The sequence below is a fragment of the Leopardus geoffroyi genome, chromosome C3 (genome assembly GCF_018350155.1).
Source record: "Leopardus geoffroyi isolate Oge1 chromosome C3, O.geoffroyi_Oge1_pat1.0, whole genome shotgun sequence".
In the NCBI taxonomy this organism is placed as follows: Eukaryota; Metazoa; Chordata; class Mammalia; order Carnivora; family Felidae; genus Leopardus; species Leopardus geoffroyi.
In genome coordinates this window covers 25,390,095-25,504,932 of record NC_059338.1, presented here as the reverse complement: position 1 = coordinate 25,504,932, position 114,838 = coordinate 25,390,095, and the positions used below count along the sequence as shown (strand labels likewise).

General features: G+C 50.8%; 3 protein-coding genes and 1 non-coding gene across 6 annotated transcripts; 1 reads left to right on the top strand and 3 right to left on the bottom strand.

The window, feature by feature from the left end:
- Positions 1-7,822: 7,822 nt before the first annotated feature.
- Positions 7,823-30,754, bottom strand: SLC41A1 (solute carrier family 41 member 1). 2 transcript variants are annotated; one of them, XM_045456229.1, is made up of 11 exons: positions 30,690-30,754; positions 27,091-28,088; positions 18,753-18,860; positions 17,552-17,623; positions 16,770-16,914; positions 16,508-16,654; positions 15,751-15,898; positions 14,785-14,864; positions 13,740-13,874; positions 13,291-13,439; positions 7,823-10,363 (listed from the first exon to the last, which is right to left on the bottom strand). In XM_045456229.1, exons 2-11 carry the CDS (start codon positions 27,463-27,465, stop codon positions 10,178-10,180), a joined length of 1,545 nt encoding a protein of 514 aa, XP_045312185.1. In that variant the 5' UTR covers positions 27,466-28,088; positions 30,690-30,754; the 3' UTR covers positions 7,823-10,177. The 2 variants fall into 2 exon arrangements, with proteins under 2 accessions (XP_045312185.1, XP_045312184.1); XM_045456228.1 differs by lacking the exon at positions 30,690-30,754 and adding an exon at positions 29,777-30,192.
- On the top strand, positions 12,402-12,538 carry LOC123587147. The gene has a single exon (XR_006707187.1). It is a non-coding gene; the product is annotated as a U4 spliceosomal RNA (small nuclear RNA).
- An 8,935-nt stretch (positions 30,755-39,689) lies between the features above and the next one.
- On the bottom strand, positions 39,690-78,960 carry PM20D1 (peptidase M20 domain containing 1). Of its 2 annotated transcripts, none has more exons than XM_045456225.1 (13): positions 78,733-78,960; positions 61,470-61,556; positions 58,526-58,758; positions 58,176-58,262; positions 56,956-57,089; positions 56,551-56,670; positions 55,770-55,845; positions 55,337-55,398; positions 55,011-55,089; positions 52,892-52,963; positions 46,467-46,635; positions 44,194-44,293; positions 39,690-42,776 (listed from the first exon to the last, which is right to left on the bottom strand). In XM_045456225.1, exons 1-13 carry the CDS (start codon positions 78,899-78,901, stop codon positions 42,653-42,655), a joined length of 1,512 nt encoding a protein of 503 aa, XP_045312181.1. In that variant the 5' UTR covers positions 78,902-78,960; the 3' UTR covers positions 39,690-42,652. The 2 variants fall into 2 exon arrangements, with proteins under 2 accessions (XP_045312181.1, XP_045312182.1); XM_045456226.1 differs by having other exon boundaries at positions 58,532-58,758.
- Positions 78,961-84,279: 5,319 nt separating this feature from the next.
- On the bottom strand, positions 84,280-112,479 carry SLC26A9 (solute carrier family 26 member 9). Its single transcript, XM_045456224.1, has 21 exons — positions 112,367-112,479; positions 104,935-105,077; positions 102,092-102,231; positions 101,861-101,971; positions 101,043-101,218; positions 99,392-99,556; positions 98,666-98,818; positions 98,265-98,347; positions 97,362-97,509; positions 96,954-97,067; positions 96,663-96,740; positions 96,005-96,100; positions 94,000-94,106; positions 93,249-93,318; positions 92,772-92,864; positions 92,527-92,640; positions 91,608-91,889; positions 90,471-90,525; positions 89,412-89,557; positions 87,867-87,938; positions 84,280-86,460 (listed from the first exon to the last, which is right to left on the bottom strand). Exons 2-21 carry the CDS (start codon positions 105,057-105,059, stop codon positions 86,413-86,415), a joined length of 2,376 nt encoding a protein of 791 aa, XP_045312180.1. The 5' UTR covers positions 105,060-105,077; positions 112,367-112,479; the 3' UTR covers positions 84,280-86,412.
- Positions 112,480-114,838: the final 2,359 nt, after the last annotated feature.

The following is a 114,838-nucleotide window of genomic DNA, read 5'->3' as shown; positions in this document are numbered from 1 at the left end:
ACTCCTAGACTAGATTCCATTTTGAGAAATGCTGTTAAGGCCTGACTTCAGTGTCAACTCATTTATGAACATTTCATTTATTTCTGCAGCCCTTATTCATCACCTTAGCGTCTACAAGCTGCTTGACTTGTGGTCACTTAAGCATGCGACCAATTTACGATTATTTAACTTATAAATAGGCAATCAGCATGTTGCAAAGTAAACAAGGACTTCAAATACAAAATTTTGGCTTTGGTCCCTGCTGTCTGGTAGAGGAGCTTCTTGAAGTTTCCCAGATAAGAAATATGAGGAGCAGGGCACCTGGGTGGCTCAGTAGGTTAGGTGTCAGACTCTTGATGTCAGCTCAGGTCATGATCTCATGGTTTGTGGGATGGAACCCCTCGTTGGGCTCTGCGATGACAGTGCAGAGCCTGCCTGGGATTCTCTCTCTCCCTCTCTCTCTGCCCCTCCCCTGCTTACTCTCTCTCTCTCTCTCTCTCCCTCAAAATAAATCAATAAACTTTGGGGCGCCTGGGTGGCGCAGTCGGTTAAGCATCCGACTTCAGCCAGGTCACGATCTCGCGGTCCGTGAGTTCAAGCCCCGCGTCAGGCTCTGGGCTGGTGGCTCAGAGCCTGGAGCCTGTTTCCAATTCTGTGTCTCCCTCTCTCTCTGCCCCTCCCCCGTTCATGCTCTGTCTCTCTCTGTCCCAAAAATAAATAAACGTTAAAAAAAAAAATTAAAAAAAAAAATAAATCAATAAACTTAAAAAAAAAAAAAAGTGAGGAGCAAAGATTTAAGAGGGTAGATTAGCAAGTTCCTGGTGTCCCTGCCAAGTCATAGAGTTTCTATCGAAGGATGACAGTTCCTTTGTTGTGGGAGGGTGTATTTCTTCTTCTTCTTCTTCTTCTTCCTCTTCCTTCTTCTTCTTCTTCTTTTAATTTTTTTTTTAATGTTTATTTATTTTGAGAGAGAGAGAGAGAGAGAGCAAGCAAGCAAGCATGAGCAGGGGAGGAGCAGAGGAGCAGAGAGAAAGGGAGAGAATCCCAGGCAGGCTCTGTATTGTCAGCACAGAGCCCAATGCAGGGGCTCGATCCCACAAACCCATGAGATCATGACCTGAGTTGAAATCAAGAGTTGGATGCTTAACCAATTGAGCCACCCAGGTGCCCCCAGGGAATTCTTTGATGACAGTAAGTTGCAGATTTCCAGAGAGGCAGAGAAGAAGGGAAAGCACATTCAGGGGGCCTGATGACTGATTTGCATCTATGTGTTTGGAACACAAGTTTGTTGGAAGCTAGGGAAAGTGGCCAGCCTTGCTTTGTTACTATCACACTTCCTATAACTGTCTGCCTTTCTCCTTTTTACTTCTCACTTTTTATTTTGAAAATGTTTAAACCCATAGAAAAGCTCAAAGAAGAGTACGATGCATACCAATATGTCCTTCAGTTGGATTTCAATTTCTAACAGTTTGCCACATCTGTTTTGTCTCTTTGTGTGTGTACTGAACCATTTGAAAGTAATGCACATTTCATCCCTAAATAGTTCAGCACACAGCTTCTGATGATGAAGTTTACTTACAAAACCAAAATACCATTATCACACCCAAGAAAATTCACCTTAGTTCATGAATATCGTACACAGTGTATATTTATACTTGTCTATAGCCTTGAAATATTTTTTTTTCTCATTTTCTTCCTGCCTCTGATCTAGAATACAAAGTTCATGCGTTGCATTTGGTTGTTTTATTTCTTTCGTCATTTTTTTCCCCTAAAGATTTTATCTAAAAAAAATTTTTTTTAAGTTTATTTATTTTGAGAGAGAGAGAGAGAAAGAGAGAGAGAATCCCAAGCAGGATCCACGCTGTCAGCACAGAGCCCAACTCTGGGCTTGATCTCATGAACCATGAGATCGTGACCTGAGCTGAAATCAAGAGTCGGACGCTTAATGGACTGAGTCACCCAGACACCCTAAAGATTTTATTTTTAAGTAATCGCTACACCCAGTGTGGGGCTTGAACTCACAATCCTGAGATCACGAGTCACACACTCTACTGACTGAGCCTGCCGGGCACCCCGTATGTCTTTTTAATGTAGAGCTGTGCTGTGTCCAATACAGGAGCCAGTAGCCATGTATGGTTATTTACATCTAAATTAATTAAAATTAAATACATTTAAAAATCAGCTCATCAGTCATACGGGCCACATTTCAAGGTGCTCAGTTGCCATATGTGAGTCGTGAACAGCCCAGACGTGATTATTTCCACTGTCACAGACAGTTCTATGAGACAGCCTCAGTCTGTAACAATCCCCTGCCTGTTTTTTGCTTTTCATAACATTGGCTTGCTGTTTATTTTATTTTTTTAGTTTTTTTTTTTACTTTCTTTTTAAAGAGTCCAGGCCATTCTCTCGTAGACAGTCCCACAATCTGGACTGTCTGTTTTTTCAAGGTTAGATTCTGGAAAAAACGTTTCTTGGCAAGAGCCCTACATGGAGGATGTGGCATACATTATCTTACGGCACTAATTTCAGGTGCCTGCTGGTGATGCCTTCCGTATGAATTCAGTAAGTACTTATTAAAGAAGTGACCCAGCACCAGGCAATCACCGAAGGACTCGGGAGCTTGACTTCAAATAGAAGAGAAAAAGGGTTTGTGTGGTCTCCCGAGCCTCCACCACTGTGCCAGGACAGACAGGAAAAATGCATTGTGACATGAAACGGAGACAGAAGTGACATGGCAAGTGGCCCAGCAGCACGGAGGGAGGAGAGGGACGGACCCAGGGCAGGGTGAGCTGTCCCTCAGCCCCAAACTCCATGCTCGTTTAAATGATCATAACTTTTTGGTGATTGCTTTGGGCACAGGAAGCAGCTTGGTGAGATGCCCGTGACCTAGCTGAGCATTCAGCTGGAAGGCTGCACAGCAAGGTGCCCTAGGAAACCCTCTAGAGAGAGGCTGGCAGGCTCACAGAGCCACATGCCGCTCGCTCCTCCGTGGGCTTGTGCCCCGAGTCTGGGGTTAACTTTGCGCCTGGGAATATGGAGGGAAAACATCAAACTCTGGTTTTTACGGTTTTGTTGCCACATTCCCCTCCTTGGAAGGATACCCTCCCTTCCACCCCAAATAAGGACCAAGGAAAGAAGATAGAAAAAGGGCAGAAGCTAGAGGGGAAATTTTGGTTTAAAGAACTGAGCGTGTGGTCCCAACTGTCTGTGTGGCTCTGAGGAAGTCACATCTGTAAAATGAAGGTGTTTCCTTCCAATGCAGATGTTTCTGTTCTAATTTTCTCTGTCCTTCTAACTCTGCAAGAGGTGAGGAAGGCAGAGATTACTGTGCCTATAGGCCATCCTTAGTTACTCACCGACTGCCCCTGCCCCTCCACCGAGACTTGGAAATACCACTGTCTCCCTAGCCCTCTCAGAATTAAACTCTAAAATGAACATTGATGGGGCGCCTGGGTGGCGCAGTCGGTTAAGCGTCCGACTTCAGCCAGGTCACGATCTTGCGGTCCGTGAGTTCGAGCCCCGCGTCAGGCTCTGGGCTGATGGCTTAGAGCCTGGAGCCTGTTTCTGATTCTGTGTCTCCCTCTCTCTCTGCCCCTCCCCCGTTCATACTCTGTCTCTCTCTGTCCCAAAAATAAATAAACGTTGAAAAAAAAATTAAAATAAAATAAAATAAAATAAAATGAACATTGATGATGGAGTGCCTGGGTGGCTCAGTCGATTAAGCGTCTGACTCTTGATTTCAGCTCAGGTCTTGAGCTCAGGGTCATGAGTTCAAGCCCCGCACTGGGCTCCAGGCTGGGTGTGGAGCCTGGTTAAAATAAAATAAAATGAACGTTAATGAGAAGTCCCCAGGCAGGAGACTGACTGAAGGTAGACGTATATCTAAAGAAGGAAGGCATTGATGTGAAGGGAAGTTGGTCAACCTGAGAGGCAGAGAGAGGAGACACTGAGAGAATAGTGGCCACACCTCTTTGGGCTTTGGTGGAGACCAGAGTCTTAAGGGAGTATCTGGCCGCCAGTCAGATGTCCCTATTGCGGAGACTCCTGCAGCTGACTGACGAGACCTGGTGCTATTATATCTTCAAGTTACAAAACTAACTTCTCTGTTAGGATTCGGAACTCTCTGGGTCCCTTCCAATCATCGGCCTTCCCGGGTTTGGTCTTTGGTCTGATGCACAGGGCTCCGTGAGTTGGTGGGTCCAAGTCAGCCTCCCTGACATGATTTCCGGGTGGGATTGGGTTTCTGAGCCTCTGAGGATGAAGCCGGGCTCAGGGTCATGGTGTGTTCATCCAAAGGAGACCTGTCTGTGAAGCCAGCCAGTCCTCTTCCCTGCACAGCTTGGTCCAACTTGCGCTGTACCCTGCCACCAAGGAGTAATGTCTAGGGTCTGGGTCTGTCAGCTTCTTGATTTACTAGCTACTTCCTCTCATCCCAAACTCTGTATTCTCAGTATTTCTCTTCTCATTTTGCTATACCACCAGTTCAGTCAACGTTATAAAATAATAATAAAAGCTTCTATTTATTGGATCTTCTGTGTGCCCAGCAGCCCCACAAAGAAAGCATTATTGTCCTGTTCTACCAATGGGACAACTGGGGGATCAGAAGAAGCTAGTTATGCCCAGCAGCCGAAAGAGGTAGGATTCAGATTTCTGTCTACCTCTAAAACTTGTGCTTAACTGTTGTCATTTGGACAATTAAGCTACATGAGGAGACTAGGGAGACGTCCCAGAAGAAGCCTATATAGCATCCTTCGTGTGTTTTCTAGGTTTCCTCATTCTGAAAGTGGACATCCGGATTCTTACTTATTGAGGTCAAAGAAGAAGATTCTGCCTTGATTGGAGAAAGCAGGCTAGCATCATGCAGGGTTAGAGCAGGAGAATTCCAGTGATGCCCTGGGGCATCCCAGCGGATCCTCACTGCCATCTTTGACCCCGATACAGGAAGGAGATAACCCAGATTCTCAGCAAAGCAAGACACACGGAATGTAGAAGCATGGGTTGGGCCCACGATGCGTTGTTCTGTTCTCCACAGCATGGGAGTTACCAGGGGGAAGGATCTGAACTGCACCCCCAGCTTGGGAGTGGTTGCCCCAAGAGTACCTCAGGCATTGGCGACATTCCTCCACCCCAACCTTCCTGAACTTGTGCAGAAGGACGGTTTGGATCTTGACCTGGCAATCCAGAGATCTTAGTAAATATTTCATATTTGACAGATCATTTATTCTCTTGAAGCTTTAGTGTCCACAAATTTCTAACTCCTAAAAATCAAACTCTCCCTTTCTGAATTATTTGTGAGGTCCTCAACAACTTAGGTAATGTACTTGAAACTCACACATGTGACAGTCTGTGGGAGAATCAAGGACAGAAAAACACGGGGTTGTCCCAGGCTGACCACAATCTGGAGCTCCCTTAAAGCAATGTTCTCTACTTGTTCATTTCTTTGATAGGAGCTAAGAGAAAATAATTTCTATAATGTTCAAAATAAGGAACTTTTGCCATGCACTGAATATGACATTACATTTAAACTTATTTGGGATTATTTTAACTTAAAAAAAATGACCAATAGCTAGGCAGTCTTAGTCACCCACACTTAACTAAACATGAATATTCCCATAAAGTCTTTCAAATTATGTTTAAAAAGTCTTTGCTGGCTGGCCAAACTGTTCTCGCTTTTCTGCAATTTCTGTTTTCTTTCTAGCTTTTTTTGTTTGTTTGCTTGTTTGTTTTAAATTTCCAAGCCAGTCATTTTCTTGGGAGCCACACTGAAAGATTTTATGTCTAGATAATGTAATAAGATACAGTAGAGTACAGTAAACAGCACTCTATTGTACGATATTCAGTTTCTGGATTTTAGCTGAAGGAGAGAGGATTCCAGGAGACTGGCAGCTGGCAGCTCTCAGGGTTGGTGCTGTTGCCTGTAATTATGTTGCAAAAATATCATCAGGGATAGACTGGCGCCCGGGAGGCATGTTTTTAAATGTCCACTGGAAGATATGATCTATTTCAGTAGACAATTAACATGGTGCAGTAATGCGAGGTGTCTCATGGGCAAAACTGAGATAACAGGCTCCATATTTCTGATCACTTCGGCAATGCTTTTGTTTTCTCTATATAGGGCACCTTGGCTAGCTGTTTCGTCTGGCCCCAAGGCAAGGTGGGAAGGCACTGGGCCGAGAGAAACCTGGGTGTGAATACATGACCTTGGGCAAGATACTTAACTTCTCTGAGACTCTACTTCTCTCTCATAATATGGTGATAATATCAATTTTGCAGAGTTATTAGAGATAATACTGGAGTTGCAAATGAGGCCATTATTTAAAGGTATACTGTATAGTATAATATACCGTATATTAAAACACTGTACAAATAATAATTAATAAGCAATTATCCTCTTATTGTTAACCCTTAATCACCTCACTAACGTATTGCTTCTTTGAAGAGTTAGTCCGAGAGCCCGGGCCTGTTATAAAACGCTGATTTTTTAAAATGTTCTCACCAAAAAAAAAAAAAAAAAAAAAAAAAAAAATATGTGAAGTGATGAATGTATTAATTAACTCAATGGGGGGGGGATCCTTTCACAACATATACATATATCAAATCATCATGTTCTATAAATATTTTACAAGTTTATTTGTCAATTTTACCTCCATAAAGCTGAAACAAACAAACAAACAAGGCTGATTACTGGGGTGAGTAATGCTCGGCATTTAGTATATGCTCTGTAAGATTGTCCCACGTCCTGTGGGGCAAGTGTCCCGGGTGGACAGCGGTTCCCAGCGGAGGCTTTGGAGTCAGACAGACCTAGGGGGAGCCGCACTGGGGCTCTGCTCTTCCCTATCTGCCATCTCAGAAACGTTGCTTTGTCACAAACGTGTGTGTCTGTGTGCGTCTGCTAAGGCTGTGTCACGCTCTGCCCTCCAAACTCCGGTCACATGGAACTCTCTGTAGTTCTCCAAAGCTTCAGGCTCACTTCCCTGCTTAGCATATTGCTCCCTCTGCGAGATGGCTCTTTCCCTTCCCACTTTCTGCTAACTCCTATTCCCCCTGACTTCCTCCAAGACTTCCCTGACCCTCAAGACTGGGTTAAGTGTCTTCCCCATCTGCCTGCTCCCGTAGCCACCCTCCATTTACCCCTATGGTCACTGTACTGACATTGCTTTGTCATTGGCCGACCCCCCCCCCCCCCCCCCCCGCCCTTTAAACAATGACTACTGTTTTGGGGGTTTAGTGTGCTAGGCACAGAGCTTGGTGCTTTATACGTATTACCTCGCCGAAATCTCCTAGCAATTGTAGGAAATAGGTATTAGTACAGATGAGAAAACTGAGGCTCAGAGAGGATAAATGATTTGCTAACGTCACACTAGTGCAAGCAGAAGATCGAGGATCTGAACCAAGGCGTGTCTGGCTCCAAACACTTCGAAGGCCATTGTAAATTTCTAAGGGCTTACAGGGCGGAACATAGTGAAGGCACGTAGTAAGTCCTCAACAAATCCTAGCTGCTATTAATTTGACGCAACCAGACCGCCAGCTCTGCAGGGAAGGAATCTTAACCCATAGACGCTTGTGCCCCTTAGCACGATACCCCACCCGAGGCCGACTCAGTGCGTGGAAGGCAAGGACACTGCACGGACTTCTGGAATAAGTACCAGGGCACTGCCGATCGTTTCGCAATAAATGACCGATGTGTGCGTTTTAGCACACAGCTCTGTATGTAAGAGATGTTTCATTTCTTGTCATACTCTGGCCTCTTGCCACTTCTGGGGGAGGAGGGGGTGGGACTACTGAGGGGAGGCTAACAGCTGGAGCTGCTTCAGGGTGAGACACACAGGAACCGCCAACCACCTAAATAAACGTCCTCTTTATTTTACCAAATATAATTTATCAGTTACGTTGACATTTGTCAATTCAGTTATAGTAACTATAAATAATCCTCTTAAGACACAGTTCTGTAACTCTTTAAGGATACAAGAGTAAACCAATGTTGCTCCTCTCAGCCAGGCCAAAATGACATGCAGTTTGTGCAATCAGGGGAAAAGAAACGAGTCTTCTGGGAAAGTCCGCTTCATTTTCTTTCCCTTTCATCCCACAGTCCTCCCTCTGCTCACACACTGAGGGCTTGGGGCACGCCTACCTTCCTGCTTTTTCAGCAAAGGAGGATGCTCCCGAGTCTCCAGGGCGGCCTGGCTGAACTCCAGGGACGAGGAAGGGGTGAGTGACTGGGGGCAGGGGTGACCGGGGAACACAGGGGCACAGCCTCGGGGGCAGAGGACTTGGCTTTGGAGCCTGTACAAGAAGAGTCTGTGTGCAAATGTGTCTGGAGGTGGAGGGCAGGATAAAAGAGGGCCTGAGGGAAGAGCAGAAACAAGGCTGGTGTTAATGAACTCTGCCAGACCCGGCCCCAGCTAGGTAACCCCCCCACGGTTCCTTCCAGTTCGAAGACTCCAGAAAGTGGCCTGGGCGGAAATGGAGGGACAGAAAAGATAGTCTCTGGAGGTACAGGCTGAGTTCCTGGGATGAGACCTGGTGTTGGGAAGACACAGGGTCAGTGCCTAGCCTGCTGCTGGAGGCGGGCCCTTCCGGCTAGAGAGAGGAGGGTTTATGGGGGCGGGGGAGAGAGAGGCTAGAAGAAACCTGCATCCAAACGCTCGGCTATGCACACACGTGAGTGTGGACAGATTTCCGATCTGGTCAGAGTGATGGGCGGGGGCGGATGGGGAGGCTCCCGTGTTCCCCAGGTCTTGCACTCTGCAGAGCAGAGGAGCAGCAGCTGGTGACGTCCAGCCTACCAGGTCGGAATCGTCTTTTGGGTGGCTGGCAGGGGGAAGAAAAGGCGAGGAAGGCTGGTTTAGGGAAGTGACCTGCTGGCTGAGCAGTGGGGCTGGGGGCTCTAGCTGGGGTCAGCACTGCACGGAGGCGGGATCTAGAGGCAGCGCCTGGCCTGATGACACAGATGGAAACACTTCCAGCAAGAAAGCTTTCTCTGTCATACTGGAAGGGGCACACGGCCTTTGTGTTGGGGAAGCAGGGGAGCTTAGAGCCGTTTCCCTGACCGCCGGCACGGTTCCTAACACGTGGTCGGCCCTCCATCAGTATAGCTCAGTGAATGCTTCAGACCAGGCCTGCACATGAGCTCCTCTTGGGGAGGCTGTGTATTTGTTGAATGAGTGAATGAATGAATGGATGGATGATGAATGAGGGCAGAAGCCAAGAGAGAAGACCCTCCACAGCAGGACGGCATGAGTGATTTCAGGAAGGGACACAGTCGAAGGTGATGATGTGAAATGCCCTCGGGAGAAACAGCCACCCTCCACATACTCATTCCCTGTCCCTAATCTTGGAACCCAGCCTGGAAAGCTCTGGAAAAGGTGGTGTTGAGAGACAATTAGACACAAAGATTAAACAGAGATAAATAATCGGTCCTCTGGGCCCAGGGAGGGTGTAGATCTTGGTAAACCTGTTGGTGGACACGGGTCAACAGGAAGACCAGGCCCCTACTCATCTCTTCCCGGATGTGACAATCAATTGGAAAAAGATCAAAGGGAGGGGTTGGTGGTGTTTATCAGACAGCTGGGTAAGGGGGGGTGTGTACAATCTGAATAGTCAGTCTGCCTCACTCTTTTTGGGACCTAGAGAGAACGGAGCTAGGATTACATGGGGCCAGGAGCAGCTATCTCCTTCCTAGTGCTTTGAAGTTGGTCCGTTTATAGAAGAAAATATGTGTGTGTTTTGGAGGAACGGGGGTGGGGGTGGGGGAATGATATTTATCTCTCTGTTCAATCAAAAAGAAAAAAAAAAGAAGGAAAAGAAACCCAAAAAACCAGAACCCACTTACAAAGGGTTTCTCATTAGGGCCATGACCGAGTTTGCTAAAGCTAAACCAGATGCCCCCAGATCCCAGACAGAAACCCCTGCCCCAATCCACATCGCCTGGAGGCACCCACCAGGAAATTGCACTTGGTGATTGTCTCAAAAATCTACTTGTACTGCTCATCTCAGCCCATCTGTCCTGTCTGAATTCTTGCTATACAAACTTGGCTCAATGTATAAAAATTCCCATTGAAAATAATGAGAATTCAGTATCAAAGTGAAGTCCCTAGAAAGAGGTGGGAGTGTGGGGTGGGGCTGGGGGAAGGGGAACAAAAGAAAAAACTCAAACAGAAAGTGCAGGAGGGGTGGGGGAAAAGGTTGAGTGACCAGGCTAGTCCCCAACATCTGTGTCTCGGTCCCCAATGAGCCAGAGGACATGGAAGCTGAGTGCTAGGAGCCCAGTGCCAAGCAGGTCCCCCAGAGCTGTCAAGTACGGGATGGAGAAGTTGTCTGGGTCCAGGCCCCGGCCCCACATCCAGTGCACCATCCAGTCCGCGATGTACAGGAGAATCAGCACCTGGGGAGACAGAAGGGCCCGGCCTATAGCCATCCCCTCTCTCCAGGGGGAGCCAGAGGCCTCACGATGGACCGCACCCATTGCCTCACAAGGCTCGGCTATCCACAGTGGGACAGCTCATCTTTCCACCCCTGCATTGTTTCCAGTCCCAAACAAGGGACTTCGTAATCTAAATCCTACTTATTGCAGAAATTCAGCGCTCTTGCCTCTAATTCTGGGTCATCCTATTCTCGGGTCCCTCCAGCGCCTGCCCTGTCGGCCTCTCCGGGAGCCTGGCAAGGGGCTGGGGACTGGAGCTGGCTTTCCATACAGGGGCTTCTCCACGGAGCAGAGCAGAGCAGAATAAGGACAGCATTGGAGGCTGCTGCCAGCACACTTGTACCGTTGTCTAAATAACAGTCGATTATCCCAAGCTAGCTTCCTCCTGCCCCTTTCGGTTCTGCTGCCGTGGGCTCCTGGAAAGCAGGTCTAGCTTAACATTAGCCCTAGCAAAACAGAATTACGAGTCTGTCAGCTGGATGTAAACCAGAGCGCATATCAATTCAAAACACATTTTGGATCATCTGCTGCTTTGATTTATCTGTGCCCTTACTTCCCTCCCACTTCTACAGATCAAGAATGATCTAGATTAGAACTTTGCTAGGGGGCCCCAGGACCAGTAGCGTCAACAACAGCTGGGAGCTGGTTACAGAGGCAGAATCTCAGGTCCCCCTCTTGATCTTCTAAATCGGAATCTGCATTTTAATAAGATTCACGTACACTTTCAAGTTGGCAAAGCGCTTGATGTAGAACACTAGAGGGGAGTGACGCAGGACCACGTCTTCTATATCCTCAGCACCACTTGGGCTCCCTAAATGCCCGCATCTGCGTGCGAATGAAGAGGTTTCTACCCGTAAATCTCCAACACAGTCATTTGGGAGGTTTTGCTTTTAACCATATTTTGCAAAAACTGGTATGTAAATTCTGCCCTGAGGGGCTCAGTTGCAGGAACCGGAGGCCCTTGGGGGATCCTGAAGCCAGAACCGATACCTAATTTTAGGCAAACTTGGTTGTTCTCTCGAAGGCAGCCAGAGGTTACGGTTCCAGCACCCTGCACGTTCCCCCTTGCCTTGCACACAGCAGCCTTGTACGTGGCCTGCCTCTGGCCCTGGGTGAGGGCCGCCCCCCCCTTCCCGCCCCCTAACTTCACACCCTTCCCAGCAGCTGCAGAAGAGTCCCAAATAAAGAGTGTGGCCAGGAGGACTTCAGGACAAGCTTCAGGAAGGGCACGGCAGCAGCTGACCCCTCATTCCAGCCTCCCGAGCCAGCTCCAGGACACATGGCTGAGAGGAGGGGGCAAAGTACGCAGGAAGAACCTTCACAGCGGACTAAGTGCCCAGCTCTGGCCCTCCACAGGCCTAGAGAAGAGAGCAGAGGTGAGGGTGCCTCCAGCCGGCCCCAAATGGGGAACAGAGCTAAGGTGTATCCTTCCTGATGGAGGCCGAGGGCTAACCTCCAGCCACAGACCCTTAGCGTACCCACCCCCGCTTTCCCAGCAAGGGCACTTAACCCAACTTGCAGGGGAACGTGCTGCCTAGGTAACTGCCGCGGGGCAAGAACGGATGGTTGATTCCCAGCCCAGCCCTTGGTAAGATGTCCCAACACGCAGCCTTTTCAAGGTGTGGGGTGAGGGGCTGGAGGGATAAGTGGTTCCCAATGGTGGACTGGTTAAATGAAATCATGTCCATCTATCTATACGATAGAAGACCACAGCCATCAAAGAATCAGGGTGCTCTTCTCTTTATGTGTTGACGTGGACTGACCTCTAGGATAAACTGTCAGGTGAAAAAACAGGGTGTGGACAGTGTGGAGAGTGTGCTACATGTGTGTACAAAAAAAGGGGGGGGGGAGGAAAAGAAGAAAAATTATGTTTGTATAAATACAGAAAAGGTTGAAGGATCTACAAGAAACGGATGACACGGTGGCCAGAAGGAAGGGACTGGGCGGCAGGGAGAGGGCAGAAAGGAAGAGCTCTCATTATGAACCTTTAAAATGTTTAAGCTTGGCACAGTGGCAGTATCGTAGCCAATGAGGTTTATCCGAGGCGCGATTAGTGCTAATTAAAATGTTTTGAACTATGGGGCTGTTATTACCGGTCGAAAGTCAGGTCTGTAGAAATTGAAACTACAATACTAGGGTGAGCGTGGCTCCAAAGGGATAGCCTAAGGTGGGGCTTGTGACGGAGGAACGGTTCTGTGGTGACGATACACAAATCTACGGCACGGAGACAGAACGGCATGGAATTAAACACACGCGTGCACATGAGCGTATATAAAACTGATGCAGTCCGTGGACCGTTCCGACCCTCACTGCCCGGTCTTGTTACTGTGCTGAGTTACGTGAGATGTTACCGCTGTGGGAAACTGGGTGAACAGTACACGGGATCTCTTGGTACGTGTTTTTTGCAACTTCCCGTGAATATATGATTATTTCAAAATAAGAGGTTGCAAAAAAATGGAATATCACTAGCAGGGAGAGAGTGTATTGTGTTCCAGGATGGCAAGGCTGGACAGGATCCTAGTGTGGTGGTGCTGACATTTTTTTTTCAAGCCGTGAAACCCTCCATTCAAATGACATCTCCTGAGGAAGCCCAGCACGCAACACAGCCAAGTGGAGCTCCGTGGCCAGGCCAGTGGGGGTGGCGCCCAGGCCCACCTGCTCGGCACCCTACAACCACCACCTCGGGTCCATTCCTCTCAATTTACAAATGGATCACTGAGGCTCAGAGATGTAAAGCAACTGGGCCAAAGTCACACAGCATGTTCGTGACTGCTGGAACTGCAGCCTGTTCTCTGAGCCCCTGAGCCCAGTGTTTCCTGGCCACCCAGTCCCAGAAGAAGTGATGGCAGAGTGTGTGGCAGGCCCTCCCACGCCCCTGCTGTCCGTACCTGGAGCAGGGCAGCTGTCATGTAGAAGATGATGAAGATGAGCGTGAGAGTGGTGTGCCCGCCCTGCATACAGCTGATGGTGTAGAGGAACACCAGGTGTCCTGGAACCACAAGGAGGAAGAGGACCCGGGCCGAGCGAGAATTCACATCTGGGACCAGGGGAGAGAGGGGGTGAGGAGGTGAGGAGGAGGAGCCCTGGCCCCGGAAGGCCTTTCAGTCAGGGGACACCACACTACGCTCCAGGACAGCGGGGCTGTCTCTGCTCTCCACGCTGTGGTCCCCAGCCCCCGTGGCGTCCCAGGAAAGGACCGTCTTCCTGCCTGGGGTCTGCTCTCCAGAGAGAAGGAGAAGCTGCGTATCTAGGCCCCAGCTGGTTCTCAAGGGAAGCTCACTGAGTGCCGCCCCCTCCAGAGCCGGAAGGGACCGGGAGGCTGGGACTCTGCCATTACCAGGACTGAAGAAGGTGGTGCAAGGACTGGGGCAGCGGCGGGGGGCTTGCTCCGAGTTCTCCCCTGGCATCCCGTTCATGTGCAGAAAAGTGGAGATGCGGCTGGCCTGCACGGCCACCAGATTGCCCCCGACACCTGCAGAGAGACAGAAGGGGAGTGAGGAGTGGGGAGGGCAGGACACATTCGCCAGTCCCACGGGGAAAAGGGACACACTGAGGAGGAAGACCAAGATGCCCCCATTTCCAGGGAGTCTTCCAGGCTCCTTCCGTCCTCCCCGCTACGGAGACGTGGCAGTTCCATCTGCCCCTCGGGTGGCCGAGAGTGCGGGAAGGGGTGCAGGCCGATCTGTAGACTCAGGGAACCTGAGCCCCTACTGTCCCACCCACACGGCCGAGGCGACGAGGCCTTGCCTTGCCTCAGCCCCTCTCCCCAGCTCTGAGCAGACCCAGGCACCCTCTGTCCCTGTGCTGGTTCCAGGAACTGATTTCAGGTCTCAGGTTTGAGCTCTGGACTCTGGAATCTGGTACCTCTCCTAGGAACCGTGCTGGTTTATTGTTGCCCCTCCCACCGCTGACCTACCCCCTGCTCTTCTCAGCCTTGCTTGGAGCTCCGAGAGGCTGGCTTCTACAGACTACATCACCCAGGCTCCCCTGCTGGCTGCTTCTAATCGGGTTAGTTCAACAGGAGGCACCAGTACCCCAGTCAGAGACGAGGGGGTGGGGGGGAAGGAGAGAGGGGTCAGGTATGTCTTTCCTTATCCCAATCTGCTTTTAGGTAGAGGCTTACCCCTGCTGGGGGCAGAGGTGTGTTCCCTCTGGGCTCCTATAACACTGTGTCCTCCCCTTGACCCTTGAGGACTAGGGCTTCCTGTGGTTGCTAATCTGTGTGTCCTTCCCCTGCTCCCTGCTCTGTGAGCAGCCCCTTCATTAAAGTCTTGAACTCTCTGAGCGGGATACTCTTCCCCGCCGGAATCCCGACGCAGAGCCCCCCACACCCTCCTCTCCTGCCCCCCTCCGTTCCCCCAGCACTGATGCCAAGACCTCACCATTAATCACAGGCGTGAAGACAGCCATCCCTGCAAAGTTGGGGTCCGAGACAGTCTTGTCCAAGATGAGACCTCCCACACTACACAGACGAAGACAAAGTGACACAAAGATCACCGAAGGGTTGTGCTTCGGTTCCGGGGATGACAGGCACAGGCCCATCTGGCCTCGGGGAGGAAGAGGAGGTGCTCCCAGTCTCCCCGGTCTCCCAGGCCTTGCCCCCTTTGCCAGAACCAGTTGCTGCTTATGATATTCACAGCTGGCAGAGCGGCCCCAGAGCTAACTGGTGGCACCGGGTCAGGCAGCCGCCTCCTGTACCCGCCCCGCAGGTTGGCTGCAGGAGCCAAGGGCGACCTGCCCGGGAGGGCCGCCTGGTTGTGCCTGCTCGGTATTCGTTTCCCCTTGTGGAAACAGCGCGGGGCTCTTCCTCGGGAATCGCTTCTCTCAAACTCAGTCACTGTGGTTCGGGTGACACTGCTCCAACGACGGCCAGGCCCCGGGCCCGGCCAATCACGGCATCGCTTTCCCGCAGCCAGAGTGATGGGCTCAGGCAGAGCCGTGTGACTGGCTGAGAGCCGGTGAAATTGTGTCGTGGGACTTTGTGGAACTGTGGAGAGGCTTCCTCCCACGGGAGTTAGTAAGAGTAAGGAAAGTATGAACCTGGAGTTGCAGGCCATCACAGAGAGAAGCGGAACCAAGAGGCGGACAGTAGCGGAGCCCTGATGCTATCGCTGATGCGCCTGAGCCCAGCTGGGCCTTTTTCGTTCCCTGAGCCAGTGCGTTCTGCTTCTCAATGCAACCCATTTCAGATGGCTTCTGTCACATGCAACAGAAGGCCATGGAGCCGATACACTCTTGAAGGCATTTCTAGGGTCGGCACCAGACCGCTCCCCTTTTCCCAGGGCTCCCCAGGGACTCTCTGGCAGGGTGGGAGGAGGGTGAGGGTGCGTACGAGGGCCCGAGCCTACCTGCTGATGGCCATGGCAATGATGACGGGCTCCCAGCCTGAGTACAACACCTCCCTTGTGGCTGGGCTCCGTCGGGCGAGCACCACCCAGACAGGCAGCAGGGCCACGAAGAAGGCACACACCAGGGGGTAGATGTATTGCCAGTCATCTGAGAGAGGCAGAGATCAGAGGGAGGTGAGCACCGCAGCTCCCTGCTCAGGCCTCCCCCGGCTCGGCCTGCCAGTGTGCCGGCAGATCCACGGGAACGTCACCCTAGGTGCCTGTAAACACATGACCTCATTGATCCTCCCTGGAAGGCCAGGACAGAGGAGGGGCCAGCCTTTTCCATTCTGTCGATGAGGAACACCAAGCTGAGAGCTCTCCAGGCATGGGGCTCATTAGGGGCAGAGACCAGATTCCAGCTTCCTTTGCTTTGATCCCCAGAAATCACTAATTCCCCTCCCCTTCTTCACTCTGCAAGCAGATTCCAGACTTCAGTTCCTTTCCCTCGCCCCTTCCACCTTTACGCCTCCAAGGCAAGTAGGAATCCACCGGATCAGGCAAGAATAGATTTCTCAGACCCTTTTCCCCGTGTCCCTGCTGCCTGCATGCATTGGAGAGTACTTAGCCTCTGTCTCCGTGCTCGGGAATTATTACAAAACTGTGTTCCAACCAGATAGTTAAGAACTTAGAGGAAATCCTTACACGCCGGTAAACCCACTGCCATCTCTCCCAATCCCCCCTACCCTGGTCACACCCTCAGTGGCCTCAGCCTCACCTCGCTCCAGGTAGAGTCCCCAGCTGATGCCTGAGAGCAGTGCCAAGGTGATGAGGTCACCCAGGCTGGCAGCAATGGGCGTGGCCACATTGTCTGGGTTGATTCCAATCTTTCGGGAGCCAATGATGACTCCAATCATGATCATACCTGGGGAGGAAGGGGATGGGCCGGGCGGGGCGGGAAGAGATAAAGGGGTATCAACAAACAAAAGGAGAGATGGGAGGTGCCAGGCTGACACCCTGCCCTTCTCTTCCTTCCTTACCCAGTACCAGGGAGGCGATGAAGGCCGTGGCCACGCTGCTGGCACACAGTAGGAAGGCGTGCGGGATGCTGAAGTGGCCGTCAGGGATCCAGCCAAAGACAACGGCTGCGATGGATGCCAGGAAGCCCACCACCGTGGCCTGCACCTGAGGAGGGAGTGGTAACTCAGACAGTGGGGGGAGGGGGTGGGGGCACCGAGAGATTCCTAGCACTGGTCACTGAGCACTTAGCCAGACCTCTTCTTGGCTCTCAGCAGCCCCAGGAGGCAGGCTGGGCTGGACTGTGCAGTCCTCCCAGGCTGGAATGATGTCTTTATTTATTTAGTTTCACACCAGACACTAGTACTGGGCAGTGCACCCTGCAGGCGCCCGGGACGTGTTACTGGCTGGATGACTGTCCCTCTGGGGATTGGGGTGAGGCTCAGCAGAGCCTGAGCCTTCAGTCCACAGACAAGGCCTGGGACTCCCGGGGTAAGACTCCCAGTCTGGAAGCTGTGTAGCCTCATGTGGTCCATGGCACTCCAGCACTCCTGAGTCTGATCGGTGGGGACTCACACCCAGTGGACCCCTGCGGGTCGAGAACTGACATGGGGCCCACTGGGACCCTCCCCGTCTTGGCCGTTTTCCTGGGAAACTTGGTTACCTCCTAGAGCTGTTTCAGGAGACGCCAGCTCGGCAGGATGCTGGAGTGTCGCTCCCAAGCAGGCTGGGGCTGACCTCAGTTGTTCAGATTCCTGACTAAGGGGGAAGCTCAGCCCACCCTCGCTGGTCTCTGCTTTCTTACCTGGATGAGGGCCATGTTCCCCGTGATCATCCGCCAGAGCTCCTTGGGTGTGTCCATGTGCCCAATGTTGGCCTGGGAGAGGGAGGGCGAGGGGCTGGAGCTCCAGGCCGGAAAAGGCCTGCAGCTCCATCTGTTAGGAACCTGCTTGGATTAGGAGCCAGTGCATGTGGCCTAAGACTCTGGGACCAGGGCGTAACCCCCAGGGAAAGTGAAGCAGCATCAAGGGGGCCAGGAGAGGGAAGGAGCTAAAGAGGCTGAGCTGCTGCAGCTGGGGGCAGGGGGCCGGAAGGGGGCTCCCAAGGCAGCCCCCTCTTCTCCTTCTCGCCTCCTCTCAGGACAGCCGCTGAGCAGAGGCAGAGTCCATCCCACCGGCTGCTCGTCTGGGCGGCCCATTCCCGTGTGGGTCAGAATGACCCAATCCCTGGCTCTGAGGCCCGCTTGCCATCCTCGGGCAGGAAAGGTCAGCTGTGGGTACAGGACTGGGGCTGCAAGAGGGTCTGGGAAGAAGCGGGGTGGCGTGGGAGTAGGCCAGAAGTAAGGCAAGATGGGGTGGGCTTGACCGGCTGCCACTCTCTCTGCTGCCCTCTCCGGACTTGGAGCCGTGCGGGACATCCCTGCCAGCTGGCTGCCCAGCCTCCTGAGTTTTATTGCTTCCCACCTCCCACCCTGTGGCCCTGAATCTGGTTCCTTCTCTGAACCGTCACGGCTGATCTCTGGGGCTGTGGGGAGGGGGAGTGATAAGCAGCCCCCTCCCTGTCTGTTCACTTGATGAAGAGTAAGCGGCAATGGGGGAAAGGGAATGGGATGCGAGGGGGGCTGGGAAGGCCTGGCTCTGCTCCTGCCCAGCTGTGGAGTAGGGCTGGAGATCAGAGGAGGCCCCCATCTGTGCAGGTCGAGGGACCAGCATGACGCTTGCCTGTCAAAGCTGCACAAACAGTCACGAGGCGGGTTGCAAAGCAGGGGGTGGGGCAAGAGTCCAGGGACAGCTGGGACATCCAGAAACCAAGCCTGGGAACCACTCTGGGCGGGGAGCCCCTGCCCAGAAGCAGGACGCCCAGGCTGGGATCTCCCTACCCCTTCCCGCCCCAGCCCCGCACTCCAGGCCTGGGCACTCGAGAAAGGCCTCTAGTGATCTCTCAGTCTGGCTCTGTGCCGCCCAGAGTCCTCTGTGTGTCCCATGCCTCCCAGCCAGGACACTCACTGCAGTGGACAGCCTCGATGCCAGGGTCATTTCCAGGTTCCCCTTAAGCCCCAGCAGCGCAGGCACCAGGATGAAGACCTCTGTCACCTTCTGGAAGACTTCCCAGTGCTACAAGGTGAAAACAGAACCCAGGAATCTCAGTGCCCCAAACGGTTGGCATCAGGTCGAGCAGATAGTCTGGGATCAGGGGCTCGAGGAGGAAATGGAATCAGCAGGGCATGAGCACACCAAGCGCCTTTTCTCCAAGAACCCTGGAACCAAACCAAGAGCATGGTGCTGCAAACAACACGGCCCCCCGCTTCCTGGCACCCAGAAATGGGGAGACGTGGAGGGTCGCTTCCAGTCAGGAACTCTGGCCTGGTTCCACTTCCTCTGCCTGCTCTCTGGAGCTGGGGGGAGAGGAAGTGAGGACCCACACAGCTGTCACCCCAGGCTGGTTTATACCCCAGAACTCCTTCCCAGGCCCCCCTCAAATAGCAGTCCCCAACCTCTTCGCCTTCAGCCCAGTTTCTCTGTGGCTGCAGCCTTGGGTGGTGTTGTCTCAGCTGTCGAGAGCCAGGCTCCACAGGGCTGGGGCTGAGATTAGAGTTTGTTTGGTTTCTGTGTCCAAGGGCTTTGGGCCTCAGCCACAGCAAGTCTCCTTAAGAGGCTCTGAATCAAGACCGGGGCCCCCAAATCTCTGCGTGCTGGTTTGCAGGAGGCTTTTTATGCCTCCTCTGCATTCCCGCACCTCACATCCCTTCCCCAGTCTCTCAGCTAGGCAAGGCAGGTGTGGCCCTGTAGGAAGAGCACTGGACTAGGAGTCAGGAGACAGAGGTTCTAGTCTGGGGACTATCAGGCCTGGCTCTCCACCCAGTTTCTTCAGCTAACAGCTGGTAAGTGCCGACGGTGTGCCAGGCTAAGTGCTCTACATATGTTTTCTCATCTCTTCCTATCAACAATCCATTTCGGTGGGGGCTATTTTTGTCCCCATTTTGTGAATGAGGAAAGAGAGGTTCAGGGGGCGCAATACTTGTTCGTGCCGAGAGGGGAAAGAGAAAGAGCCAGGATTGGCTATTTCAAAGCTACTTTAATTGCAAGTGAGACTGAAGATGTGCAAAAAAGGCTGGGATTGCGTCTCCCTCCCTGGTGCTGGCTGCCGCGTGGGCTCCAGTATTTGTTCCTTTATTTGTTTAGGAATGGGTCACCACCTTTGGAGAGGGAGGAGGGGGTGGGCGGCCAGGCGAGGGTATGCAGGTTGATGAGGGAGTTGTGGGCAGGAAGCAGAGTGCTGTGTGCGCGAGGGCACTGGACTGAGAGCCTCGGGTCTCCTCCAGAGACCACAGGGGTGGGCCTTATGCTCTCCCCCCTAGCGGCCTCCCACACGGACCAGGACAACCTGTACGGGGGCCTCAGACACATTACAAGGGCCTCAAGCTCCTGACTGTAAACTGTACAATTCAGGGGCCAACTCAGATGGTCTCTAAAGGCAATTCCAGCATTGACACTCCACAGTTAAGAACGAGGACAGCTGTAAATCAAACCCCCAGGGAGATGTATCACCTACACCCATTAGATTGGCTACTATGCAAAATCGCCAGAAAAAAACAAGTGTTGGTTGGCAAGGAAGTGGAGAGACTGGAGCCCTCGTGCGCTGTTGGTTGGGGTGTAAAATACCGTAACCACTGTGGAAAATAGTATGCAGGGTCCCCCCCAAATTAAAAATAGAACCACCCTAGGGCACCCGGGTGGCTCGGTCGGTTACGCGTCCGACTTCGGCTCAGGTCGTGATCTCACGGTTCATGGGTTCGAGCCCCATGTCCGGCTCCGTGCTGACAGCTCAGACCCTGCAGCCTGCCTCGGATTCTGTGTCTCTCTCTCTGTCCTTCTCCTACTTGTGCTCTCTCTCTCTCTCAAAAAACAAACAAACAAACAAAAAAACCCCCCAAAAAACAAACTAACAAAAAAACTTAAAAAAATGTAGAGAATAATAAAACTACCCTATAATCCCGCAATCTCCCTGCTGGGTGTATGTCCGAAAGAAGTGAAAGCAGAGTCTTGAAGAGATATTTGCTCACCCATGTTCACAGCACCATTATTCACAATGGCCAAGAGGTACAAGCAGCCCCAGTGTCCACTGATGGACAGATACACACGAGGTGGTATATACAGACAGGGGACCAGTGTTCACCCTTAAAAAGAGGACATTCTGGGGCTCCCGGGTGGCTGAGTCGGTTACGCATCCAGCTGTTGATTTTAGCGCATGGCGTGATCTCATGGTTCGTGAGTTCAAGCCCCCCATTGGGCTCTGCACTGACAGCACGGAGCCTGCTTGGGATTCTCTCTCTGCTCCTCCTCTGCTTGTTCTCTCTCTCTCTCTCTCTCTCTCTCTCTCTCTCTCTCTCTCAGAATAAATGAGCAGACTTTAAAAACTAACTAAATGAATACATTAAAAAAAAAAAAAAAAGGAAGAGCATTCTGACACATGCTATATAACATGGATGGACCGTAAGGACATTATACAAAAGTGAAATAAGCCAGAGTCACAAAAAGAGAAATACTCTACAATTCCACTTCTATAAGGCACCCAAAGTAGTCAAATTCATAGAAATAACAAGTAGAATGCTTGGTTGTCAGGGGCTGGAAGGGGATTTAGTGTTTAATGGTTATAGACGTTCAGTTTCTCGAGATGAAAAAGTTCTAGAGATCTGTTTCACAACCATGTGAATATACTTAACACTACTACATTATCCACTTAAAAATGGTTGAGATGATGAACTTTGTTGTGTGTTTTTTACCACAATAATAAATAATAACAATAACAATCATAAAAGATGAGCAAGGATTATCGGAGGGGGCTGGGGCCAGGGCCAGAGACTTGAGCAGGCTGGATACCTACCGGGAGGGCCTAGAAGGTAAGGATTTCTCTCTTCTTGTCAGAGTTCTTTTTGCGGGTGTGTGCGCATGTCGCTGGGGTGTATGCTCACCCGAGCTCCTGGTCTGGCCCCTCACAGGTGGAGAGCCTAGGACTCTCTTTAGGGGAGCCCCTCCCCAAGACTAAGGATGGGAGAGCAGCCCCCACCCCCTGCCTGCCCCCTCTCCCCCAGCACCACTGGCTGAGCTCTGAGGTGCCCACAGGAGGAGAGGGCCAGCCCCTTGCAGACACTGGAGGACCGTGAACCCCGTCTCACTCCCGGGGTCCCCAGCGAGAAGGCGGCCCCAGCGAGCCCCGGCCACCCTGGAGGAACTTGGGGACCGTTACTCTGGCACACAGCTAGGGCACACCACTGGGGTTCCAGCTCCCTGCGGACCCGGCCTGCTCTGCTTCACCTCATCCTCTCTCCCTAAACTGGACAAACAGCTCCAGGGAGGGGAAGACTTCCCCTCCCCACCACGAGGGTGGCTGACTGGGGACTTCGGAAGCTTCTCTCAGAGCACAGCCTCGTATCCCCTCCTCACTGCAAACCATCCGCCCCTCCCAGCTTCCACGCCGCTGGCTCCGCGCAGAGCCTGGCTCTCCTGGTGGGCGTGGGTAACGTGCACGTGCGGGCCGAGTGGAAGGACCTGGACAGAAATACTTTAAGTGTCTGCGTGTAATGTCGGCTACGCTGTTTGTGAGGCGTATTGTTTGTCTTTGCGATTATTTAAGAAAAAAATGTAGGAAGCCGAGCTAAGCCCCTCTGGCTGCCATGATAAGCACTCCCAAAGCCCTCCACCTCCCAGCACACACGTTAGAAGGACCTAGAAGGTACGGGGGTTTCAGTACCGGCAAGGTGAGAGACGGAGAGGCAAGGGGAACACGCAGTCACTGTAACAGCCCCTGTGCAAAAGTTTTCCCAGCCCACACACAATTCGGCCTGGAATCTCGCACCGCCTGACCCTCGGCCCAGCAAAGCCCTGAACTGGCACTTGGGTCAGAGGAGCCAATTCCCACACACATACTTGCTTCGCCCACCGAGCCTGCTCAAAGAGGCAGCTCAGGCGGGGGCAGGAGGGAGCCTCTGAGACACACACACATGCACACACACTCTGTGTCTCTGGGAAGACAGGCGGGTGATGTGGAACCAGCCTGGGAGGCAGGGCGGCCCTCAGGTTGAGCGGCTAGAATGTGGCAGGGGCAGACAGTGAGTGTCTCCCTTCCTTCCGTTGGCCTAATTCAGGCCCATCCTGTTCATCCTGGTGAGGAGCGCCTGCCCCTGAAGTCAATCAAACCTGTCAGCCAAGCCTTCACCCACGCCTTCCTGCTCTGCTGGGGACAGAAAAGGGCACGGTCCAGGAAGCACGGCCCCACTCGGTAGGGGAGGGCATCTACAGATCTCACTGCTTTTCAGAATGTAGCTCCTCTTCCCTTTCTCTGTCCTTGGCTGGGGCTGGGGGCTCATTGGTTCCTGATATCCGGGGGGGAGAAATGAGACTGCTCCCCCCACACTCCAAAATAATCCTGATCCAAAGCGATCACCCTAAATTTCATAACTCAGTGGTCCTGCCGGGACCTCTTCCCCCTCCTTCCAACTTGCCTCTCCCGTCCCTTACCTCCTCTGGCTTCATATACTGACTTCCGTCCGCTTTCGAGCATTCTGCCCTGTGCTCTCTCCCCCTCCAGGAGGGTAGCGGCAGGGCCGAGAGTCACAGCCAGGAACAGGTGGAATCAAGACATTAAGAAGACCAAAATCCTGGGGTGCCTGGGTGGCTCAGTCAGTTAAGCGTCTGACTTTGGCTCACGTCATGATCTCGCGATTTGTGAGTTCAAGCCCCGTGTCGGGCTCTGTGCTGATAGCTCAGAGCCTGGAACCTGTTTCAGACTCTGAGTCTCCCTCTCTCTTTCTGCCCCTCCCCTGCTCATGCTCTGTCTCTCTCTCTCTCTCAAAGATAAATAAACATTAAAAAAAAAAAAAAAAGAAGACTAAAATCCCTAGAGATAAGCTCTGACCAGGCTGTGGGAGGACCCTGGAAGCTGGGCTGGAGTTGAGGACTAAGTCAGAGTCACCCGCCTGAGGCTTTCCCCCTCTGCAGGCATCCCAGGTGCCCAAGCAGGCGAGCCCCAGGCCAGCCTGGGTATCCGGGGCTGTACAAAGGGCGAGAAAGAGAGTGGTCAACGGAGATGGGATCCGAGCATCCTGCCCACGAGCGCCGGCGGCCCTGGGAGCAGGCCAGGCTGGCAGGAACGCTTCTTTCCCTCCACTTCCCCAAGCCCACATTCGCCATCCGCCTTCATCCCCGTGGACTCTTCCACATGAGGAGCTGGAGGAGGAGGTGTTTGGGGGAGGGGGTTGTCGCCTTTCCTTGGGATTCTCAGTATGTGAGTAGGGAGCTAAAATAAGGACCTAGGGGTCTCACCTGTCTTAACACAGCTGGGAATTCCAGGAAAGGTTGGTACACACCGCCTCCTGCCACCCCCATCCCTCAAAAGGCTGACGGAAAAGGGGAGTGAGATGCCCTGCAAAGGCCTAGGAGCAGACTGGGGGGTGGGGCACAGAGCACCTTCGGCAGATCCCTATCCAACCACATTCAACCAACCGCCTCCACTCCCACAATGGGCCCAACCCTGCTTTCCTTCCTAAATGTCACAGGAACTTTCAGCCTCGGTCTGGACGCTGGAGCAGATGGCAGTCCATTTTTCTTTTTTTTTGACTTTTGGACAGTATACCAGTCCCTTATCTCACTGCAGAGGCTGGCTGTGCACATTGGAGGGGAGGGCAGATAAGAGGCAACAGAAAGGAGCCTCCTAGGAAGAGACTAAGTCTTCTGCAGTCGTGTGGAAAGATGGGGGGCCCTGGACCAAGGAGCCATCAGCACCGGACTTTGGTTCATTTGCTCTGAGATGCTGGGGACACTCTAGAGCCAACCCCTCCAGATGGCCCCAGTCTTCTAGGCACTCCCAAATTCTGTCCCACTGAAGGCCATCTTAGCTTGTGAAGGGGGAATACGAGTGTGAATCCCTAGAAATCGTCCTGCTTTTCCTGAATCTGAGATCGTCAGTCACCCCTCTCCCCCTGCCCCCTGCCCTTTGCTCTCCTGGATGTGGAATAAGAAACTCCCTGTGGTCCCATGTCCTGGTCTTTCTGCACCCTCCTCCTGCCCTGATATCACTGTAGCCATCTGCAAGGCCTGCTCCAACCCAGCTGTGACAGGAAGGCTGGGGGAGGGGGACAAGGACAAACCAGCCATTGTCATCTATACCAAATGGATCCTAGCTCTGGGGTGAGAGCCTAAGTGCCACACTGAGGGCAATTGCTGGCCCTCTGTGGGTACGCTGGGCAGGCTCCAAAAGTCCCTACCGCTGTCTCAGGCTCATGGGTGTGGGGTGGGGGTGGGGCAAGATGTGAGAAGCCTTTTCCATCTCTAGAGTTCTGAGTGTGTGGGAATGGGGTGGGGGTGGGGGACCGCTAAGAACCTTTGTTCTTGTTCACTTTATAACTCCCATTGTTCAGGATTCTGATCCACTCTGTCCTCTGAGGGAAGACGTGGAGAGCAGATTCCTCCCTGAGTCTTTAACCAACTGGCAAATCACGGGCATGGTGAAGGCTGCAGGGCTTAACGGCCCAGGAGGCTCTGAGTCAGGATGACCAGGGACAAGTTCCCTAATCCCTCTCAGCCATAGGTTCCCTATCTACAAAATGGAGATGATCATGGTGCCTACCTCACAGGCCTACAGGCCTACAGGCCATTACCATTACTGTCATTATTATGCAGAAAATAAAACAGCCGGACCCTGGTTGTATACCCCTTTGTAAGCACCAAACCAGAACCCAAAAACTCTTAAGAATGAGAACCAAGGCCACAGGAAAGGGACGGAAGAGGTGCGGACATTGCTACCCCAGGCTCATTTCTCCTCCGGCTCCTGCTCCCACTCCCTGCCCCAGGAGGAGGAATCCGAAGCCTGCCTTCCCAGCTCCAGACTGGCTTCCCAACCTCCATGAGGAACAACCCTGAGGACGACAAGTCAGGGCAGAGGGAAGGTCCTGTCCAGATGACAGGACAGGCCGAGGCACTCTGGCATGACATTAACACCATCCCCATCAACAACAGGAAGTGCAGGGTTCTTCTCGTAAGGGCTCAAGTCAAAGTGGTCCAGGGGGACGCTGTCGACAGAGCCACTTAGAAACCACCACCCTCAGTTCCCTGGGACACTGGCAAAGTGACACCCGTCCACCAGCAGGACTCTCTGCATCACCACATGCATTGTGTGTAGGGCTGGCCTGGCCCAGGGAGGGGATGTTGAGCTCCACGTCCTCATGGACATGGGGGATTTCATGGTTAGAGACAAACTGGTGGTGGTGGTGGCGGGGTGGGGGCAACGCGTGGATCCCAAGGGCAAAGGCCAGATTTTCCCTGGTCTTTGTATTTCTCTAAGTACCTAGGACAGAGCTCAGCACTCAGCAGGAATTTGATACCTGCTAATGATTAACTTTGATAAACCCAGCACCTTGAGGCAGGGGAACTCTGTGTGCCTTACTACACTTCAAAGACTTTTACCTGGAAACAAGACTTGAATTCTCTCTTGGACCTGAAGGTTCTGGGTGAGTCCTAACCTGCTACACAGCATACCCCTGGCTCTCAGCTTCCAGGGCCTGCCAGTTGTTATTCTCACCTCCACCCAGTAGCCTCACGAGAAGCCTTTTTTTGCTCAGGGCAGATTCATGAACGGCAGGTAAGAAGCAAAGAGGAGAGATGGTTCTGCCCAGGCCTGGTTACCTTTTGTCCCCATTTACATCACAGAATTGGCACTTCTAGGTCTTACCCCCAGCCCCCTCACCTTCCCCCCCAAATCATGCATCAGATCGCATGTGCTTACCCCTGTTCTCCAAGGAGATCATACCAAGGTTACAGGCAGATAAGCAACACAAAATGCCTTTAAGAACCTTCCCACTTAATCTGAGACCCTCTTGGCAGCTGAACAAATTCCTGCCCAGCAGGGGGAAGGAGGGGAGACTTGAAACTGAGCTTTCTACTGTGGGTATCCTTGAAACCCCAAGTGAAGGAAAAAGACAGCACAAAGAGGAGTCCCATCTAAGTGTCTCCTACTGAGCTGGGCTCAGGAGGAATGCCCAGGAGGCATGGCAGGCAACAACCTTGTTCCATCTCCCCTCGTCCAAGCCTGAGCTCTGGAACAAATTCTGCTTCTGTTAAGCAATGCTGCCCTGAACACCTCCTCAGGGCTACTGGGCTTCCTCGAGGCTTCTGCAGAAAGTAACTAGACCAAGAAGAAACTGAGGACGTGATCCAAAGGGAAACAGTATTCTAGGAAGCAGCAGCTGCTTCTGACAGGGAGGTGGAGAGAAAACTCCAAGAGTCAGTTTCCCAGGAGGAAAAGGTGGCCCTGGGTTCATGGTCAAGAGCTGCCCTACCCAGGTCCTACCTGCACGATGTCCAGCACCATGCCAGCAGCCACAGTCCCAAAGCCTGCCAGGAGGAAGGGAAACAGCACTTGCAGCCCGATGGAAAAGGAGGTCTCCTTGAGAGGGGAGGGTGGTGCGGGGCCACGATCTGTGCTGACGTCGTCACTTTCATTGCTCTGGCTCCCGTTCTCCAGAAGGGCGTCCTCCTCCCGAACCCCCTTGGCGTTGGCCCGGGACTCAATCACCACCACCTCCACCCCAGCCCCATCAGGCCCCAGGAACTCTGAGGTCCCAGCCAAGGGCTCTCGCCCGGGGCCATCGGAAGAGCAAGGTGAGGGAGTAGGGCCAGTCCCGTTCAGCTGGTGGGCGTCCTTCGGCTCTGGCTTAGAGGACATGACGGGAAGGGAGGAGGGGAAGGGAGAACTTCTCTCTCTTTTTGTTTGCTTTCTCTCTCCCTTTCTAAGTTGGGAAAGAACTTAGTCTTGGGGTGAACCCAGGCTTGGGTGCCGCGGGACCTCTTCCCGCGGCTCTCTGCTCCTACCGGGCGCTGCAAAAACTGCTCCACCGACAGGCAGCCCCATCAAGCACTGAAGCGGCGAGCTGGAAGGAAACAAGAAACTCCTCACCAGGCTCCGCGGCCAGCCGCTAGGGGTGCAGGTGCCTGGCTCCGGCCGGCCAGCGCTGTGCTTGGGGGCAACTTATCTGGCCTCTTATCTTCTTTGGTTCTGAGCGGCAGGTTCCTCAGGGCAGGGGGCATCCAGAGTAGAAGAGCCCAGCCAAGTCTGGGGCGGCCTCTTAGGTGGCCCTTCTTTCATGAAAAGTAGCTTGAGTTCAAATCCTTGAGAAGGCAGCCGCGGCTGCGGCTCCCTCAGCTTCCCACAGCTCCTAGGGCTCTGTGGTCCCAGGGCAGTGTCTGCCGCCCTTCCCCTCTCCTCCAGAGATTTCCTTCCTTCCTGGGAAGACCTTGTCCCGCGTCGAATCCCTGGTCCTTAAAGTCGCGAGAATCTGTGCGGAACACCTGATGTGGGAAGGAAGGAGACGAGAGAAAGAGAATGTTACGATATGGCAAAGGAGAGCTCATACTGGGACAGTTTTCCCACAAAGGCAGGCACTGAGTTTTCACTAAAACTACCCGTTCCCGCCCTGTGGCATCTGGAGGGCCAGCAGGCACTGACCCTGCCATTGTCCCAACTGGCAGCCCACCGTCCCCCAGGGGTCACCGCAGTGGTCAACAGCAGCGAGATGTAGCCAGCCTGGGAGTGGGAAGATGTGGTTCAGGAGACCTTGGCATTGTCTTCTTGGCAACCAGGGGTGGACAGGGATGTCCTGGGGGAGATCCCTTCTTGAATGCTTATTAAGAACCCGGGATTATTTAAGTGTGGTCTCCCAGTGGGGTCAGTCACAAATTTAGTCACAAGCTCCCGGCCACACAGCAGAGGCACTGCACTGCAAAAGTGATTGTTTACAGTCACGAGACAGCTGTGCAAGGCAAATAAACAGGGAGAATCTGGTCACTAAATGAAAGTCTCCAGACCCCCAAACAGCCATAGTCCCTGAGGGAGAAAAAAAACAAAACAAAAACCAAACCTAGGAGGACTCCCTGGGCAATGGGGCAAGGCTGCCAGACCAAGGCCAAGAGCCAGAGGCCTACCCACTCCTGCCCTTGAGAGTCAGCAGTGTTACAAAAAGCTCAGACGCTGACTGGGATCCAGGCTTCTGTCTCTACTTCTCTCCTCCTGTTCTTGGCCTTGTGGGTTTGTCAGATAGGACAAGAGAGTTATCTCAGTTTGAAGGGGGAGAGCGCAAAACTATTGGTTATTATGCACACATTTCAGTTCCCTAGGTTCGTCCTGTTCCCCAGGGTTACTAAGAGTTGGATAGAGTGGAATTCTTAAAAAACAAAAAGACAAAAGCAGCAAAACTAAAAAAAAAAAAAGTAAAACAAAGCAGAGCAAAATATAAGCAGCAGCATAAGCCAAAATGCACTTGTTCCCAAATGCATGTGTCTAGGTGTAACGGTCCCACTTTTCCTGTTTACGGCCCCCCCAGGCCCTGATCCCACCCTAGCCCATTTCACCAAAATAGTTCTTGCAGGCAAAAAATAAATTTAAAGAGAATTTCCCTAGGTAGGATGAACAAGTACTTAAGTATTCCAAACACAATTAGTCAACTCCAGTTTGGGAAAGGGTGATTCAAACTCCGGTAACTGACCCATGGGAATTGTTTTCTCTTTCTATGGACTCAAGTCACACATCCAGATTCCCTTTTCAGACCTCTTTAAACACAGTCCTGTGGTTCTTGACCCTCACTAGAAATCCAGAACGAGACCTCCGAGCAGGAGAGTCCACTGCTCCTATCCCAGCAGCGCCGGCTAGAACCTGACCCTCCCTCCTCCTCCTGCCTTCCTGGCAGGCCACCTAAACTGAAAGGGGGCTCTCAGGAAGAGAAGCCAGTCCCTCACCACACTCCTTCCAGCAAAGAGACTTCAGCCGGGCCTAAGGCCCTGGGATGAAAGAAGCAAAAGTAAACCAGGATGCCCTGAGGAGGGGACAAAAAAAGACCCGTTTTAGTATCTCCAAACCCAGGGCGGGGGAGAAGTAACTGGGTGGCCTACCCCGCCTCTCCCGCATTCAGACTCAGCAAATGCGCTGCTCGCCAGGGCTCCCGCCCTCCGCCACCCACCGCCCCAGACCCAACAGGACTGACCTGCCTCTCGCTTGGGAGGAAGGGGGATGCCTGGCGAGTGGCAGCAGGGACCCGTGGTCTCGGGGGGTGCAGGGTTCCCCCTCTTCTCATCACTCCTCCTCGGCAGTCCTCCTCGGCCCCAGGCGTGCGCGCCCCCCACCCCCCCGCACCCCCGGCCAAGGCGAGCGTCCAGCCGCGACACCCGGCTCGCTACATTTCGCCTCTGCGTTACAGCGAGGCCGCCGCTCCGCTTCCCCGAGGGGTAGGTGGCCGGGGAGGGCAGGATATACCGCCTCGGGCCCGGGCGGGGGGGACCCGGACGGGGGACCGTGGGGCTGAACTCACTCGCCCCCAATCGCTTCTAGCCCGCGGACTTGGGCCCGACTGGTTGGCTGCTAGTGGCAAACGTGATCTGGGGCAGACTGGGTGGCACCCCCCCTCCATCAAAAATAGGTTCAGGATGGACAACTGCGGCAGCCAATCGGAGGCAGGGGAGGGGGCGGGCTCAGCCTCGGCCCGGCCCCTTTCCTTCGCTTTGTGCCGGGGAGGCGGGGCGCCGGGGAAACGCAGTGCGAGGAGTGACGGCGGCTGCGGGCCGGCGGCGTGTGCCGAGAGCTCGCGGGTCCCCTCGCCCGGCGGCCGGCGACCCGAGGTTTCCGTTGCCCGGCGCTCGCCGCTCGGGGCCGCCTCCCCCGAGCCGGCCCCGCCCTGCCGCGAGCCCACCCCCCCCCCCCCGCCGCCGCCGCCGCCGCCGCCGCCTCGCCCTTTAAAGGCTTGTGCGCCTGTGCGCGTTTCCTCGCGCATCTTGAGTGTTTCCTCCAGCCCGTGGCCTTCGTAGAGTCGGTGTGGAGCCAGCCAGCTCTGACCCCGCGGGCTCAAGCAACCATCCTCGCGCTCCTTCCCGTGCTCGGCACCGGGAGAGAACCGTCCCCACCTCGTTCTTGGACACAGCCCCTCTGCTGCTGGCTCGCGCTGCCTCCAGATCCCGCGTTCCTCTAAGCAAATGGCTCGGCCCTGGACGGAACCGGCCTTAATAACGTCCCAGTTTTGGAAGGGGTGGGGATGGGCGGGCGGGCGGGAGCGAAAACAGGTCAGACTCGCGGCTGGGGTCCCACAGGCCCCACCTGAGGGAGGGGCAGAGGGGAGCTTCCTCTGACCCACCGTTCCCGGTGGCAACATAGGGGAGAGATGTCTGCATCCCGGGCGAAACGAAATCCAACTTTCCCTGACGCACCTTGTGGGATCAAAGAGGGGTGTTCCCATCTCGCCTTTTGCCACTTCCTCCCTGGGGTATCTCCACCTCTCCAACGCAAACTCAGTACCAGCTCTCTTTGGGATGTTTTTGTGCAGGCGATGTGACCTCCCCCAGAAAGGAACTGCCACCCCCAGGTTTTCCCCTCTTGTCAGTGGAACCTGTGACCAGTGGTTCCTTCCTGCCCTTTTCCACTGGGAAAGTGGCTCGGGGGGCGTTCTAGCATGACTCCAGACCCCTGGATGGGTTTTGGAGTAGGGATGTGCCTGGGGAGAGGAGAACGCAGTGCTGGCTTTGAAGCTGTTGGCTGCCCTTTCCTCTTTCGGATACGCATGAGCACCCACAGCAACCTGAGCATCTAATACCTTTGGACAAGGACGACAGACATGTGCAACCTGGCGCCCCCACCCGCCTTCCCATGCTAGTACTTAGGATTATTTCAGTTTAGCTGCTAAAACATTTGCATCAAGGACCTGCAGTCTCTAGAGGAAATGTCAGTGTCTTAGAACCCCAATTTTGGCCTCAAACACTGGGTCTCTCTTCCTGGAGGGAGAAGTAGCTGCTAGACTAGGAAACAGTGGGCCCCACCAAAAAGGAGCCGTTTTTGAACAGGGGGTGTAGGATTAGGCAGAAAATTAAGGCTGATGTATCTGGAGACTTTTCAGTCCGGGGCTGTAGACAATTCCCATCCTGCTCCATTCAACAGTCTTTCCTGCTGCTTTAACCCTTCCTACAGCTCAGCCACCTGTATGTAAATCTTGCTCTCTCCCCTATTCCCTTCCCACCTTGCATTTCTTACCCACCTGAACACAGTTCTCTCCTGTGGGTTTTTTTTTTTTTTTTTTAAATCAAAGTATACCAGCCATGTGTGAAAATGCACAAAACCAGAGTTTACAGGTCAACAAATTATGACACAATGAACATACCCACATAACCGCCACCTAAATCCAGAACGAAATCATTACTGGCATCCCAGAAGCCCTCATTTTCTCTCCCAGTCACTACCCCACCCTCCTTACCAAAGGCAACCTCTAACACCACAGAATAGTTTTGCCTGCTTTGGAACTTTGTATAAATGAAACCATTCAGGGGGCGCCTGGGTGGCGCAGTCGGTTGAGCGTCCGACTTCAGCCAGGTCACGATCTCGCGGTCTGTGAGTTCGAGCCCCGCGTCAGGCTCTGGGCTGATGGCTCAGAGCCTGGAGCCTGTTTCCGATTCTGTGTCTCCCTCTCTCTCTGCCCCTCCCCCGTTCATGCTCTGTCTCTCTCTGTCCCCAAAAAAATAAATAAACGTTGAAATGAAACCATTCAGTAGGTATCATTTGGCGTCTGGTTTCTCTCACTCAGTATTATGTTCGCGAAATTCATGAATATCACATTGTGGTAGCAGTCCTCACTCATGTTCGTTGCTTTACTGTGTGCCATTAAATGAATATAGTATAATATAGCTTTTATGTTGATGGACATTTGAGCTGTTCCCAGTATGGGGTTATTATGAGTAATGCTGTTGTAACAGTTTTGTTTGTGTCCTTTGATACACTTAAGTTCATATTTCTGTTGGGTATGTCCCTAGGAACAGAATTACTGGGTCCTAGAGTAATCATATGTTTAGTGTTAGTAAAGGCTCCTAAATAATTTTTTGAAGTGTTCCTGTTAATTACACCCCTGCCAGCAGTGTCTTAGAGTTCCGGTTACTTCCCATTTTCATCAACACTCTGCATGGTCAGTCCAAAAAGACTGAAACATTTTAGCCATTCAGGGGGCGGCTGAGTTGGTTGAGCATCCGACTCTTGATTTTGGCTCAGGTCGTAGTTTCACTGTTCGTGAGCTTGAGCCCTGCATTGTCAGCGCAGAGCCTGCGTGGGATTCTCTCTGTCCCTCTCTCTCTGCCCCTCCCCTGCTCTCTCTCTCTCTCTCTCTCTCTGAAAATAAATAAATATTAAAAAAAAAATTACCCATTCGGGTGGGTATGTAGTAGTATCTCATTGTGGTTTAAATTTACATTTCCCTGACAGCCAATGAGGTTAAGTGCCTTTTCATACCTTTATTTGTCATTTGGATATCTGTTCGAGCATTTTGTCCATTTTGGGGGTCCATTTTGTATTTGACTTTCTGTCTTCCTGCTTTGTAGGAGTTCTTAAATATTTCAAAGATGACTCCTTTGTAGGTTATAGGGATTGCCAAATATTTCTATGAGCATATGAATAGAGGACTTCGGTTTTGGGGTCTTCGGAAGCCCCAGGGCCACTCGGACAAGACTGGGAGCTCTGTGTCCACTTTGATCACTAGTGTAGTCTCAGCTCTTGGCACTTAGTAGGACTCAGCAAGTATGTTGAATGAATAACGGATGGGATAGGTAAGACTCATCCAGGTAGCTTGCCCTGTGTTGGGCTGATCCCTAAGGTCAAACATCAAGAGGGGCTGGCAGGGGCAGATTTCCTTCCAGCCCAGCCAGCTGTGACCTTGGGAAGGGGAAGACACCCAGCCCTTCCCTACTGAAAGAACAGAAATAGCTACAATCTGTGAAGAGAGAAGCACGGAAGTAGGGAGCAGAGGTCACAGATGAAAAGACAGGAACTAGCAGCAGGTAGCAAGCCAGCCAGATGCTTCAGGAGAGACTCCGTTGGGGGTGGATGCTCAGACACCCTCAAGGAGACAGCGAGCATCACAGCCGACTTTTATGTGACAAGGACTTCCAAAGTCCACATGGGCCTTCTCCTCCCTTGAGACATGCTCACTCTGAAAGCTCGTTAGTCTAAAGAGCTCTTCTATACTTAGAAACACTATTCCCTCTCTGAAGGAGGTGCCTTGACTCTTTGGTTGCAGGGTCTCATTCCCACCTCCCCGAGGGGAACTCTTTTTTTCAGGTCTAGGTGTGACTTCCTTGTGGCCTGTAATGTCCGTCCTGCAGATGGAAAATGATCCAGTCACTGGCAGTCCCTCTCCAGGAAGTCTTTCCCCAGGCCTATAGCACTTCTCTGTTACCGTCCTTCTCCTTCTCTTCCTTCGGACACAGCAGATACCTGGTCAGGTCAGGGGTCTCTACAGGGGAGGGATTTCTCCCTTGCAGCACTGTGACAAACTCACAGCACTCCTTTCCCAGGTTCCCTAGAAGACAACGAGGCTGGTGGTGACTTCAGAATTTTCTTTATAGGATGGGTTTGGGGTAGAAGACTGGTTGGAGAGGAGCTAGATGACGTGTCATGAAATGGCATTTGTATTGCAACCACAGCATTTTCACTTAGAATGTGGGCTTTTTGGTAGAGGTGAGGGACTTGGGGAGGGGTGGTCCTCATTGTGGAGGAGCCTGTGAGGAAGCGTCTCTGTGGGGCAGGCTTCTTCAGTCTTGCTTGGCATGTTTCCTAACACGGGGTTCATTTAGCCTCGGTCCTGAGGTCTCCAGGTCCCATGGCCTTCCATCGGGGACAGCTGAAGTCTACCAATGGCTTCTCCATGGGCCACCTGGGTACTCATCCTGAAACATCATAAAATTCCAGAGCCCTGTAAATCTTGGCTCCTCTAACCAGTGTGGTTAAGTCACAAGACTAGCCTGACACGGCTGGAAACTTTTCTGTCTTTTGTCTCTGCTGGGCAAAGGGTGCCCCCTCCCATTTTTCCCTTGCTATAACCCCTCCCCTCCTATCTCCCTTCCAGAGGTCAACTTCTTTCCTGCTGCCCAGAGCTGAGGTGATATCCCCTTCCGGCTTCATTCAGTTCTAGGAGGATGTAGTTATGGGGGCGGGACAGGGAAGTGTGGCCATCTGTGCTCAGGGCTAGTTGCTCTCACCATCTCCTTCGCTTGTCTGTAACTCAGCTCCCCTTTCCCGAAGTCCCCTGGATACCCTCTCTGGATTCCTTTGGGCAGGAAGTTTCCAACTATCTGGAAGCTGCAGTTCTGAAATTACTAGGTGTTACTGGGAAGCCCCAGCAGCAAGCAAAATAGCCTGGCGAAGCATCCACTGGGGACAGAGCGGTCATCTTTGAGAGGAAGTGCCGCAGAGAGGCACGTGCCCCAGTTCTGTGCTCACATGGGTTTGAATCCACACTCAGCCACACATTAGGTGTGTGACCTTGGTCAGCTCCTTGATGTCTCTGAGCCATGTCTATAAAACGGAGACACTACTCTTTCAGAGATGCTGTGAGCATTAGCGATAATAAGAGCATTCGGGACATTCCTGCGCATAGTAGGGATATTATGTCTTCACCAAAGAGGGAGAGGCCCCATCAAGGATCAGGCATATGCAAGGGCCGCTCAGGCTCTCCCTGGGGTGCACGCTGAAGTCTAGCCTTCCCAGACCGTGAAGGGCACGCCTACCTGCACAGGGGTAAAGACGGGCAGTCTTCAGCTCCGTGGATGCGGGTGGGGAGCTAGTCTCAGGGCAGCATCCCTGCGGTGGGTCATCAGCCAGATACGAGTAATCTTTATCTTTCCAGAGCAAGATCACAATTTGCAAACCAGATTATTGTTTCACCCCGCCCTCCGTGTTTACTGCTCTTTGATTAGCCAATGGCCCAGGGGTTCCTAAACTGGCCCCGTCAAAGGAATCACCTGTGGGCATGTCTTTTAAAATATAGATTTCCAGGCCTCTCTCCTGGAAATTCTGTTTCCAAAATCTGGTGCCAGGCCAGGAAATCCGCCCTGTTAATTGGTGCCCCAGATGACTCCTGTGATCTGACCAGTTTGGGGAACGGTGCCCCAGCCTGGTAGTTTCTAACCATGGCTGCATATTAGAACTCCTGGGGGAGGTTTAACAAAAATATACCTTTGTTATAGGAGGAAACATTGAACTTTGTCTGGGAAGGCTCTAGAAGTCTTCAAAGACATGGAGATGCTTCAGTTGACTCTTCCTGTGTGGATTTATCTATTAACTCATTTAATCCTAATAATTACCCTATGAAGTAGACTGTTGGAATATAATAGGTCAAAAACAAGTCTGTGGATTGGAGAAACCCAGGTATATTTAAAAGTTATTTAGGTTTGGGGTGCCTGGGTGGCTCAGTCGATTGAGCATCGGACTTCGGCTCAGGTCATGATCTCGTGGTTTGTGAGTTCGGGCCCCGCATGGGGCTCTGTGCTGACAGCTCAGAGCCTGGAGCCTGCTTCAGATTCTGTGCCTCCCTCTCTCTCTGCCCCTCCCCTGCTCACAGTCTGTCTGTCTCTCTCTCAAAAGTAAATAAACATTAAAAAAATTTTTTTTAAGTTATTTAGGTTAATCATTAGGGAAATGCAGATCAAAATCACAATGCAATATCACTTCATACTCATAGGTTGGCCATTAAAAAAAAAAAAAAAAGCAAAGCCCAGAAAATAAGCCTACGTTGGCGAGAGTGTGGAGAAATCCAAACCCTCGTACATTTGCTGGTGAGAATGTAAAATGGTGTAACCACTGTAGAAATAGTTCGCTGTTTCCTCAAAAAGTTAAACATATAATTACCATATCCCCAGCAATTCCACTCCCAAGTAAATGCCCAAAAGAATTGGGAACAGAGAATAGCATTCTAGTCGGAGGAAACAGTGAAATGGCAGGCAGGCCAGGGAGAATGTGGCAGTTTTGGAGAACAGCACGTTTTTTAATACATGGCTGGGTGGGGAGTGGGAGAGAAAGATGACAGTGCTCTCTGATGATATCAGGTACGCAGCTTGGGATTTACTTTACAGGGACTTTTTGTTTGACGGGCTGGTTTTGTTTTGCTAAGCGGATTACAAGGTCATCAAGCATAGATACTTTATATTTTAAAATTTATACTAATTTTTAATGCCTTATAGTACGTTTAAAATGTCTGTTTGCGGACATATTCTAATTTTTTAAAAAGACAGTTTTTTTTAGGAGTAGCTTTAGCTTTACAGTAACATGAAAGAAAGGTACAGAGCCTTCCCATAAATCCCCTGCCCCCATACATACATAGCTTCCCCCTTCATCAATACCATTGACCAGAGTGGTACATTTTTTAAAAAAAAATTTTCTTTGTTTTCATGTTTATTTATTTTTGAAGGAAAGAGAGAGACTGAGCGTGAGTGGGGGAGGGGCAGAGAGAGAGGGAGACACAGAATCTGAAATGGGCTCCAGGTTCTGAGCTGTCAGCGCAGAGCCCGACATGGGGCTCGAACTCACAAACTGTGAAATCATGACCTGAGCTGAAATCGGTCGCTTAACTGAGCCACCCAGGTGCCCCACCAGGGTGGTGCATTTTTTACCAAGGATGAACTGATATTGACGTCATCACCCATAGTTTACCTTAAGGTTCATTCCTGGTGTTGCACACTCTATGGGTTTAGACAAATGTTTAATGGTATGTTTTTTTTAATGTTTATTTTGGAGGGGGGCCGAGAGAGGAGGGGACAGAGGATCTGAAGCAGGCTCTGCACTGACAGCAAGCCTGACTCAGTGCTCAACGCGGGGTTCGAACTCATGAACCATGAGATCATTACCGGAGCCAAAGTCTGACACTCAACCAACTGAGCCCCTAATGATATGTTTATCATTAGAATATCACGTAGCGTATTTTCACTGCCCTACCGATCCTCTGAGTTCTGCCTGCCCATAACACCCCCTCCCCACTACTAGTGATCTTTCTATTGTCTCTCTAGTTTTGCCTTTTCCAGAATGTCATGTAGTTAGAATCATAGAGTACGTAGACTTTTCAGATTGGCTTCTTTCACTGAGTGATACGCATTTAAGCTTCCTCCGGGTCTTTTTTTTTTTTTTTCTTTTCTAATTTTTTTTTTCAACGTTCATCCATTTCTGGGACAGAGAGAGACAGAGCATGAACAGGGGAGGGGCAGAGAGAGAGGGAGACACAGAACCGGAAACAGGCTCCAGGCTCCGAGCCATCAGCCCAGAGCCTGACGCGGGGCTCGAACTCCTGGACCGCGAGATCGTGACCTGGCTGAAGTCGGACGCTTAACCGACTGCGCCACCCAGGCGCCCCAAAAAATTTTAATGCTATTTATATTTGAGAGAGAGAGAGAGAGAGAGAGAGAGAGACTGTGAGCAGGGGAGGGGCAGAAAGATGGAGACAGAATCCGAAGCAGGCTCCAGGCTCTGAGCTGCGAGCTGTCAGCACAGAGCCTAATACGGGGCTCGAACTCAAGAACAGTGAGATCATGAACTGGGGGGAAGTCAGGCGCTCAACCCACCAACCCGACAGAGCCACCCAGGTGCCCTGGTATCTTCTTCTTTTAATTTGCGTTTCCTCGATGACCTATAGGGAGCATCTTTTCATACGCTTATTTTCCATCCACATATCTTCTTTGGCGAGGTGTCTGTTAAGGTCTTTGGCCCAATTTTTATTCAGGTTGTTTATTTTCTTACTGTTCAGGTTTATTTTCTTCTGAGTTCCAGGCTTGGATCTCTTGGCACGTCCAGCTTGTTACATCCCAAATGGAGCTTGCCATCTCCTGGATATCTGCTCCTTTTGCAGTCTTCCCCGGTTGGGTAAATGAAGCCGCCCTCCCATTTGCTCATGTCAGCCGCCTGGGAGTCGTCTGGACCCCTTGCTCTACCTTGCCTCCCCCCTACCCATCAACCACCAAGGGCCATGCATGGACTCCACCTCCTAAATACCTCAAACATTTTTTGTTGATGTAAAATTTACATGCAAAAATTAAGCACACAATCCATTGGCATTTAGTACCCTCACAATGCTGTGCAACCACCAACTTTATTTAGTTCCAGGGCACTTTCCTCCCCCCACCCCCGGAGGAAACCTTTTAACCCATGAAGTTACTCCCCTCTCCCCCGCTCTACTAGTCTGCTTTCTGTCTCTGTGAATTTCCCTATTCTGGACATTTCATATAAATGGGTCCTTGCAATAGGTGACCCTTTTGTGTCTGACCTCTTTCGTTCAGTGTAACGTTTTCAAGGTTTATCCATGTTATAGCATGTATCAGTATTTCATCCCTTTTTAGGGTTGAATAATCGCTCATAGCATGGATATAACAGATTTTGTTTATCCATTCATCTGTTCATGGACATTTGGGTGGTTTCTATCTTTTGACTATTATGAAGAGTGAAGCTACGAGTACTCAAACTTTTGAGTACTTGTTTTCAGTTCTTTCGGGTATATAAATAGGAGTGGAATTGCTGGGTCCTATGGTAACTCTATGTTTGACTTTTTGAGGACACAACGAAATAATGAAAGCTGCGAAAAACCCCAGAAACCCAGTGTTTCGGTCACTCGGGTTTCAGGACTCAGTGCTGGCACAGGGCAACTTGTCACCCTACACACATGGTCCTGAGACTAACACAGTTCAGTTCAGGCCCCAGAGCGACACTTCTCTACAGAGCTTGCCCTATGTCTTCAGAAAGAAAAAAAAAAAAAAGAGAACACCCTGAAGATGTATAGGTTTTGTCACTGTGAACTTTAGAGACAGACATGGCTTTGGCGTGCAGGGAGGAACTGAGTTGTCAAAGTGCTTAGCTAAGAGAAAGGAAAATCGACTTGTCAAATCCTTCCTCTCAGCACGACTGCGATGGATCCCTGGACAACACGCTATTTCTCAGCAGGGCTGACTGTCCATTTTCTCGCTCCTCTTTGAGTTCCAGTTTCTGGTTCTGGGGGTCGTCACGAATTAGTGTAGTATTTACAGCATTGCGCATGGTGGCTGAGGAATATTTTTGGGTATTAAACGCTTTCTATTATTCTTACATTTTTATATCTGTAGGTCTAGACGTCACATACATGAAGCATGATGCTTATTCTTTTTATTGGCAGCTGCATGGACACTGAACCCTGAAATTGCAGGTAGTTTCATTTTTATAAAATTATGTAGATTTAAATTTTCAAAAAAAACCCAAACAGACTAATGAAGTGTTCAGTTCTCCAGTAGGAACTTTGTCTTTTTCTACTATCTCCTCCAGAAGGAGAGAATATCGGATCCAGAATGGCCACATTTTTTAGCAACCTGGGGCAACATCAAGGGACTCCCATCCCATCCTCTTTGCCTGGGAAGATTTTGCCTTCTTTCCAACCTGAGGTATGAGTAAGAAGCTTGAGTGAAGTCTTGGATGGGGATATAGGGTATTCCTGTGATTATCGCCGAGGTTCCTTCCAGGAGGATTTCGGGAGTGGTAGATGGATGTGGGGAGGGGTGGGGGAAAGTTTCAGATTCATCGCTCCTTCCTGCCCAGAGTCTTAGAGCTCACGCTGTCCTGGTCTGGCCAGCATTTTCATTCTTTCCAGAAGCCTTTGGGGGCCATAGGGCTGGAAGGTTTGCGTTCTCAGAACCAGGATTTGGAGCAGTTCCCTCTCAAGGGTCTTCCTTCCCACTCCAGATGCTGGAAAAGACTATCCTTTCTGACACTAGAAGAGAGTGGTGTGATCCAATGGGGACCAGGTCCCCTGCTCATTCTCCTTCCAATTATCCCATGGGTTATTAGAGACCTAGCTGTCCCTAACCTCAAAGAAGGGAGAGGAGCCCAACTCAGAAGCTGGGGTGGGGGTGGTAAGGAGTGTTGGCAGACAGAGGGAAGAGGTGTGAATAGAGTGAGGTCGGCCAGGGGAACACAGAGAGCTTGAGCTACGAATCAAAGCCGATGGTAAAATAGCCTTTGTCCTTGAGATCTCCCTGGATCGGAATGAATGAGCCACACACCACAGGTTCTTGGGACGGGCAATGTGGTGCGATGGAAAAGGCACTGGACTTGGGGATTTTAGACTGGCATTTGAATTCCACGGCTGCCGCTTAAGAACTGTGTGATCTTAGGCAGATGACTTCTCTGAGTCTCAGTTTCCCCTTCAGTACTACTAGCACAGGCTTTGGACTCAGAGAGACTCTGCTCCCAACACCTGCATGACCTTGGGCAAAGTGCTTAACCTCTGAGTCTCAGTTGCCTCATCTGTAAAACAGGGGCAATAGCCCCTTGGAGCTGTTGTCGGGATTGAGTCAGATAACGGATGGGAAGTAGATTCCATCATTAATTTAGGATCATGGAAAAATGGTGCATCTGGGGCCAGGCGACACGGGTTTGTATCTGCCCCTAGCTGGCTGTGTCACCAGTCTGAGAACCAATTCCTGCTCTGTAAGAAGGGGCAGTAATATTTTCTTCATGGGGCTCTGACGAAATCAGGTGGACGAGAGCACTTTGTACAGCTCTGTGCGAATGTGAAGGATTATTTCTGTTCTTCAGCTCACCCTCCAACAAAGGCTGAATAAGTACTGAATTGGCAACAAAAAGGGAGGGTGAGGGAAGGAATGTGAATCTTAGGGGGAGTAGCAAAAAAGCTCAAAGAATCCTCACACTGTGTTTCTAACACTTTCCATTAAGCCTAAACTTCAAGGGAGAGCTCACAGCCATGGGAGGGAGGTGAGGAACCGGGGGCCCGGGGAGTGTGAGGAGGGAAAAAGAGCCCACGGCTGTCAAACCCCAGGAAGGCGGGAAAGGTCTTTGTCTGGTGAGGAAAAATGGAGTCCCTGCTCCCTCTGCGTCTCGCTCTCTGACCCCAACTCCCTAGTGACCCACAAAACTCAGCTCCCGGCTTGGAGCCAAGAAATGCTGCCTTCCAATGCCCCCTACCTGGCAGCTACTAAGCAGATTCAAATATGCTCAGGGTCGGACTCCGCAGAGAGAAGACAGGAGCCCTGCTGTTCCCTAAGGGAGTGCAGCTTGCCCCTTCTCTGCCCGCCGCCTGGGGCAGAGACCCTCAAGTCAGGCTCCTCCTGGCTCCTCCCCCCCCCCCCCCCCCACCCCATGCCCTTCACCTTCCCTTTGACAGGTCAGAACCAGGACCAGATGCCAGGGCCGGAGCCCTGCTGGTCCTGGGCTCCACTGAGAGGCGGGATCACGAGTGCCCTTCTCTTGGGAGCTCAGCCCATAGGAAGTGCCAGGGAAATGTTTCCACAGATTAGTGCCTCCTGGGGTGAGGCAGAAGCAGGTGGTGGGAACAGGGCAAGGGAGGGAGCAAAGCCCAGGGAGCCCTTGGGAGGAGCCCAAGGACAGAGGCTTTTTTCTCCAGGTTCCAGCCTCCAGAACCGGGAGGCTGGGGGTTCCTCCAAAGCCCCCCTACCTCAGTGCCACCCCTCGGCGACCGCTTCATGTCGCATAGCTCACGTTATTTGACTAGTTGTTGTAGTGATTACAGTGGTATCACAGTTTGACTAAGTTCTGCTCCAGATGTAGGATAAACTGGAGGGCAGGAGAAGGGATGCAGGGGCAGGAGAGGAGAGATGAAAAGCCAGCTAAAAAATCCAAGGGAGGTGCGGGGAGAGAAAGGAAGTTACAGCAAAAAGAAATAGATAAGCAACGGAGAAGGCAGCCTGGCAAGCATGCCCTAAATTAAACATTTCTAGAAGGTAAAACCTGCTTGAGATTTTCCCAAATCTGCATTTGTTAAGTCTGGCCTTAATAAGGGGTGGTTAAATAACCAACGCAAGACAAACAAGCCGGGTAACCTCTAAGATGGGGACAAGAAGGCAGTAAGCACTGGTCAGCCTAGGGATGCAGACGTTCAGAGGAAGGGAGAAGCCAGATTTCTGCTGGCCCTTCCCTACTCCTTGGCCTGTTCTTTGGTGAATCCAGAGTGATCAAGGCAAGAGGGTGATGTATCATAATGTGGTTTTGACCCAAAGTTTCATCGACATTAGCTTTGCCCTTGAGTTAGCCTCGGCTGAGGTCGGGCACCCCTAATCCAGCTGGCTCCTTGACCTCACAGTTCGTGCAGGTGAGGAACTGCCTCCTGGTCTGTGTCAGCATTCTGGATAAACTCAAAGATGAATTTCACCTGGGTCTCATAGGCGCGGACTGAGATTTTCTCATTGATGCCGTGGATGCTGTGGGAGAGATTTAGGGGAGGGTTGGAGAAAGCCAACCGCTTTAGCACAAGCCTTAGTGCAGAGTACCCCCACCTCACATGCCCTGAAGCCACTGGCCTTTGACCCTCCAGGGGTAGGAAGTGGGCACGTGGGAGAGGCTATTTGTAAGACGTGAGGTTTCATGTGACACGTAGGTCATCTTTCCTGGATCCATGACCGTGGCAAAGAATGGTGGGGGGAAGAAAATACTAAAATCCTGGGGAGTTCAGAATCATTTCCTGCCCTGGAATCGATTTGATAATTTGTCCCCTGAGGGGAAATTATCTTTTTAATTCTCTTTCTCTCAGGCTAGAGTCCCCTGGCCCCCACATTGCTAGGGGCACAAAAGGAGACAGAGGGAGACTGCCCAGGGCACCTCTACTCCACCCAGGAAATTTCCATCTGATCCTGTGCCCACAACCAGCCTCCACACCACCCAACACACAACCACACCACACATGTAACCTCAAAGATAAAAGGAAATAAAGAGCAGCAGCCTGCGGCTCCAGTTAAAAAACAAACAAAAACCATGAAAGCTGTTCTTGAGCTCGTATTCGAATACAGTATTTTCATTCTACTGGCAACTGACTTAGAGTGGGGAAACCAGGTCTGGATATGGTAAGGAACAGAAAGGTAGATGGAAGTCAACCCCCCACGCCCAAGGACTAAGATTTTGCTGAAGAACCCACAAAGTAGTAATTCACATACAATAGTTAAAATTGATCATCATGTCTTAGATCCCTATAGTGTTTTCTTCTTCTTTTTTTTAATGTTTTATTTACTTACTTTGAGAGAAAGGGGGAGACGGGAGGGGCAGAGAGAGGAAGAAAGAGAAACCCAAGCAGTCCCTGGATTGTCAGCGCACAGCCCGATGCGGGTCTCGATCTCACGAACCTGAGATCGTGACCTGGGCTGAAACCAAGAGTCAGAGGCTTAACCGATGGAGCCACTCAGGCTCCCCTATAGAGTGTTTTCTTCTGAGAATTCAAAGCATGTGTCCACCTTTGACCACAAGCGGGTCTGTTTCACTGAATGGTAACTGAGAAGTCTGGAGTCTCCCCTTCTGGGGAGAAAATGACGTCCAGAGGGTAAGCATGCTCCCAAAGGGAAGAGGTGGAGGGATTAAGACCCAAGGGTCCTACTTCCACCAGAGACTTTCCAATCATCTGATTATCTCCATCCCAGAAAACCAGTGGCCAATTTCCACGCACTCTGGGGAGTGGCAAGGCTCTGGCCATGAGGAAGTTTGGCCAGTTGGGTTCTAGAAGTCTTCATTTTAGCTTGTGCAAACCCTAGCTTTCTCCTGTTCTGTGGGCTGGCAGGAGAAAGGGGTGGGGACAGGTCAGATGTACCTCCTCTTTGCCCCTTGCTCTCCAGACCTATTCCACTCACTCACCTCCGGAAGCCCTGAGGATTCAGGTAGAGGGGGTTGAACCGGTAGATGCCGGTGGTGAGGTTTGTATAGTGTCTGCTGTCTGTGTTGCCGATACAAACACCTGGACAGAAAAATGAAGGACGGTGAGGCTCGATGTGGATAATCAAGCCAAGATACTGGAGGGAGGTGGACTGGCTGGAAAATTAGGGCCCCTGGGCCAAAAAGAACTTCACCTGGGCCCTCCTGGGAGCCTGTCGCTCTGAATTTTTAACCTTCGGGTTACCCGTTCTCAACACCTTCTAAAACACCGTTCGGCCAGAAGCATGGGGTCTCCTCCCAAGGGCGTTAGTGAGCTATCCCCGAATGATCCAGAGCCAAGTGTCCTCGCTCCACGATGACCAGGGAAGCCAGTACCTTCATTTTATACCCTTCCCCGGGCTATTTCGGAAATCTAGATATCAGCTCTTTACTGCCTCAGCTCTCTTTACACCACCCTAGGTCAGAAATAAACACGCCCCCCCCCCCCCCCCCCGCCCCACCGCCCCCGGGGAGTTTTACTGTTATAAAATGCAGTCCCCTTAAAGTAGAACATAATTTCCTGTTATTTTCTGTTTTCCAAGAGTCAAACCTGAGGTTAGGAAAGTCCCAGGATGTTTATTCTCCAGTGTCTTGCTCTCCTGAAGGTAGGAGCAGCTCACCCCCTCTCCAGTGAGGGCTGGGCCTTGTCCCTGGGGGGAGCATTCTCTGAGAAAAGACCCCCTGAAGCACCCAGTGAAGAGTGGTGGGATGATCTGAGATGTTAGTTTGTGTTTTGTTTCATTTTCCACTTCCGGTTTCAAATGGGTAACTAGGCCCTTCAAACTCCTTGCTTCAGGGATTTCTATCAGTTGATGCCTGCTTATCTTTTTTCCCCGTAAAAGCCTAACCCTGTTTAGGATTATGGCGGTTGCCCCAGAGGGGAGAGGGTAGCGTAGGGAGCTTTGAGAGCCAAGAGAGAAGAATCGGGGACTGTGAGGGCCAGGGTCCCTGGATGGTGGAGACCCAGCCCTGCTCTGTGGCAGGAGTTCGAGTAGGGGGCAGACCTCGGAGGGGATGGTTGCCTGGTATGTTCAGGGAGATGGGGTCTTAGGTCTAGAGTCAAAGATCTTACTCCCTGGAATTCAGAGGGAATCTCTAACCTGAAGTGACTTTCTAGCTAGGCAATGGATGTCTCAGAGGGAGCCCCAAGGACCTATGACCACCCGCCAAGGGACTCCCATGTCAGGTTGCTACGTAAGACCTCGGGGCCTGATTCAAAATGAGGGTGGTGGTGGGGAGCCTGGAGGTCTCAGTAATCCCTGAGGTTGGATTTCCTGAGGAGTGGGGCTTATAGCTAGATTTTGGTTGATTAAAAAACAAGGCTGCCCTTTTCACAGCTGATCTTGTGGATGCAGAGTTTCACTGGACGCTCTTTATGGGCCCATGCCTAGCACAGAGGCAGGTCCTAAGTATGTGCTTAGAAAATGAGGGAATCTGTGATAAACCTAGATTTAAAAGACAAAACTGGACACAGGTCTTAGCATTATGGGCCACCCTCACATCGTGGACCAGAGATCCTCAAACTGTGGTCAGCCATCATCTGGTCTCAGAATCTCCTGAGGGATGTTAAAAAGGCAGACTCCAGTGTCCTCTCCGGATTTGGTTAGGCTGAATCTTTGGGAGCCCTAACCCTTCACTGTAATAAGTGGCCTAGGTAACCCTCTTCCACTGTTAAATTGGAGAGCCACCATCTACCCAGTATAGGTATGGAAGGTATGCTGGAAGACCAGGGAAAGGGCATAGAGGCACTGCTGTCTGGGCTGGGAGAGGTGAAGGGGGTTAATGCAAATGGTAGAGGTGGGGAGGCATTTCTGGGCTGCAGATTCTGAGCTCGGTTGCTGAGCTATTATCCTTGCATAGATCAGAACCAGCCTGGGGGAAACTTGGCCTCTTCTGTGGCTCCTCAAGGAGTAAGGTGGGGGTGGGGGTGGGGGTGGGGGTGGGGTCTGGGCTGATCCTCTCCTCCATGCCAGAGTGGCTGGCCTAGGTGAAGCCAGGACCCAGGCATGACTGATCTAATTTATTGTTTCTGCTCTTTTCCTGTTTGCTTTCTGACTTCCACTCCAAGAGGAAAATACAGTTCCAGTCCCATCACGAGGGGAAGCAGCCAGATGTTTCCAGGCTGAACAGCTGGGGTGGAGGTGGGGCAGTAGACATTAGATAGGAAACAGTTCCAGCCCCTGCCTCCCTGTAGTCACAGATGATGAAGTCATTACCTGGGGCAACAATGTTGACTTCCGGGAAGACAGACCGTATGGTCTGGCGGAGCAGCTGGTAGCCCAAGGCCTGATGGTCAGAGGGGCTGACAGGTAGGGGGTCAATGGCACTCAACACGTGGAACTGGACCCTGTTGTCAGCCACGATGTTCTTGACGAGTTCTAGGACCTTGAGGGAGCAAACAAATGGGAGTTTGAGTTCTTACTATCTGCTGTGCAAGTACCATATGAATCGAAATAGTCCTGCTTTGTTTCCAGCAAGGCAGGACTTTGGAGCTTACAGAGGAGCTCATTTTAGCACCGGGACCTCAATTTCAGCTGATTGGCAGTAGGAGATAGAAGAATTGGGTCTTCTTGGGAAAGAAATCTACAGCATGGTAGATTTAGGTTAAATGTTCAGGAGGCTTGCCTTACAGCCATGAGGCAGGCAGAGAATCGGAAATCAGGAAATTGTGTGTCCTTCCTCTTGGGCCGTGAGTCATGGGCCGGGTGGAATGTAGAAGAGACAGCAGAAAGGGGAACTCAACCATCTTGAGGCAAGGGTGATAGATGTGATGACCTCACTTCAACCTGGGAGCCACAGACAGTTGAGGAAAAGGTCACACACTTTTCTTTCTCCTCTTTGGGCATCCCTGCTTCCTGTTTGTAACCAACTGCACTGGAGCCAGGAAGATGAGCTCAACACAGACAAAAAGTCAGGAGTTGGGGGACTGGTATTCAAGCTCTCTCTTTGCTTCCTTTCCTCAGGAAGGAACCTGAGGAAGCTCCTAGAGAATTCAGTCTGAAACAACTAAAGCTGAATCCAGCACAGGTCCTGGTCTCAGGCAGGACGTAGACCAGACCCTGAGGCTCAGGTCACATGGAGCCTTGTGGGAATGGACCAGGAGGCTGGTTTAGGGTGGTCCCCAAGCCCACCCCACCACACAGGGAAAGCCCCAGCACTAGCCTCAACTCATTCGATCAGCAATTGCTTTAGAACTGCTTCTGTCCTAGAAAGGGGGGTGTCCCATAGCTGAGGATCACCTGCACGGGGGACATTATCTCAAGGGTACTCCTTTTTAGGTCAGTGTCCCCTAGAAGTATGCTAGGAGCTGAGTCTGGAAAGGAAATGAAGGTTCCTATTTCTGGCTTAGAAACCACCATTGAGCCAACCCCAATTCCCCGCTGTTGGATTAGTTGGAAGGAGGATGGACAGACAAATCATGTATCTGAGCTTATTTTCGCTCTATGCTTCTGTCTGAAATTCTCTAATATAAGAATTCATGCATAGTTTTGATATATCCTCAACCAACTGGGAGGCTCCCAGTCATCCCCTGTAAGGTGGGTTGGGACTGTGCCTGCTGCCCCCTGTCCCAAATTACTTGAAGATTCCTGCCCCCAGAAATGGAAGAGGGCACCCATGGGAGCCCCCCTCAGTGAGAGGCCACAAGAGACCAAGTTTCCTACTAAGTGCTAGGCCAGGTCCTGACATAAGAGGAGGGGCTATGTCTACCTCATTTCTGTGTTTCTGTGTTTCTGGTCAGGAGCATAAAAGCATGTGATGAATGCTGGATACCAGAAATTTAAAAGATATGAGCCAAAAAAAAAAAAAAATAGTTGGAGTTGTCTCATGAAGTAACTTGTTCAGGGTTATGCAGTGAGTATCACTGGGCTGGGTATCTGAATCTGGTCTCTGACTTCACAAGGGTGATGATTTACTGTCTCCAAAGCACATAGAGGTCGAGGTGATCGGAAGGAGGGCCAGAAAGAGGATGGTGTTCTTTCTTTCTTTAAAGTTTGTTTATTTTTTTAAGTAATCTCTATACCCAATGTGGGGCTCTAACCTACGACCCTGAGATCAATGGTTGCACGGTCTTCTGACTGAGCCAGCCAGGAGGCCCAGGAGGATGGATTCCTTAGTGGTATGGATTTTAAGAATCCAGAATTTGAGGAGAGGATATGAAACTGATGGAGAAGAAGCAGGGACAGTCTGAGCCTGGAAAGGGGCATGCACAAAAATTGAGCAGTGACACCAAACTTCGTGCCACGGACAGCCACTTATAGTCGTGTGACCTGGGGCTAACTGCTTAACCTCTGTGCCATCTGCACGCTCACCTGTTAACGTCAGGATAACAGGAACACCTACCTGGTAAGGTGGTTGTGACCACCACTGGAATTAACCTACGTGATGGGCTTGGGCCCGTTCCTGGCACACAGTAAGCACTCAATATATGCTAGCTGCTATTTGTTTAGAATAGAGGGGCCAGCCTGGGCAATAATCAGGGGCACAAGGATGGGACTGAGAGGAGGGACCCGCCGGTGGTAAGAGGGACCTCGAAGGTTACTTTAAGGCACATTGGTCTCTCATTTCTCTGAGCTCCTACAGCCCTTACTGCATATTCCCACGCCATCACGTGTTCCCTGTTTTATGTGTAGATATGTTTTCCCCTCAAGGGAATGATAAGTTTGTTGAAGGCAAGGACAAGGGATATCAACACCTTGGTAAGGTCTCTAGAGTTAGAGTTAGCAAGTCCAGCCTCCATCTTGCTGTAAGGCGAGGCCTCTCATAGACACTCACGAGATCACCATCCAGCCTGTGCTTGAATTCTTCCATGGCAGAAAGTGCACCATCACGAGTTACAATCCATTTTGCCTTTGAGCAACTTGGTTGTGAATGTCTTCTTTTTTTTCATGTTTATTTATTTTTGAGAGACAGAGGGAGAGAGAGAGAGAGAGCTGGAGTGAGGGAGGGGCAGAGAGAGAGGTGGATGGGGGACCTGAAGAGGGTCTGACAGCAGACAGCCCGATGGGGAGCTTGGACTCACCAGCTGTGAGATCATGACCTGAGCCAAAGTTGGTTGCCTAATGACTGAGTCACCCAGGCGCCCCTCTTTTTTGTGTGTGTGTATTTACTTTGAGAGAGAGAGCATGTGTGCATGTGAGTGCATAGTAGGGGAGGGGAAGAGAGAGAGAGAGAGAGAGAGGGAGAGAATCCCCAGCAGGCTATGGAGCCCCATGCAGAGCCTGACACAGGGCTCAATTCCAGGAACTGTGAGATATGACTTGAACTGAAATCAAGAATTGGATGCTTTACCCACTGAGCCACCCAGGCGCCCCTGAATGTCTTCTGTGCCCCTGCTGCCTGGTTGCCATTCCCAGGTTTTTGCTCTATCTCAGGTCTCAGGGTAAATGTCGCCTTGGAGGACTGACTCTGTTCCACCCCCACTTCACAATCGCTTTGGAACCCATCATCACATGATTTTCTTTATGGTACTTAACCTCTTAAAGTATTTGATTACTTGCTTATTGCTGTCCCTTCCCCACTAGAGCGTAGTGCCACCAGAATGGGAATCTTGGCCGTCTTGCTCACCATTTCCCCAGGTGTTCAGACCATAGCAGCCACTCAGTAAACACTTGGTGAAGAAATGAAGAAAGCAAAGAATCTTCTCTACCACACTCTAGATAGGTAGACATCCACCCTCTGAGAAACTCATTATCATCCAAGGTACCATATTCCCAAACTCTCCTTTAAGTGGGGGCTTCCTGAAACATCTCCCAGTAGCCTTATTTTTCTCCTTGAGGCCCATTCAGCACAAACCTTCTACAGGGTAGCCTGGCACATTTCTGAAGACTGTTCCTCATAGACAGGTGCCAGGGACCTATTTACAGCCACAACATGGGAGAACCCAGTTAGAGGTGGAGGAAGAGGGTTCTGGGAACTGTTTATGCTCCTGCCAGATCCAGTCCTAGGCCCTGTACCCTTGGCCCTCGGACCAGCACGATATCTGAGGACAGAACCCGATGCATGGAACCAGGGCATGAGGGAGAGAAAGGACCAGAACAAAAGGGTGCTGTGTGCTTTCAGGATGATGGGAGACTTTCCATTCATTCCTCACTGGGGCAGGTGGGCAGGCTGGGTCCAGGGATTCCAGGGATTTCATGAGATAGATTGGGAAGGGCACTATGGCGCGGGAATAGAGAGGAGGGAAGAGTGCCAGAATCTGGGGAGACGCAAACCCCAGCTGGTGGAAAACAGCCCTTGGAAAGGGCATGGAGTTGGAACGAGGCTGGAAAAAAACTGGTTGAAAGAAGTTCAATCGGGGGAATTCAGTGATTTCCTGGCCCCGTGATCCTCCAGGGAGAGGACAAAGGTTGGCACTTGATGAAAAGCAGCAGAGCCCAGGGCTCACACCGGTTCCAGCTTCCCCCGAATGCTGGGTGACTCTGGGCAGGCCATCAGTCCATTGCCCCCACCCCCCTGCACTGAGGGGGTGTGCCTCCCACCCTGCGTGAGGACAAACAAAACCCTCAGGGTGAAGAACTTAGGGAGAAAGGACCATGAAGTCTAAGGGGGGCTGCGCCTCGAGGATCCGCATCAGAGACTCAGGGAACACCACCTGCCCCTGCCTCTGTTGAATTCTGGAACATATCATTCATTTGAGAGTTGTTGGGTTGCCTCTTGAGATCATTTTTTGAAGGATTAGATTTACCTTTCGAACTCTTTTTTTTTCTTTTTTTTTTTTAGCTTAACCTACCTTTTAAATAAGCTAGCCTCTCCTGAAGATGACAAACATTCCGAATGATGTCTACTCACCCTTTATCTTTCAGCTCAAATGCCACTTCCCCGGGGAAGGCTTGCCCACCCCCATGCCAGGTCTGGTTCTCCGTTTGGTTCTCCACTAGCACCTGGGCCCTCTGCGTCAGGGCACAGCTCGCAATTACGCGCTGAATTTAATAGTTTTTAATTTGGTGTTTGTAGCAGGCCATTGCGAGGCTCTGTCCTCGATCCTCTTTACTTCTAATTTTGCACATCCTTCCTGTGGGATTTTATTGACTCCAGAGGTTTCATTTATGTTAATAACACTCCAGCCTGTATCTCTAGTTCATTCGCTCTCCAAACCCGAGGTATTTATAATTGCCTATTTATAATTTATAAGCTTCTCAAACTTCTCGACCATTACGTTTCTCTGTGAACTTGCTCTGCTTCCTACACTCTTGATCTTGGTTAAAGGCATCGGCACCTGGCCAGCCACCCAGGTCACAAACCTTGGAGCCATCCTGCCTCTCTGTCTCCCGGTGCCTGGGACGCACCGCATTCTGCTGACCCCATCTCCCACGTCCCTGGCAGGCGCCCTTCTCCGCCCCATCACCCGGGCCCAGTCCACTGCCTGAGAGGCTGTAACAGCTTCCCAAACACCTCTTCCTATTCTGACACTTCCTCTGCATTGCCACCAGCACCAGCTTCCTAAAAGCACAGCTGGGGACATCACGGCCCTGTTTGAAGACCTCTAACGGTTCCCTCTGTCCGCCAATCAGAGCCCCAAATCCTCAGCAAGGTACGCAAGGCCCTGACCCCCACGCTACAACTCCGTTTTCACCACCTGCCACTTTTGCCCGGTCGGTCCTCCTCTTTAGCCTTATGTTATTTTAGCCTGACTCTGAACGCCTGGCTTCTACAAGGTGCTGTTTGTCCTTTCCATTGCAGCTCAAGTTTCTCCGTCAGAAAAGCCTCTCTTGACCCTCAGAGGTAGTGACAGTTCCCTTCCTTGCACTGGTCCTTCGGCTGTTCACCCCTAATTGTTTTAAAATTTTTTTTTTTTTTTCAACGTTTATTTATTTTTGGGACAGAGAGAGACAGAGCATGAACGGGGGAGGGGCAGAGAGAGAGGGAGACACAGAATCGGAAACAGGCTCCAGGCTCCGAGCCATCAGCCCAGAGCCTGACGCGGGGCTCGAACTCACGGACCGCGAGACCGTGACCTGGCTGAAGTCGGACGCCCAACCGACTGCGCCACCCAGGCGCCCCACACCCCTAATTGTTTTAATCGTCATCTGGTGTGGCGGTTCTGGAACTAGCCTGCTAGATGTGCAATCCTGGGCAAGTCACTCACCTGCTGTTGTTTGTCTTGTTTTGTTTTTGAGAGAGAGAGAGGGTGCAAGTGAGTGAGGGGCAGAGAGAGAGAGAGGAAGAAAGAGAAATGGGGCTCATGCTCACCCCAAGCGGGGCTGGAGCTCACCCGACGTGGAGTCAAACTCACAAACCGTGAGATCACGACCTGAGCCGAAGTCAGATGCTTCACTCACTAAGCCGCCTAGGTGCCCACTTACCTGTCCTTTTGATCTGTGCCTCAGTTTCCCTGTTAAAGAAGGATGATACAATTCCTACCTCATAGTGGGCGGTGGGCATTCAATGAGCACGTGTACCCTTAGGACAGTGCCACATGCAGTTGTCACCATTTATCAGTATTCATCTCCCGCCCCCAGGCTCCCTGTACCAGAGGTCTCCTATTCCTAGCCAGCTACCCAGAAGCCTTCAAAAATTGTCGATGTTATTGAACAAGTCAACAAAAGCAGGTTGGCCGGCCCTGGGATTGCAGCTAAACCCAAATCCAGAGGACCACACCTCCCTGACACTGAGCCAGTTGTTGGAAACACAGGTTACGTACCTCCTGGACTGTCTGTGCAGGGTCAACCCGGAAGTTGATTATGGCCTGGGCCACCGGTGGGATGACATTCACCTGGAGAGGGAACCACAAACCCTGGGCTGAGCCACCCGTGCTCCCCGCCCAGGAAGGGCCAACCATCCCCAGTAGAGAAAAAGGAAGCTGACTTGATTGAGAGGTCCAGGGCTTACGGTTTGGCCAGCCCCTTGTCTTCTCTGGGCCCTTGACAAGTGGTAATGTTCAGAGCTAGAGATGCGTTTCTGTGTTAGGTCAGATCTCTATGCTTCTTGGGCCTGGAGGGGGGGGGGGGGTCTTGGGCCTGGAGAGCTGCTCAGAGCAAGACTGTTTTCTCTGTGACCACCCGGACATGTCTCTTTTGGCCCCGTGCAGCGCCACTGGCAGTCTCGTGCATACGCTGTCTTTCCCAGGGCGCCCAGGACATTCCCGTAGCAGTGACAGCTTACTCAGGACAGGGCACCCAGAGCCTCTGCAGGCCAGTCATGGTGTGTTTGCTCCCCGAAGGGGACGATGAGGGTGGTTTCCCATGTCTAATTGCAAACTTTGACTCCGTTCTCTGCCTGACCAGGAAGAACACAGGCCTAATTGGAGAAGAGAGTTAGGCTCCGAGTGGATTTTTTCCTCAGGGCCCATGAGAGAACAGATGCCTCGACTCTGAATCTTTCTTTGCACTGGTTTGGTGCAAAACAGCACCAGACTAGGGACAGAAGAACTGGGCTGTTATAAAGCACCTGTGTGATTTTGAATAATTAAAACCTGTTGGTGCCTCTGTTTCCCAAATGGCGACTGGGACAATAGTACTAGGAGAGCTGTGAAAAGGATCAAATAGAGTAACAAATATGAAAGGATTCTGGACAGATAAAGTGGGATTCAAATGCAAGGACACAGTACTGTTATTCTGGTGAACACTTTAAGGCAGCTGAAGACAGCTCGGGTCTGGCCGACGCACTGGACACTTCAGTCAGTCATGCCAGGAATTCACTGGGGTGCCAGGCTCAGCCTGGGCCCCAGATTACCAGAGCTCCGCAAGGCCACACTGTGTGCAAGGTGAACGGCACTCCTTAACGTTGTGCTGGTGGTACTGGTAGTAACTGGAAGGGTGTCACTTCTCTCAAGTTCTCAGAAAGGCCTAGGCCCAGGCTAACCAGTGTGGCTGTGACTTCCTTCGTCCCTCCTTCCTTCTGTCTCTCTCTTCCTCCCTTTCCTTCTTTCACAGGCTTCATACCCAGCACAGAGCCCAATGTGGACCTTGAACTCACGACCCTGAGATCAAGACCTGAGCTGAGATCAAGAGTTGGACACTCGACTGACTGAGCCACCCAGGCACTCCATGGCTTCTTCCTTTAAACAGAGATGCCCCTTAGTGGCTAATCTAAATGGAAGTAGACCAGTTTGCCAAAAAGCAGTTCTTGGTAAAAAAACAATCACTCAAAACTTATTACTGTGAGAGTAAACTTTATAGAATTTATGTTTGCTAAGGTTATCCATTATTTAGTGTATTTTGGGAAATGACAATGTATACATATTATGTGTTGTATATATCACGAATGTTATCATAGATTTTACAAATGGCAGGTGAGTTTCTCTCTTTCAACACAGGGTAACACTAGGGGAAAAGACATTAGTCATTCATTAAATTTGTTAGGTGGATAAATCTTCCAAAGTATGATGAAGAACAATCAAAAGAGCCTTGATGGTATACATGTTAGAATATTTAGTCTACGTGAGCAACATGCTAGGTAAATATATATCACGTTGAGTGAGCATAGTTCACAAAAATTAACTCCCAAACAACCCTCCTTCATACTAGTGTAATGGTTGCTTTTGAAGGGGTATGGACCCAAGGAACCTGAGAGGGGCCACGGACACCCCCCGAAATACACATATATAAAACCTGGCAATTTCAGAGGGTTTATGGACCGCAGCTAGAACACCTGCTCTTGTGGCTTACCCAACTGATATCATTGTACAATTCAGCATTGGGCCTTCCTATTATTCAAACTGTAATCCGAGAAGGAAGAAGGAGACAGGAGATAAAGCCAAAGGGTAGAGGGCTGGGTGGGCAGTGAAGAAAAGGTATAGGGGAGGATCTAGGAGATGTTACCTTGACTCCTGCATTGAACATGGTGAGTGCCGTGGTGGTCCTGACCAGTGCATTGGTTATGTAATTCCTCTCTATTAACCTAAAGCAAAAGGACAAAGATCAGACAATAGGAAAACCATCTAATGTGAAGAAAGAACAGGTTGAAGAGCACCCAGTTTCCTGAATCTTGGAGATCTTTAAGACTAAGAGGGACATCCTGTATATGAACTAGATGTAGCATCTGGTGGCTAAGGGATGATTAGTCAAGCCCAGTTAAGCCAAGGAGTGGGGACTGGGTAGGTCTGGTGGGAGGGGAGGATGAGCGAGAAGGAAAGAGAAAACTTTACCTGCTTACAAGGGGCCCAAATAGCCACAGGTTGCTCAAGATTATATTGGTAGGGAAGGGAAACTGCAAGGGAAAGAACCAGGTCAGCGGGATCTCGGAGGGGTCAGCCTACCAGGGTCACTGTACCTGAGGCCTGGGTCTCTCCCTGCTTTATATCTGCCTTGAGGGCCCTCAGTGGTAGCCTCCAGGATGGGTGGGAACCAGTTCCCAAAGGGTGCCTGGTTGTGGCAGGTCTCAGGGTCTCAGAGAAGCACTAAAGCCCTGGGACCAAGCCAGATCTTTAAGCCTTGGCTCAGCCTCTGGCTGAAAACAGGTGAGCATGTGCAGAGCCCTGGTCAGCAGTGGGCCCTTCTCTCACTCTAGAAGCTACTCCTCTGCCACCCTTTCTTCCCCTTCCACAGCTGACCAGGAGCGTGTGAGACTCCTTCTCCCACCTCATGTGCCAGTTCCTGCAATGTCATTTTCAGTAGTCCGCTTCCAAACATGTTCGGCATTGGTGTCTGCTCCAGTCTAGAAGAGAATGGGGTTCTCAAGACTTCCCCAACCCCAGTCAAAGGTCAGGGGTCTGAAGAGAAGGAGCGAGACAGGATTTTTCAACAGGCCTGGTGAGGATGTCTCTCATTCACCTTCCTATCACCTCCACCGACCCACCCGTTTGGAGATCTCCAAGCACGGATGGAACCACCTCTAGTCCATCGCAAGAAGCTGTCCCTGTCTACCAAGTCCAGGGAGGCACCCCCACTGTCATGTCACCTACCACACTGTAGCACAATTATCAGTCTCTGCTGCGAACTGCGAGTTCCTTCTGGAAAGGGACTGTCTGTTTTTTCCACCATTGTATGCCCATCACTGGGCACAAAGCCTTAAACACTGCTAGATAATCGGTTACATATTTCACTGCCTTAATACAGATCTTCCCACTTTGCTAAGAAAACCCAGCCAGAGGTGAGACCCTGAAATGCTCACCTGAGGCCTGCAGCCCTCGTGTCCTGACCTAGCTTTTATTGGCCAGCTCTCGCTTGCAATATGGATAAACCCTCTTCTGATCTCTAGCCCCCGCCTGGGTACTGGTGGCTCTGTCCTCTCTGTGGCCCCCGTCGTGGCTTCTCAGCCCAGCTTCAGGCCAGGCAGCTTAGCCCCTTCAAACTCAAAGTGGGAGAGCGCCGAGTCTTCCAACCCGAGTCTGGCAAGGGGGCAGAGGCAGGTGTTGCTTACCGGCTGACGGCGGCTGCGAGGATACCAATGCTCGTCTCCTTTGGTGGAGCTGAAGAGTGGCCTGGAGTCGTGTTTACTTGCAGCATGAGATTAATTGCACCCTTCTCTGTGACTGCAATGCTGTAGGAGAGGATCAGAGAGGGCCCTCCCGACTTCCTCCCTCCTTGAATTATCCCATGGGACCAGTGGTTTAGAGGGTTAGGAGGTTGGCTTCATGCTGCTGTAAACAATCTACAATAGAGGAGAAAGCGAAGGGGGAGCCCAGAACTGGTTGAAGATCAGGGCAAGAGGGGTAAAAGAAAGAGTTGTCTTAGTATGGCCCACAGACACCAGGCTGGGGTCATCTGAAACGGGATGAGAACACCTTCCAAGGTGGGGGCGGGGGGGATGGGGTACTTTACTCACATGGCAAAGGGCTTCTTGAGGTTGGGAATGAAACCATCCAAGATGAAGTTACCCTCGTCCACAGTGAAGGCCAGCTTGACGCCCCTTGCCTGTAGCAGGGCTGAAATCTTCTGAGCCCCATTGTGGCCTGAGATCTGTAGACATCGAACCCACAACCACAGTGCTCCTCAGCCAGACCCCCAACAGCTAATGAAGACCCATTCAGCATTGCTAGGGACTCCAGAACCTCCCTTCCCAGTCTCCTTCTTGGGGTGGGGGAGAGGGAGGGCAAGGGCCTTACACAACCCTGCTTCACAGAATCTTGGAATGTCACAGCTGAAAGGGCCAAATTGCCCTCATTTCACAAATGAGGAGACTGGGACCCACAGAACGAGGTGACTGGCCCAAGGTCAAAGTAACTGACATCACTGGAAATAACACATTGATTCCTTGCTCCCTGTTGGTTCTCTTTCTAGCACACCAGTGTTTCTCAGGTGTCACGGATGGAACACCTGCCCGCCTCCGATATTACCAGGGAGTCTGTCAGAAATTCAGGTCTATGAGTATCACTAAATGAAAGGAGGCAACCTTAAAAGGCTACATACTGTATGAGTCCAACTATACGACATTCTGGAAAAGGCAAAACTATGGAGACACTAAAAAGATCAGTGGTTTCCATGGGTTGGGGGAGGGAGAGAGGGATGGAGAGGTGGAGCACAGAGGATTTTTAGGGCAGTGAAACTACTCTGCAAGAGACTGTAAGTGGTGGCTACGTGTCATTATACAATTGTCCAAACCAACAGAATGTACACCAAGAGTAAACCTTAGTGTAAACGAGGCCTTTGGGTAATTACGAGTTGTCAATGTAGGTTCATCAACTGTGACAAATACCACTCTGGTGGGAATGTTGATTATGGCGGGGGCTGTGCATGTGTGTGGGTAGGTGGTATAAGGGAAATCTGTCAACCTTCTCATTTTTGCTGTGAACCTAAAACTGCTCGAAAAAATATAAAGTCTTGTAACAACAAATTCAAGTCTATGTCACAGGGCCTGGGAATCTGCATCTTGGTCAAGGGATTTAGATAGTTTTGGCACACAGATACCTAGAGAAGGTGGCAAACCACCACACCATATTCTGGAGGCCCTGCAGCTGGGAAGCAAGCTGGACTAGAGTTAAACACCCTCCCCCCCCACTCCAAATAGGGGTCCTAGAGATAGTTTATGGGGTAAGGAGGCTCTACCTCCTCATCATGGCCCAGAGCAATGAAGAAAGATCTTCGGGGGATGTAGTTTCTGAGCAGCAGGAGCTCCAGGGCCTGCAGGATTGCCTGGGGGATAGAAGCACCATGGAAGAAGGAGTATCAGGGCATTGGCGACAGTCAGCTGCCTGCATCAGGACTGGTGCGATCAGACAGACTGTCTTTAAAGAGAACAAGCTCAAGTGGTCCTGGGGGATGCAATGTGAGGAAGCGTGGCTCTGCGTAAAGGATAACCTTTACCATAACCTCCTGCCTCCCGGGGGTCAGGTGAGAGCTTCACCATCCTGGGCGAATCCTTAGGGCCCCAAGGCGAAGGGAACAAAGGGTTTCACCATTACAGAGTTCTTGTTGTCCAGTGTGCCTCGGCCGTGGATAAAGCCATCACGCTCCAACCCAGAGAAGGGGGGCACCTCCCATCCTTCGTCAGACGCAGGCACCACATCACTGTGAGCCAGAAGCATGTAGGGCTGCAGGCTGGGATCTGAGCCTTGGACGGTGAACAGGTGACTGTACTCTCCTATGACTTCATGCTGGACAAAGCTGGTTTTGAAAACTGTAGGAAAGACTAGAGGGAAAGGGACGAAAAGCAGCGAGAGAGAAAGCCAGATATAACAACTGCCTTTGGTTTTTCTACCATTTGATACAAAATGCGCACCCCTGTCCCTTTAAAAAACATTCTTTTTTAAAATGTTTACTTATTTTTGAGAGACACAATGACAGAGTGAGAGCAGGGGAGGAGCAGAGAGAGAGGGAGACACAGAATCCAAAGTAGGCTCCAGGCTCTGAGCTGTCAGCACAGAGCCCGACATGGGGCTTGAACCCATGAACTGTGAGATCGTGACCTGAGCTGAACTCAGACGTTTAACCAACTGAGCCACCCAAGTGCCCTTCCCTTTTTAAAAAAACATAAACGTCCTTTAGGAAGCCTTCTGGAACAAAGTCAGTCCGATTTCTGATTTGCAGAGATAATCTCTAAAATTCCTCTTCCTCATCTTTTAATGTGCCACTACTATGTAATAATGTGCACATCAAGATTCCATCATTATGACAGCTAAAAGATCAAGATCTGACTTGGTCTGATCTCTAACATGTTATGTCAAGTATACGCTACAGGGTTATACAGATGCTAGGGGTGTGTAATTTTCTTTTCTTTTATTTATTTATTTATTTATTTATTTATTTATTTATTTATTTTTAATGTTTATTTATTTTTGAGAGAGAGACAGAGAGCAAGCAAGGAAAGGACAGAGAGAGAGGGAGACACAGAATCCGAAGCAGGTGCCAGGCTCTGAGTTGTCAGCACAGAGCCCGACGTGGGGCTTGAACTCACGAACTATGAGACCGTGACCTGATCCAAAGTCGGACAGACGCCTAACCGACTAAGCCACCCAGGCGCCCCAGTTAAATTTTAAATATAGTAGTCTCCGATATCCAAATTACTTGGGACCAAACACGACCCTTATACCAAAAAAAAAAAAAAGAAAGACCTTTTTTTAAAAATAATATTCCTACTGTACATGGCAAATATGGAGAGATTGTTCTGCCTGGCATAAAGCTGTACTTCTGCCTGAGGGTGTGGATGTTCTCAAGGTCAATTACTCAGGTCTCTACTCTACTCTTTACTACCACTCTACTCAGTGGTAGAGAAGGGACTACTGGGTGCAGCCAAGTACCTAGGCCAGCCTCTTCCACCCCCAACAACTTTGGAGAAGCTGGTTTTTTATTTGATTTAGGAAGAGGGTCTCGCTACTTTCCATGAGCTTTTCACACAGGGAGTGGGGAGTTCAAAGTCTCCTTCTCCTTCTTGACCCATCCTTTCTTCAGCTCACAAAGTTGCTGACTGACTCAAAGTTCAGAAATGGGGCAGTAAAGAACCCAAGAAAGGGCCTGGGTGGGTGGGGTGTGTACATAGGTGTATATGGAGGTAGGGGTGGGAGGCACATGGGGTATAGTTCTGGAAACTTGCACAGAAGAAGGAATTCCTGGTCCTACTTATTCTTATGCTGTGCCTTTTATTTCTTTTCCTAGCCCTACCGTTTGATTGCATCATATTTATTGACTGATGCATATTTAGGGCAAAGATAGGGAGAGTTCAAACTCCAACCCAACTAGCTACATGTCTTAGTTTTTCAAAGGCCAAATAAATTTTTTTCTTTTTTTTAATGTTTACTTATTTCTTTATTTATTTTTTAATGTTTATTTATTTTTGAGAGAGAGAGAGACAGAGTGTGAGTGGGAGAGGGATAGAGAGAGAGGGAGACAGAATCCAAAGCAGGCTCCAGGTTCTGAGCTGTCAGCACAGAGCCAGACGTGGGGCTCAAACCCACAAACTGTGAGATCACGACCCGAGCCAAAATCGGACGCTTAACTGACTAAGCCACTCAGGCGCCCCTAATGTTTATTTATTTTTGAGAGAGAGAGAGAGAAGGGAGAAGTAGAGGGAGAGGGAGACATAGAATCTGAAGCAGGCTCTAGGCTCTGAGCTGTTAGTATAGAGACCGATGTGGGGCTTGAACTCAGGAACCACAAGATCGTGACCTGAGCCAAAGTCAGATGCTTAACCGACTGAGCCATCCAGGTGCTCCAATAAAGTTAAAACAATTTTTTTTAATGTTTATTCATTTTTGAGAGACACAGAGTGATAGAGTGCGAGTGGGAGAGGGGCAGAGAGAGGGGGAAACACAGAATCTGAAACAGGCTCCAGGCTCCGAGCTGTCAGCACAGAGTCCCACACGGGGCTCAAACTCATGAACCGTGAGATCATGACCTGAGCTGAAGTTGGACTCTCAACCGACTGAGCCACCCAGGTGCCCTAATAAGGTTTTTTAAAAAACTATTTATTTATTTTGAGAAATAGAGAGAGCACTAGCAAGCGAGGGGCAGAGGCAAAAGGAGAGAAAGAAAGAATCCCAAGCAGGCCCCACGCTGCCAGCACAGAGCCCGACACGGGCTTGAACTCCGGAACTGTGAGATCATGACATGAGGCTAAATCAAGAGTCAGACGTTTCACCGACTGAGCCACCCAGGGACCCCTTCAAAGGCCAAATTAGTCTACGGTCTGTACTCTGCCACTGTTCTGACTCCTGGAGACCTTCTATTCCTCCCCATGGTGTATAAACTCAAAATAGGCCCACAGAATTTGGCTGTCCTCTGGTCAGTAACAAAAGAAGCTCTTTATCACCTTGTAAAAGAATCATGTCTCCAGGGCTACTGCCCCCTCCCCGCCCCCCCCCCCCCCCCCCCAACCCGGCCCGGCTTCCACAGCTTGTGGCTGACCTGAACGAATGTATTCTCCAAACTCGGCCAGGGCTGTTGTGTTTAACTCCTTGGGGCCAAAAGACACTGTTGGAATGCGGATGGCACCTATCAGGGTCAGGGAGTCAAGAGATGGAAGGTTACAGATGATAACAACCATTCGTTTTCCCATATCCCTCTGTGCATAGAAAGTTCTTTTGCATTCACAAACTTATTATGGAGGGCAGAACAATCCTATAAGGGGGGCACTGCTATTGTCCCTAATTCTACAGTGAGAAAATAAGCTTAGAGGCATTAGGTGAGCTGCTCAGGACTGTCCTGAGACAAGCAGCAGAACTGGGATTTCAACCCAGGTGGTTTGTGTTTGGTTAGGCTAATACAATTCTTTTTAAAATTTTTTTTAACATGTATTTATTTTTTGAGACAGAGAGAGACAGAGCATGAACGGGGGAGAGTCAGAGAGAGGGAGGCACAGAATCCGAAACAAGCTCCAGGCTCTGAGCTATCAGCACGGAGCCCGACGCAGGGCTCGAACTCACGGACCGCGAGATCATGACCTGAGCCGAAGTCGGCCGCTTAACCGACTGAGCCACCCAGGCGCCCCAAATTCTTAAAAGAAAATAAAGTTCAAGATAGGGGTAGGGGAGATGGACTGGAGTAGATTTTGGACCCTAACCTTAAGTAGGAAGCTGCTATAAATTGCTTCTAAGTCTCACTCTGCCTCTGAAACCATCATCCCTTTGATGAACCAGAGGAGCCCGCTATCCTGGGTTCCTACATGAATGAGGAAGCTTGTTCCTCATGGACTGGCTCATCCGGAGTCTAACTGATCGCTCAGCCAAGGCCAGCTTTTTTGGGCACATGATGCCTGGGAAGTGGTAGATTTAGAAGTTCCCAAACAAACTCCGTAGTTCTGAATAGTCTCATCCATGTTACCCAAATATTTACCTAATTGTCATTAGGCTTATCCTTTTGAGCCATGAAGGCTTTACACTGTAGAGTTCCATTATTATACGTAAACACCAATGGGAGGGCAAACACAATAAATTATGAGAATGTTTTATTAGATATCCCAACACATGGTGGGAAGAGCAAAAGCACCTAGGCAGTGTATTTGTCAAGGGAAGGCCTATGAAAGACAAACTCATCTCTTGTGAGAAGTGAAATGATTTGTTTTCAGAAGTACCAAATAAAAGCTGTGCTGTCCAGTTAACAATAGGTCTACAACCTATTGGAAACTTGAATGACCCGCCCCCCCGCCCCCCCAACAATGGAGTCCCAAACCCTTAGACACTTCACTTCCTGGTTCTGCTTCCCTTCTCCATTTCACGGGCTTTGCAATGAGCATGTGCCAAGAGAACTGAAGTCTCTGCGTCACCTCGAGGAATGTACATTTGTTCCAATCAGACTCCTTTTCGCCTTACGTGGGCATAGGTGACTTCCGGGTAAAACTGTAACTTCTGTAGTACTCAGCCAATGAGGAATCAGGGGAGGGAGTTGCACGCTAGGAGATAAATTGCCTGCTGTAACTGCCCCAAGTGTGCGGGCCCATCAGACACCCACTCTTACACGAACATTGATTAAAGTCTCACTTCATTCTGCTCCGAGTCTCTGTGTCCCTCCTTTGACTGAGTGAGTAGGCCCATTTCTCATATTTGGGGGCTGTCTGGGATTCACCTGGACCCACGGGGTCCAGGTCCTCCTGTGACAGGGGAGACGTGCCCCAACCCGGTTTGGGTGGCCTTTCTGTGGGAGGGCCCTGACCTCTGGCAGGATCCATGGAGCCCGAAAATCTTTACCTTTGGAGGCAGAAGAAGTGATGCTGGGAAAAGGGTAAAAGACATTGTGGTGACCTGGTGACTCCGTGCATGGACCAAGGTAGGAAAATTGGAATATAAGTGATGAGGGAGCGTGGGGCCAGCTGAGGGCAAAGTACAGGCTAACAGCACGGCCTGCTCCCCACCGTCCCGTGGAGTATGTGTGATATTCCTTGGACACTCCTGGTGGCCCAAGAACAGGGGAAAGGAAAGGAAGCAAATGATTAATAGAGATCACAGTCATGCAAGATAGGAGCCTCCTTCAGCTTACAGATAACTTAGTAAACTGCAAGAAAAAGGCTATCTGATCCATAGCCTAATCTCCAGAAACCTATAGACTCCGATTCCTGGAACCCTAATTTCACCCTCCTCAAGCTGTAAGGGGGTATAAGTGCTTGCCATGGTGATGTGGGAAACAAAGGCAAGTGAAAAATTAAATTCCCTTACTGCCTACAGTCCACTGACAAGTCCTTGAAACAGGCAGTGATGTCCTTCTAGGAGCTCAGCTGCCTTGATGATGACACTTTGTTAGAAGCAAAAGACAATCTTGGCCCAACATTATCCTGACCTCCCAGGGTCCTGTAAGTCTAATACATGAAAATTCCTTTGGAAACTTCCTTTATCTCAACTCCCCCCAAGATATATGCTGGGAATCATACTCCAAGCTTATGGCTCCCTGATAGACACCTGAAGGGTCTCATGACTGAGGTTTTACTAAATGGTAATAAATGGTGATTTTTCTAACAGTAGCTAGCCCCTCAAGGTCCTGGAAACCTTGCTTCCAAAATTCCTTAGAGACTTATTACACTGTCCCTAACCCCTTCCCAACCTGAGAGTATACAATCAGTTACCTGTCACAACCCCAGTGCAGCTCTTCCTGCCCACGGGTCCTATCCCTGTGCTTTAATAAAATTACTTTTGTGCACCAAAGACGTCTTCAAGAATTCTTCCTTGGTCATTGGCTCCAGGCCACCCCACTATCACCCCAAAACCCCATCAGTAAGTACTGCTTTGGGGGTTGGGAAATCCTCAGAGACTGAGTGTGTGTGACTGAGACATATCCCAGATACGAAGGGAATGAGGAGTCTCTATCCATGGTTCCATTCTCCCGCAATGGAAACGGCTGGCGACAGATGCAGTCGGTTCTGGAAAGTGCAAGAAACCTCCATTAAGGGGGATTGAGCACCCCAGGGAAACTCAGGGGCAGGAACTAGCCTGGTGGAGGATGAGGAACAAAAACTCCAGGCTTAGGGGTAAGGGAAGAGACACCCAGAAAGAGGCGGGTCTCTTCGGATTCCCCCAGATAGTCTGCTGGGGTGAACGTTATGGTACTGGGAGGACACTCCTTGTATAAGGAGCAAGGACAAACATAAAATGATCAAATTCTGCTGTTTCGTTTGGACTAAAGACCCAATTAAAGGGCCATCTGTTTTTTGGCTCAGAGGAAGACTGATCTATAGGGCCCTAGTCCTTTATGTGAATGACAAGTTCTAGTACACTGGGGGAAAGGGATTACACTCTCTGAAACTGAGGAAACATGGGATCTTCTTCAGTCACCAAGGACTCTCCCTTGGGATGCCTTTTAGCCCACTGGAATCAATTCAGATTGCAAGATCTAAAAAACAAAACGAAACAAAAAACAAAAAACTGATCTTTTGTAATACTGGGGTCGGTCAACACTCCTTAGGAGATGAAGTAAATTAACGGGACACTAATTTTAATACAGATCTCTTCTGTAAGAAACAGGGCAAATGGACTGAGGTACCCCGTGTCCAGGCTTTCTGGCCCTACATGAGGATCCAGAACTGAGGGCCTTTTGCAGAACGTGTTTGCCCAAATGTGTTTGGCTAGTAAACTCCCTCTTGATATATTGGATGATTGTCTAAACAGGCCTCCAAAAAAACCGAGGTTGCTGGAGGAGCTGTATGTGGGGGTGTCTCTCTCATTCATTTCCTGGGTTAATGACTATGATAATTAGAGCCAGTTGTCTGTGGTTAGTCTACACTAAGAGGGAGTCTTTAAGCGGTACTCCCAAGCAGCCGCCGAAACTCCTTCCTTTTGTTTTGGGGAAATTCCCTGTCTTCTCCGGTCTGACATAGACTCCATATTTCCACTTCAGTTGGAAAAACAAATAGACAAAAACCAAACAAACAAAAAAACCCAGGACGTCTGCTCCTCCCTCTGAGCTGACAAGGTTTAGAACTGGGAATCTTCTTTCTCTGCCTTCTGCTAGCACCTCACCTCTTCTGCCTTCCCCTCCCTCTCCTCCTGTTCTTGCACCACCTAAGGGTGTGGCCTGCATAACTGATTCCGAGCCCTCCTTGGTGCCTCCCACACCATTGGCTCCTCCCACCCTCCATGTCAAGGAGCAAAGAGCACCCACTTGGGTGGCCCACTTCAGATTTCCCCCACTGGTGTCCCAGCTAAAAACTGATAATGGGGAACAAGTGATTGACTTTTAAGCGGATGCAGATGGAACACAGTCAATGTTTAAAAACTAATTTGCAAGTTTGTTGTTTAACTAAGACAGACATATGTTTAGAATTATAGCATTAAATATGAAACTTATTCTCCTGGCCAGGGTGTTCAGCCAGCTGAACAAAAGTTTCCCAATGTAGACCCTGATTAGGACAGTAATGATCCTCGGGACAGGGTTAGGATGCAGGATTTAAGAGAGCTAATAATCAAAGGAATCAGGGAATCAGCTCCAAGATGGCAGAATGTTGGTAAGGCTTTTGGGATACAGTAAGAGGAGGAAACCCCAACTGATTTCTTACAGAGGCTTAGGGATCCAATGAGGAAATATTCAGGCCTAGATCCGGAGGACCCCATGGGGCAAGGTCTCCTGAAGGTTAATTTTGTCACTAGAAGTTGGCCTGATATTTCCAGAAAGTTATAGAAGATGGATGGATGGAATAAGAGGTGGACAGAATTGCTCAGGGAGGTACGAAAGATTCGTAAAGAGGGATGAGGAGAGACAAAACCAGAAAGTAAAGATTATGGTGACTACTGTGGAGAAGATGATTGAAAGGAAAGGGAGAAATAGAGGACCCCCTCGGCGTGGAAAATGATTAAGAAAACAAAGGCAAGAGAAATGTAGCTGAAATAAATCTCCCTGCAGCTCCCCGACACCTGAAATATTCAGAGCGTGACCTTCCTCCAGGAACTCATGGCAGCCTTGATGTTTTTGTTTTATTAACCAGGTTTACTTAAGGTTAATGAGTTCCTGTTGTCTCTGTTGCAGTTTGTTAGCAACAAGATGACTTAAAATGATGGCTTATTCTATCTCAAGTTTTCATGGGTGAGTAATTGTTAAGATAGCTTTCAAAGTCTTTGATAGCCTGAAACTTTAAAGTTTTGCTTGCACAATACAAGGGATTAAATCCATTGGATACCTAATGAGATAAAATGCTAAAACACTGATTGCTAAACATAGGTTTGTGCTTTTAAGTTCTTATTGTAGAGAAACTGAGGCTATCTGGGTCTGTTGGTAAACATGCTTTGTGCTTGATAGATCCATAAATTTGCCATAAATCACAGTTCACAAATGGCAACTACTTATTTTTCACTGGAGACTAAAGTTTCTAAAAGTTAAAATTCTGCTAGATGCAGTTAAGACTGATGGAAATAAGGAAAGCAACTTTGTACGTAAAAGTAGCTATGGAAAAAAAAATTACAAAAAAAATGGAAATACATTTTTGTTGGAGGTAAAAGAAAATAATTTTGTCCTAAGTGAGACTGGTCGTTTGGAGAGGAATGGCTTGGGACAAAATCTAGATGCAAAGGAAAGTTGTAGAAGGTTTGTGAAAGGAAATCTTTGGAAAGGAATCTTATGTGTGGTCAGGATGGACAAAGGTTAAAATGCTTTTAGGGGAAAAAAAAAAAGGGTAAAGTTTTTTTTTTTTTCTCTGCTTTATCTGCACAAAAAGATGGAAAGAACTATGATTTGAACCAAAAGGGCAGGGCAGCTCTCTCTTTTGACTTGTTTTGCTCAAGCCTTGGTTGAAATTGCCCCTCTTTTGATCCAAAGGCTGGGCAGATGGAAGCAGTGTCCTCACTGGCGGCCTCCAAATGCTCCGCATGTGTGTTGTTTCTGCAGGGCGGAGGAATGGGTGCCTGTGTCATGTGAGGGGCGACACATGAAGGGCTTTTACTGGGATACATGGGAGTCATTTGGCTACACTTAGCCCAGTGTGTGCCGACTCGTACCAATCTAGTGACTTTAAATGGACACCCACATGGCTGGAACATATTTGTGTGGGCGTTGCTGGAAAAAAAAAAGGCAAGGCAATAGACCTTGGCTTTGGGCCTTTGAGCCCCCCTCAATGCCCGATTTTATCCTTAGGAAAAGGTTTTTGCCAGCCTTTTAAAATATATTGTAAAGAGGAACAGCTTTATTATGATTGATATGTAAATTTCTGTTGGGCCAAAATAAAATTAATGCATCCCTCGACAACCAAGGGAATCTTGCTTGGTCATAGTCAATATCCCCAAAGTCCCACAGGGAGGAAACTGGAGGGGTAGGAGAAACCGGGGAAGATGGGTCAACTCTCGGTGGTAGGGTCAAGGCTGGGTAAGAGCAAGTACTCCCAGCACCTCGCAAGACTGACAGGACTTTCGACTTCCAGTTGGATAGCCAGCCAAAACATGGGGCCTACGGATGAGGCTTCTGCTGGCCGGCAGTCAGAGTCAAGATGAGGTTTCTCCCGGCTAGCTATAGGAAATTGAGATAAGGGATGCCTTTTCCTTCTTTTTCCTATAGATGGGCAAATCCCCAACCAAGGCCAATGTTCCTTTGGGATGTATTCGGAAAAACTGGGATGATTTTGATCCACAAACCCTAAAGAAAAAGTGATTCATTAATTTTGCACCAAGGCTTGTCCCCAAGACAAATTGGAGGAGGAAATCTGCCGGCCATAGGGAAATATCAATTGTAATGCTATGCTACAGTTTGACCCGTTTTGCAAACATGAGGGGAAACGGGGAGAAATCTCCTATGTTCAGTGTTCTGGGGACCTTAAGAGAAAAATCGAGATATGTGTAAGGTCGATCCTGGCCTCATGGGCAACTCTTTCCGAGGGTTCACAATGATGAAGCGAGGGAACTAACGTCCCCTTGCCCATACCCAAAGCAGACCTAGAAAAGGAGGAAGGGAAGTCTTCTACCCCAACCTTCTTCTCCTTGGGACCTCGATCTAGACTTAAAAACGTGCACTTCTGCTCCCTACTGTCCACCTTAGCCAGGCCCTCCCCGTAAGGTAGCAGGTGTGTTGCCACTACAAGAAGCTAGAGTGCTGGAAGGAGAAACACGGGAAGGCACCACCAAGATAAGATTTACAAGAAACCTTTTCATTGCATGACTTAAGACAGGTAAAAGAATAGGTAAATTTTTTGATGATCCAGATAAGTATATAGAGGCTTTTCAGAATATCAGGTATGTTTTTGAGTTGACTCGGAAAGATACAATGCTTTTATTGATTTAGACTTTTCACGAAACAGAAAAGCGTGATGTTTTGGCAGCAGCCGAGAGATATGGGGATGAGCGACTCCTTAATTCTCACGGGACTGGAGGTCCTATAGGGACTCCCAGTTCCCTACTGGGGTTCAGGCAGTTCTGCCCCAAGGCCCTAACTGGGACTATGATAGTCCCATTGGAGAAGGGTATTGCTGCCACTTCCAAGCTTTGTGGGTAAGGAAATCTAAGGTTAAACCCTTAAATTATGCTAAGTTAGCCACCATTTTACAGACACAGGATGACAGCCTGGTGGCCTTCCTGGAAAGGTTAAAGTTAAATATACGGCTATCTCCCTGATACCCCCCGAAGCTGAGACGATTCTAAAGGACAAATTTGTCACTCAATCGGCCCCAGGTATTTGAAGGAAGCTGCAAAAATTGGCTGTTGGCCCAGAAGGGACCCTGGAGAAGCTCTTACGAGCTACCAATTGGGCATATTACAACTGAGATAGAGAGGAGAATAAGGAACAAGAAAGGAGGCTTAAAAAAAATCTAAGGCCATAGTCGTGGCCTTATGCACTAGGTCAGATTAGACATCCCTAGGTTCTGGCACCAAGTGCCATTTATGTGGCCGATCACGGCACCGGAAACAAGAATGTCAGAGGGGACAACAGAAGTCGAAACCCCATAAGCCATGCCCCTTGTGTGGAGACATTCACTGGAAAATCTGAATGCCCTTGGGGACCTCAGTCTGCAAGGGCTCAGATAACCAGTGTCCCTGAAAGAGACTGATGGGCCTGGGGTTCTTCACGGTGGCTCCTTTTGAACCAACTGTTGGAAATCCAGAGCCTTGGGTAACTGTGGAAGGAGAAGGAAAACTGGTTGATTTCCTTCTTGACACTGGAATCACCTTTTGTGTCCCTCCTTTCCACTCCCGGCCACAGCCGTCCAAACACGGCATATTACAGTGTCTCCAGAAAACTTCTGTCAAAACGTTTCTCTCAGCCACCGGGGTGCATATGGGGAGACTTTTTTTTTCCACATTTTTTTTGATAATGCCAGAGAGCCCCACTCCCTTGCTAGAAAGAGACAATTATGACTGAATTAGGGACTATAGTGTTACTAGCTCCAGGACAGATAAACAGTTGTCTAAACGTACAGTAATCTGGATATAGAAGATCAATTTTTCCTTGAAGTAAAATTGAATACACCTCATGGAGTTGTTCCTTGGAAATTGGATGGCCAAAGGAAGATTTGAGGGTTGAGAACCAAAAACCAGTTCAAATGCTTAACTATTCTAAGTAACAATATCACAAGATCCAAATAAATATGGAAGAGGGAAGAAAAGCTATACTTAAATTAAAAAAACAAAAAGACCAGACAGGTCAGGGACTTTGTGGATGGCTACAATGCATCTTCCCATAGTGTGACCTCCTCCCTAGGAGACATTGCATTTGGAATATTAATGCTTGTTAGTCTAATAATCTTTTTGTATGTCATTTGTAGAAGCTGTTGCATGTATCAGAAAAATAAGAAGATTTTGCTAGCCCAGACATTCCAAATACTTTTCCATTATTTTGGACCTCTGGATGGACTTCTGAACCTGCCCTCACTGCCATACCCCTGTCATCCCCCCCCTTTCAGCAGGAAGCAGTTAAGATCGGTTGTCGTCCCAATCCCTAATGGCAGTTAGGAGTCACATTTTCGAAGGGGGGGGGGAATATGATAGAAAAGATAGGATTCAGTAGGCAGAGAGGGAAAAGAGTAGGACTTGAGGTCCCTGGGTGGAAAACAAACAAACAAACAAACACATTTTGGAACAATCCTGGGAGCAATCTTAAGATTCCTCTTAAGAAACAAACATCTGTGGGAATGCAAGCTGGTGCAGTCACTCTGGAAAACAGTATGGAGTTTCCTCAAAAAAACTAAAAATAGAACTACCTTACGACCCAGTAATTGCAGTACTAGGTATTTATCCAAGGGATACAGGTGTCCTGTTTCGAAGGGACCCATGCACCCCCATGTTTATAGCAGCACTATCGACAATAGCTAAAGTATGGAAAGAGCCCAAATGCCCATCGATAGATGAATGGATAAAGAAGATGTGGTATATATATGCAGTGGAGTATTACTCGGCAATCAGAAAGAATGAAATCTTGCCATTTGCAACTACGTGGATGGACCTGGAGGGTTAGTGAAATTAGTCAGAGAAAGACAAAAATCATATGACTTCACTCATATGAGGACTTTAAGGGACAAAACAGATGAACGTAAGGAAAGGGAAACAAAAATCATGTAAAAACAGGGAGGGGGACAAAACAGGAGAGACTCATAAATATGGAGAACAAACAGAGGGTTACAGGAGGGGTTGTGGGAGGGGAGATGGTCTAAATGGGTAAGGGGCACTAAGGAATCTACTCCTGAAATCATTGTTTCACTATATGCTAACTAATTTGGATGCAAATTTAAAAAAATAAAAGAAAAAAAAAGAAACAAACGTGTGTGCCTTGTGCCCAAAATAACCTATAAATGAAAATGGAATCCACTTAGGAGAGGGATTGTGAGAAGTGAGATGATTCATTTTCAGAAATATGAAATAAAAACTGTGCTGTGAATTAACAATAGGTTTACAACCTATTGGAAATATGTATGAACCGCCCCCCCTCACCGAGTCCCAAACCCTTAGACACTTCACTTCCTGGTTCTTCTTCCCCACCCCCCCTCCATTTCACGGCTTGGCAATGAGCATGCACCAAAGAACTGAAGTCTGTGTCACCTCGAGGAATGTACATTTGTTCCAATCAGACTTTTTGTCTTATGTGGGCATAGGTGACTTCCGGGTAAGGCTATAACCTCTGTAGTACTCAGCCAATGAGGAATCAGTGGAGAGAGTTGCACAGTAGGAGATAAAATTGCCTGCATAACTGCCCCGGTGTGTCTGTCCATCAGACACCCGCTCTTGCAAGAATATTGACGAAAGCCTCACCTCACTCCCCTCTAAGCCTCTGTGTCCCTCCTTTGGGTCAGTGGGCTTATTTCTCACACCTCTGGAATCAGTTTTTCTAAGGATCAACTCTACGTCACAGCCCAACACATAGATGGAGAAGTCAAGTTTCAAAAAGATGAACCTGTATGAGGCAAACTCAAAATCTGAACTCAAGTGCTCAGAGTTGGAGCAGGAGGCATGTGGCTATATAGTTGTGTGTGTGTGCGTGTGTGCGTGTGTGTGTGTGTGTATGCCATATAAGTATACGTAGGCCATATAGCCATGTGGCTATTGAAAGGAACAATCCAAATGACAGCCCTACCTTAGTTTAAAGCTAGGTTCTCTTTTCTGCTTATTATGGATCTTTGATAAGAAATACAATTGCTGAGAAGTCTGTTTTGCTTGCTGTTTGCTATGAGCATTGTGAGACCTTTCCTGAATGTAACCCGCTGTGTAGTAGAATGGGTTGTAAACCTTCCTAAATGTAGTCTGATATGTAATGGAATGAGTGATTGTACATAAACTAACCGGCGTTTCTCGCTTCTGTAATCTTGCTTGCTTAACACATTCCTCCTCTTCCCCCTTCCCCCTTCCCCCTTCCCCTTTTTTCTCTCCCGCCACAATTAACGGACAAAGCCTTCCCGCCAAAGGACAGACAAAGGACGCCCAATCAGAAAACAACAAATGTCCTTACTTTAAAATCGACTAATCAGGCCCCTCATAATTTGAAACCTCCCCTGTGCTATTTGTCTCTGTCTATAAAAACGCTGTACCAACCCTGATCGGGGCCTCTTGCGTCACCGGCGACGAGTGCGCAGAGGACCAGGTTCGAACCTGCAATAAACGACCCTTGCTGCTTGGCTTTGACTTACGACTCTGGTGGACTTTTGTGGGAGGTTTTGGAACTTCGGGCATTACATTTGGAGGTCCCACCGAGATCTCCCCCGAGCCCACCAGACTTCTGGTCAATGGGTCGTATCTGATTCCGATCGGTAAGTAAGCCGGCTCTAACGTTCTTCCTTTTCTCTCTGATCTGTGTTTCTTCTCTGGAGAACCGGTTCTGTCTGGAAGCTGGTGTGACCCTGGCGGACGCGCTATAGGGCACCCGGCCGGGGTCAGTTGGAGACGTCCACTGACATCTGGGGGCCTTCTTGGCCCATCGGGGGACCTTCTTGGCCCATCGGGGGACCTTCTTGGCCCATCGGGGGGCCTTCTTGGTCCATCGGGGGACCTTCTTGGCCCATCGGGGGACCTTCTTGGTCCATCGGGGGACCTTCTTGGTCCATCGGGGGGCCTTTTTGGCCCATCAGGATTCTTTTCTGTGGGCTGCTTACGCCCAACGCGCCTGCGAACTACTTTCATTTTCTCTATGAACTTCCAGAGTGCTAAGAAATATCTCTAGGCGTCTAAAAAAAAAAAAAAACCATCTAGGCATGCCAATTGTTACCCGTATTTTGATGTGATGTGTGTCTGTGTGTCTGTTAAATCAACTGGAATGATTGTTGGGAGTCAGGGGCACGCGCCTGACTTACCCTATGTGTAGTCCCACAGCATAAGCTACGGGATTCGACTGGGCTCTAACCCGATTTCCGCGGTGATCCTCATACGGCTTAAGGCGGTCAAAATTTTTTTGATCCAAGCAGGGGGTTTATACCTGCCCGCCCATGCTAAGAGGCACCTAAGTTCCTGCGAGGGACGCGGACGGGCGAGTACGCGAGTGCTTCTATGTCAGTCTAAATGTATTGTCACCCCTGGGCCCTTGTAATTACCGCCGTCCTAGCCATAACCCTTTCTGTTGGGCTGGCCGAGACGGCACCAGAAAGTTGTTGGAACTGCTGCGAAAGATTCTTGTTAGTTCTTGTTTTTCTTTCATGGGTTGGATGTTTTATTGGAATTAAGTGTTTTCTCGGCTGATCAGAATTAATTATTCCATCCTTTGTTCCTCTCTCCTCCTTCCTCAGCTCCCTGCGGCTTTCCTTCCCGCCCCCTGGCCAGCGGCGCCCCCCCCCTCCCCACGTCCATGCTGCCCGCGCCCCCTTCTCTTCTCCTCTTCCTCAGAATCATAACATGGGCCAAACGCAGAGCACCCCTCTCTCCCTCCTTCTCGCCAACTTCAGGGACGTAAAAGCTAGAGGACACAGCTTAAGCCTAGACATTCGCGAAAGGAAGTTGATCACCTATTGCCGCTCTGAATGGCCCACGTTTGGGGTCAATTGGCCTACAGAGGGAACCTTCTGCCTCCCTGTGGTCCTTAAAGTAAAATCAAAAATTTTCCTACCAGGGAAAGAAGGTCACTCGGATCAGATTCCCTATATTCTGGTGTGGCAAGATTTAGTAGAAAACCCACCTCCCTGGATGGCCTCTTTCTTAACAACAGGGCCATGCAAAATTCTAGCGGCTAAACCTATCAACCCTCCCAAGCCGCCAACTCCAACTGCACCCCCTGTTCTCCCCGACAGCCAAGATTTACTTTCCCTTGACCCTCCCCCTTACCAGGTTCCGCCTCTTATTCCGCAAGCTGCCCCTATCCCTGCTGCACCGGCAGAGCCTCCGTAGCTCAGCCCATAGGAGAACTGGGGAATAGGGAGGCTCAACCCGCGCCCATGCCTAGTGGGGGCGAAGTCCAAGGGCCGGCTGGACATACCCGTAGGCGGGCCCCACGTGAGCCAGGACTCCGCCTTCCTGACTCCACCGTAGCTTTACCCTTATGGGAAATAGGGCCTCCTGATGATACGGGGAACCCCCAACTTCAATACTGGCCCTTCTCTACTCGTGACCTATATAACTGGAAAACCCAGAATGCCCGATTTTCTGACAACCCTAAAGATTTAATAAGTCTCTTAGACAGCATTATGTTTACTCACCAACCCACCTGGGATGATTGTCAGCAGCTCCTCCGAATCCTGTTCACCACCGAGGAGCGAGAAAGAATTCAATTGGAAGCAAGAAAGCTGGTTCCTAGAGATGACGGCCAACCCACTGCTAACCTTGATCTCATTAATGCAGCTTTTCCCTTGACCCGACCCCCACAGGATGGCTGGGACTACAACATGGCAGAAGGTAGGGGACGGCTGCGCATTTATCGCCAGACTCCAATGGCGGGTCTCCGGGCTGCTGCACGCAAGCCCACTAATTTGGCAAAAGTGTATTCAGTAATACAAGGTAAGACAGAGAGCCCTGCCGCTTATTTAGAAAGATTAATGGAAACCTTCAGACAGTATACCCCTCTCCATGACTGCGCTGAGATATTGGCACAGGTTCATGGAGTTCGGGAAGATTTACAGGATCATCCGCTACCAGACGCCGAAGTTACCTGGTTCACTGACAGCAGCAGCTTTGTACATCAGGGTCAAAGGTACGCGGGGGAAGCAGTCACAACTGAAACTGAGACTGTTTGGGCAGAGCCTTTGCCAGCTGGCACCTCTGCCCAACGGGCTGAACTTGTGGCCTTAACCAAGGCACTGACTTTGGGAAAAGACAAGAGACTAAACGTGTATACCGATAGCAGATATGCTTTTGCTATGGCCCACATACATGGAGCTATATACAGAGAGAGGGGACTGTTAACTGCAGAAGGGAAAACCATCAAAAACAAAGAAGAAATATTGGCTCTCTTAAAGGCACTCTGGCTGCCTAAACGACTAGCCATCGTACATTGCCCAGGCCACCAAAAACTGATCACACCGGTGGCCAGAGGAAATAATTTGGCTGACCAGGTGGCCCGAGAGGTGGCCTTACAGGTGGACTGTGCTTTAATGACCACCCTACCAGACCCCGGTTCAGCTAGTTTACCAGAAAGTCCCACCTACACTAAAAAAGACCTAAACTGGATCCAAAAATTGCCTATGACTCAGTGCCTTAACGGATGGTGGAGAGCAGCAGACTAGCATAATCCTCCCAGAAGAAATGGGAAATAAAATCTTATCCAAGATGCACCGAGCCACTCATATGGGCACAAGAAAAATGCAAGACTTAATAAGACATGCTAGGATCACCATTAAAGACTCTAGGACAAAAATTGAACAGATAGTCACTAGCTGTAAAGCTTGCCAACTAAGTAATGCCACCAACCACGGGAAAAACCCTGGCTCCAGAACTCGCGGAACCAGGGCGGGAGCCTATTGGGAAGTAGACTTCACCGAGGTAAAGCCTGGAAAATATGGATACAAATATTTGCTAGTGTTTATAGATACCTTTTCAGGATGGACAGAGGCCTTCCCCACCAAGCATGAGACTGCGCAGGTAGTAGCAAAGAAAATGTTGGAAGACATCATGCCCAGGTACGGATTCCCTACCCTAATAGGATCAGACAACAGCATTCATTTCAAAGGTAATACAAGGGATAGCGCAGTTTATTGGGGCCGATTGGAAACTACATTGTGCATATAGACCCCAAAGCTCAGGACAGGTAGAAAGAATGAATAGAACCCTGAAAGAGACCCTAACCAAATTGACCATGGAGACTGGCGCTAACTGGGTAGTCTTACTCTCCTACGCTCTGTTCAGGGTGCGGAACTCCCCTTACAAACTTGGATTAACCCCCTTTGAAATCATGTATGGAGTGCCCCCCCTATAATTCCCAACCTACAGTCTAATGTGTTAACTGAATTTGATGATCATGAACTTCTTATTTCCCTGAGGGAACTCCAGCACACCCACCAGGAAGTTTGGCCCAGATTGAGAGCCATTTATGAGAACGGGCCCCCTCCTGAGCCGCATCACTACCGACCTGGAGATTGGGTATATGTGCGGAGACACGAGCAAGAGACCCTCCAACCACGGTGGAAGGGACCCTACATTGTGATCCTAACCACACCCACTGCTCTCAAAGTCGACGGGATTGCTACCTGGATCCATTACACCCACGCCCGACCAGCTGATCCCTTTGTGGTTCGAGAAGACTTCATGCCGGAAGCCAACACCGCTTGGACGGTTGACCAGAGTAAGACCCATCCTTTAAAATTGACTCTGCGTCGAAAACCTGACCCCGAAAACCGGCTAAGACCAAAGGCCTGGGTGTCCCATACCAAGACTGTTGCTGCAGCTCTGGACCCACAATGATCGGAGGAACACTCATTAGTGTGCTCCTGTTCACCTCCTACGGACTGATAAGTATTGCAGGCAACCCCCATATACCCTATACTTTAACTTGGGATGTTTCTAATTTAGAAACCCAGGAAGTCTATAATACTACCCTGCTCTCCGCTTTACTCAGGCCTCTGGCCATTCTACTTCTCGCTCTCACATTAGGCCTCTGCATCATAAACAAAATTATTAATTTTGTCCAAGACAGGTTCAATGCTGTACAATTAATGGTCTTACGAACTCAGTACCAACCGCTCGAGACATTACAAATAGAAAACTGAAGATCCAAGATTGGCTCTTTAGGCACAAGAAAAAGGGGGGAATGAAAGGAACAATCCAAATGACAGCCCTACCTTAGTTTAAAGCTAGGTTCTCTTTTCTGCTTATTATGGATCTTTGATAAGAAATACAATTGCTGAGAAGTCTGTTTTGCTTGCTGTTTGCTATGAGCATTGTGAGACCTTTCCTGAATGTAACCCGCTGTGTAGTAGAATGGGTTGTAAACCTTCCTAAATGTAGTCTGATATGTAATGGAATGAGTGATTGTACATAAACTAACCGGCGTTTCTCGCTTCTGTAATCTTGCTTGCTTAACACATTCCTCCTCTTCCCCCTTCCCCCTTCCCCTTTTTTCTCTCCCGCCACAATTAACGGACAAAGCCTTCCCGCCAAAGGACAGACAAAGGACGCCCAATCAGAAAACAACAAATGTCCTTACTTTAAAATCGACTAATCAGGCCCCTCATAATTTGAAACCTCCCCTGTGCTATTTGTCTCTGTCTATAAAAACGCTGTACCAACCCTGATCGGGGCCTCTTGCGTCACCGGCGACGAGTGCGCAGAGGACCAGGTTCGAACCTGCAATAAACGACCCTTGCCGCTTGGCTTTGACTTACGACTCTGGTGGACTTTTGTGGGAGGTTTTGGAACTTCGGGCATTACAGCTATAAGGTCTCTACTTTGGGTTCTTTAAATAAGAAAGCTTTTTGCTTTCTTCTGGGTAAAGAGACTCTGGTGAGCAGCTGTCCACTGGCTTTCAGAGAACTAACTATTCGTGCTGTGCTTTGGGAAAGCTCTACTCTGACTCCTGGCCAATCGCTCAAGCACATGAACAATATATATTCAACCACAGGGGTTAGCGTTTGGTCCCTGAATCTGCCTGCACATGTTTATGTAGGCAGTTTCTTTTGATCCACTACTTATTGAAAGGGAAAAGACTGGAGCTAAGCCCAGTGGTGAGGAAGGATGTCATTATCCCATAGGATCTAGCACTCAACAGAAACTTTCCTTTTTTTTCTCCCAGAAAATGCAGACTGAGAAAGCAAATGAGTTTTTAACCTTGGTTTGAGGTCTAGGGGAAAGACATCTTTTAATCAGGAGAGGAAGTTTGGAACACCCCACACCCCTTTTTGGAGTCATCTGGAGCTGGGAGGATCCTACAAGCCATAGGTGTTATCATCCAGTGCTCACGCCTTGCTGTGGGGGTCCCTGGGGAAGTTCATTTAATTGACCTAAGCTTCAATTCCCCTCCTCTGTAGCTAAGATTAAGAGACTTTAGTCTTATCTTAAGATATTGCAGAGATTTAACAGAAGTGAAAACTTTCGAAGGTTAAAAGTACAATAAAATCTATTGCAATACTGAGACAGAGAGTATTGGCCAGGGTGAAGGCCAAGGCCACAGGGACGAGGGTGGAGCTAAGAAAGGTTCCAGGCTAGGCAAGGAACACCAGAGTCCGCAGAAGCCAGGTCTGGGGCAAGAGTGTCATCGGCAAGTCTGGGGACGAGGTGCTGGGACGCGGGCTAGGGTTGGCTTGGGGCGTGTGGTGGAACTCCAGTTCCAATGGCGGACCCAGTGCCGTAGAAGAGGGGAGGCACAGGTTGGCCCAAGGAGAGAGGGACCTGTATCTGAGCATAGGTGGGCGAAGAGCTCTGCCCAGGCTCACCTTTCAGCGCTTCCTTCATCGCAACGCGCTCTCCTTGGCTGAACTGAGAAGGGATTTGCGGCGCCCTCTGATGCTTCTGGCCCCCCAGGCCCTTCGATCTGGACATTGTGGAGATACCCAGCAGCAGCACAGCCGCCAGGGCCAGCACGCAAACACACCGCGGAGCCATGCCTCTCTCCAGTCTGCAGCTGGAGTTTGGACCTGAACGACTAGCCCGCGTAGGTCGTCCAGTCACCGCTCCAATTACCACAGCTGCCTTAGCCCCACCCTATTCCCAGACCTGACCAATCGCCGCTTGCCTGGGGCTACGGAACACCAATTCAAGGGAAGGCTCCGCCCAGAGCCGCAGGGTCTTTTGGGAGTTGTGGTTTCTTCGCCTGGAACAGGCAAGAGTAGGGTAGAGGGGAGGGCTCCGGGTAAACGTCAGGGCTTATCTGCGCTTGATCTGCTTTGAGATACTCAGAAATCCCTGGTCACTCTATGAGAAGTCAAACTGAAGGGCGAAAAGGTAAAATAAAATGAACAAAGCGTACCAGACCGTAATCTGCTTCTCACTTCTGAAATTCAGGACTTGATTACCATCCCCCCAGATTCTGTGTTGGAGCTCTGCGGGGCTCCTGGCTTTCTTTACTCTGAGATTGAAACAGTATTACTCCATCTATAGACATTGCTTTGGATGATCAGTTCAGAGGGCTTGCTCCTATTTAGCAATTCACTGAAAGTGTTTTTGATATTAATGCTAGTGCATTTTTGCAACTCTAGGCAAATACATTAAGACTGAAGGATTTTGAGAAAGATTATGTATTAATAATTTTGGTGTATTTAATAAAATGAGATTTCATAGCTATTCAGGATACAGGACCATTTTGGAAAAAAAAAAAAAAAAACCTTGAAGACACAGAGAATAAAATTAGATTTATTGTTAGATTTATTGGAACCAGAAGAAACCATTCCTTTCAGATCCCTTGATACAATTTGATCTGTCACCAGTCACATATTTTAGAATTTTCTAGGAAAAAAAATCAATAGTAGGGCTGCATAGTTACTTGTGACCAAAGCTGCAAATTCACACTCCTGGTGTTTGCCAAAGCTCAGAGAGGGAGTACTTTGCCCCTTTCAGTAATCCTATTTAAACAAAACAAAACAAAACATGGCCCTCCCCAGAAAAACTACAATCATGTATTTACTTTTCAGTAACAATCTAAAAACAGTATTGTGGGAGTGCCTGGGTGGCTCAGTGGTTAAGTGCAGGACTCTTGATTTGGCTCAGGTCATGATCTCACAATTTAGTGAGTTCCAGCCCCATGTCCGGCTCTGAGCTCACACCTGAGGACCTTCTTGGGATTCTCCCTCCCTCCCTCTCTCTCTGCCCCTCCCGGCTCAGCTGGCGATCTGTCTCTCTCAAAATAAATAAATAAACTTAAAAAAAAAAAAAACACCAGTATTATGAAACATGTCACACATACAGAAAGGTGTAAAGAGTAATATAATGTAGGGCGCCTGGGTGGCTCAGTCAGTTCAGAGCCCCACTTCGGCTCAGGTCATGATCTCATTGTTCGTGGGTTTGAGCCCTGCGTGGGGCTCTGTGCTGACAGCTCAGAGCCTGGAGTCTGCTTCTGATTCTGTGTCTCCCTCTCTCTCTGCCCCTCCCCTGCTCCTGCTGTCTCTCCTTCTCTAAAAAATAAATAAGCATTTAAAAAAAATTAAAAAAAAAAGAGTAATATAATGAATATTTCTGTATTCACCACCCAGCCTAAGATCTAGAACATTAAAAGTAGAGTTGAAATGAGTTATTTTATTCATTTAGTTTTTTGAGAGTGAGAGAGTGCGTGTGAGAGAGGGACAGATGGAAAAAGAGAGAGAATCCCAAGCAGGCTCTGTGCTCAGCAAGGAGTCCAACATGGGACTTGATCCTACAAACTGGGAGATCATGACCTGAGCCAAAATCAAGAGACGTAAACTTAAATCAACTGAACCACCCAGACGCCCTGAGTTGAAATGAGTTTTTATAAGTGTGAACATTGGCAGAATATTTTTTATTTTTTATTTTTTCAAATTTACATCCAAATTAGTTAGCATATAGTGAAACAATGATTTCAGAAGTAGACTCCTTAATGCCCCTTACCTGTTTAGCCCATCCCCCCTCCCACAACCCCTCCAGTGACCCTCATTTTGTTCTCCATATTTATGAGTCTCTTCTGTTTTGTCCCCCTCCCTGTTTTTATATGATTTTTGTTTCCCTTCCCTTATGTTCATCTGTTTTGTCTCTTAAAGACCTCATATGAGTGAAGTCCTATGATATTTGTCTTTCTCTGACTAATTTCACTTAGCATAATACCCTCCAGGTCCATCCATGTAGTTGCAAACGGCAAGGTTTCATTCTTTTTGATTTCCAAGTAATATTCCATTGTATATAGAAAAAAATATTCCATTGTATATATATACCACATCTTCTTTATCCGTTCATCTGTCAATGGACATTCGGGCTCTTTCCATACTTTGGCTATTGTTGATAGTGCTGCTATAAACACGGGGATGCATGGGTCCCTTCGAAACAGCCACCTGTATCGCTTGGATGAATACCTAATAGTGCAATTGCTGGGTCATAGGGCAGTTCTATTTTTAGCTTTTTTTTTTTTTTTTTTCAACGTTTATTTATTTTTGGGACAGAGAGAGACAGAGCATGAACGGGGGAGGGGCAGAGAGAGAGGGAGACACAGAATCGGAAACAGGCTCCAGGCTCTGAGTCATCAGCCCAGAGCCCGACGTGGGGCTCGAACTCACCGACCGCGAGATCGTGACCTGGCTGAAGTCTGACGCTTAACCGACTGTGCCACCCAGGCGCCCCTATTTTTAGCTTTTTGAGGAACCTCCACACTGTTTTCCAGAGTGACTGCACCAGCTTGCATTCCCAGAATTTGTTAGTGTTTTAAATCAGTAGTACTTTTTGTTCTCTTATATATTAAGTGTGTATTTCAAAGTCATAAACATGTCTTAATATGTTATCTTTTTAAAGGTTTAAACTTTTACCTTTTAGCGTAAAGTTCTTAATCTGTCTGGAATTGACTTTTTGTAAATAGTATAACGTCAGGGTCTAATTTTACTTGATTTTTCCAATTAGATAACCAATTTTCCCAGAACCAGTCATTAAATAGTCTACCCTTTCCTCAAAGATCTGTAGTGCTGACTCTGTCATTTACTATGTTTTCAGACATGAATGGTCCTGTAATTGGGCTTCCTATTTTTTTTTTTTTGTATTGGTTGCTTGTTTATTTCTATGCTAATATGACTATCTTAATTACTATCGCTTTAAAATATGTCTCCATATCAGGTAGAACATGTTTCTCCCTTAGTCTGTTAATACAGTGAATCACATTAATAAATTTTAAAAATGTAAACCACTCTGACACTCCTGGGATAAATCCTACTCAGATAAATCCTTACTGGATTCTTGCAATTCTGTTTATGAATTGGATTGGGCTATAGTTTTTCTTTTTTATAATGTCCTTTTGTGGATTTGATATCAAGGGTATAGTAGCCTCAGATATCTAATTAGAGAATATAGTAGAGATTTCTAAACGCCCCCAACATCCATTCTCCTTTTTTTTCTAACAAGAATCCTGAGTTTTAGCTCAGTGTATTGATACCCAGCTGAAAGACCACATTTCCCAGGCCCTTGCAGCTGGATTTCCCCATGTGACTGAGTCTGGAGAATGGAAGAGAAGCAGAAGTGTTGCATGTGATTCAAGGAATTGTTTTTATGGACACGCTCTTTATAAATCCCTCCCTCCCTGCTCAGATGTGATGACCCTGGTTCTAGCAACCATGTTGGGCCATGATGATGAGTTCTATACCAAGGGAGGGCAGAGAGCTGAGCTGGAAGTAGCCTTAGTCCCTGGGGAGCCTCGTGGAACCACTAGACAAGGTCTTGCCTGTCTACCTTTGGGGTTATTTGTACTGAGAGAGAGAGAGAGAGAGAGCGCGCGCGCGAGAGAGAGAGACGTGTATTTCTACTAAATTTAAACTATTAAAGGAGTGACCCTCCTCCAATCTTTTTTTGTTTGTTTGTTTTTTTGAGTCCACTTTGGTACATCATATTTTATTAGTGATTTATTCATTTCCCTAAGTTTTCAACGTTGTAGTAGTTAAGAATTTAAGCTCTGGAGCCCGATTGCTTGGGTTGAAATCTTAAGCTCCTTCATGTTCATGGAGTTGTGTTGAGTGGGAAACTTACTTAACCTTTCTGACTCTCAGTTTCCTCATCCATGAGTGAGTATGTGCTTGGAGAATTAGTATGTACTAGGAGGAGTGCATAGCTTATAGTAACCACTCAAGAAATGTTAGCTATACCATTGTTACTATCTTTTCCCCTTTGCTTTCTTTGAATCGGTTTTCTTTTTCTAACTACCGTGGTTGAACGTCTGGTTCACTAATTTTCATCTTTTTTCTTTTCTTTTCTTTTTTAAAGTTTTTATTTATTTATTTATTTATTTTTTTTAAACGTTTATATATTTTTTTGGGGACAGAGAGAGACAGAGCATGAACGGGGGAGGGGCAGAGAGAGAGGGAGACACAGAATCGGAAGCAGGCTCCAGGCTCTGAGCCATCAGCCCAGAGCCCGACGCGGGGCTCGAACTCACGGACCGCGAGATCGTGACCTGGCTGAAGTCGGACGCTTAACCGACTGTGCCACCCAGGCGCCCCTAAAGGTTTTATTTTTAAGTAATTGCTGCACCCAAAGTGTGGCTCCAACCAACAGTCCGGTGATCAAGAATCATACGCTCCACCGACTGAGCCAGCCAGGTGCCCCATCTTTTTTCTTTTCTAGTGGAAACATTAAAGACTATACATTTTCTTCAAAGCACTATTCCCGGCAGGTTTTTTTTTTTTTTAAGATTTATTATTTTTAAGTAATCTCCATGCCCAACATGGGGCTTGAACCCACAACTCGGAGATCAAGAGTTGCATGTTCTGCCGACCCAGCCAGCAAGGTGCTCCTTGCATAGTTTTGGTACGTAGCATTTCATTATTGTTTAAGTCTGAGTGTTTTTAATTTTCCATATTATCTCTTTTTTGACTCTGAGTTATTTAGAAGTATTTTTTAAAATTCTAAATGTGTATTTTTTGGTGCAAGTTATCTTTTGTAATTGATTTTTAACTTCAATGCATTGTGGCTAGAGACTGTGGGAGGATACTTATTCTTTGAAATTGCTGAAAAATGCTTTAAAGCCTAGACTATGATCAACTTTTGTAAGTACTTCATGTGTACTTAAGAAATATACATTTTAATTGTGTGCACTATTCAATACATGTCCATTAAATCAAGATTGTTTACTTTGCTGTTTAACTCTGTCATACCACGCTTTTTTTTTTTTTTTAATCCATATGATTTATCAACAGTGAGAGGAATGTACTGAAATCTCCCATCGTGTTGGTGGATTTGTCTTAGCTCCTTGTTTCCCTCTAGGACAGTTCAAAGCAAGGTCAGCTTTCTCTGGAGGTGATTTGCTTTGCCTTGTTGTAAAGCCATCCAAACACATGCATTTATTCACATTTCAAAACCACTTTATTACCAAAATGAACAAAAGGAGAATGCTGTTTAAATTAAATAAATTACACAAACATCTCGAGTCCCCGGTCTTCCCTGGGAACCCCATCATCACAAGTCAGTATCACTAAGAACATTCAAAAGTATTGAAATTCTGGATTATTTCATCACCTTGCCCTCCTTTTCTGCCTCACTCGTGTCCAGAGAGTGGTCTGTTTGAATTTGCTTGTGTTCTTTTCAAAGTATTCCAACGGTGAAGTTTTCTTCAATGTCTCCCTCTCCCCCATGTGTTTCCAATTTTACCTCCACCGTCTAGACACTTGGTTCAAAGGACCCCTCTACTTGGGGTGTCTCGAGGCTCTGTGACCTTCCCCTACCTCCTGGGCCCCAGTTGGACTTTGAAGGAGGTGGAGCAGGGGAGGGTGAGTTGTCATTGGCTAAAATTCTTGTCCTCCTGGAATTTGGCACTTCGGGTGCTGGGCACGGTGAATCCCAGATAACATTGTCTTCCGCCTTCCAAATTTTGAGTTCCATTGGCAGCCAGATGGCATAATGAAATCACAGAGAAGCAGTGCTTGAAGGCCAAGAATCTGTTGGCTCTTTGCCAGCACCTTCTCCTTTAACTCTAAAAAGACTCGCTAGCTGACCGGCTCACTCAACACACAGACACACAACACAGGTCAGGCTGAAGTTAGGAATTGGGAAGTTTTTTTCAGGCTGGGCCAGCCCAACCTGTTGGGCTGGGTCATTGAGTTGAAGGAGCTTGAGAGAAGCAGTGGGGAGAAGGCCGAAAGGTTTTCTGTGCACTTCCATGGAAATTTCCCCAGACACTTGCACGTGCAATCTATTTATTTTCAAGTCAACAGTCAGGTTCCTCTATGACCTCCTCACATACATGGAAAATGTACCCCTCTTCTCAGCTGCCCTAGAAGAGGATGACCTCAGGTCCTGAGTTTTTTAAGGAGCCCCGCAGAGGAAGACCCAATCTGGATCAGCCCTTTGCCACATTCTGCACCCAGTGGGGTGATGTGGCTGGCCCTTGGGAGCTTCCTCCCTTGCCTGGCTGAAGGCTTCAGGCCCCAAACTGAGAAGGGAGAGTTAAAATCTTTGGCTCTTTGCCAAGTGAAAAAAGCACAAGGCAAACTTCCTAAGCAGGGGGAGGCATTTCTGAAGTCAGGGGGACCGTCGGGGCTCAGGTCCCACCAGTTGGCCCTGGGTTGGCACTAGCACCCTTCCCCCTCCAGTCTCTGTACAAAGAAGGATTCCAAAAAGTACTTATACAGAACAACTGGTACCTGTTACTAGGTTGCCAGAGGATTCTGGTAGCTACCCACCCTGTCCTTTGTAGATTCCTACCCAGCCTCAAGTGGAAGGGAACCGGCCCTGAAGGCACGGGAAGTGATCATGTTTCAGAGGCTGGGGCAGCTACATTGGTGGGCTGCCCCTGGAGAGGTAGCTCTGGTGGCCCTGAGGGGGCCAACCCCCAGCCTCGAGTCTGAAGTGCTGAATAGCAGTGGAGCTCCCAGCAGCCTTGAGATGAGGAGGAAGGGGACGCAGTGATGAAGATGGAGATCCGGGCTGTAGGGAGCACGTGGTCCCAGGAGTGCAGAACCTCCAGGGACAGAGCTGGGGCAGCTGGAGGGGACAAGCCTCAGAGTCCTAAGCAAGTTCAGCTCCGTGTCGCGTGACAGCTCGACACCATCGGACACCAAGCTGTGCAGACCCGAGGGCTTTTGCACCCTAGGTCAGCAGGGTCATACTTTCCCTTCTGTTCTTGGCTCACTCTTAGAAGTTGGCAGTCGGGGTGGGGGGGTTCCCCATCAGTTGCCTTGGGCAGGGCATGGGTGGGTGCGGTAAGGTGAGCAGGAGACTTTCTCCTTCCGGCCAGGGCCCTGAGAGTCAGCAGAAGGGTGAAGAGGTGGCTCTCCTTCCTGTTGAGATTAGCTGACTCCAGAGATGCCAGGAGGGGGGCAGGGGAGGGAGAGAGGAGGAGGAGGGGGAGGGGAGGGAGGAGCCCAGGTCCTGGTGGACGTATTCTCCTCTACCGGTCACTCTTTGTGACCCCAGGCTCTTCCTTCTTGGAGTCCCAGATGCCACGCACTCTGGAAGCAGTGTGGGGGCTGGCTGGGCCCTCACAGGGCCGTCAGGGTCTCTGCGTGAAACATACTCCCGAACATTTCCTGCGGGACCACGGAAGGACAGGGGAGGGGAAGGGAGAGCATTAGACCTGTTGAGTTCACAATGGCTGCAACCACAAGGTGACCCTGTGAGCCCCTGGCCAGAGAGAGCTTCATGAGTAAGTGTGTGTGAGTGGGAGTGTGTGTGTGAACAGGGGAGGGGCGGGGGAAGCCCAAGAGGTGAACTGGTACAGAGGTGACAAGAGAAGATGCTTGGAATCTACTTTTTTTTTTTCTTTTTTTTAAGGTTTATTCATTTTTCAAAGACATACAAAGCGTGAATGGGGGAGGGGTAGAGAGAGAAGGAGACACAGAATCGGAAGCAGGCTCCAGGCTCCGAGCCATCAGCACAGAGCCCGATGCGGGGCGTGAACTCACGGACCGTGAGATCATGACCTGAGCCGAAGTCGGACGCTTAACCGACTGAGCCGCCCAGGCGCCCCACTTGGAATCTACTTTGAATCACTTCTGGCGTGCTCTGTGACCTCCACGTGTCACAGTCCTTTTTGGCTTCGCTTTCATTGTTACGTGAAATGACGGTGGAGATGAGACCGTTCTGAAGTCCTTTCTTGCTCTGATAAGCTATTTGGGGGCCTATCCCAGGCTTTTGGAATGTGCTGGAGATTCCACAGGGGCACAGAGATCAGTCTGTCTCTATTTCCTAATGTCTCCCCCATGCCATCAGTGCTCCCAGAGACATGTCCAGGGGACGTGGAACTCAAGCCCAAAAGGGGTGCGAAGAAGTACAAAGTGAGATGTGATTTCTAGTAGGCCCAAAGCCAGACTTCTCTCAACTAGACACCTGGGTTTCTTTTAATTCAGGGCGTTGGGCTACTTTGTCAGGATGACAGGGCCCTGGGGCGGCAGTAACAGTTCACATGTGCACAGCCCTCAGTGCTTAAGGGCAGTAATACTTGTCCCCCTTGAATTCATCTGGCCCCACCCCAATCTAAGTTTCCTAAGGTTTCCTAAGGTCTTTGTTTGGTTCACTGCTGTCTGCCCACCCTGGAACTGTGTCAGGCCGGCGGTCATTACATATCTGCCGATTAATGAAGGACACATGAATCCCCCGCCAATCCTGTGAGGTCGAGGGGGCAGGTACCACCTATATTTCCCCTACTTTGCAATGATAGAAAACTGGGACCCCGTGTGTTATGTGGCCTGTCCAAGATCGTGTGTGTTATGGATGTTCATTCTCGAGACTTTCCTCCAGTGCCTCTCCCTCCCCCAGTGATGCTTTTCAGGGAGTGGGAAGCATTAGGATCTGCTGGGATAAGAGAGGTGAGAGAAATGTTGCCTTCAAGGGGGCTGCTCTGGCTTGGAGGTGAGAGAGCCCAGTGAACGCCTTGGGTTCGTGAGGGTCTCCTTCCCAGTCCCGGCCTCCCGGTTGCCCCTGCCCCTCAGCTCACCTGCTCTAAGTCCCAGTAGCTGGGGCTGTCCTCTTCTGAATCATATAAGGACAGCTCAGGGTCCACGGAAGCCTGGAAGGGGGGAAACGAGAGGAGAATGAGCCCCAGGACCGAGTGACACAGCGCGGTGCAAATGGCAGCCTCCGGGTAGGCGCCGTGTTTCCTGCCACGTGAGTCGCCCTGTTGCTTTTCCCTCCCCTCCCCCATCTGCCTCACAAAATGTAGCACGGGGTGGCCTTCCCCCTTTTAGCAGAGGCATGTGTCAGGGTCTGCCCTCCCTGTGGGCATCTTAGAGGCAGGGGAGGTTGGCCTAGCTTACGAGGAAGATTGGCTAGCCGCCTGACATTGGGGAATCCATTTCCCTTCTCTGGAAATGTTTCCTTATCTGTAAAAGTAGGATAATTAAACTCACTTTGTGGGCTTTCTACATCACCTTGCTGTTGAAAAGGGGTATGTGTGTGTGTGTGTGTAATTTATATATATGAATACATTTTGTAATATGCAAATATACATATTTTCTGTATCTAAAAATGGTTTTAAATGTATAACCGTAATAACTGGACGTTATTTGTGCAATAACAAATGGCAAGGATTCTTCCAGAATCTCGCTCTTTTCGCTCTGTGGACAAGGCTTGTGAAACCAGAAAGCCTGTTCCCACACAGTTGTTCTCCCTAAGCATGGAGGGCAGACACCAGGGCCCTTGTGTTTTCCTGGGCGGGCAGTCTTACAGCACTTAGAACAGATGGCTTCCCCTTCATCGGTCTCTTAGAGCAGAGGGCAAATGGTCGCTCGAGGACCAGTAAAACCTTTCTTATGACCCCCTGAGGGTGGGAGGAGGTTTCATATATAAAGAAGGCTGGGGCACACAGTCTTGGGAGGCCAAGGGCAGGGGCTGAACCGAAAGAGGCTCTGGGAGCGGGGGTGGGGGCGGCTGGAGACGCCAAGGCAGGGCCCCCCCCCCTCCATGGGGTGGAGCTTTTCTGCTTCCACGGCTTTCAGGAGTCCTAAACAGTGTTATTTGTGGCTCATTTGCATACCACTTAGTGAGCTAGTAAATTAAATGTCAAGAAACTGAGACAAAACTTGGATCCAGTCTCTTTATCCATCACCAGTCTGAAATCTCTAAGCTCTGCTAAATTAAAACGGGCAGGCTTACTCCCTTCCCTTGCCCAAAGCCTCTTCTAGAAAGACCGAAGGAGGAGGGCAGGTGAACAGTGCCAGCAGACTGGGCATAACCTAATATGCCTAGGGTGTTTGGAAATTAATATTAATAGAAGGGTTGACAGTATACAAAGTGCTTTCAAGTGACAGAATAGGCCTAATTATCAGTTAATGCTAAAACAGAAGCAAAAGAAAAGCCCTGTGAAGTAGCTAATGTTAATTTAGGGTGTTGTTCTACAGAAAAGGAACTCTGAAATGGCAGTTTCAGAAAAGTCAGATGACAGACTCGGTGTTGGAACTCAAACCTTCTCCTGTGTTCTTTCTAACGCCCCTAGTCCCGCCATTTCAGTGCCCTGGGGCCTAGGATTCCCAAGGGACCTTACCCCTTGGAAGTCACGTCCTGGGGCCACTTCTCTGGAAGTTGCCTGGGCGAAGAGGACAGCATCATGTATACTGGGAAAGACGTGATTGCGCTCTAGACACCCATCTTCAAAGACACCTCCGTGGCTGATGTCGTTGTACACCTGGGCTGGAAGGAGGAAAAGGCCTTCAGAAAGATAACAGCCTTGTGGTTTGGAGCTGGGGATGAAGGAAGGATGGTGAGGCGCAGGGGGAGGGAAGGAGAGAGACGACTGTGGGTTGTGTTCTTTGCGTCATCCAAAGGCCAGGCCAAGGCATGGGTCTTGCAATATCAGTGCTGGACAGCAGAGGGCAACATGAGCTTGAGGATGCTGAACCTCCCAACCCAGGGCAGAAGGAAGCAGTTTGATTCAGGGAGTCGGTACTTTGTGGCAATTGAGAGGGAGAGGCTAAAGTGTCGTGGAGGAGGCTGCTGCCACTTCTCTGCCTGGATGGTTCATTCTTCCTCTTGTTTCTCTGGACCTATCCTGGAACCTCCAGCGTGTGGCAGAGCCCTTACTTTTGCCAAATCCTAGAGATGACTTCCTGAGGAGTGTCCAGTGAGGGTGGTGGGGATTGCCCACTGACTCTAACAGCCATTGCAGATTCTCTTTCTGAGCAGGTTCAACAGGGCTCGGGACCTGCTCAGGCCAATTCTGAAGTTGGGGAGGCCTCCAGAAGGGTTCTGACTTTCTGCAGGAGGAAAGGTGCATGGATCCCTTCACATTGTGCTGTGTGTCTGTGTGTGCTTGCCGTGTGTCCACATCCCTGCACTCTGCCTATGCGCGAATGATGTGAAAACCCACTGCCCTGTGGACATGTTGTTGGGGCCGTGTATATGCACCTTTTGGAGATGGTGTGTATGTAAAACTGTGTGTGTTTGTGTGTTCCCCAGATAGCTACGGCACGTGCCTGCTTTATGCTTTGGGAGAATGTTTGGGTGCTCTCATTTTCAGTCCCCCATTCAGCATTCCACCGACCTGTTCCCCCCCTCCCCACCCACCCCCATCCTTTTGGTCCCCAAATTGTCCTCCTCCTCTTACCGTGGATGTTCACCAAGAAGACCTTCACGCCGATCTTCCCGTAGGTGGAGCTCAGCTAGAAGTGGCGGGGGAAGGGTATTGGGACCGGGAGATAAAAGGAAAGGAATGTTCTGAGTGGGTCTCAAAAGTGATTCACAAAACGCACTTCAGAGGGGAAGCCAAACAAATAAGCAACCCCAAGAGCCCTGGCAGCCAAAGATAAAAATAGCAGCAAGGCACTTCTCCCTGGAGTGTTGGCTGTCGGCTTTTCTGGAAAGCAGGACAGAAATGGGGCTTTGCCAACGAGGCGGGCACTTAAAGCCACCGCGGCCTCTTCTTATGGGGTCAGGTCTTCTCTCTCGGCAGCTTAGGTGCCCAGATTCCGCCTCTTTCCCGACTTTGTGGCTTCAGGCAGAATCTGCAGGGGAGGACGGAGGCCCGCCGGGCTCCAGGCCCAGGCTAGGGAAGCAGGCTGAGCCCACGGCTGGGGGGTGCGGCCTTCTGGGCCCCTGACCGATGCTCTCTGGATGGTACTCAGCCTCTGAACTCTCTGGACCCCTCGGTTTCCCGGGACTGCCTCTGTCTGAGCCAACTCTGAGGTTTGCTGACTCCCTGCCATCGGAGGTGCTGCTGAAAGGTTATCAGATGGATGGATATCTTTATTCAAGGTGTCCCATGAACTGCCAATTTGGCATGAGAACGTGGGGCACTGATACTGTTTCTCCTTCTCTTCTCAGTGGACTGGAATTGGCTGATGCTGGAGCGTCTGGGTGAGCGTGGGAAGGAGCAGCAGACCACGAACCGGGGCCAATCTGGACTCTACTCAAAAGACCTAGGGGTGGGTTCCTGGTGGCCTGAGAGGGAACCTGAGATGACCTCTGCTAGAGAGGGGTGCCTAGGCAGGGTGGGACAGCAGATATCCCTCTAGTATCCCTTTCCAGCCACTTGTCTTGGGCTATCTGGGCCTACTTTGCGGAGAACAACCTGTCCTGGTCGTGTCTGGGGGAAAAGCGGTCCTCACGAGCCATTTGCCTCCTTGGTGAACTTCGTCTTTCAGCTTGTCCAAATGAGGGCCCCGAGGAAAGGGAGTGTGGGAGAGCAGGGGTGAGGGTGTTGGGGTGGAGGGCGGGCCGGCACTCCCTCTGCCTGGGCCCTCACCTTGCCCAGGGCTTTGATGCCCATCAAGTCCACAAAGCTGACCCCACTCATGTCAAGGATGATGGTGTGGAAGGTGACAAAGGGTGGGACGCTGGCCAGCATGTCACTGGGCTCACTGGGGGTCTCGGCGGAGGCCGATGGCTCACAAGGGGCAGCTGGGGAGCTGTCGGGGCTGAAGGTGATGTAGGACACGCTGGCACCATTAGCAGAAGTCTGGTTGTTGTTGGGGTCAGTTGGGGTGGTGTTCTCAAAGTCCTGCTGGAGCTCCTGTAGGGAGACAGTCTGGGGGGCGGGGGTGGGGGTGGGGGTGGGGCAGGGATCAGCAAACTGAATCAGATTTGGCTGTCGTTGAGGCAGGGGCAAGGAGCGTGCGTGTGGAGGTGAATGACTGAATTCGGTGGTGGTGAGTATAAGCCCCCGGAACCCCACAGGGGAGGCATCTCCCAGTGCCCTGTCCTTAGGCAGGGCCTGCACGCTTAGTCTCCCATGGACCAGACGAAACTGGAGAACCTGTCCAAGAGAGGCACTGAAGCCTCGGCCCACTCTGCTCTGGGAGAAAGTGCTTCTGGAAACAATTGTGCTCCTTTTTATATTCGTCTGTGCCTGCCTGCTTCTCCCCACAACTTCCATACCCACGTCAAAACGGCTGGACACCCCATGAAATTCACTGCTGCCGCCCATTTGGGGTTGTTCAGAAGTCTATGGGCCATATCATATCTTAGCCAGGAAATGGGGAGGGGCCGTGGGAGTTCAGTAGTTACCCCCAGGAACTGGCATCCCCTCACCCAAGGAGAAGAAGATTCTGTGGCCACCAGGCAATGGCCACAGAGACGTTACGTCTTTGCCTCAAAGGGTGCTGGGAGGTGGGGCACCAAGGGGCAAGATCAGAGTGGGCAGGCTGTTCCTAGCTTCAGTTCACCTTGGTTTTCATAAACAGAGACTTCCTCTGCTGTGTGGGCATCATTCTCCCCTTCTCCTGCTTCCGGAGGTATTTTTGCTTGGCCAGCAGTACTTTCTGGGGGTCCACACCTGTCTGTAGGGAGAGAGCCAACAGCAGTTTGGACGTCCACCCTCTGTGGAGTGGCCTGCCCCCCAGTCCCCTTTCTCCCATCTTCTGGTTACTCACTGTTCAACCCTTCTGGTCGCCAGAGTTCTGAACCCTACCTTGGCAATGACCTTTTGCCTGAAGATCTCTGAATTGGCAAAGTAGAGAGGGGAGCAGTAAGTGACAATCTTAACCCCCTCAATTTCCTGGACCTGTAAACAGGGAGACTGAGCTCAGGTGGCAGAAATGCTGTTATTGGCTTTTTTTTTTTTTTTTACCTTTTTTTAAAAAAAATATTTATTTTGAGAGAGAGAGAGAGAGAAAGCATGTGCACATGCATGAGCAGGGGAGGGGCAGAGAGAGAGAGAGAGAGAGAGAGAGAGAGAGAGAGAGAGACAGACAATCCTAAGCAGGCTCTACGCTCAGGACAGAGCCCAACGTGGAACTTGATCTCATGAGTGGGAGATCATGACCTGAGCCAAAATTGACAGTCAGATGCTTAACTGATTGAGCCACCCAGGCACCCCTTAACCTTCTTTTATTTGGGGTGTGGGGGGTACGGCAAAAGAGGGAGGTCATAAGTTTGGATTACTCACCCTATTGTAGGTTTTGGGATTCACATAAATGTCAGTGTCCATGACCTGGGCCAAAGCATAGCCATTTCGACTAGATGAGAAAGGAGAAGAAAAACTTAAGAACATGCAAAAAACAAAAACACATAAGAGCGTGCTAATAGCAAATCGGCCTGGAAGGACGCTGGGGTGGGAGCTGGAGCAAAAGCAGGGTGGGGTGGGGGCCCTTCCTCATCCCTAGTGTCTGTTGTGTTGGTCTTTCCGCACCAGAGACACATGCCTGTTGGCCTATGGCTGGGCTGTAACTAGAGGGATGACAGGCCAGCCCTTGACATAGCTCCCAGCGTGGGGCTCAGCACGGAGAAAAGGTGTGGTACGCAAGTGACAAGCTTAGGTGGCGCTGAAGTCCCCGCTTCCTGGTTCTGAGTTCTCAAGAAGAGAAGACAGGGCTTCTCTAACATGGAGCATCTTCTTCCTGCCCTGGCTTCTTCCTCTGGTGCCCGTGGCCTGTACTCCCTAACCTTTCTATGGGAAGGACACGGCATCTGTCCTCTGGCCTGGTGTTCCCCTGGGGAGGGTCCCATCTGGTCTGGGGACCGGCATTGCCTTTGGACAGGCTCGGGGTCTTACCTTCCTGTTCTTCTCCTACTTCGTATGGCCCCCAGCCCTCCAAGCCCACGAGGGCTTCCTTCTGGGGCTTTCAGGATATGGCAGTCAGACAGCCCAGCCCGGGCCTGGGGCCCCACTGCTGTGTCGTGTGGGGGCTGTTACTTACAACTGAGTCTGGAAGACCACGACCAGGGCGGAGAAGGCGACACCCACGGCCACACCATAGGGAAGACTCAGAAAGAACGAGGAGAGGAAGCTCACCATCCAGACACACTGTGAGGAGAGAGATGTCAGAGCAGGCCTCGGGAGAAGGCTGCCTCTTTGGGGAGTCTTCCTGGAACAGCCAAGGCCGTTCCCTGTTTCCACAACCTCAGGCCGGCCCTCCCCTTGTCATGGCACCTTTGCGCCGTCTTATGTCTTGGTGCTCTGGTTACACCTGCACGTTTTGCCTGGATTGAGTGTGCCTAGCGATCGTGCTTGGTTTTTGATAGACAACCCCAGCCCACGCAGGGAGGCGGCATGGCGCACGTTGAGAGCATGAGGGTAACACACGCCTGGTTTCAAAGTTTCATTCTCTCGCTTCCCAGTTACGTGAGCCAAGTTGCCTGATCCACAAGAGGGCAATAATATTACCTGTTTCGTGAAGGGATTGAAAAGCTAAGGCAGCTAAGGATCCCAGCCCAGCGATGGGCACCTAGTGGTCACTCAACAAACATGAGCTCCCTCTCTCCACCCAACGGGAGGCTGTGTGTTTCCAACACAAGCTCAGTGATCTTCCTGGCCCGACGGTCTGGGGTCTGGCTGTGTGGGTGGGGGGCAGGATTGAATGCAGTTTTGATAGTTGACCCCTTGATGGTCCTTTATAGTCCTCCCAATTCCTCTAAAGAAAACGAACCTGCCCACACTCCCCTAGAGAACTGTGAAGATAAGGTGTGAGCCCAAGGCACAATGTAAATACCAGAGCCTATATTTGGTGGTGGGGGGGGGGGGATTGCTGGGATGGGATAAGAGCAGATCCTTGGGGTGGGAACTGGAACATCGTATACTCCCCTATCCTCGTCACTCACTCGGGGACTCAGATGAGCCACTCACTTCTCTGGCTTTAAGGATTTTCTTTGTGTCCCATGCGGGTAAACCTCTTTCCCCAGGAGACAGAGCCACCCAGAGGTTTGCAATCTAAGATTTGGGTTCCAATCCTGACTCTACCCCTTACTACCTCTGTGGCCTTTGGCAAGTTACTTAACCTCTCTGAGCCTTGGTTTCATCATCTTTTTAGAAAAGTTTTATTTATTTAAGTAATATCGACACCCAGCATGGGGCTTGACCCCATGACCCTGAGATTCAGAGTCGGCATGCTCTTCTGACTGAGCCAGCCAGACACCCTTTGTTTCATTGTCTTGCAAGGAGGTCAGTAAATCCTCTAATGGTGGAGCTTAAATGGGGTTTTTGTCAGTGTCGTCAATATATGGTAACCTTATTACTATTGTCTGATGCTAGGTGCACGGGGCCGGTGACTAATCATAACAACAGGTCATGTTTGCTGAGTGTTTTACAGTTACATGGTACTTACCCACGTGATCTCATGTAATCCTGAGAACCAGTGTATGATGAAGTCGTGACTGTCACCCCCATTAGAGATGAGGAAATAGAACTCCAGAGAAGTCTGGTAACTTGCTCAAGATCCTGGTCTGCTGGCTTTCTGTTCTAGTTTTTTGTTGTTGGTGGTGGTTTTTAAAGCTATTTCTTTTTGCTTTTTTTGGAACTACGAGTCATAAAAATAATCATAGCTAATTTTTTTTTTTATTGAACCCGGAATACGATTTAGATAACATGCCCCTTACTTGTATTATCTCCTTTCTTCTCATAAACAACCCTGGGGCGGGGGGTGGGGTAGAGTATAAGATACCCATTTCCCAGATGAGAAAGTCAAGACTCAGAGAAGTTAAGGGACTTCTAGGGACTTGCTAGTCTAGGGCCCACACAGAGCCAGTGAAGAGGTGCGTTAGGGCGTGAACCTAGGATGTGTCACTCCAACACTTGGGCTCTTAACAGCTGGCTAGGCTAATTAGGGAGCAGAACGGAGGGGTCACCGCCAGAAGAGCTGACGCGGCTGTGGGGCTGGAGGAAGGGGCAGGGCACGAAGGGGTACCCAGCGGCCACCCAATACCTACGCAGTCCAGCTTATTCTTCTTCCACAGGTAATAGGGGTCAGCGAGTTGCTTGAGGGAGTTCTTGAGGTTGACAGCTATCAGGGCTCCTAGCACGGACTGGGGAAACAGAACATTGTTCTTTCTCACCTGTGGTGGCCCCTCCTTCCTGCCCTGACTACAGACACCTGACCCTGGAGCCTGGCAGGACAGAGCTGCAGTTCCAGAACATCTCTGCCTGCAGAGCCCCCCAGATCTCTGCACTCAGTCTCGGGGCTGGAGAGGGCAGTGTAGGTGCTAGGCCATGGGGCCCTTCCTGGCCCGTCTCTGCCCCTCCCTTCCTCCCTCATCTCCAAACCATCCATGCCCAGGGCCTTCCTAGTCAGGCACTCATAAGCACTTGTAACCACTAACTGGGGTATCGATCCTGAGGTCAGAAGGCTGGAGATTACCACCAGCCCTGCGCTCGTGAGCTGCGTCACCACAGATCACAGAGACTTTCTCAGCCTCAGTTTCCCTCACTTGTAAAACGAAGATAGTAAAACCACGGTGTCTACAGGTTGTGACGAGGACAAAGTGTGACAGTGTCGGCACTTTATAGACTGTAAAGGGTTATGCAGCTCTTCGGGATTGTTCTTACTGGAGTCTCCGGCTGACCTCTGCTGTCCTGCTGCGCTCTTACCTTGGGGAGGGGGTATAGATAGGACCCCAGGACCAGCATGGTGATCATCACTACCAGGGACACACACAGGCTTGCCACCTATTCGGAGAAAGAGTTGGGAACAGGGTGTAAGTGTGGAATTCTCGCTCTCGATTGATTTCCAATAGCTCTCTTTGGTGGAGTGGAGACCGGTGAGGGGAGAGGAAGGTTGGGGAAGCAGCTGGCCTGGCTTTGCATGTGCCTTGGCTTCTCTGGGACAACTGTTTTGCTACCCTCTCCCCTCTTTCCCCACTCCCCTGCTACAGTGCTCACCTGGGATTTTCCTCCAGCTCCATCCACCGCCAGAGTGACAGAGAGGGCACAGCAAATGACATGGATTTTAAAGAAGGAGCCAAAGAAGTTGCTGCAGCCCAAGGCGATCATCTCCTGTGGGGGACAGGGGGAGGATTGGAAACAGGGGCAGCGGGGGGTGAGCAGCAGGTGTTGTCCAAACCTAGTCCTCCGTACAAGCTGGATCCTGGGCCTAGGACTTGAGAATGATCCTGCTGCTAGAAAGCCCTACACTCCTAGCCCAGCGGAAGCTGGCCTCCTGCGGCCAGAGCTCCTCCTCCTCACTGGTCGGCACCTCGCTCCCATCAGGTCGAGGAGCCCCACCGTATCTCTGGCCAGGCCTCTGTGGGACCCAGCGCCTCCTGCTTGGCCCTGCCCGCCTGGACCTACCTGGTTAGAATCCACGTCATAGCCGTGCTTGCTGGCCAGGGTCCGGCCCACGGCCAGGTTGATGACGTAGCCCACGATGGCCAGTGAGAAGGCCGTGCCTATCATGTCCTTCCACTGTGAAACCACAGGTGACACGGGAGTGGGGAACCTGCCGAGGAGCCAGAAAGGAGGCAGGGCCCAAGGGTGTGAGGGGAGGCATGGCGAGTCCTTCCTCAACCCACGGGGACCAGCGGGGCCCCAGTGTGCGCCAAGGTCTACATGAATTACCCCTTGTCGTCTGAGCCCTCAGTACAACACTGTGATGGCGGCAGCCATAACTCCCATTGACAAAGCAGCAACTTGGCTTGTCCAAGGGCACAGAGCCAGTAAGTGGTGGGGCCTCGTTTGCTCACGCCCAGTTTCTGGACTCTATGCTCACTAGTCCACAGACCCACAGCCGGCGCCCTCCCCTGCCCTCTTCCCACCCTCCTCCTCCAACCCTACAGCACAAGCCCCACCCTTTCCCACCACTGGGCCCAGCGTGGTGCCAGGCACGGAGTGGATGCTCACTGTTGATCCTAATAGCTTCTCTTCCCCATGAAAAGAACCAACACGGCAGAGCGAGGCAAGGAGCCGGAAAAGGGCTGATCAGAGAGTCTTTGTTCTGGCAGTGTCCACTGAGTGAGACTTTTGGGGGTGTGTGTGGCAGCTAAGACTCACTGTTTGTAACACGGCTGGCATTGGCTGGTTGTACGGCTGTCTTCCGTAATAAGTAATAGAAAACGAATTATATTCACATTTGGTGGGTGTCACAGAGTCGACAAGGCTCCTTCATGAGAGATTGTCTCATCCTGGCCTCTGAGCCCAGGCCTCCACAGGCAGGTGCTGGTAGGGGGGGCAGGCTTCCTGGCCACCCGGACTCACCCTTGTTGAATCTGTCCCACGATCTGCATGTGATACTTTTTGGGCATCTTACAGCCCCCGGAGATAGCTGTTGCCACCACCACCTGCAAAGCCCAAAATGGAGAATGGGGACTGGCAGAACAGGGGTCTCTCTCAAGCCTCCCTTTTCTCTGGGGACTCCAACTCCCACTCCCCTGCCTCCTCAAAGGGGAGCAACCCAAGGAGCAGGAAAAGCGGGAGCCATAGATGGGGGGATGGAATGGATTCACCCAACTTCCTGTTCTGCTGGCCCCGGCCGGCGGAGGAGGTGGGGAGGGTGGGGAAGGGTTCCCGTGGCTTTGGCTGGGGCTGGATTCCTTTCCTCATGGCCTCTCTAGCCTGGCCCCCCGCCCCCCCCCCCCAGCCCTGTGCAGGGTCCTTACCACAATCATCTCTGTAGGGATGGGGAAGCGGATCTTGTGCATGTAGCGAGCATTGAGCTCCTTCACCAGCACCAGGAAGACGCCACTGATGAGGGCGAAGATGAGCGAGGCGATGTTGGTGTGGGGGAGGTTTTTGCAAATGTCAATGAAGGTCTGGGGGAGACAGCATCATGCTCATGGGCTCCCACTTCCTCTTCCCCTACTATCCCCACCCTTGGAGGTCTAACCCGGCAGAAGGATGTCATCAATGTGAATGGGGGCACACCAAAGCAGAATCCAGACCTCGGTCATGAATAGTATCCCCTCTTCCACCTCCCTCTCCCAAAACGCATGCGGGGATCTCATGCCAGGATGGGAATGGTGATTCTCTTTCTCTAGAAAGAATTCAAGCTCAAGGAGGAAGGATGGAGCTTAGACACAAGGACGGACGGACCTCCCAGGCGGGGAGGGGTTGAGGCACTGTGTCAGGGAACTGATGGAGAGTAAACATCTCCTTTTCCGCAGGAATTCACCATAGAGAACCTCAGTGAGCCCGCAGGGTCCTGTGTTTGACCCTCCCTCCCAAAGTGGGAACCCCCTGGGAATCCTCTCTGAACAGTGGGCTAGCCAGACCCTTGCTTGAGGACGTCTTGTAAGGAGGAGCTCACGACCTCTTGAAACAGTAAACCCTGCTTCTGTGTCTGCCTGAGCCCCTCCCCATTTGCAGGGATGTGTGCCTAGACTCACAAAGACAATGGCCCCCGGGCCCGTGTAGGACGGGATGGTCAGTCCAAAGATGTACTTGAGCACCGAGATCAGGATCTGCAGGCCGGCTGCCGTCATGAAGCCCCGGACGAAGGACTCGGAGAGGTAGATGGCCACAAAGCCGAACTGCACGAAGCCCAGGCCCATCTGAGGGGAGAGAGGTGGGGGTGGGGGTGGGGAAGACCAAGAACGGCCCGCAGCTCCCCCGCGTGCCTGACCCAAACCCAGGCTGCAGCTCTGTGCAGCCGCCCTGGGCAAGTGAGCCCTTTGTGACCTTGTCTGGCCCTTTACGGTGCCAGCAGACCTCTAGTCTGGTTTGGGGCACAGGCCTCTTTGTCACATCATCTCTCTGGCTTTAGTTTTCTCATCTGCAAAATAACCCTGGTCCTCCCCCCATGCTTCGTCTCCACCCCGTTGCCTAACCCAGATCTTAGGAGTCATCCTCCCTCACCCCCATGTCAGGGCTCTCACCAAGCCTTTTAATGCTCCCGGCAAAACGTTCCTTAAGTCCACCCCATCTCGGTGGCCCTCCCCGTGGCCGCCTCCCTGGCCTAGGCGTTCGGCGGCCTTGCCCGGGCTTCTGCAAAGTCTCCTAACTTTGACTGTAATCCACCTCCTCACCTCTCTTTTCCGTGGCCTGAATGATCTTTATAAACTGCCAGTCAGACCCAAGGCCAGTGCAGGGGGGACAGACTTCAGGCTTCATTGTCTAGCCTCTGCCTACCTTTCTGGCCCCTTCTCGGGCCCATCCCCCAAAGGCCTCCTGCTGTCCAGCCGCACCAAAACGTCTTGCCTTGTCATTCCCAGTTCACACTCAAGCCTCAATGCTCTGGGGTGCATCCTTCTGCCCAGACTGTCCTCCCATGCCTCATTCATTTGGTTACTGGCCAAGCTCTGTTCATCCTTTAATATTCAGGTCAAATGTCATCTCCTCTCTGAGGCCAGGCCTTCCCTGACTCTCTCCTTGGTGCTCCCACCGCTATGGGAACATAGCTCTATTATGCTGCTTATCTCCCTGCCTACAAGTTTATCTGTTGACATGGTTACTTCCTCTGCTGGGCTGTGCGCTCCTGGAGAACTGGGCCTCTTCTTTACTTAGCTTTCCCCCCAAGGCCTAGGCCAGTTTCTGGCACAGCGACACAACCAAAAACGTTAACAGAAAGAATGAACGGATGGATGAGTGAAAGGTGTCCTCGGAGGTTGCTTCCTGCTCTTGTGTTCCATCACGCAGCGTTTCCCCTCGTAAAACCTAGCGGATTCCTTTGCAATTTGTGCAATTTATGTTGTGCGAGTGATGCTGTGGCTTGGGGCAGAAGAGGCTGGAGGAGGGATAAGGGATGTTAGAGAAACAGGAGGGCTGTGCTGGAGAGGAGAGAGAGCCCGTGAGCCTTCCAGACAGTCTAACTCGGGACAGTTTTACTGGGAGCAGAGACTGGTCTCATAGACCTGCTGGAGGCAGGTGAGGAGATACACCGGTTCCTCAAGGTCTTTTGTGGCCCTGGGAATGGGGGAGAGGGAGGAGGAAGGGCCCTGAATCCGCTTTAATGTCAAACTGGGGCTTTGAGGCAGGGGCAGGACAGAAAGATGCCCCCCTGAGGCCTCGCCCTTGACAAGGCCACGGCCGTCCCCTCACCTGGATGATGGCAGTCAGGCAGGCCAGGGTTGCTGACACGTGCAGCCTCTCAGCCTCCATGGCTGCCGTGTCCACGTAGCTCTTGTTGGTGGCGTTGTTGAAGACCCAGAATTTCGACTCTGGGGCCAGCTGCAGACAGATGTTACCCACCAGGATGCTGATAACGGCAAAGGTACCTGTGGTGCCCACCCAGCCGGCAGGAGTCAGAGGTTTGCACCACACCCAGGGACAACAGAAAGGGGCCCAGGAGGGAGTGCTTCCCGACCCCCGAGGAGATGGACCCCCACATCTCCCAGGCTCCTCTCCAGCAAGAAAACCAACACTCACATGTCACCACGATCTACGCTTTTCAAGATGCTTTCACCTCGACTGTTAAAATTGTTTCATTGGACACGTGAGGAAATGAGCTTGGAAATACAAGCGGTACCTGACCCAGAAACAGACCTTGTGACCAGGCCCTTTTTCTCGATGTCACTTAGCACCAGAGAGCTCCAAATATCCTTGCAGGGACCAGCCTGAGAGTAATCCCTCCCATCTCCTTGGCATTTTATGCACATAGTATCCCTTGTTCCACCAAGTCTTCCCCACGTGCCAGGGAGGGAGACAGAACAGGTAGTGCTAACCAAGCTCACGGAAGCTAAGTGGTTTCTTTAAGGTCACAGCGGACCTGGGACTGACGCTCACAGTGACGGTCCCTTCAGGACCGCCCAGCACCAGCTCTAGGAGAATGCAGATGGAAAACACCCAAAGTCCCTTTGCCACGTCCCCTGTCCTTGTGGTCCAGGTCACCTGGCCTGCTGAGAGGGGAGAGGCCTTACCTGGCACCATCTGGTGTATACCCCCCAGGAAGAAGTAGGTGAGGAGGGGGAAGAAGGAGGAGTAGAGGCCGTTGACTGCAGGAAGGTTGGCCAGCAGAGCAAATGCCATGCCTGCAGAGAACAGGAGATTGAAGGCTCGGGGGCACAGTTGGGGTATGGGGGTCACGGGGGACGGGGAGAGGAAGGGGGAGAGTAGCAGGCCAAGCCAACCTGGGGGACAGACCCCCTTACCTTGCGGGACCTGGATGGATCCACCGCTGAGTCCGCCCAGCAGGTCGGGGACGATGTAGTCTTTGATCTTGTACTTGGGGAGCCAGGAGAGCACGGGGAGCAGCCCAAACACTGCGGCTTTGATCTTGGCCGTGGAACATCTGGAGGGGAAGAGGGCAGGCTTCCAGTCGGCACTGCATGGTTTGGATACTCTGAGTTGGGGAGGGATATTATATATTCTGTTCCCGGTCATCCGTCATTCATTCATTCATTCACTCGTTCAGAATTCATTCACTCATTCAGCCCCCACACCATGCAGTAGGCCGGGGACACTGAGAAAAAAAGGCAGGGGCTTTCTTTGGAGAGCCATTCACACACTCTCGGTTTTAGCCGGGTGTCTGGAAACAGCTGCTCATTTGGGACATCCAGAAGACTCGGCATAAAGGCATGGATTTTGCGGCCACTTAGCCTTCCAAGCTGCCGAGTCCAGCCCCCCATCTCAGATGACCTTTCTCCGGTCTGACCAAACGCAGGCCCGGCACCCTTGTGCGGGCTCCTACAGCTTCGTGTGCACACTGGGTTAGAACTGCTTGCTTTTCATCTGTCGTTCTCACTGGAGAATAAACCCCACCGTGACCAAAAGTCTATCTCTCTGATTCATCTTTTGTACCTTGCACATTGCATTGGGCTGCTTAGTAAATATTTGCTGAATGAATGAATGAGTGAATTAGTGAAAGGACTGGCTGGTGTTGAAACTCGGCCTGAGTGGGGGCTGTTGCCATCTTTCTTAGCACTTCCCCCAAAGAAGGCTCCATTGTCCCTGCAGGGTGTGCCTCTGCTGACCGACCGTCCTTCATGTGTCATGACTCCAGTGCTGGAGTTCCTCCCACTGTTAATTCGCTGGGGGCGGAAGGAATGGGGGAGCTGTTTGTTGGCCAACGCAGGGTGGGGAAAGTTGATTCCTTCCCTGTTTGTTGAACACCTTGAGGTCTTTTCATAGAAACTCAGGAGCGGTAGGAACAAGGGCCTAAAAAACTCAGGGGTGACAGCTCATGGATTGATGACTGGAAGGGAGTGGGAGGCATTTGCTTTTCTTCTCCCAGTCGAGGGAACTCAAATACTCAAGGCACATTTGGTGACTCACTAGCCTGCTCTGATTAGGCCTCCTTTCCCGCCCGGCACCAATCCCTGCTCTTTGCTATTATTCAACAATAATTTCCCCAACACTTGGTTCCCTGGATGTCACCCAAGACTAAAAGCAACGCAGACAATGCTTTGTACCCTGTGGAGTCTGGACAGATTTTCTGTCCCAACCAATACTCTGTGGAAGGGCATCACCCTCGACATCTGAGTCCCCGGTCTCCTCTGGGGCGGGTGGGTGTGCCTCTTTCATCCTTGGTCAATAGCTCCAAGCATCTCTCCAGCTTTGTCATAAGGGAGCACCAGCGCTGCAGGAACTCTCTCAGGCTTGTTTGTGGCAAGGAAAACTGGACTCACATACAGAGAGCTGAGTAGGGGAAGACAAACAACCCCCTTGAGGGCGGTATCCGTCCAGCCTTATTTGCAGGCCTGTCGTACGCTGGGCAAGGCAATTGGAGGCCTGATAGAATAGCTGGAAACAGATGCCTATACAGAAGCTTCAGAGGCCAAGAGGGAAGTGGACAGAGGGATTAGCTTTCTAGCCATTCATTCATTCATTAAACAAATATTTATTGGAGCGCCTTCTGTGTCAGGCACTGCTTAAGGCTCAATGCCAGCCTCGTGGAAATTGTTAGTTCCCTACATCACTTTATAGTTTTAATCTATAGTCTTTTAGGACAACAGCAGATACCCTCGTCCCTCCAGCACAGCAACAAACCAGACTGAAACTGTTTGGTAACTAAGGTCGACAGAGCCCAGCTGTCCCGGGAGCCCAGCTGTCGGTAGGGTGTCTGGACACTGAACACCCAAGGCTTTGGCTGTGACCCAGCGGGAATGGAGCCTCCCGGGAGAAGTGGGGCTGGACCAGGGCTTTTGGTGAAGACTCAAGTGGGTGATTCCCCTGGTCCGAACCTGTTCCACCTGCACCTCCACTTCAGCATTGCCAGTGACCTCAATCCAGGTACCTGAATCAGCTGTTTCCCCAGGGGAGCGAGGAAGGGCAAGTTAGCCCACAGCCAGGACTGAGCAAGGTCTGCCAGAAGGGTAGGGAGGGGGAAGGTGAAGCTCACAGCCGCAGGTTCCTGGAGTATGGGCATAGATCACCTCCTGAAGCCCCTTCCTCGGAGGTGAGGTTTTACTCCCCACTAGCGCAGTCTCACAGATCTGAGAGTGAAGAGAGCCCGGGGGTCTGGCAGGACCACATCCTGGTAGGTATCCTTTAGGAGGGCCCAGGAATTTAGGGGCTGCCTTTGGGCATTTTCTGGATCAGGAAAAGGAAGGAACATCTAGGAGGGAAAGAGGACGAAGGGCATGGAGTGGTGGTGGCTTCAGATTTTTCGTGATCAGGAGGGAAGAGGACTTTAAGCAAGGCTCTGATGCTCCCTCTGCCCCATGTGGTAGCAGGCCCATCTAGAGCTCCCTTAAGAAACGAAGAGAGACTTGAGTGGACTGAGAATATGGCAAGACTTCATGCACGGGTTGGAGATGCCCTACAACTCTTCTGAGACTGTGGATGGTCCTTGCGGCTACTCCCCATCCTCCACAGGGTGGGTGTCAGTACCGGGGGGGTTGTAGGATCTTAAAGTCCGGGTTCCGAACCTCCCCTCCCCGAGACTTCCCCAAGCCCTGTCTTAGGGATGCTGGCACAGGAGCCATGCTCTGGTGCAGAAAGGATTTTGGTGGGGAGCAGAAGAAAGAGGTGTCTGGGCTCTGGGCCACGTTACCTGAAGGCATTGCGAAGTTTCTCTCCCAGTGGGTATGTCCGGTCCTTCTTCTCAAACTCATCATCAAAGAGGGTGAGAGAGTACGCGGCTCTGTCTACCACGTAGCGGGGCCTGGGCTGGCTCATGTCTGGGGCATTTACAAGCTTTGGGAGAGGCAGAGGAGGGGAAGATGAGGGGGCATCTCTCTCCAGTGCCAGCTCTGGCTTTCTCTCTCTAGTTCTGGCCACAGCAGGGTTTTATTCTGGTCTCTTCCCCGCCCCCATCCAGCAAGGTGCCTCCCTTCCCTCTTTCAGGTCTTTCCACCAGACTCACTTCTTCTGGTGGCCTTCCTTCCCAGGTACTGATGATGCACACACTTGCCCTGGCTGTTTTGCTTGGCGCCCAGCACGTGGCTGGCACGCCACACCTGTGACATCACCGTCACCCCCGCCGAGCACCGGGCAAAAAGGAGGCGGGAGTGCAAGGGCAGGAGTCACAACTGGATGTCAGCACATGGGTCCCATCCCCCGCCCCAACCCCCGCTGCCAGTGCCCCCACAAGCCCCTCTCCCTCCCCGGACCTCAGTTTTCCTGGCAGAAAGGCTCATGCTGTTCAGCCAGTCAGCTTGGAAGAAATAGAGAAAACAGCCTGCCCGGAGGCAGGGGGATGACTGAGGTGACCCCAGGAGGGCCCTTCTGGAAAGAGACAGCTAGGACTTTACCAACAGGTTTTCCCAGGGGGATAATGGTGTGTCTGGGGAAATCAGGATGGTCTGTACCGGCTGGCTCTCCCACGGCTTCCTGTGCCTGACCTTTCCCCCACCCTGTGTGCTGGTGTTTCTCTCCTCCTTGCTTTTTGCGCAACCTGGCTGATGTTCCAGGAGCTGCGCGGGGCAGAGCTGAGTGCCAGGGCCCCTGAGGCCCAGAGGAGCTCCCCGTGGGAGCCGTTCCCCCTCCCTCCTACAAGTACCGGTCCCTCTTCCTGTACCCTGCCCTTGGGAGCTGGGAGAACTCCCTAGGAGAACCTCTGAGGAAGAAGAAAGAAGAAAGAGGTGGGGCACGTTTGGAGGAAGGAGGTGGGCAGTGTGGGGTGGCTGTGGCCAGTTTGGCAAAAGATCTGAGCTGGAGTTGAAAGTGAGAAACCACACAGGGGGCTAGGCATGTCCCTCGGCTTCCCGCGGGAGAGCCTGGCTGCCTAGGGGTTATTGGAGGCCAGTGGGTTGGTTGATGCCTTTTGCGGAAGAGAACGTGGCAGAAAGATGGAAGGTACATTCACGAAGGGTCCAGAAACCTGGGTTTTAGTCCGGGCTTCAATGGTGGGGTGGAGCAGACCTCACCTCTGAGCCTCAGATTCCTGGCCAGTAAAATGGGAGAAACACATCCATCTCACAGGGTGGGTATGACCATGAGGTGAGATATGGGCAAGAAAGGGGTATGTGAAATGTACCCGAAATGAGGCAAATGGGAGTCGTTACTATCAATGAGATGGTACCCAAGGTGATGCAGGTTGGGCTGGGGAATTCAATTCACTTGGTCGCAGGACCCCGCGGTCCATCAGAACCTACGAGCGAGGGCCGGACGCCCCGCCAAATCACTGGGGTGATATCGGGCGGGGAGGGAGTTGGGGAAGGAATCCCCTCACGGTGCCTGTGCCCAGCCCCTTGCCTGGACACACTCAACAAATGCTTGTGGAATGAATCACTACACGGTGTTTTGGAGGAGACTTGGGCAGAAATGAGTAAAAGCGATGGCATGGGAGACATCTCAGTGAGAGAAGTGAGAGGCCGAGCGGCATAAGGAAAACAGCACATGCTTTAGAGCCAGAATGGCCTGGGTTCAAAGACTCAGTTTCTTCATCGGTAAATGGGGAAAGTAACGGTTCTGGGTGGTTGCCATGAGGATGTGGAATGAGACCGTGTGCATGAAGGGGCGGCCTTCCCAGGCACCTGGTAAGCGGTAATGGTGATGATTATTAAGGTAGGAGGCTGCTGCCTTCCTCTTAGGAGAGACTATTCAGAGGCCTTCAGTCCTTCACCCTCCAGTGAGGCAGGTGCCCCTGCTTCTCCTTCTCCTCCCTGCCCCCCCGCCCCTCCTTTCCGAGGGTTGCAAGGGTCTGGCTTTCGAGGTGGCTTCCCGGGTGGGCCCTTTTGGGAGCAATGAGTAGGGAGCATGATTGTCTAGAGGAGCCCAGAGGTCCAACTTGGCTTTAGAGAAAGACTTGCGGTTCGGAGGAAGGAGTCTGTCCCTGGCCACCGAACAGACTGCCCGCGAAGGAATAGCCGAGATGTTCAAGGGGAACCGAACCCAGAAGAGGGAGCCCCTGGGAAGAGGGGGCGATGGGAGATCTCGCTTCGTGCCCCTGGCAGGTGGCGGGTGGCCCTCAAAGCCCTTTCCCAGGCTGCTTTTTCAAAGGCTCTCAGTTCTAGTAGTGTGTCTGTGGGGACGAGGTCAACGTCTGATCCCACGGAACCCTGCTAACCCGGCACCCCCTCACTTCCTCATTTTCCCAGTGGGGATCTTCCTCCCTGTCACCCCGGCCACCCCCACATATGCCCTTTCTTTACCCCCTGCCAGCCTCCACATTCAGCTGTTCATCAAGCCCCATTGCTCTTTTCTTCCAGTGTCCCTCCTGTCCCCCACCCCCTCAGTTCTTATCTCACACCTGGACTATTACATTAGCCTTCTGACTGATTTTTCCCATCTCCAGCCTATACCCGCTAATCAGAAACCCTCAGCCTCCTCATTTCCAGGAGGATCAAGCCCAAACTCCTTATTTGGGTGTGTTTGTTCTTCTGCCATCTGGCCCCGTTTTGGGGGATTCGGTAGAGCTGTTGGCTGGGTCTCCTGGCACCATCCGGCACGCCAGACAGGCCGGGCTCAGGTTTACCCCTGGGCTCTGTCCACACTGTCCTCCTTACCTGTGATGCCCTGACTCATTCTGCCTCCCTAGACCTGCCCATCCTTAAGACCTGCTTAGGGCCCTCCTCCTCCCCTCCCCTCCCTCTCCTCTTTGCCTTGCCCTCGTCTACCTCCTTCTCCTCTTCTATGAAGCCTTTCCTGGCCACCCTGGCCTGGGATCTCTTTTTCTCCTCAGACCTCCTTTATTTGGGCCTCTCCAGCCCACACACCAATGTTGGCTTTGGCCACTCCTGGCTGTCGTTTCCCGGGAAGGGAGGGAGGCAAGGGGGCGACACTGGTGGAAATCCTTCTGGGAGGGGGTGACTCAGGATTGTTTCTGCCCCAGTGTCAGGCCTCCTACGGACGGGGACCGGATGCTGGGGGAATTCCCACCTATCCAGGCTAACCAAGGAGAAAAAGCTCCCTTGCTTTACTGGAATGCAAAATCTGTCCTTCCCCGTATGCTTTGCCCATTTCATTCTAGAAATAGGGTGTCGAAGAGGAGGAGGCTCTGGGAGCTTTCCCAATCTTGAGTGTGTGCCACACAAAAGAAGGTGAACCCAGCAGCCGGCTCAACTCAGGAAGTTTTGTCTAGAAGGGAACTTGAGCGCCAGGCTGGTCTAATCCTCTCGTCTTGTGGGTATGGAAGCTGAGTCTTAGAGAGAGGTGGTATGAGGATTTGAACGGGGCCTTAGGCTCTGTCTTAAGTGCTCCTCTTGGGCCCCAGTCCTCCTGCTCCTGCTCTCTGGGGGTTGTCCCCTGAGTGGCATCCAAAGCGCCCCTATCGCACCACCCTGGTGACCTTCTACTCCAGCCGATGAGCGAGACAAGACTTCTGAGTGCTGCTTCTCCCCTTGAGGGCTCTGCAGTGGTTCTGACCTCTCTTCTGGCCTTGGCTGCCTCAGGACAATGACAGACAGAGTGGCAAATCTGTAGCCACAGGAGCTGCCCCAGCGGCTGGTGAGGAGGTGCCCTGGGCACGCTTCCTAATTCCAAGAATAGGGTTGAGGTGGGGTGGGGCTTAGGAGGGGGGTTACTTCATCCCTGGCCAGTGCTGTAGGCTGAGGAGGAAAGGGGGATGGGAGAGGCCAGGTGGCGGGAGGCACCGCCTCTTTTAGACAGCTCTGGGGTTCTCAGAGAGTTAAGGGGCTCTCGGGGACCCCCAGACAGGGCTCCTGCAATGCTAGGTCAGGGGTGGGAAGATGAAAGAGGGAGCAAGAAAGGGAGAGAGGTGTAGAGGACGTGAGGACTTGATCCCTAGTTAAACAAACACAGCCCTACCGAGTGATGTCAGCATCGCTGAAAAAAGTCGAGTGCCCCATTGCCATAGGTGTGTGTCAACCAGCCCTGCCTCTCATCAAACAGTGTCAGCCCCTCTCCGCCTCCCATCCCCCACGGGAGCAGGGATAAACAGCAGGTGCCATGTGACAATATTGAGGAACAAAAGGGTGCCCCTGTCGCCTCCCGCTTTGTGGAGGGAAGGAGGGGCAGGTCCTGATTTACTGGAGAGACCTGGTTGGGGGGGTTGGGGAGGGCAGGAGTGGGGCTTGAGGGAAGTAGAGGGCCAGAAGGGAAGAGCATGCCCAGCGTAGGAGACGTGGGTGTGTGGACAGTTTCCAAGGCTTGGCAGGGAAATGGGGTCACATTTGGGGCAAGGGGGATCCAGGGTTCTTGCAGAGCTAAGGAGCCGGGGAGGGGGCAGGACAAAGGGGAGCTAGACTCTGTGTGTGGGGGCGGAGGGGTTATGGGCTGAGCAGACTTCCTCCCAGGCTCCTTCAGAGCCCCTCATAGAACCCTAATGCCCCCCTCCCGCCCCAGTGAGTTTGTGCAACAGAAAGCCCACAGGTATCTCTTCCCAGGCGTATCTCTGCCTAGGTCTGTCTCCATCAGCAGAATACTTTGGACAGAGATGGGCTCCAGCGTGGCACCCAAGTTAATGCATAGAGAGGCTCGGAGCGGTGCCTGGCCACGGTGAGCGCGCCACGGATTCTGACCGTGTTATTATTACCATTACTTTGGTTACTCCGGAGGATTCTCTTCCTTGCTCTGCAACCGCAGTCAGGTCACTCTGCCTTTCTTGGCCTTTCTTTTCCTATCCGCCTGCATACGTTCATCCAGTCCGCCCTCCCTCTTCCTGCCCTTGTCCCTCCGAAATTTCCCAGGACTGGTTAGAAGAGAAGCAGAGAATCTTTTTAGACGAGGGCAGACGCTCTCGGGAGCAGGTAAGAGCCATCTGTGGGGTTTTGGTTAGATCTGGAGGTGATCCTGTCATTGTGACCCAGGCTGACTTCCTCCTCAGCCCTGCTGTGTGTGTGTGTGTGTGTGTGTGTGTGTGTGTGTGTGTGTAAGGTGTGTGTGGGGGGGTTCTTTGATGGGCACATGTGCCAGGCACGGGAGCAGCCCCAGCACGGTCGACTCGCCCTGGCATTCTTATCACTTGTCCCTACCGGGGCGGTCGCTGTGTTCTGGGGAAAGGAAAGGTCACTTTGAGGTTTTCTCTTTGCTCTAGCTGCTGGTTCCTTCCCGCCTCATCCAAAGTGGGAGCCACAGGGCAAGAGCCATCTCTGAGCGGCTGGTGGCTGTGGCTGGGGATGGGAGGTGGGGACGGGAGAGGAGGGCTGCCCTCTCAGCTGGGAACTGCGTCCCTGGCAGGTGGAGGGAGGGTAGAGGTTGTAGGTCTCCCTGGCGTTTTATCAATATTCCTTTTATTCCTACTGCCCACGTGTTTCTTGGGCAAATTTCTCACCCCGTTTTCCCCCTGGTCTGGTTTCCTCATCAGTCACATGGAGAGAAGGATGCGATATCCCTGAGTTGTGTTCCCACGCTCTGGCAATTCTAGGGACTGGTACCCTTGCAGGGGAGAGATTCGTGGCTGTCACCCCCCTAATCCCCTCAGTATACCCGCTCTCTCCTCCTTCTCTGCTTTCCCTACTGGGGACAGCAGTTGGGCTGAGGGAATAGGCTCCAGCAAAAGGGATTGAGGTCAGACTTTGCAAAGCACTTTTCCGCAGTGAGCCCAGACCAAGGTCACGGGATCCCTGAAACAGACACTTAAAATAGGCTTAGTCTTACTTGGAAGCGGGCGAGCGGACAAGGAGACCAGTGAAGGGCCCTTCGGTCTGGTTCAAGGACTCCAGAGCTTGGTCAGCACCGAACTGGTATCTCCTTCCTTCAGGGAGCTGGCTGTGGTTATTCAGTTCAGATCAACACGTACTCACTCAACACCCACTACTTGTCAATCTCTAGGAAGACTCTGGACATTAGAAGGTAAAAAAAGAGTCCATCTCTGCCCCCAGGGTTTTTTACAAATGGGTATTTAGAACAGTCGCTGGAGTGTGGGAAGTGCTGGGAAGGCCAAGGTGGTGGAGGGGACATGTGTGTTAGTCTCCATGCTGCCCAAGGTGGGGGGGGGGGTTGCCAGGTTCTGAACACTAGGACCGTGGGGCTCTGGGTGTGGGGAGGGTGTGGGGGGACCATGGGGCTCTGGGTGTGAAAAGGAAGTGGGGGGACTGTGGGTCTCTGGGTGTGGGGAGGGAGTGGGAAGGACCGTGGGGGCTCTGGGAGAGCGTTGTCTCTGTGAGTGAAGCCATCCAGGGGCATGGCCCTCTCTTCATCTGCCCTACTTGGGGCACCATGCCACTCCTAGGGGCACACTCTTAACTCAGGTCTTCCTTCTGGTGGCTCAGATTCAACAGGGCCAAGTATAAGTGGGGGGTTCATGCTAGAAAGAGAAAAGATTGGCTGGAGACCTCACGGTCTGATTTTGAGGAATGGGGGCATTTTCTGAGGGTGACTTGGGACCCCTCAGAGCTTCAGGATGGGGGGGTTAGGAAGCTGGGAGCTGGGGGAGCTGGCCCAAACCACCGTCCTGACCAAAACCCTCTTGTGTGGAAGCTTTCACCTGGGAGCCACGTCCCCTGGGTCCTGTTCCCCCGGTCTGATGGACTGCTCCCTCGCTCGGTCTCTCCTAACCCTCCGTCTCCCTTCCTTCCGCCTCTTCCAACCCCTCAGGATTAAGAGATACAGGAGTGCAAGAGAGCATCTAAGGGGCAGAAGGAGAAGGAGACAGCCACACAGCAGGCTGGGGAGCCCAGCATTACGTGTTTTTTGCTTGCAAGACTTGAAAAGAGGGGAGACGTGCAGCCAGCAGCTTCAAAGGCTGGTCCCCCAAGGAAGGCCCAAGATGTTTGTTCTTTCCTTTGCAGAGGAAAGCAGCCCTTGCAAAACAGCCAGCCCTTTCTTTCACCTCACTCTGTTTTGGGGTCTGGCAGGCCTCCTCCACTAGATTCCATCCTGCAAGCTCCCCGCAGCCTCCTGCCCTGCAGCCGAGGTCCTTACACGGGAGTGAGGACCCCGCGGGCTCCTCAGATGTGAAGGGCTGGGGGCGGCTCTCAGACTCAGGGGCCGCAGCGTCTTTCCCACTCGTGCTCAGGTTGGCAGACAGCCCACCCCCGTGGCCGGTTGTCTCCTGTCGCTCCTCCTCTGGGTGCCCCCCGGTGCCCACCCTCTTCAAGGGATGACCCCCAGCCCCGTGGGGTGGGCTGGGTGGGGCTTACCGGTGAGTGAGCAGGGCCGGCTGGGCAGGGCTGCAGGTGTGTCTGGGGAGCAGGGAGCCGAAAGGTGTTCCGAGGTGTGCTAAAGGGCTCTGCTCAAATAATCCAGGGAGGCGTTTATAAATAACTTTACCTCAGGGCCACGGGGTGAGCCCCGGCTTCTGATTGGCTCCGAGGGGAAGTGGTTTTGAACACTACACCATAGCTAAGCCTGAGGAGATAGGAAAAGGAGATAAGGGGAAAAAGTTCCCAAATGAACAGCCCTTTTTTTGTTTTACCCGAGGAGCAGAGCTGCTTGATGGGAGCTTGGCACTTCCTAAATCCACCCCGAAGACAATAGGTCACATTCAGCGGGGCCCCTGGCCCACAGGCTCCCCCAAGGCAGCCAGCAGAGCCTGAGGAGGGGACAAGGCAGACCCCTCTCCGAGCCTGCTGTCCTGCTGCTTGTAGGGCTGGGGTCAAGCCAAAGAGCCTCTTGGACAATGGAACCCATTGAGGCCACCCGAGGGGTGGGGTCCCGGGGCTGCTTGCTTTGAAGGTTGGAGAGCTGGGCGTGCGTTGGAGGGACGGTAGACCTCTGAGCGCCCCTGAGTAAGGGGATGAGCCCTGAGGAAGCCCTGAGGGCCCTTGGGAGGTTTGGGGCTGCAGTGGAGACCCGGTTCCCAGTTCTGTCCTGTCCCTTACGCCACTCGTAAGCTCCGCGCCTTGGACTACCCACCAGTGCCACAGGGAAAATATTCCTCACCCTCCTGACTTCCCAGGTGGGTGCAGGGGGAACATCGGGGTTTGGGATCAGGCAAAGGAGCTCAAGAAACAGGACTTATGGCAACTATATGTAAGGTGACAGGAAGGCTGGCAAGTCTCTAAATCATAGGCCTCTGTCACTTCCAGGAATTAATGTCTGCCTGGTCACGGCTCTGCTCAGGCTGCTACCTGTCTTCTGGATTAGAGCCGCCTGCCCATCCCATGTCCACCGAGCGCTGCGGGAGAACCTCAAAAAGGGTGGGTAGGAGGGTCGGGGGATCTTTCTCGACATATCTCCCGGGAAGGAGAGCCCCACCTGATGCCAAGAGCTCCTTCTTTGGGACATCTGGAGCAACCCTGCTCTGGTTCTGAATCGTCCTCCCATCTCTCCAGAAGAAAACGGATGCTCTGAGGTGGGCTGGAACCAGTATGGGGTGCTTCGGCAAGGCCTCCCTGGAAGCCAGGGTGAAGGTCCCAGCGGGAAGGCAAAATGAGCTGGTTTCGGCACCTAGCAGGGGCTCAATAAATATGTGTTGAACGAATGAAAGAAGGAATTGTCTGTAAGCCCAACCCAGGGGAGAGTTTACAGATGCATTGCCTGTGGGGACGAGAGAAATGCCAGAGGTCACTGAGAGTTGTCAGGGTGTAGCCGGGGGCCTGAACATGATGAAAGAGGGCTAGAACGGCAAGCCACCCTGCCACCGGGTAAGGGGCATGCTCTGCCACCTGCTGAGGGAAGGATGTGTGCATGGTCACTTCCTCCAGGAGCACTTCCCCGGGCTCCTGCATTGGCTTAGCTATTAGGTTCCCATGACTCCCTTTGCTTCACCATGGTAACCAGACGCTGATCACGACTGATGGTAGTTATGCCTTCCATTGTCAGTGTTTCTCCAAAGGCTTGGTTCTCCATAAGAAGGGTGGGGCGGTGCCAGTTTTGTTCGCTTTGGTATCCCTACCACCTCGCCTGGCTCCTGCACTTAGAAGGAGCTTAGGATAGATTTATGGAATAAGTGAAGGCCTGTGTGATGGAGTGTTTAAACAAAGCAGAGCCAGAGGGCAGGGATTTGTCTAGGCATCTCCAGCATTGCCCAGTGGCATTGACTTATTCTGAATTTGGGGCAGGCAATTCCTAGAAAGCAGATGAGTCGTCTGGTTCTCCCTATAGCCAGGGTGACAGTGGCCATCAAGATCAAACAACTAAGTCCCCTTCCTGGGGTACAATGCCTGACGAGGAAACGTCTGGTCGGAATTTGGTTCCTTCAGAACAGAGAATGCATTGCCCAACTGACTGGAGCATCTGGGGCTGCCTGCAGGTACATTTGTCTCTTAAATGACCTATGGACATTCGGCTCTGCCAATTGGTCTAGTGTGAGTTTTGTTTATGTGAGTCAGTCTCCCTTGAGTGTGATTGGCTTTCCATAGTAACATGTGGCTTCGACACAGGTGATCTGGTTTAATTCTCATAACAATCATGTAATGTAGGCATGTTGCTCTCATTTTTCAGACGCAGAATCTGAGGTTGACTCAAGTGAAATAACTCGCCACTAGGTCAGAAAGATCTGGACGGAAGAGACGGAATCAAACCTGGATGTTATAGTTTCCAATCTTATGTTTTGTCCACTATATCACTTTCACGTTTGAACCTGAAAAGCTAGGAATGAGGCCCTATACGAGATCCCGCCTTTTAGACACTTTCAGTCTCCCTGTTAGGTATATCTCCAAAAGTAACCT

Coding starts and splice junctions, on each gene's coding strand:
- SLC26A9 (XM_045456224.1), bottom strand. CDS start 105,059: ATGAGCCAGCCCAGGCCCCGCTACGTGGTAGACAGAGCCGCGTACTCT. Junction 97,510..98,264: donor GTGGGACAGATTCAACAAGG/GTGAGTCCGGGT, acceptor GCTCCTCGGCAG/GTTCCCCACTCCCGTGTCAC. Junction 96,741..96,953: donor GAGCTGGAGGAAAATCCCAG/GTGAGCACTGTA, acceptor TTCTCCGAATAG/GTGGCAAGCCTGTGTGTGTC.
- SLC41A1 (XM_045456229.1), bottom strand. CDS start 27,465: ATGTCCTCTAAGCCAGAGCCGAAGGACGCCCACCAGCTGAACGGGACT. Junction 14,865..15,750: donor ATTGCCATGGCCATCAGCAG/GTAGGCTCGGGC, acceptor TCGTCTGTGTAG/TGTGGGAGGTCTCATCTTGG. Junction 13,875..14,784: donor CTTCACGCCTGTGATTAATG/GTGAGGTCTTGG, acceptor GTCTCTCTGCAG/GTGTCGGGGGCAATCTGGTG.
- PM20D1 (XM_045456225.1), bottom strand. CDS start 78,901: ATGGCTCCGCGGTGTGTTTGCGTGCTGGCCCTGGCGGCTGTGCTGCTG. Junction 55,846..56,550: donor CTCGCAGCCGCCGTCAGCCG/GTAAGCAACACC, acceptor ATTCTCTTCTAG/ACTGGAGCAGACACCAATGC. Junction 44,294..46,466: donor AGTCAACATTGTTGCCCCAG/GTAATGACTTCA, acceptor TTTTCTGTCCAG/GTGTTTGTATCGGCAACACA.